Genomic DNA, 144,179 nt, shown 5'->3' with positions numbered 1-144,179 from the left:
GTATCATTCTTCTATTATAATGTTTATAAATTTAGTAATATTATACATTAATATCTTGAAGTATCAGAGAATGAAAGGCATTGTAATGTTTTATCCTCCTGCTGTGAGCTATGACTCTTGCTATCAGCTTCTCTCCGTTAGGCAGTCTCACAGACAAAATCATAGATGGTGAAAGCATCCCACAGATTTGTACTTTGTCCATAACCTCTTCCCACACTGTAACAATTTGTTACTTGAGTGTAAATCTGATACTTTTGGCTTGAAAACAAAGCATTAGACAATCTGCAAATATGAGATCATCACTTTGGGCAAGGTGAAAAGGGTCACTGATGCAGTGCACTCACTGCTGGCACTCAGATATTAGTCAAAACCTCAGGAAACCGGCTTTTAGCATGGTGTCTATTTTCCTTTCATTAGCCTTTTTTCCATCTCTGACTCTATCACAGTTTGATATGCAGTCACTCAGTTCTTCCCTTTTGTGTGTGTATTTGTGTTATGATTCAGCCTTCTAACATGTATTATCAAGCAGCTGTGTCTTGTAGAGAGTTTGTGGTAAACTTGAGTGAGAAGGGATTTATTTCATCATTTCCCAAATTCTACCCTTTCCCATCCCTAGCTCGAGTAGTTTTCTCTAAGAGCAAAGATTTGTAGATACTGTGAAAACCAAACCAAAACAAACCAAACAACCCAAATATGGGAGAGTATTAGACAGCAAGAATCCTTGTACTTTGGCAGGTGTAAAACCTCAACTCTTAGTTACACTTGTAGTCTGCGCAGATCCTCCTCTCCATACTGCTCTGATCAACACAAAGCTTTCAGCGTGCCAGCTACTGGTAGGAGAAAGCTCATACTCAAGAGTATCACTTTTGCACTGCACATTTTAGCCTAAAGATACTATCCACTATTTTTTTTTTCCAGAGGATGAAAACCCACCAAAGATAAGACTGAGAGCAGCCACAATAAGCTCAAGCGCAAAAAAATTGTTAAAACTTGTTTAAGTTCTCTTCAAATGATCTATTAGTGTTCTTTTTTGTTATTGTTGCTGTTTGTTTTTGTTTTCACATCTCAGACAATGTAAAATGCAGTAGGGTCCATTTCCAGCTATAAACTGTCCAGGTTTTTTAAAATCATCTCAAGGAGACATGCAGGTGCACAAACTTCAGGTATCTGGCCATAGCTCAAAGTCCTAGAGGCAGAAAAATCCCTTCTTTAGTCATTGTTTCAACTGACACTGTTTTTCCATTTAGGAAACAGAACAACAAAAATCTTGAAATGAACCATGAGAAGGAAAATCCTAACTTTTTTTTCCCCTTCTTTTCTCCTTCAATTTAACTTGTCTATTTCATTTCCTCTTTGTTGCATCTTTTTCTTACTGAGTCTGCAGGCTGATACAACTCCAGGAGATGCTTTTTCCTCATGGTACCTCTGGGAGAAGTATAAACAACACAACAGAACTACTACTCTGCTCAGACTTGTTACATTCAGGTTTTTCCTCACTGGACCTCAGGCTCATCAAGGAGAAAGGAGGCCACAGCTGGACAGCCTTAGATAAATCACTTAGCGAGACAACTTTTTACTGGCCTCCAAGTTCTTCGTGATTAGAATAAAGACATTGTTCTGGCAAATGGGAGAGTCTACTAAAAATTGGTGCTAGTAAAGTTAAAGCAGTATCTGAGGTAGAGTGAAGACTGAAATGAACTAGAAAGGTTTTGCAAATTCAATCACAGGTTCAAGAAGAGTGAGGACATAGTGCCTGTGCAAGCAGCAAATGGCACAAAGGGTCAGGCTGGGAAAGAGATATGGAGGGAGGGCTCCTCCCCATCTTGCTCACAGTCCTGACTGGGAATGGCAAGGCTTTCTGCAGAGAACTGGGGAAGCAGAAAGAGGAACAGGATTGGATGAAGTCCTAAACCTAAGAAAAAACTTCAGATTTTAGAAAAGACATGTCAGAGACTATTATGAGACTTTTATGAAAGCATGTAGTTTCAAAGCTGCTGCATCCACAGATGGAATAGGAGGGGTCGCAGTGCAGCACCAGGCCACAAGATGGCAAAACCCAGAAGCTGACCTTAAACCAGACCTCACCTATCATCATTTGTTTAATGACACGAGACCTTCTTAGCAACCTCTCTGATGAGTCTCTGAAAACATCTGGAAGAACCTCTTCCTTAGCAAATGACAAAGCAGGATCAAGCGGCAGCCATTCATGTGCCTTTGCAACCTACCCTCATGTTTGTTCCTGAGCATCATTTTGCCAAAACCAATGTGATTCCAAAGCATCTTGCCCTCACTGGGCTGGGTCTGTGTGAGGGCTGTGGAATTCAACACCCACCACATGCCAAGCTTCCTTTGTCTTGTCCCAGGCCCAAACAACATACAACACTTTAAGCATCTCACCACTTTTGTGAGCACTTAGCCACTGCATGGAAATTTCAAATGTTTTCAGAGCCATGGGAGAGCTAATTAAAACATTCAGTGGTTTTACTGTCTGAGCAATGTAAATAAGATGTAAAAAAGATAATTAAGGAACATTTACACAGATGTGTACTTGCTCATTGTAACTATAAAACCTAGCTGCAGGGACCTGGCAAGAGCAAAAGTTTCTTGTTCTTCAAAACAAGTTATTCAGCAAAAAAAATTAGACACCAAGTTTCAGCATGGAAGAGTTATTCTTTGTTACTCTCATCCTTAATTCATCCTTTCAAAGCCACACTTACCTTTTTTTTTTTTTTTTCTGGTTTCAATTACTGGTCACTCACTTTGCTGCTGAAATGGGTCAAAAGTTGATTTGAAACAAAATATTTGCTTCACACTCTTGAGGTCAATCGACACACAAGCTTTTTTCCCTTTTACTCATGCAGAAGTCTCTTTTGAGTAGCTTGTCCCAGTCACAGTGAATAAGATCCCCTGAAATGCTGGTGACAGGCTATGCCCAGGACAGGGAAGGCATTCTGGAGTATCGCATTTTCCAGTGCTGGTTGATGTTTCAGTCTGGGATTTCAAGAACACCAACTGTGTTGTTTACACTGCAAAGAAAGGAGCTTTTTCACCAGGGCTAGCTGAGTCATTCCCTGTTAGTTTTATCATTTTGCAAAGAGCAAGAGCTAATGCCTGATCTTTCTCTGACCTTTTATTCAAAAAAAATTTTTGCTGGATTCCCAAGCTTTTCTATTCAGTTTACTCGTGTCTCGTTGATATTCAGAAGAATCAGATGCTTTCTCATTTGATGTGACATACAAAAGCAGCAGAAATCCCATGAGGTTACCCTCTGGTCAAAATGGTTCAGTGGAAGGATGAGACTTCATCCTAGAACTTTGTTTCTGGGTTCTTTTCTATTTTCAGAGTTTTATGGTATTGCTTATTTTGGGTGGGCAGGGTGGGGGTAGGGGAGTGGAGGGGGTTGAGATCTCTTGCTGTTTTTTCCCACAGAGATCGTAAGACAAACAGACCACGGGTCAGGTAATGTAAGCAACAGACTGCAAAAACCTTGCCAAAAATTGTAGCCACCCAATTGGCTCTGGAGGAAAAAATTAATTTAAGTGACACATGTTAATAGTATTGAATTCAAAACAAGTGTTTTGACATCCAGATGTTGGAAAGTGCCATATCCTGATTAACAAAAATATTTTCTGGTCTTTCAGATCTTCCTTCCTTATTTTGATCATGATTCAAGTTTAGGAGAAATTCTTTCCCACTACTGTCCGCTGATCACATCACTGAAGTATTTCAAAATTTTAACTTCTTTCCTATAAGGAAAAAATGGAAAGCATAACCGCAAATATTTATGTTAGTGTCACTGCTTATTATTGGAAGCTTAGTTCAGTCTGCTGCAGTGCCATTACAAGAACATGTCATCAGATGTGGCATTCAGCTCCTCCAGGCATTTTACAACAACATCAACATGCACAATCTTTATAACATGGGAGAGAGAGTGTATCCCAAAATGAAAAGTGTGAACAACATGCAGAAAAGTCCCTATGCAATTTCTTCTGACTGCAAGGCACTGGAAAGATACAGCCATGTTACCAATCAAAACAGGCTCTAGATGTTTTGGAGAACCACAATCATGGAAATAGAGTGCTAATGTGGATAAATGTTAACTCTTTCAGAGTAGGTGCTGCCCTGTGTGAGGCCCTGCAGCCAGGTGGATGTTTTGCTGTCTACTCTCATTTACTATATCAGCACCCCAAATTTTCCTGTAATATGAAATTATAAGGAGAGGGAAGGAATTGAATGGAAAGGAAAACTTAAGTGAGCATTCAACAATTAGCTTTCAATGCTTTCCAAGGATACAGCAGGCAAATGGTGAAATTCCCAAGTTCATAAAAGCTTGCTGACTGTCAAGATGATCTCCATATTTTTAATGAAAAAAGTCACCAGGGATCATGATGGCAGTGCACTGTTCTACCCTAATAAAAGGGACTATAATTGTCTAAGAGAAACAAGTTTGGGATAAAAGGCACAATAAATTTATAGTAGCTTACTTCAGTCTTTTCTTTCAGCTATGGCAGCCTTGATCATAATGTTACCCCAACCAATGTTATTGTCAACCAAGCAGCCTCGTTTTCTAGAATTATAAGGCTTACAACCCATTTCCATTTCCTCCTTTACTTTATGGGAAAGACATAGAATGATCTATATTGCAAATATTGGGTAATATCTTGCAAAGCCCTGTCCTAACCTAACATGACTGAGCAGTGTGGGAGGAGGAAGTAATGACTTCCCCCTGACCTGTGTAACTGACATGAAGTCTGCCAAGAATCACAGCCCTTTTGCTCAAGGGAACACAGGAGAAACTCTTCAGAGAGGAGGCGGAAAACTGGGGCTGAGGGAGGGTAGAAGCTTGTCTCCACCTCCTCCTGTGCTCCATATGACAGAAGAGTGTGGTCGCACCACTTAAAAAGAAGTAGTAAATTCCTCTCCACCTTCCACTCACAAGCAGTTTGTTTCCAAAGGGTGGGGTGGTGTAGCTGCTGCTTTCCTCATTGGTACAGTTTTACTGTGCCCACCACTTCGGGTATATATAAAATGTACAGTCTAGCTCATTTGGAAAAGAAAATGGTTTTCCTGCATGTGTAGAAAGCGCTGTGCTGTAAGGATGGAATTTCACAACAGAGCAAAAATAAAGCACATCACTGTTTCAGAATTTCTCAGTTCTTATTCTAAATAGCAATAAACCCAGCACCCAAACCCCAGCCCAGACAAAAAATTAGCATTCTCTCCACTCTGGTTACAGCTCACGTCCCTCTTAATACGTCCTGCTCTGCCATAAACTATTTGTATAAGAAAGACTTATGTTTGAACTGGAATTGGCACAAATAGTTACCCATTGGATATTCCTTTTCTACAGAAATCTGATCTCTTTCAGTGCTTCACAAATCACAGAATCCACTGAGGACAGAAGTCTGTGTTTTCTTCTTCTCCGAAGAGAGTAAAAAATTGTCAGTAACCCTGACAGCTTCCTGTAGTGTGACTCTCACAGCTTATTCCAGATGAGCCAAACATTAAACTTGCCATAAAACTGTTGTGATGGGAGGATGCATCTCCCACAGTACTCAGAAATTATTTAGTGAGTTTTGCCATCATCACCCTCAGGCTGTAACTATTCCCCAGCTCTTCTGAGAAGTGAAAACAATACGGATAGACTTAAATCTAAACCATAACAGTGACAAATAAAAACAACAGCTACCATAAGCAACAATGACTGAAACAAGGCAGAAGAGGTCATTGAGTTTGTGTGCTTTGTGAACAGCTTGAACTCACCTAATTGGATGTGGTGAAGAAGTCTGCAAGGATACACCTGCAACTGTATACAGGCAGGACAGAAGTCAGCAGAATCATAAACATTGGTAATGATCTCTAAGATCATCAAGTCCAGCTATCCACTCACCACCAATATTGCTCACAGAACCACATCCCTCAGTACCATCTCTATGTTTCTTGAACACTACCTTGGTTGGTTACTCTGTCGCTTCCCTGAGCAGCCTGTGCCAGCACAGAGAAGTTTGTCCTGTTATGCAATCTGAAACTCCTCTGGTACAGCTTAAGGCCATTACTCTGTCCCTATCACTGTTACCTCAGAGAAGATGCTAAACCTCACCTCACAACAACCTCCCTTCAGGCAGTTGTAAAAAGGTAGCCATTGTAGCAAGAGGATGTCTTTTTCTTGCCTCTGCTGCTTGCTCACCATGAGATGCCAGTGACTACACAACATGATACATGTGCCCTGCTCCATTCTCCTCTTGATTCACTCAGTAGCACTGCATATGAAAAGACCTGAAGAAAAAGGAAAATCTGTGTTCTTTACAGACCACTGTGGACAATCAGGCACTATTTTTGCCAGTAGTTGCCCACTGAGGATCTTACTCCTCTGCTTTATTTCCATCCGAGCAGCTCCCTCCTCTATCATGGTCTATTTGGTTCTGCCATTGTTAGCCTGTTTGATATGGGTAAGAAACCTTGAAAATTGTTCATGTTCTCAAGAGATCTGGATTTTCTCAAAAAAAAAAAAAAAGTTCTGATATTTCTCAAGCCTCCCTTTCTCCTTCTGAAAAGGTTTTTAAAACGTGGAATGTTGTGGGAAATTACTCAGAATGTAATAAAAATGTACATGTAGAAAAAAGAATCTAGCTCACAGCCTCCTTGGCTGGAGTGATATCCCAGGGCTGGATCCAGCTCAGCAATGCTCTTTGGCCTTTCTGTAGTTTTCTCTTTCCAGGATCACATCCCTCATTCAGTCTCTGCTTCCAGGACCCTCTCTCTCACCCACACACACCACATAAATACACAGACACATACAGCTTTGACATACATTTATTTCTATGGCACAGGATACCCCCAAAGCTTGTTTTCTCTTTTACAAAGTTTAGGCAGCCCCTCAGCAGAACACCTCCCTTCTCTGTTCCCTGGTCTCCAGCAAGATACAAACAATCCAAAACACAGTTTATTTATTGGATCTGGTTTTTTTAACCACTTGGTCACCATACAAACCATTTCTCCTCTACATATATTTTATAAGAATTAACAAAAAACACCATAGGAAAGCACTGGTTGTTCTTTTTTTTTACTTTGAGATGTTATTTTGAGTGCTCTTTTTTACACACGTGCACACTTACAGCTCACCAAAATGTCACTGACAAATAAAAATTGAAAATAACTTCTAAAAATGTGAATATGAACTAGGCAAAAAGTATTTTGAAAGTTTCTTTAAACGTGCCTCTAAAGAACCAAAAAAAAAAAAAAAATCTATTCAAATGTATTGAAGGGTGTTACTTCAAAATTTTCCAAGTAAAAACAGTCCAAAATTTCACTGGTTTCATAACAGTTTTAACCTTTGCATCCAGAAGTAGCTTCAGTGTTCAGAGCTATACATCCATGAGTCATTCTCTCCACCTCTTTTATACCTCCAAATATTACTGCCATTACTGTTTAGCAAATAACATTTTGTTTACCTCTTTTATGTGAAGAAGCAGAACATTTTTGTAACTGAAAGGTCTATTGAAGGTGATAATTACTATTCAGAAGATTATTGCAGACTTCAGCTTGCTGAATGAGGCTCACGCTGAATTAAATGACTCATGCAATTCAGAGGCGTAGAGATGGACTTTGCAAAGCCTATTAAAAGCACATATTGAGGATTTTTTTCATGATGGCACTCAATTCTAAGCATGTAATAGCATTGTTGAAGCTGACTAGAGCATTTGCATGCTTAAATAGAGGCTTCAGTACCTTGCTTGCTTGTGCAATAAATGAGTAGAGCTTAGATACGTAAATAGTTTAAAAAACACTCTTTACTTAAAATAACTTTTTACCCTTTAGAAACCCATGTGCATTTCAAGTTTTCCATGCCTTAGGTCTCATTGCCATGGAAGCACACAGTGCAGAGCCTGTTACGCCCCTGGGGCTGCCCCAGGGTCACTTTGCCTGCAAGATCCACTTGGAGCTGGCCAGCATGACCCTTCCCACCCAATGCACCAGACCTGCTGCTCTCAGGGCACTGCTGAATACCCATTCAGCTCAGCAGAAGGATTTCAGGTGGAGATCAGGTGAAGCAGAGTCCTCCAAAAGGACAGGTTCCACCTACTAAGTTGCAGGACACAGCTCAGAACTATGGCTGAACGCAGCAGCAGAAGGCAGGTCTCTCTCAGACTTGAAAATTTCATCATATCCATCTATTATTCAAGCTTTGAAGACACTGCCCTGGGGAACACTTACACTTTTAGATGCCCTTGCAATAGTCTGCAAGCCTCCCATACTGATGAGATGCAAAAAGGAGTCCACACTTTCTCCACACTGTGCTAGTTTTTTCCAGGTTGACAGCCAACACTGACACAAGTCTGTTTCCCAGGAAAGATATTCTTTGGATGAACAGACCCCTAGGAACACTAGAAAAGCCATTGCAAAGAGAATAAACTGTAGCATGTCTCTGCTGCCCCCTCATATGATGTATTTAGAGAAATATGATATTACACTTAGTATCCTTGTTTCCAGTGGTATACATCTGTCTCCATGCTTTGTGTGGCATGGGATGGACAGAAACACAGAGACAGGGAGGACATGGGGCCGTTGGGGGTCAGTATCACTTCCTGCTCTTCCTCTCCTGGTCCTCACAGCATGACAAGCGCTGTTTACAGAGACAGGCAAGTGGGGAAAAATCTGGTCAGCACCAGTATACAGCTCACAGTTTAATAGAATAGCTTATGTTGGAGGGGATCTTAAAGATCACCTAGTTCCAACCTCCTTGCCATGGGCAGGGTTGCCAGCCACTAGATCAGGCTGCTTTAAACACCACCATGGATGGGACAAGTCTTTCACAAAGGCTGTGCTTCTGTGGTGACAACAGCTTATAATTTAAGTTTGACCTAAATAACATTTGCAAATGAGAAAGCATGAAATGTGTAGAATAACATAGTACACTGCAGAGAGTTCTCAGGATGTCAGTCCAAAGTTACTACACTTTGCTGGTAATGCTACACATGCTTTGGTTGCATAAATCTAAGTATTATGCTGGTGGGCACAGCAGCCATTATTTGTGTGTCATGGCATATATAACTCTGTAATGTGATGAAAAGCACAGCAATGACAAGTAAGTTTCAAAATCCTAAACTGCAGCAAGGACTCACTCAAACACAGCAGCCAAGGGTACAAAAACAGAGGAAAGAGCCTACTGACCTTTGGAAGTCCTCAAGTGAACAGGCATCTCCAGCAAAACACCCTTACCTCCCCCCTACCAACCCTTAAATGAGGTCTGGGTAGGGTTGGATCCTGGTTCCAAGCCCTTCCATCACTCAGGTACATTGCTTGCACCTGAGTTTCCCTGGGTTGGCCCTGCCTTCCCACCAGAGGCTCAATCACTGGTTCAAGCTATGACTTAGCAGTTCCACTACAGCTTGTCACTACCGCAGCATATAGCATAAAAATCAAAGCAACAACTCTGTGTTGACAGGTAAAGATCGCAGTGCTTTCAACAAATGCCAACTACATTTCAGCTGCATAAAATGCTCAGTCTCCCAGAGAAGAGCCCAAAGTAGTGGAAAGCTGTACTTTTATATAATTCTAAATTCAGGTAATTCTACAGCTAATCGTACTATGATGCCTTGAAAAAAGAAACTTGTGGAATCACTCATGCATCTTTCTAGAGCCAGTGTGAAAATTACATCCAGATTACTTTGCCTGAACACGAATGACGCTGGAGACACATACAGCATTAATTGCAGTTTGTGTTACAGCCTAGGAAATTAGTGAATGCACCTGCCTTGCATAAATGGCAGCACTCTGCATGCTATGAAATTACCTCTAAAACAAACATCGGCAAAATTTATTGAGGTTTCTTGCATGCTTGTGAGATCTGCTCTGTGTGATGCAGAGAACTTGACTGTGCAAGGTGCCTAGTACTGTGGGGCTTGAACTTTATAGTGAATGACAGACAATCTAATGGGTAATTAAGCAAAGGGCTGTTCCAGTACTCAGCTTTAACGAGGACTGTATTCCAGGGGTGAAAGTATGGAAAAGTAGTTAGATATGATTTGCTGAGAGACTTATAAGGAACCTCAGTGCACACATAAGGACGATGTTGACATGGAAGAATAGCTGACCATTTAGTCTGAGTAAACTATTACATAACAGCTAAGCTATAATAAAACCCTGATTCCAAATCAAATAAGTCTCCCAGACTGCTTGAAGTGAGTCACCAACAGCTTTATAAACATACAAAATACTTGACAAGGAAGTCTCTGATAATTTTTTAGTAATTATGTCTGTGAATTGTTCTCTGTTGACATCACTATTAGAAATGGTTTCCCATAAGTTTGCACTGCCTGTTAACATCTGCTCATTAATCACCGAGGCTTTGAATATTTCTTTCATTACAAGTTTATTATGGAGTTTACACGATCCTGAATCTGGTTGTTCAGAGAGATGTTTAATTAGTGCAGAAACAATAGCTGAAGACAATACGGTTTTATTTTGTATGGATTTTATGGCTTCAAAAACCTTTTAACAAGACACAATTTCACAATGCAGTCACAGATGATGAAATATCTGTGCATCCCAGAAATTTGTGAGCAAGAGAAAACCATTTTTCACAGGCTTCAAGGACACTTTCAAGCACTGTCTGTAGCCTGAACAAAACAATAAAAGTTTTGCATGAAGTATGATTTGGAAGCAAGTGCAGCACCAAAATTAGAGGTCCTTAAGATCATCCTGCAGGGCTGATAAAGTAACCATATACAATTGGCCTAAAAGCAAACATGAAAAAGGAAGGATGTAAGCAGGGCCTGATGAAAGAAGATGTTCCTGGAGAATATGATTTTTGAGGAGAGATGAGTTACAACACTGTGTTTTAGAGGCAGGAAGGTCCTAAGTTCAGTAGGAACTGAAGTATCACCACGGGCAGTTCTCTTGACCTTTGTGGTACCTCAGTCAGCTAAGCTGTAAGACTGGGTTCCATTGAAATCCAGATGTTGCCTTTGAATTAAACTACCCTGAGTAAATAAATTACCAGAAGAACTGCATATCTGAAAAATGTCCTAGCCAGAGGTTACTAAAGGATATTACTAATGACAGACAAATGAGGAACATCAGAGACTGCCATATTTGTAGATACTTCAGCCAGGGATGCTACTTTATGTAATGCTTGGAAGAAAATAAATAATGAATCTCATTATAAAGGAAAGGGAATAGGAGGGAAAGGAAAAGGAAAAAACCCACAGTGCAAAGACAGATGCTACTCTTAAATGAAAACTCAAGTACTTTCAGAATCAGCAAGACTGTGATGAAAGCTCCTCATTGCTTTCACAGGCTTTAAAAGTGAAAATAAAATCCTAAACAGTCTGCCTTGCATGACACAAATCTATGGCTGGTGTGACACAAATCTAGGCAAATGTGAGGGAAAGAAAATATTTCAGATATCCAGTAACCTCTTGCACTACACTGCAGATGCCAGCCCAGTCCCATGCAGATGGTGAACATGAATCAATGGAAAGAATCCTTGAAGAATTAAATGGGAAGTGATGATGACAGTCCCAAAGCTCTGACCCCAGACTAGCCAGGCATAGTGCATGGAGGGTGCAAGTGAGGCCACCTAGCAGGCATGGTGGGTAATATGTTGGCAGTTCTACTCAGAGAGTGGAACTACAGAGAGTACTGATGCCCTGTAATTTGGAACTGTTAACAAAATCAGCAAAATCAGCAAAAATCTTGTTTTGCAACTCAATAGCAAAACATGTGGCAGCATTATTAGAATTAGGATTAGAGCCAATTTCTTAATGCGACATCATAATTTGACTTTGCAGCTGCACACAAAGAAGATTGAGGGTCCTGATGTGTACACACTGGTTTGTGGCTCTTGTAATTGGATGGGGAGTAGGGCTGCCTACTGTTTACTTCCTCTAAGTAACAGTTTTGGATGAAAGACTGGCAGCAGAGGGGAATAGATGATGATAGGTGGATGCATGAGACAAGAGACAGGCTATAATTAATTACTGTCTTCACCAAGACCAAATCACTTAGTTCTGTACCTTGCAAGAATAACTGCAGCTGTTTTTATTCACTGTCTACAACTGGGGACTGTATACAGTGTCATAGCATGATCATATGTAGGAACCAGATCATGGGCTAAACTACAGGAGAAAGAAATGCAATTGATGGTGATAAGGAGCCTGAAGACAATGGGCAGAGCTTTGAGCCTTATGACTATATTTTTCAAGGCATCATGCTTGCTCATATCTTTCCCTTTTTCTTTATTTCTCTCTTTCTTTCCTTCAACAATAAGAGTGGCAAGAGCTCCACCTAGGACGTGTTACTGTACTGGAGTGGGATGGACTTTGGTGTTTACACCTTTCTTCTACACAAGCAGCTTTGGTTTGAAAATAGTGTCTAGAAATGAATAGGGATTTTGCCATTTTTTTTTATTAAGTGCAAAATGCTAGGAATGTTTAAAAGTAACAGTAACCAAAGTAACAGGGAATAGGAAATAAGAGAGACATTTATCCCCTTAGAAACAGCTTTATTCCCCTTGCATTTCTACAGAAGCATAGACATTTTCTGTCTGCTTTGGCACCAAAAGCAGCTTTTTCAAACATCGGGATTTTTTCTGCCTTTTAAAAGGATTGCATATATTGGATGTGAGAGCAACAAAATGGACTTCAGTTTTAAAACACTTTATCACTGCTACCCGCAGGACAGTGTAACAAATAAGAAACTCTCTTGAACAATAAAGGCCACTGAAGAAATATATAATTTCATTACACTCCAAAGACTTCTTTACAAACAGCTTGTTCTTGCTTTGTCAGATCCTCTGATCTAATGACATCAAAGCAGCTGAAATATGTAGGCTAGGCTAAGATTAACGTGTTTGTTGCTTACACTTTTCTATTTAGGAAGTACATTGCAGTATTAGAAGACAGGTATTTTTATTGTGATTGTGATCAGCAAAATCAGTGACAAGGGACCTAGTTCAGTGTCCATTAACATCCAGGGAAGCCAAATTTTTCCCATTGATTTCATAGGCTTTTAATCAGGCCTACTACCTCTTCTACAAAATCCATCTACTCTGATTTTCAAAGAGAATATTAACACAAGGCAAGTGAGGTACATGCTGCCATGAAGGTCATATTCCTGGATCTGCTATAGCATATGCTGTAGGCAGAATGTTGTGTACCCTGATTTGACATCAGGAGCAATTTAGAGGAGAGTATTGAATATCAGGCTTTTAAATACAGTCATTATAAGATCTTTGAAACAAATACTACTGTTGCAATTTGGGAAGCCTAAGGAATTTAATCAGCCATTCTTGATCTAATTGCCAGTATGATTTTCACTCTATCAGATGAGATTTGTAATCATTTTGGAAAAGTTAGACATTTGATAGGCTTCTGAGTTCTCCTTACCGAAATACATTATTTTATTTGACAACTTTCTTAGGACAGTTGATAATCTGGTTTGAAATTCATACCCTTTTTCCTAGGACACAGTGAAGTAAGTACTGAAATGACCATATCAATGATTCTGGAAAGCTGTGACAGCTAGTAAGGACTGAATTATTGATAGTTACAAAAGGCCAGAAAACCCTTTCTGTTAACATCCACTATCCTAATTTTAATGGAGCAGAGTATAAATCTTTGTCTGAAATCCCATAGCACAGGGACATCGTCAGGAAAATGAAAGGAAATACTTCTTCACAATGTGGAATTCGTTGCTGCAGGAAACAGTGTAGTCAAATAATGTGTCTGGATTTCTACAGGACTGCAGTGGCATTACTGGTAACAACTGTAATTTCTATTCATGGCCACAACTCTACACTAAACAAATTTTTTGCAGGATCTGGGCTTTAATTTGCAGATGTGCTGTAGCAGGAACGTATGTTCAAATTTATCCCCCAAAATTACACAGGGCGTGCAGACAACGGGAAGAGATAGTGAAGCTGAGCTGGAATGAATGTTGCACTTTGCCCCAGCAAAAGCTGATATCCTCCATTAAAATATCAAGAGTTTTTACTATCTGGCTCAGGTAAAAGCTCTCCTCCAGGTACAAAAATTGCAAGCATAAAGCAATGCACCTCACTGTCTTCCATCTTTCCTCCATTCAGGGAAACAGAAGGCCTGTGGAAAAAGCAGCAAATTGGTCCCATCATTTGAATGTGATCTGGTAGCTGCACAGCCTCCAGTACTTCCAGTGCAGAAAGTGCTGCCTACAAACAGAGGAGCACAGGAGGGGAACGTCAGGAGGCTGTACAGAAATGTGATGCAACACAACCTGGGCCTGATCCAGAGCTCGGTGGAGCTGATGGAAAGACTCATAATGACTGTTGGATCCCACTCATGACGCGTTGTAACCAGGCTCTGTGGGGAGCACTGAGCCCAACTTCACTATTCGCAGATCGCACAACTATTCTCCAGCTGCGCTGTCCCAAACGGCACTGAAACGATGTTTGTTATTGTTATTGTTATTGTTGAAAGAAGCATTTTCACAGCAGTGAAGGTCAGCTACAAATGATGACTCACTTGCACCACCGATCTACACAAATAGCATGTGCTAAGATTACCATCTGGTATAACAATCTACATCACAAGACTCCACATTTCCTGTTACCCAGGGTAAGTAAATTTCAAGCATGAGGGAAAATTTTAGCAAGTTTCCCCAAGTACCTTTGCAGAAAGAATAATGTGGCTTACACAGAGGGGGGAAGAGAAAGGGAAATTATGAGGTAAACGTTATTTCCCTCCCTTCTGCCCCCTCATCTCACAAGAAGAAAAATATATTAGGCTCACCGTTCTCATTTCTATCACATTTAAAAAGCTGGATCTATGTAATGAATACCTGCCTGGATGAATGCCAGTGGGACACTGACAGCCAGCCTGTCTGGGTTCAGGAGTGTGTTTTCCCCTCTCCCTTTCCCTGTCTCCGTGGTATGTATGGTTTGAGGGCAGCCTCAGGTGAGGAGAGGGGCATCTCTGTGGGTATCTGTGAGTTCCTGTGACACTATGCCGTGTGCTGGGGTGTTGTTTATCCTCAGGACAAGTGTCCCATCACCACCACACCTTTGTTTCCCTCTGTCCCACCTGTCTTTGGCAGTGAGACAGTGGCCCTGCTGGATGCAAGGCTGAAGCTCCCTCTTAGAGCCAAGCTGCAGGTGGCCAAAAGTCACAGCTTCTCACTGAGGCCACCACTACGGACCAGCCATACCCTCATATGGTGAGCCCCAGTCCCACATCCTTCTGAGGGACACAGGCTGGCCCTTCCTCTAAAGAGGCTCACAAAATGTGTGGCTATAGGATCTGGCAGGAGCTGAGAGAAAAACCTGAGTCTGGGAGGAAAAACAGACGAGTCTTTTCCAGACAAAATAGAGGTAAATCAAATAAATAATGCTGGGCAAGCCACCGAATGCCAGAGGCATTGTGCATGAGTGAGGTGGCTGGGAATCCCCTCTGGGATCCTGGCAAGCAGGAACTGATGATGTCTCTCACCATGAGTCAGTGCCCTTCAACATGCACAGCTCAGAGACAGGCCTCTGCAAAGATGGGAGAGATTTCATCTCTTGCTGGCATTTCAGCCAAAACCAAACACTCAGCAGCAGAAGGTTTCTCTGTTTTTTTGCCTCTGAAGGGTTGGGATGGCCACCTCTGAGGCTTTCTCTCTGATGGGAACACTGAGAAAAAGGAGGCAGCAGAGTGAGAAATGTAATAATAAAACACACAAGAAGAGGTGTCCTGCTTAACAAGTGCCAGGCACCATTCTTGTCTTCCCCGCCCTGCCTTGCCATGGCACAGTCCTTCCAAATTTTCCTTCCCAAAATCTTCCTTCCTTGATTCATGTGTGTTTTAAACCATCTCAGGAGTAGCACCGCTGACCAGGGAAGGGCACTTCCTCAGCCAGGATAAACTGCTGCAGCTCTGTTAAAAAGGCCACAGATGAACCTCTTTTGAGGAGAAAATGTCATTTCTGTACTTTTAAGTGAGAAACTTTCTCTCTCACACCATTGTTTTTTCCTCCAAAGATGTTGTAGGAATCTACTTTTAATTAAAAGTGACAGACCTTTACATAACAATAAACAAACCTCTATACAAACTGTTGCCCAATGCTACCAAAGAGTGAGATCTCCCATTCTGCCCTGACCATCCAGTCCATATAGCCTACATATACAGAGACTGTATCTCTATGGTGTAAGCAATCAGCCACATCTAAGTGAAAATTAACTGTTATATATCAAATTATAGAAGGGCACATTTTTTTTGACACTGTGATCTAAGAAACCTTACAGAAACTCCATTGAGTGTGATGCAAGTACACATGAGATTGATTGAGATAAGATTCTCTTGACATAACAATATGTGCAATACACAATAGTGTTTCCTGTGCTATGCAGCACCTGTTGAATATATGATGAATGACAAGGTTACTATGTCCCAAAGATAGTACCACTTATAATTGAGCTGACAACACTTTTGTTTCTTATTTTGGTTTATCAAGGCCTGATTAAGCCTTGCAGTAATGTAAATCAGATCTTTCTTGAAACCACTAGGCTGAACTAAATCAGCAGAGAACCAGCTCAAAGGCTCAGTGTGCATCAAGATAGTTTGTGATGTATTATACTCATGTCTGACTTCGTATCTCCTTGACATGAAGCAAAAGCTTCCAAATGCCTCATTAATTTTGCATCATTTCTTTAAAGGGTGAGGCACTGGACACACAGATTAGAAAAGAATCAAAGCTGGGTAACTGCAGGGATATTATAAACAGTTTCAGGATGAAAATTAGTAGGAGTGGCAGGCATTTTTAATTGCATTTGCTTAGTTTGTAAAAACATTGCCTAAACCCACCTCTGAAACCACAGTACCAAGAACACAGATTTCATTCGCATTTCTGCAAGAATAAAACTGTGTCTTCAGCACTTCTGAGTTATTCTTAACATATGAGCTGTTTTCTGGAGAATCCAAGCCTTTGATCAACTTTACAAGAAATACCTGCAACAGAAAGAAAACATTTAATGAGTCAGAGATGTCAATTACAAGCTTAGAAGCAATTTTATACCCTATATACTGCATATAAACCAATCTAGTTTAAAAGGCATTTTATCGTGCTATAAATGTCTTAAACTATCCCTTTAAATATTTCAACTTTTTTTTTTTTCATTCTTTGTTTCAAAGAGTGAAAGGTAAGACTCTTCACATATTGCGTGGTCTTTCATGGCATAAAGCAAAACAAACTGTGAAAAAACCAGCAGAGCTGCATGGAGATTGTAAATTTCAAACAAATGAAATTCTTCTGTATTTCTTATTTCAATCAACTCTTGTTTGGAAGGATAGACACTGATTTTGGTTTTTCACTTTCTATGTTTTAGTGCTTTTCCTTATGTTCTCCCTTTCAGACCATTTTATCATTACACTTAAGGACCGAGTCCTTCATCAGTGATACTAAAAAGAAACTCACCACTGACTCTGGGAAAAAACAAAACAAAATAAAACAAACAAACAAAAAAAAACAAAAACAAAAACAAAAAACCACAAAAACATATTCATTAGTAAAAATCTTTGAAAGATTATTTTAGACATCTTGATTGTTAGTGTCCATTTTTAGGTGCCTTATAGTGCCTTGATTTTCAGAAAATGCTGAATTCCAGTTTCCTAAATTACACAGCTAATGTATGGCTTGAAAGCAGACATCTTGTATATCTGTTTGCCTTGATAGAGTTTGCTCTTCATCTTTGAAGTTCAGTGAAGCTGTCAGTGTGAAAGAACCTCTGAATACTGGTATAATAAGGAGTAATAAATTCATTCTATTTTAGCCTTTCAAAGCTCATATAGACTGAATTCTACTTTTTGTCATTATCAGAAAAATCTAACTGGGAAGCAACAGAGTATTTCCCTTATGCAACTAGACAAATATCCAGAGAAAATGTTAAAACTTCCAAATGAACTTTTGTCCTTAATCAGAGGGTGGGCTAAATCCCAACTACTTCAAAAGTGCTTTCATTATTTTGCAGTCTCTAGGCCTATCTGTAACACCTTCTTCTTCCATTTTGTGAATTTTCTTGCAAAACGTATTAGCCTCAGTAAGAAATCTTCAGTTCCCACCAAGAATTACATTTCAAAATGATGCTCCGTGCTAGTAAGTAATATTTTTCCTGGGCTTCCACATATGGCAATATTTATCTTCAAAGTTTTCCTCTTTGGCTCGTAGGCTGGTTTGTAAACCAGATGGTCTTGTGTGGCCTAATTGTAAGATGATTTGTTGTGTGATTCAGTAGCATTGTTTATTTGTACAGTGGTTTGATGGAATTTGTAAACTGCATAATATTGTTTTACTGTGTTTTCTTTTATGAAAGAGCCACATCTTGCTCTGGCATTTGTGGCAGCTAGTATAATTAAATGTAGTTCTCAAGACACTTTGATCTTTGTTTGCTTGCTGCTTTAAACTACTAACATAAAAACACAATATTTCTCATTTAAGCACAAAACCAGTGCTAGATTTGAAGGCCAAATGCATCAGGTTTTGTATTACAAAAGCAATAATGTAATAATTTTTTTAAAAAAAAGAAAAAAAAGGGGAAAAAAAGTGTTGTTAATTGGATGGTGGAAATTTGATGGCTTTTCATCAGTGTCAGCTGTATGATTTATTTTGAGCTAGCATTTTTAACATACTTCTTCCATATTTTTTTTCTGCAGAGATATCTTTGGTTTTCAGTTCAAGAATATTTCTGCCCTACTTGTTCACTGCATGTGGGTTACTTCCATTTGTATGAATATTCTTTAGCTGTGAATATATTTAGGCTGCCAAGTCTATAAAAAGATCTAAGTGTTTTCTGGCTTTCAGTCTGTTTCCATCATGAAAGGTGCCTTCAGGGATCTGTTTGGTTTCTGGTAGGCAGACTTTTGGAGGGGTGAATGGGACCAGCAACCAAAGAAATACTTTGCAGAACAGTATTCCAAGTTTAGGAGATAGTGAGGCTTCTTCTACTTTAAGAAACGTAGCTACAGGCCAAGATGCTTTACTCAAGGTCATATGAATGTCTTCTAGTTATTGATGTTCTGTTTGGAGATTTGACAGACTAAATTCAATCCCATATTCTTTTCCAAGTGATGTCCCCATCACATACAAGAAAATCAACATCAGGCACCACAGCAACACTAGCTACTTTATTAAGCAATCTCAGACTATTTGGGTAACTTTCCAAATCTCAGAAGACAAGCTGCAGAAGGAAGACATGCAAGAATCAGGTTTGACACAGCGTCTGGAAGCAGATCAGACTGCTGCCCATAATATTCCCAGTGTCTCTGCTGTTTTTTGTTTTGCTTTGTTTTGGCAGTAGAAATCAAAGACCATTGTCTCCTGCTTCTACAAGTGTGTGTTGATGGAAACTAACAAACAGAAAAGTTGTTGGTACAAATTAGGAATTATTTTAGTGCAGACATGCTGACTGTGCAACATCTAGTAAGTAATTTATAGCCGATTTGGAATAAAGCAAAAGAATCATAGTTTTATTTCCAGCAGGAAATACGGATATAATGGTGATTCACACAGAAAGAGCCTAATTGACCTTTGATTTTTATTTGGGTACTTGCTACTTTTCATCCCTTTGTACAAACACATTCTATACAGATTTACTCTTGAAAAGAAAAAAAAAGAAAGATCAGAGAAATAGATCAAGTCTCAGAGACAGAAGCATACCAGTAAGTAAAGCAAGTTCATGAGGAAGCTTGAACTAGACTGCAAAGCTGTTACTCCCACGCAGTGCCTGGCCAGCCCAGAGATATGTCATCATTTTTCTTTAAGTGTCTTAACAGAGATAGTCAGTGTTCTTACACTTTTCTGAGTAGGTCTTTGTTTGGGATTAAAACCTCTCATTCTGCCTGCTCGTCTCTGGAGATGCAGCTTGCAGTTCTTGTTCTTTGCGGTTATTTTTTGCTGAATAAGATTCCTTCACGCTTAGATTTTCTCTTAGGTCAGGCGGTGGTTGAACACCAAGACAAGTCGGAACACAGCCTTTATTCTCCCAAGATCTACCTTATCTCAATGGGCTATCGTAGCTTGATTTTCTTGTCAGGTTGCCACTAATCAGATGTGCATAAAAGACCACTCAGAAGTGAGAAGCACAGCTCTGAACTGAAGACTTAGTCTGCCTTTCCTTCACGTTAGCTGGTGAAGAGAGTTGGCACCGAGGTGCTCCGTCTTGCTCTCAAAAAAGTGGAGGCTACTTTTCTGATTCTAGAAAGACTTCTCAGTATACGTACAGATGGACCACTTCATGCTGCAAATGTACACTTTTTAATTTCTGGAAATAATACTGGCCAGTTTAGATTAGCTATTTCTTTTTCTCGTCAAGGACCGGAAAACCCGAAGCTTTTGTTCTTGTTTCTCCAGTACCAGAGAAAGAAGAAAAGTGTTACACTTGGGAGATCTCTTTTCCATTGAATGCCGGAGACGCTGGGGAGAAGTTACTCCTCTAAGCAGAGCACTTAACTGAAGATACACAAGTAACACCATTTCGCTCAATGCTTTGTTCCAGTTACTCTGCAAATTCAAGTAGATGTTGCCATGTTAATTCAAAACAGCTCGTGATTTCAAGCATTTCTTTATGGTCAGGAGCACTGGAAACTTGCTTTCATGTTTGAAATGAAAACTGATATACCAACCTTGCTATATGACCCCGACAACTTTGAGTGCATTTGTCTGAGTTGTGCTTTCAAGTTGAGCTATGAGTGCACAGCATTTCTGATTGGAGAGTAAAAAGCAAATATACTTGCCTGTTCTCTCAGAAGTCAAAGATCTCTCAACAAAGTCTGATAAAACTGTACATAAATTTATCTCTGGGCTGAACGTCATTATCAAAAGTTCAGCCTGAAAATGATCCAAGAAAGGTACAAGCAAATGAGAAGGATAGTTTACCCTATCTATAGTAGTATAAAATACACATTCAATAAGTACAGTGTAATTGAATTCAGTATGAAAGTATATTATTTTCATTACTATTGGATGACAGCAACACCTTGCTAAACTACTGATCTAAGTAATAATTGGATTAATTTCTTCCTTAGGAAAATGATCATATTTGTATTTTTCTGGGTTTCAAATATAAAATGAAATGTGTAATACAGATGCTTTCACGTAGGCTCTTGTGGCAATCCATACTCTAACATTTTTGCAAACACACATGCTGTATGCAAAGTCATGAGTGAAATGACAAACAGCCTGTCTGTTCTTATACAGATGACATTAAATCCTGGCGTGTCCCCTATTGAAACAGTTGTGCTTGAGTAAAGCTAATGCATGAGCTGGGAATAAGACCAGGCAGTTCAGTTCTGTTGCCTCCAAAAGTCATTTCCTGTATTTAGCAACACAAGTTACAAAAACAACCTGCTATTGCTGGAGTAACCCAGAAGTGAAAGAGTCTGAAATTTCCTTTTTTAACTCCCTGGGGCCATACAGTAAGACTGCTAAGAATATAACTAGTGAAGTGGTCCAGAAAGTGCAAAAATACTTAGCAAATAGAACAAGGGACTTAAGAATACAGAAAGAGCTATATAAACATGGCAAGTGTGTGCAAATTTCAAAGCAGGCTCTAATTCTGTATGCACCATCTTCTGAAGACAGATTTCCTGCAATGGCAAGAGAGTCACTGATTGGCTCTGCACTGCTTACAGGGGGAAGGATTTCTGGTCAGTGAGACAGTTGTCTGGGTGCAACCTGGGAGCCCTGTGGAGACCAGATCACCACATGTTTGCATTACTTACATGGATTACCCATTGCTGGCTTAGTGTTTGAGGCCCTCTTTATGCCCAGCCTGAAGAGCACTTGGATATACAGGGCATCCTGAAGGGACTTGGCACTAGAGAAACCCATGAATTTTCTCATTTAGTTCCTGGAGTACTTTGTGGAATTTCAGCTACCTGATAGACATCATCTGTTGTCGCAGTGCAGTGGAGGACGTTTTAATATTATAAAACCAAGGTCAAGGAAGAAGCTAGGGGCCCTTAGCTACTGGAAAAGTTTATTAAGATCTTGTTAATGGCTCATTCATGGTATGTTTTCTGACTGATAAAAATTTCTAAATACATCAGTGACTTTGTTATTCTAAGGTAAATTCCTTCCTCTGAAAAGATGACTCTATTGCAAGGAGAAGGATAAGAAATGGGAACAGCCCTTTGTGGTATGGAAACATAGCCAAGGCCAAAGCATAAAGTACAGAAAAAAAAAAAAAAAAGAAAAAAAAAGAAAAGTGTACTTATCCTGTGCGTTTATTTAGGTCATATACTTTGTGCTGACATAATCCTTCTGTTGTATTCATCTTTCCTGCTCTGCTTTCTGTGACCTGGCTCTGCGTACATCATCTGGCTGTCTTTGAGAGCCAAGATTTGTGGTGATTCACCTTCTGTGTTGCACATATCATAACTGGGTATCAGAGTAAAAGTCAGATCACGTTCTTATTTACAATCCTTTGACTTTTTTTTTTTTTGTGATTGAAAGTTTTGCAGAAGTGGAGGAAACATTGCATTTCAGAGTCTCTCTAAATCCAGCTTTCACTCCCAAATGTTCACAAATTGATCCAGACCACCTCTTTGAGAGCAGGTTACACACTGAAGAGGAATGCATAACTTGCCCATGAACTGCAGCATGTTTTGTCTTTGGTATTTACATTTTTCCAAGGGGAAAAAAAGCACACTTTTCCTGATAAATATATATTTTCCTCTTTTGATGAATGAAATTAGTCTGCATACCCTTGGAGGCAGCCAACAAGTTTATACTAGGAACTGGAATTAAGCTGCTGATTTGTTTCACATGGGTTCCAGCAGACGGCAAAAATAAAACAACCAAAAAAACCCACAACCCCATCACTTTGTTCCATACTGCTTAGCCTTTAATTACTGGAGAATGAAGTCACCTAAAGTCTGATATCCCACTACCAGTCCCCTGGAAATGAACTTGATCTGGAGGGACACTGTCTGACTGCCATTACTACAAATGGCAATTAGACTTACACATCTTTGTGCTTGGGAAAAGTCCAACTCCTCTGAGAGACTTGTACCTGCCTAAGAGCTACTCAAGTGTAAGAAAACTCTGGCACATGTAAAAGCCTTATACGTCCCAACAGTGAATCTGGTGATTAAAGTTTGATTATAAACCAGTTGTGGGGATTGAGCCTAACTCAATTTTGGAAAAGTGATCCAGACTACTTGAAAATCAGAACTCTAAAATACCTGATTTATGTATTTGGTAAAATGCAGACTCACATGTTAACATTTGGTGTTGGTCCACCTCTAATTAGCTGGATTAAATATGTAAGAACTGCTTTCTGTGCCTCATGGTATATTTCATAGAACAAAATGAGTTTCAGTTCCCTTTTGCCATTTGAATCTACCTTGTTCCATTTCTTATAGAAAAGTATTCCACATAATTAGCATGGATCTTTTAACTGAGAATAGCCTACAGTTTGGGAAAGATTGCTGAGGCCAAAGATCAGTGACCAGTGAACCTTCCTCCCTACTATCATCTTGCTTTGGCACTAAAACACATCATTCAAACAAACGATTTCTTCCTTGGACCACCACATGTTTTAAGAAAGCTTTATACCCCAGGGGTTCTGTTTTAGATTCCAGCAGGTTACTTCATTAAATGAGCATATCAAATTTGATTGGAAGTTCTCATCAGCTTTCTGTTCCATTTAATTTTATTTTTATACAGATGAAGAAATTACTGTTACACCCATACCCACTGACAAGCCAACTACATTACTTCACATCTACTTTATAACCACATATAATTACATAACCTCTCGGTTTATTTTCTTCCAGAACTCATGGCTCCTCACAGAATCTTTTTCGTCTGATCTGAGAGGCAGATTTTGGCCTAAAGACTGGTTTTTAAGACATTTACATGGTTTGGATTTTCCTATATTGAATATTCCACATTCATTAACCACAATTTTATTCAAGCAGAGAGGCAAGGACTTTACTGATAGAGCCTGGTGATGCTGTATCAGTGATGGTAAAAGGCAAATCTAGCACCAAAATATTCTGCATTAATATCACTGTCAAGGGAGAACTTCCATATTTTCATCCCCACACTGTAAAATCTCTCTTAGCACAATGTGTTCCTTCCACTTTGTTCCTCTTTAATCATAGGCACCACAGTGACTTTCCTATCTAAAAGATCCAATCAACAAAGCACTTCCAACTCTCCCATTACTCATTGATTTCAGAAATAAAGCAGCCAAAGTTGCAGAGTATTCTCACCAGTATAAAATACTACCTTTAATAGGAATGGAGCTGGCAGATTACATGTATGTAAAAAGCATGTAACTGGATAACTAAAAACACAATGAAAAATATTATCTGTCAACTTTTTGCAGGACCAGTTTTACACTAATATAAACTCAATGACATCAGTTAAGGCTCCACTGTAAGACTGGAGCGTAACTGTGGTGAAATGGCCCCTAGGATTGTTCTCACTGCTTATCCCAAGTTGCATTCCTAAACACATATTCACAGACCACAGGGTCCATTTGTTGTAATTTATCACAATAGCACTAAACAATCTGGCATAAACATATTCTTTCTTTCACGCCAAGAAATGTTATGCACCCCTTAGATCCCAGATAAAGCACATGGAAGAGAAGGTAAGGTGTTCAGTGCTACTTGTCATCAGTCCATCTTCTGGAAGCAAGATCCAATACTGAAGCCTTTCCTCCAATCTGCTTCATATGTGCTGCTGAAGGGCTAGCAAAGAAAAGCTGCAATGCCTGGCTCTCTACTTCATATTTGCTTAGTTAATACAATTATATATTGCAGAGAGCATGGAGAGAGGCTTGCTATGGAATCCTATTTCTTGTTATAAAAACAAGCAAGCATACAAAACAAACAAACAAACAAACAAACCCCAAACATTTCAAGATGAGTTTGTGGCTGGTACTAAGGAGCTAACAAAGGCGAAAGCCAATGTAACTGATGCCTGGAGTAACAGCCATACAGAGGGACCTTTAGATGTCTGGGTAGGGTGCTGGTGAAAGATGGGGCATAGTGAAGTCATGGGGTAAAACTGCTCTTACCTGGGGCAGTCCTTGTCCTGTGCATACATGGGATAGTGCTGCTGCTCAGAGCAGTCAACCAGAAATCATTTGTTGCCTGCAGACCAAGGCATATTCTGCACTCACTGAGGGGAAAGTAGTCCTAAGAGCAGATGTGCTGGACCACATCAAGGCTCCCCACAGAAAAAGTGCTTGGCACCAATTAAGCTGATCCTGAGCTCAGGAAGTGCCTATGCCAGAAGAACACTGTCATATGAACAACACCAGTGTATAATTGAAATAATTTATTTACCACTAGAGCACCACAAAAACAGACATACAATGTGTTAAAATACAGAGTAATCGATCACCAAAGTACAACACAGCTGTCCTTTAAGTTCCTTTTTTTTTCTTTTTTTTCTTTTAAACCATGCCAACCATACAATTGTGTTGTTGCTAAACACATAAAAAATGCTGTCCTAACCCACTCAGCTAAGTGCTAAGACCCCCCTCAGGCTCACACAGCTCCTTTGGGTCTGACCTTTCAAAGTGCGGAACATTTCCTGCCAGGTGCTGGGCATCACCAATGCTCAGGGACTTTGCTGAGATGGTACCTACTTATTGTGACAGTCTTTGAACCATTGCAGTCCCATCTAAACATCGTTTGATGGAGGGGGGTGGGTGGGTAATCGACATCAGACCTGAGTGGTGTTTGGCCTCACATCACACCACTCTATAGAGGGGTGTTTCACCCATGAGTTCTGCACACTGTAGGATCATATCTAATAGTGTCCCTGGTAATTAAGGGAAATACGTGCCTAATAAAGTGGAGAAAACAAAGTCGTAGGAGCTTTATAAGAATATTTCAAATACCATCAGTGCATTTTGAGGAAAAAAAGTTTTTAAAAAAAAAGTATCTGATCTTGTGGTAATGATTTACAGAAATACGGCTTTATATTTAAATTTAGACAACAAAAACTCCAAACCCAAACCAAAATCTTTAGCTGCGTCCAGCGCATAGTGAGTATAATTGGACAACTATGCTATCTTGTATTCCACTTTTCCAAAGCTTCAAATCCACTCTGAGTTGCATTCCCGTAGCTGAGAATTGCAAAAATGTTCTTCAGTCTTATGAAATGTGTTCATCCATGTCTCCCTTCCTGTCCAACAAAAATACAGTTCTCATACTGAACCTGATAAAACTAATTTTGCTGCTGTATGCAGCAAAATCCAGAGTATTTACTACCCTGAGGAGTTTCACTGAGTTCAGTGCATCTTCTCACTGGAGTAAGTCTGGCTCAAGCAAGTGTTAGCAGGACAGATTTTTCACTTGTTCATCTCAACTCGCTAAATGAATCAGAAGTCTAATGTACCTCCTCCTCTGTGCTGAGTCAATGGGTGGGATTAGATCATCTGTGGGGCTACGTGTCTATGAAGGCAATAAGCATAGACTGCTGAAGTCCCAAGGAGCTGTGGGTGCAAGCCGCTGCGGTACTTCAGCCTTGCATCAGTGTTCTGCTGAAGTCAAAGAAATTGCACATCTTAGAACTGGAGCTGACAATGTAAAGCTCGGGAGCATCCTCCTGACACCACTCAGGTCAATGACAGAAAATGTCCTTCTCATCCAAGTAGCATGTTTCTAATACAGTTTTCAAGCTTTGCCATGCAAAGCCATTCATCATATGATTGCGCCTTCTTTGTGACTTTTTTTTTGCCAATTTAAACTTTTTAGAAATGTATAACGTGGATTATTTTTTTAACTCCCTCTACAGTATTCAAACGCGTAACAGCAACAAAGCCCTAGAGACCCCATATTTCTTTTTCCATTTTCTTTTCTTCTTTTAATAGGTTTGAAAACTCAAAAACTCAAGAGTCTGACCCTGCAAATCATGCCATGCCACTGCAGAAGTTAAAGGCAAGCCTCTGATACTGTACTGGGAGCAGGATCAGCCCCACAGCTTAACCACAGGGCAAGTCCTGCTATGTGCGAACCCAGGGCAGCCTGCTCCCATGCCGTGCCCCATGCAAAGGCATTGCTGAGGCAGATGTGCATGCCAGCCTTTCACACAGGACCGGCTGTCACTCTCTGCCTCTGAACCGCGTTGCGATTCAAATGTTACAAATGGGGATGAGAGAGGAAGGAGGGAAGGAGGGGAGGAAAGAGCACTTCAATCCATCCTTTTTTATAAAATAAAACAAAATAAAACAAAATAAAAAAACCACAAATGGAGTCAGGTAGCTTATGTCATAATGATGAACAATATACAAAGCACATGTATAGCAATTATTATAAAACATGTATTTGTAGTGCAAGTCAAAATATAGGGACTCTACTCATACTGGCCAGCTAGAGGGAAACACATGATTCTGAGTGATCAAAAAGAGCCCCAAATTCAAATTCAAACTCATGAGAGCTGACAGTATTACAGAGTACAAAAATATGGTGAAAATTTACACATTACACATAAAGTACTTAATTTTTTAATAGTTTACAAATAGAGATCTACAGATATGTTTCCAATTAAGCTGGCTTTTACTACCCACCTATTGCAATACTCTAGGTATGGTTACATATACCAAAAGAACAAAAAATCCCATAGCATAGCTATACAGCAACATATTAAGGTCTGAAGATTAGACCAGTACATGTTAAATATTTTACTGGTTTACTAAACTGACATTTAAATCATTTACAGTAAAAAAAAAAAAAAAAAAATTAAAAAAAAATTTAAAAAATCTTATAGACTTGTCTTTGAGACTGAGACAGAGTGTCCTTTATTAGTAAGTTATTCAGTATTTAAAACAAGGGTTTGAGACCTTACAAGAAGCCTCTCCAGGCAGCTGGCATGAAAAATAAGGTATTTTAAAGGCAGAGTTTCTCAATAGTGTAATAACTGATTTCTATTTAAATCCAACTAAACTAACCATTACTTTCTGAAACTTTCGAGCTTGTGTTCCTTTAGGCTTTCTATGTATTTCTGGCAGCTTATTTGGTCTCCATTTTGTCCACATTTGCTGGTTTTCCTTTTCCAATGGCGATACGGAAATGTTCATTTGATAGTTTTTACACACAAATAAATAATGCACTGTTAACTCTACAACTAAGAGGAATGGGTAGGATGCCTATTGCATAACAATACAGAGAGATCAAGTAAGGCACGGGACAGATACAGCAACTCCACTTCATGGGATTTTCCTGTTTTTTTCCTTTCACATAGTAACACTAACAAATTTCTTCCAGTGTTTATTTTTTAAAAAGGTTTGTTTTTTTGTGTTTTTTTTTTCCTTTAACTTTGCTTCTTGTCTATCTCACACTATGTGTAGGTGAAATGTAAGATAAAGGCCTTCAATGTTTTGCTTCGGATGCCAGTTTAAAAAAGAAAACAACAAAAACTTTCAAACAGTTCAGACTAGTACCGCTTGTTTTTCTTCGTGGTTTTTTTTTGTTCCTTTTAACACTGATGAACCTGGGTTTTTGTTTTTCTTTCTTTCCTCCTCGTTCTCTCTTTTTTTTTTTTCTTGGTTATTATTTTTATTTATTTATTTATTTTTGATACACACACGTCACGCTGTTTCTGGGGTATCCTTTAGCTGCATTTGCAAGACTTTACAATCATGTTGGACAGCTGTTCAATTTTGGGTGTTTTGCCAATGTAGTAGAGGATGGTGAGGGGTTCTAAATCCTGGGACACACAGCACGGAGAGGCAGAAGCTTCTGGATTTATGGTGTTATACAAGCTAAGTACCTAGAAGGAGAAAGGAAATAAGAGATTAAGACAGATTCCTCTGCCTGCTCGACTCTGGAAAGCAAATTCCTTTCTGCATCACTTCCTCCTCCAGTGCCTGGGAAAAAGCCCAGTGAAATCAGAAGAAAGATGCCTGGATTTGAATATTTTTGCATGCTTCTCCAGTTCAACCTGGTGTCACAAATAGTCTGAGCTTCCTAATGTCTTATCCCCACAGCCTTAAATCTTAAAACAGCTATGTGCCTGTAGCCTGACTTGAAAACGTAGCTCTTCAAAGCAGCACACACGCTGTATTGATAGGGAAGGAAGAAACTGACATATTTTTATCTGCAACTTCAAACTGTCATTTACTGTTACAGGATTTTGGTTTTACAGGAACACCAAAGGCAGAGGAGAATCCTTCAGCACAAGTACTGTTTTGCTTCTCATCCCTGGATACTTTTCTGTAAATCCACTAATGCCAGCCTTAAAGAGCTATGACTACTTCCTCAGTAGTCCAACTGAGCATCAGCTGTGGCTGAGGATCAGCAGCACTGGTACTTTATGTCATGTTGGATTCATATGCATGGTTCTCTGCAAGGGAAGTATGTAGGGTTACCCACTGATGATTCACAGGTATTTCCGAGGATGCCATTAATGTGTTAGCTAAACACTAAATGACCTTTTCCTAGAGCTTCAACACAACATTTACAGCTTTTAGAGACAGAAGACCTGTTCAGGACAGCAACACTAACTACTTTATTAAGCAACCTCTGCCTATTTGGGTAACTATCCAAACCACATATTTGTGACCATGACAGTTATTCTTCCTCTTTCCTTTAAAAACAAGTGCTGCTCCAAACAGTGCATGCTACTACTCCACACAAGCATGGAAACATAGGTTCTATTAAAAAATATTTACCACTACCAGCTGACAGCCACTGCTGATACTACAAGGCCACAGCCACTGACAGTCACAAAAGATACCTGCACTTAGGTCTGTACCTTGTGCCTTTAGTAAAAAAAAAAATCAATCTCTCCCTTGAACAAGAGGCTGACATTGATCTTAAAAGAAGGTTTGTAAAGAAAAAAAAAAGAGATATCATCCTTAGTATGGACCTGGGGGTGAAATTCTTTCTTTATGACAACTGCAGTGCAAATGCCTGCTTCATGCAACTACAGTCCAGACATCCTTATTGACAGTTGAGCAAAATAAGCACTTCACAGCAGAATCATCACTCATTATAAAGCACTTGGCTAGAATAACCCATCCAATCCCTACAGTTAAAGATTCTATCCCAACCATCTATCAATTCATAAGCATCCCAGACAAAAGGTCATTCTTGCTCAAATAAATTTTCAATGTACAAGAATGAATGCCTCTTCTGAAGAAGTACATCTATCCCTACATCATCATGAAATTCAGCACAGTAGCAGAACACTAACAATATAAAAAGGAAAACAGCAATTTATAAAGTAGGTGAAAATTGGATGGTAAGACTCAGTCCCATAATCATTCTGATTATGTTTCCCTAGGTGCCTTGGCTGAGGGAACTCAGTGCCATTTTTCACTCATGCTCTTTACTGAATGGTCCCTTTTCAGGCAGCCTTCCAAAGCTGTATCATGCTCACGGCCACAAAGAGTATTGGATAAATTCATACCTTCCACTGATTACCACATTTAGAAAAGTATATATCTGGATCAGTGCATGCCTTTAGGCTTCAACTCTAGTCTGAGGCCACATGCAAGTGTGGCCTCTCTTTAGGGTCATATTTTCTTATTTAATGAGGTAATAAATTGAAGCTTTAGGCTCTCAAACTGATGACAGTCCCAGAAACATATTTCAGCCTGTAATTATAAAACAGAAGATAACCTATGTCCCTAAGCACCACATCTACCCTCTTCTTGAACACCTCCTGGCATATTTCACCCCTCTTTCCAAGAACAAATTTTTCTTAATGTCCACGCTGAATCTCCTCTGATGCAACTTAAGGCTACTACCTGCTCCAAAATCTTTACTTACTCTGCTGTGCTGAGTATCTGAGCTCCATAAATATGGGCAGGCTCCTGCACAGAAATTGGCGTGATATCCTTTAGGTTCATGAATCCATTTCCAGCCAAGATCCCTCTTGAAGTCTATATAAAGTGGACGCAGGCAGCAATTATCCTGCACATTCCTGGAAAATAAAATACAGACAAATGCATTGGCCATAACAAAGACAACACAGAGAATAAAAATAATCCAGTTGTTTGCTCCCTGAATGTTGATTTAGAAACAAGTTAGAATCCCAAAAATTCACAACCTAATCACATCTGTTGTGGTTTATACCATAAATGAAATGAGATGCTTAGACATGGTAAAACTTGTTTATAGAAAGCTAATGGAGGATCACTGAAGTATTTTTCTCCAGCTTGTACTGAGTCACCTCTCAACACAGTGGAGGTGACAATTTGGCTACAACTATGGAGCTGATAGGCTTGGGAATCAACCCCGGTGGAGCTCAGTTTCTGCATACTGAGGTCCTAACTTTCCTCCTTTTCAGGCACCATCTCCATGGGAGTGGAGCGCACTAGGCAGATACCCTTTTGGGCATGGACACTGTGGGTCTGTGAACAAGGACCGCATTCTGTAAAATGCCTACCGTAAAGAAACGTCTGCTTACATGAAAAGCAACTGCACTACAATTTAGAAGCTGGCACAGTTATGTAAATTATACTAAACATAGATGCATAGTTACCTAAAACAATAGGCAGCATCTAGAGCACGCTTCTTCCGCCGACTGGGCTGTTGCGACTCAAGTCTGTAGGAGGGTAACAACATTAGCAGAAGATGTGGGGTCTTCCCACTGTATTTTTTCCTATTGGACTTTAAAGCTTTCACATCACCACTGGAATATGTGTAGTCATCAATACCTTCAAAAAATACATTTTGGTGATAAACATTATGTTGCTATTTTCTTCACAAATTAAATAAACCATCTCTTTAAAAAAAATGCCGTCAGAACCTGGGCAATGATGGCATCAACTGAGCACATTTACTGGGAAAGTTGAGCCAAATTTCAGCCCAAGATCCCAAATATATTCACAGTTCTCATGCACCTATTGTATCAGCCCTCCCATATTCATAGCCGCTTAATGGCACTTCAGAACCAAAACTGTTGAAATGAGTAACAGAAAAGATATGTGGAGTCCCTTCAGCCAGTGCATCTACATTGCTTAAACTAGTTTCAAATGCCTGAAGCAATGATGCTTCTACTACTTCACTTAGGGAAGTATCCTAACAGCTTGCAGTCTTCTAACAGCAGTGCACCTTTCTAAACATCACAGTAGCATTAAAGCTGCTCTGGATAATCAAGCTGCATTTCTCTCTGCTTACTTTCAACTCATTAGTTTTCTCCATCACATTCACACCATTGTAATGCTTATAAATTCTCTGTCTCTCATTGTCAGTTTATTGAATTCTGCTAATTCTCCCAGTAAAATTCATTATTCTATCTTCTTCCCTATGATCACGGCAAGGACATTGATCAAAATATTTACTTTTGTAGTGGAAATCAATGGTCTCATATTTCATATTTTCCCTTGAAACTCTAACTGCCTTACTAGCTTTCTTATCATAGCAAAGGGATGGGCAAAAGAACCCAAGTTCTAGCCTTTCCCAGGAATTAAATAGCTCATGTTATGCCTCTTCTTTTTCCTTTTGAAAATTAGCCTCCTGAACCAGATAATGCTATCTAAAGGAAAAAAGTTACTTTTTGTAACATGCAAAAATACAGAGATCAAATATCATACTAACATTTTGTTTAAATGCACACAATGGCTTTATTCATATCTACAATGCATGTATTTACCTAGAGAAAGAAAAATCCAATGCAATGGAACAATGGTTAAATACATGTAATATTTGACAAGGAATACAGCCAAATTCTTGGAAAACCAATGAACCAAATCATGATATATTTGAATAAATGAAAACTTGATAAACAGCATGAGTGGATTCTAATATAGTCTATACATCAATATGCACTGATTGATGATAATTCTGGCATCACCAGTTAAATAACATTTCCCTTTCAGAAAATGAAACCCGAATGGCTCAAAAACACACTGGAGCTTATGCTTTCTGTATATCACCTTGTCTGCTGTCCACAGAAAGCACATCCATCCATAACCCTTACTACATATTTCTTTCTTTTTATTACTTATCCAATACAATCTTTAAGTTTTTACCAAGCTATCAGAATAAAAAGCAATCGTGTAACTAGTATATAAGTAACAATAAATTACAGATGCCAGTGATGGAAAGTATATGTATTGAAATAACCAATATTATATAATATTGACTTCATGTGAGACTCAGACTTACCCTGCTTGAAGCAGGAACACATTAAATAGGCATACCCCTTCTGTTACTTCAGTGCACAACTCACTTGAAGTGAAGTATGAAAGCTTATTTATTCAAGTCTGGCACCTATTGTTTAGTTATTTCTGAAGCAAATGATGTCATTGCTCAGATGAATTTTAATATTATAGACATATATGAAAAAAAGAAAGGAGAAAAAAAAACCAAACAAACAAAGCTGGTGTTGCTCACTGCTTTCAAACAGCTAGAAGCACTCTTGCAGTTATTTACAAATACTGGGCCCTTTATACAAAAAGGAAGGTGCCTCTGTAAGGAAACCAGCCTACTATTGCCTTAACTAAGCTTTGGAAATTTGCCGTAATTAGTATTACTTTCTCATACACGTTCTTAAAACACACCACATTCACACATATCTACTGTAAGCAGCTTACACGTGTGCCAAGCACTATCTTAATTGGACTCTCCAGTAATCTTCTCTACTGAAGCCTGAACTGTTACAATGTAAGAATGGACAGCAAAGGGTTTATTCTGAAAGGATCTGGTAAATTTTCTCATGATTATCCAAAAGTGGATGGTCTACTGTACATTAGTCTTTCCTGCATCCAAAACTGCATGTACATATATTCAATGTGGATGCTGCAAACTTTAACATGGATATCTAAGGACACAGAAACTCCAAGCATGGAACAAGACAGCTTACTCATGCCATTCGGTTTTAGAGCAGTTCAGTTGGTTTTAGAAGAGTTCAGCTGACAAGAGTTTTGCCCTTGTGCCTTTAACACCATTTCCTACCAGTTAAGAGTCAAGATTTTTAAATGTATAAGTTTTCCATCAGCTGAATCCAATTTTAGAAAGGTAAGAGATCCTTCCCTCCTTCCCCCCGCCCCCACCCAGTCAGTTACACAACAGTAAAAAGTTATATATTTTTCAGTCGTTACCTGCAAATCTTGCTTCAAGCTCCTCACTTTTATTTGGGATGATATAATTATTGGAAGGCACAAAGGTGCAGCACGGACAATGTAAGCTTATCTTAAATCCAAGGTTCCTGTCTGCAAAACATGAAAGTAAGTGGAATAGGTTTTTACAAGTGGAATGAGCCTGAAATACTGCTGAGTTAATAGATGACAGCTTGGGGCAGGAGTGAAGACAAAACACTGCTTGTCACCTCTGTGATGGAGCCATTCATGTACAGCCTCAGTGACATCAAAAGACAACCATTCTCCTTCAGCTCTTGTTTTAACCACTTTGCTGTCAATGTAGCGCTGTCCTGGTGATGATAATTCTTTGGATTTCAGAACCTGCAAGAAATAACAAATATGATTGTTTGCAGGTTAATATTTAACAGATTTGCATTAAAGTGGACCACCAGCATTACAAAGAGCAGAAGAAATTATTATAGCTCAAATTTCTACGCAACAAATGTACATTCAGTGAAGTTTTCAGTACCAGAAGAAAGTACAGTATGTCTTCTATGTTTCTACAGAATCATTACTATCAATTACAATGACAACAGCAACAAGGATTCAACAGTCTGACTATTGCAGTAAAGGTACTTGGCTAATGGAGTCTTTTTTCACTTCCCTTAGAATAGTGCTGCAAATGGTCTCTACCCATCATCAATTGCTCCACACTTCAAAGTCCTCATAGGGCTACCACATCATAGCGCTGCTCTGCTGCTACTGCAGCGTATCTTGCAGTTATGATGCCTGACTTTCAAATACCATGTGACGCATGCCCATGTTTGCTCCTTACTTTACAAGGAATCTTCTTTGGGTGTGTGGGGAGAGGAAGGTGATGAAAAAAAACACCTCAAGGAAACAAGCTTTTGTCCCCAAGCAAAACATGTCATCACATAATTCTTCGTAAGAGAATTCACAGAGGGTGACTGCACTGAAAATTTGTCCTGCAGCACTAGTGGTCAAAGGAATCGCAACAAGTGGAACTTCAAAACAGAGGCTACACCACTTTCTATAGTAACACACTGGCAGAAAGCCCACTAGGAAGACCAAGGGACTGGAACACCTCTCTCCTGTGAGGAGAGGCTTAAAGAGCTGGGATTGTTCATCCAGGAGAACAGAAGGCTCAGGAGGAATCTTATCAACGTGTGTAAATATGTGAAGGGAAGATGCAGAGAAGATGGCATCAGGTTCTTCTCAGTGGTGCCCAGTGTGAGAAGAAAAGGCAGAGGGCTCAAACTGGAACACAAGGGGTACTGTCTGAACATCAGTAAGTTATTCTTCCCTGCATAGGTGCCAGAACATTAGAATGGGTTGCCCAGATGTTGTGGAGTGTCCTCCTTGGAAATGTGCAAAAGACACTTGGACATGGTCCTGGGCAACCTTGAGGCGTCCTTGCTTGAGCAGGGAGTTGGACCAGATGACCTCAGGAGGACCTCAATCACTCTATGATCCTGTGCTATCAAGAGCTAAACTACAAAACAGTCTATGCACTGAAGATATGATATTGCTTCCCCTTAACTAATCTGCACAGTAGATCACTCTCAGTACTGGTTACACACTAAACAGAAAGAAGGTATTGTCTATACAGGTAACCTGTGGGCATGCAAAACCAGCCAGGTGTGAATAATGGCCACACAAAGATCTGCACAACAGATGATTCTGCTTCTGTCCAAACCTGGATGCCAGCTGTGTTTGTATTTGAGTCAAAGGTTTCAGCAAAGTTTGCTGCTGAGAATGCAATAAAAATTACCTATACAAAAATCCTCAACTCCCCCCACTTCAAGGCACAGGAATGCATGCCTGGAATTTCAATTGCTCACAGTCTTCCTTGTATCTAAACAACTTGACTGCCTTCTCACAAACAAGCACAGGCTGCTATTATGTACCTTACCTCTAGGATGAAAACAATGGGGCTTTTAGCTGCTAATAAGTTTCTGGTTTCCGAGTTATTGTTACATTAATAGTTTTGTGAAGCAGGAAGTTGGAATACCACACCATGTTAAGTCAACTCCAATCAACACACCATGCTATAACATCACTTTGTGACTTCTAGCATGCCAGCTGTGTGAGTCTGTATTTTGTTTTGGGTTCTTCCACTCTTTAGCCATTCAAGCATATCTCCAAATGAGTAACTCTCAGACATGTCTCATTGTTTCCTCCTATTTTCTCAGTCCAGATCAGCCTGATATCTACCAAACCACTTGCACAAAGCAATGATGAAACTGCATAATGTATACATAGAGAGGTATTTCAAAAGAGGTGTGAAATTACATCACCATAATAAAATTAATCTTTTCATAATGGAAGAGAAAAGCAAGCTTGAAAAAGCCAGACTCTGTCCAACATGTAGAGATTCCTCCCTCTTTATTTCAAATGAATGCTAGATCTCTCAAAATTCAACAGTGCAGCAGCAGCTCCTACAGTATCAATTGTACTACAAAAAGAACAGCAATCTGATACACTCTTTCATGTTTACAGCAGGAGAAGAAGAAAGATATATAAAGGTGTTGGCCCCAATCCAAAAAAATTAACAAACATTGATAGTAGAGGATGCTGATGTCTCCAGTAGAAATCGAGGGCACTCAAACATTCAACACTAGGACTCCTTTTTACAGGGCACCCTTCAAACAAAGTGTTTGAACAACTGTTTACAGAGAATCTGGCAGCAGCAAGGGGACTACCATTGCCTAGAAGTGCCAGAGAGATGAGACAACTCACAATCAATGCTGGGAAAGTCCCAGAGAAGTACAAATATAACTTTGCCTTCCCTTTGGTCTTTATCAGGTCAACTCAAGTGTTTCTGAGGACGTAATGCAGCTGTCACTCTGTAGCAATGTGGTGGGGGTGCAGGGACAGGGGAGCAAATGGGACACAAGAACTTGGCTAATTTTTCTTCCTTTCTGCACGGTCATATCTTTCCACTGACTCCAGAAACTGCATACCTCGCAGTTTTGGCAGTGATGTAAGGATCTAAAAGTAAGCAATGTGCCAAAAGTAATCTCTTGCTGTTAACTATAATTGGTCTTAGATGTGTTTTGAAAACTCAGTTGTACTTTGGTATCCAAAAGAGAATGTCTTATCCCAATCTCACCCCTATGAAAGGACAAAGTCAAGGATTGGCAGTGTCCAACTGGCATGCAAGGCATTTATAGAAGGACAAGAGATCATCACTGCACATATTCAGTAGTACAGAGTACACCCATCCTGACCCATGAAATGAACTATAAGAAAAGTGATTGCACGTTTCGGAACTGAAGGACAGGATAGACAGTGTAGATTAAAAGAGCCAGATATAATCCGTCCTTCACTGTCTACAGTATCTGAAACTGTGACTTGTGGTTTATGTAGTGTGTTCAGGAAAAAAGTTATGAGGAATGAGCTAGAAAGTAAAAAATACTAAGTATAGCATAAGTAATTTCCACAACTGACATCATGCATTAAACAGGCACTAGTAATTCTTAAGCAAAATGTTGTTGAGTATAATATGAGTGCCACACACAGTGAAATTAGCAGGTCTGCTTCAACCTCAAGCAAAAATGATCTTTTAGCCTCACTGTTTCCATTCCTCTCCGCCCCCCCCCCCTTTTTTTTTTTTTTTTTTTTTTTTTTTTTTTGTGGGATTAGCAGTCCTAACACAGAGCTAATGGATGATAAAATCCCAGGGTCATCAGTCTGTTTCCTCCCACAAACCCACCAGATGAATGACTCTCTTCACTTTTCTACATCGCACTCTATTTCCATCCACGCTGAAGCAACTACTTTCTGCACAGTGAGAATTAAAATGGCTTCTTTGTAGGAACCTATCAGAAAGTCTTAAGGCTAACAATACATTCTTCAAATACACTCCCAATAACTAATTACATGAGATATACTTCCTACTAAATCAACTAGCTTAGTTAAAAAAAAAAAAAGAAAAGCCTTTTGTATGCCTTGCAGCTCTACCACTTCAAAGCTTGTCTACTTCTTCCAACTACACTATAGCTCTTAGAAGAGATATTATACCCTTACCTATAAACATTGCATTGTCTGTAAACACTGCCTTGCCTTTATGCTTAGCCCATCACAACCACATCTAACATAATCAAAAATGTTGTTGCTTAACTTGTATCTGTGGGGTGCCTGAAAGGTGAATGTCTTTGTTCTACAGTTTTCAGTGCTCCAAGTATATCAACATAAGATAAGAAAAAAAGAACACTGGAAAGAAAGAATACCAAACTAAACTTGTAGTTCAGTCTTTTCTCATTTCCTCCTGGAACAGCATCCAAAAAACCTACCTTCAAGAGGCAGGAGGACTTTGGTATGTTTGGTTTATGACCTGGATTGCTAGGGCTTTCAGGGCTGGGAGTATCATGTAGGGGAAGAGCATACCACCTACACATAGAAAAGCCATCCAATCCAATTTCCACACACATCATCTTACCCCCCTCACTTACAAGTGTATGGTGTATGCACAAGTAGCTGACAGTGCACAAAAACTGCATGAGTGCAGGCAGGTATGAACACGCACACCTTTATTCATGCATGAGTGAAAGCTCAAGACAAACAAAACTTAAAATTCAGGTTGTACAAAATCTTTATAGCTTCTAAACGCGAGGATGTTCTTCCACACATCTCTACTTAGTCTTTTCTTCAACAGAGTGATCATGCAATGCTGCCTTTTCTATAAAAGGATTATGCATAGGCATATGATCACATTATGACAGGATTAGCTGAATAGGTAGAACTATTACAAAAGGAGAATCCAGCAGATTTCTAGCACAGTGTGCAGAATAAACTTCCTTCAGTATCAGTGCTGTTACTTTAAGAACAATTTGGCTGTGTCTGCCCTCCTTTTGTATGTAATGCCTTCCTTTCACATGAAGGCAAATATTTAGCCAAAACTCTTCATTAATCTCTACTTGACAAAGTAGTTTGTATTCTCAAGCCTTGCCTTCTAGCTGTCATTACTATGAGTGCTGCAAACTTTGCTCGTCATTTTTTTTTTCTATTCTGTCCCCTCTTAAAATACTCAAGGAAAAGAATTATCTTAGGAATATCAAGGAAGAATCTCAAGATGCCACATGCATGCAGCTACTGCCAGCAGGACAAAGAAAAACACAACAGTGGATACCTGAATATTGCAGGTAACTGCAAGAAAAGGATCATAAAGTAGCCAGACAGGCACAAACAAAGCATCGCTCTTGCTTGTACAGCTATGTGTTTGAGAAAACCACTTGAAGATCACTGTGATATGAGTGCCTTCACATGCTTCTCTCATCAGGCCTGAAAGAATTTGGGTACCTCATAAATCCCATTGAAATTTTTTACTCTTCACTGGATCTCTAAAGGCATTCTACCCACTACTCAGTCCTTGAAGGGAAGCTCTGCTCTGCTGGCTAGAATTTATCTGTGCTCATTTGTTAGAGGAGGCTGTTAGTACCATGTAAGCATATTCCAAACCACCAGGACCAGGTGTTCAGTGATGAAGTAGCTTAATTTTGTCATAAACTGGTCATAGAAGAATCACAAGAAAACTTCCAGAAAAGACTGAGCTCTGTATTGCTTCTGCCATCCACTCCAATTGTTTTTTTTTGTTTGGTTTTTTGTTTTTTTTTTTGGTGTTTTTTTTTTTTTGGACTAAACAGCATAAAGTGATAGATACTTCTAAGTTTAAGTATCAAGTAGCTGAAATCTTCATTAAAAGACTGGAAGACATAAACGGTTTATTTATATGCACATATGTTTATACTCTTAGGAAGCTGTAACACAAGTAAGGAAAGGCATTGTCTTAGTCTGCATTTTATAAACTGTGATGTACGCTGAGAACACTAAAGGCCATGATAACTGACAAAGCAGAACATTTGCAAAATCAGTAGAAATGTGGTTTCTTTAAAAATGGGGCCTATCAGAAGCTGATCTAAGCAGAGAACTAGGAATTGGCATCAGTGAAATTACATTGGTTTGAAAACAAAATCCTCCAAAACCAAAAAGTCTGTTAATAAGAAAGACAACTACTTTGCTCAAATTTTCCTTTGCCTACTCCCCTTCTCATATATATACATGCAGCTAAAGTAGGGGATAACTCAATGAACACATTAGCGTATAAATTTTAAACAATAACCACTCAGAGCAGACAGCAGAAGAGCCTGTCTTCATAACTCATTAGACATAAAAGGAAAAAGACTGTCAGAAAGACACACTGGTTTTTTCACACAACAAGAGCTCCATAACAACAAGTTGCTTAGTTTATTTCAGATTTGACTGCCTGGACAGTACGTACTCCTATTCTCCAATATTTACCACAATAAATTTCAAAAGAATAGGATAATTGCAATTAAGTACAATTAACACTGTAACAGTTTTAGCTAATAAATTCATCGCCTCTCCAGCAAGCAAGCAAACAAAACCAAATGTGGTCCAGAAGTGAATTTATACAGGCTGATGCATCAATGACATATATCTGCTGCAGCCAAAAAAACTAAGCACACATCAAAGGCGAAATGTTAGCAACAAGGGCATTTTATAGCTGGGTTTGAGAACTAGAGTCACCAACTGTTTGGAAATATTTGGGGTGACTTATATTTTCTTAAAACAAGTTGGTGAATTTTCAGAACACAATAACAAGATTATATGGCCACTTAAAAGTATCTGTTGTGTCTGCTGTCTTGCCTTGGTAATTATGGCAGTCACAGCTGTCAGACAGTGTGGGATCTGCCATCACCAAGTAACAGTAAAGATGGTATTATCTTGTAAAAACCTGCTATGAATCTGTTTTTCCTTTCCATTTATTCTGGTCTGATCTCCTCCCTCCAGATGCTGTTGGCTCTCTGATAACTTCCTTCCTTCCTTCCTTTCTCTTCTCTGTCATCTCAGACCTCTGTGATGTTCCTGTATTACAGCATTTTGGCAGACTCACTAATCTTTCTCTTACTTATCATCATTATCCATGGTTTCCATTGGAACTTCAATGGCCTTTTTAAAATGATGGAAATAACCTGACATATACTTGTGAGCTCAAAGCAAATAAGCCCAAACAATGAGATCCAGTACTAAATGATGTGCTAATGATGGTTAACATCACAGAAGAGATAAATCCTCTTTGCAGAACATCGTGGCTACAAACTGCCATCTAGGATAACCTCTTCTGGGCTAGTAGAACACTGCAGGGACTCCAGCCTAATCTGGTGCAGAGTAATAACTGGATTCCCAAGGTCCACATACGCAGCTGCTTGCGGTTTCCAAATTCTTATGTACTATTCACCCTACTGAAAGAATCACTTCTCTGCCTCAGTCCAGATTTCAAAGGTCTCCTCAGACAGTTCTCATGGACTTCATCCAGCCCCTTCCTGAAGCTTAGAAGCACAAGAAAAAAAAAGAAAAAAAAGAAAAAAAAAAAAGAACCATGCTAATTCTCAGCTTTTTCTCACTCGCTCGTTCAGTTCAAGGTCTTGGATCCTATTTTGGACACGAAGATAAGCAAAACTTTAGTTCTGCTGCAAACCACTACAGCCTCTCCCATCCAGTTTCTTACTCATTGTATGCAGAGACATACACTGTAAAAGTGCCAAAACCTTGATATAGTACCAGATAATTGGGAGTCTACCAGCTATCAGAATCTTAACCTTCTTATCACCACTAGTGCAAGAGAGATCACGTATTTTTTCCAAAATTCTTGGTGCTAGCTTTCACACTTCTTTTGTAACCACTTTTGGAAAAGAGCAATTCAGAAACTGCCTTTAGTGCAACAGAGTTAAAAGGGCTTTACAGTCCCCTTGCTCATCAGTGGAAGCCTTTCCATTACTTGTGAAGGTCTCCGAATCAGGCTCAAACTGAGGGCAGAATCTTTAGAGACTAGTATAAGAAATGCAGAATTCCTGCCAAAATACAAAGGTATGGAGTACTTGCCAAAGTCTTTAAAAAAGCCATAGCTGTATGATCCATCTGCTCAGAACTTGCCAGACACGTTCTTCATGCAAACTCGCAAATAAAAAGAACATATTGCACACATAACCCAGCCCCATTTATATCTGGATGGACTACAGCTGTGGCAGAATTCCCTGAGTGTCGGCTGCTACTCGCTTAAAGGTAAAAGAAGGTGAAGTGTGAGGGGGCAAGGAGAAGTACAGCTAAAGCAGGTCAGAAAAGGAGGGGAAGTAAAGTATGTCAGGGAATCACTGGCAGATTTGCTGTTATACCCTGTGGTGAGGGGATGAGCCTCAGGAAAGAGGATGAAGACTGAGAAGGGATTTCCTCTCCACTCCTTCCCCAAGCAGGGCCTTCCACCTGCTGTGGCAGATACACGTGCTGGGTATGGTGAGGATACAGCCCTGCGGCTGCTCACTTTCATTTACATTTAAGCAGGCAGGAAGACTGTGCTGTGAAAGCAATAAATAAAAATAGAGGGTCTGGGGTCCTTCTCGTGGAAGATTTTGAAATATTAAGTGCAATTTCCTGCTGTATAGTAGATTTTAAGATAGCTCCGAAGAAAGATTTTATGTAAAATGAAGCAAAACAAAAAAATCCTGTAAACTTATCTAGCATTTAGCTTTAACTTGCCAGAGGCACGTTATGTTTTATTAAAATATCAACAAGGAGCAGCCAAAGTCAACAAAAACAGAGTGGGCTCTCCTGTCTCCCAGCCAAACTGTGTGTCCTGCAGGGTACTCCTGTGCTCACCTCCCCTCTGTGCTCAGTTCTCCCAGCCCCCTCTTCCTCAGTCTTGTGCCTGATTGGCACATTTCATGCTCACATGCATTTTCTTCCAATATTTTGGCATTAAACCTTTTTTGCTTTTTTAATATTGAGATCTACTGCCTCTTCCACAATGATGTCTTCTTCTACAAGTCATTCCTTTTCTTTTCCTTCATCCTGCCTGCACTGTCCTCCTTCCATCACCATTCTCCTTACAGTCTTCTCTTCCCACCACTTACAGACTCCCACACAAACCACTCCTATCCTCTATTTTCTCAAATCATCTATTCTTCTTTGCACAGGCTCCTCTCCCACAAAGCTTCACAGTGTTTTCCTATACCTCTCATCCACAGCCTTTCTTCATATGCCCACTACTGGATAGGGTAGCAGGGCATAAAGGGGGCCTTTAGTTGTCTCATCACTGCCGAATTATACTGGTATGATACTGGGATTTTTTTTTTTTTTAAGGTCCTTTTGCTGAGAGCCTGTCACTTGCTTTTAAGTACCGTAAGGTTCTACGGTAGTTTTCATATTTTGGCCCAAGTGCTGCTCTTTCCAGACATTTCTGTTCCCTAGCTAGCCCTGAGATGAACTATCTGATGACAAAGCTCCCTCAATGCCTTGCTCACCTCTGATGGTCTTCTTTGCACCAGCTTGATATTCCCCAGCCTAATAACTACCAAGCTGCAGTGCTGGTTAAAACTTGGGCATGTCTGCCCGTCTGGTTACCTTGCCACATTGCAGCCTGAATTGCAGGAATCTGAATTCAGAGGCTTGTTTTTCACCTATGTCCTACATTCCTATGTTCACCATAATGTACACACACCGCAAACTGTAATAAATCTGTCTATCATCTCAGTGCCCTACATTTCAGAAGGGTCGAGTTGAGAGTATGCACCAGCTTGTGCCAGTAGCTAATGAGGTTTTATGTACCACTTCAAATTGTCTTCAGTAACTTCATAGTTCCTGATAAGAGCTGGCTGCATATGAGATAAGCTTTCAAATGGCAGAGAATATGACACACTGATAAACACTTCCCCTCACCTATGCTCAAGTTATTTGCCAAAGGTACCCTACATGTGGTCTTAAATGTACTAAGTATTTTGGAGGTACAGAGTTTGGAATAATAATTACAAAAAGGATTCTTGACTGAAGTATGCTAAAAATTAACCTCCTCTGATCCTCTGGTCTTCAGTTGCTGTGATTGGGTAGGTAAAGCAGGAAGTTGAGTCTTATGAGGAATGGCTCAGGGAGCTGGGATTGTTTAGCCTGGAGAAGAGGAGGCTCAGGGAAGACCTCATTGCACTCTACAACTTCCTGAAGGGCCACAAGTTGTATCAGATGAGGTTTAGACTAGACATAAGAAGGAACTTTTTCTCTCAGAGAGTGGTCATGCACTGGAATGGCTGCCCAGGGAGGTGGTGGAGTCAACATCCCTTGCAGTGTTCAAGAGGATAAGGAGCTAGGAAATATGGTTTAGTGGTTTTCTATAGGTATGGTAAAGAGAGGACAGTTGGACTAGATGATCTTGTAGATCCTTTCCAACCTTGTCATTCTATGATTCTTAGTTGTTAGCTGCACAATTTATACTGAGTTTAACACTTCAGAAAGCACTGCACATTTGCCACTTGATTATAACCCTGCATCCAACCCACATGCAGAAGCCTGGCTTCAAGGCGTAAATTGTGGGATCCAAATATACCACTTGAGATATGGGTCAGAGCAATGGCTGTCAGTTGGAACTGAATGCTACTAGGTGATATTTGTTACCCAGACATCCCACAGCAGCTCAGTGCCACAAATATAGCTTCCTGCTATTTTGCTCTGTGGTGCGAGAGATGACACCTCAGGGCCGAAAAACAGCACGGACCCTTTGCTCTCAATTATACCGAGATCAATCTGGGGCAGCACTACTGCCGCCAATGTAAAGTGCCTCAGATTTACACCCCTGAGATATGGCCCAAATCTATAGAAGCTTATTTTAAATGTATTCCCTAACTGAAAAATCAAGACACTGTCTGAACTGAAGGCATTTGAAAGACTGACTGTGGTTTAAATTTAAATCTGACTCATAGAGGGGTAATATGTTCCACTGCATCTTCCTTCTTATACCTCTAAGGGAGGAGACAGGCCCTTAAAGAAACCAGGTCTGATATTATCTGGAGAATGGCCACTTCTTCCTGAGCCCCACACAAGTGTTGGGGGTGCCCTTGGCATAGATAGGATCATACCTAACACAGAATATCCTAAGTTGGAAGGGACCCATAAGGATCACTGAGTCTAACTCCTAAAGTGTTAGAAAGACCAAAGGTCACCAAAGGTCTTCTGCTTGTGTATCTTTCAATTCCACATCCCAAAGCAATGTTCTCCTGGGCATTAGCCTGACGCTGCACAATGTTTGGACACCCCATATGGTAAGGACCCCCATTCACCACCCAGTAGCTACCTACACATATGGCAGCCTAGGACAACGACACCAAAAAACAGCTCTTTGGATGTATTTTCTGTGATGCTTTATGATGCACTACCAAAACATAGTACTGCTTCCATAGTAAGCAACCATTACTTGTTATAGTTTGATTGTTTGTACACAATAAAACTACCTCAAAAACAATACTGCAACACTCTCTGAACCACTGTTTTTCACCCCACAAATGTTTTCACTTGTCCAGCTTTGCAGTGGTGCCCATTTATTTTTTGGAATGCTTATTCATAAAAGGCAAGCTTTCTCTGAAGGGTGAAGGGAGTTTATTCATAAATTCAGAAGCACCTTAATAAAAGAAAAATGTGACGAAGTCTTCAAAGTGGGCAAGAAAACTGATGAACAAAGACATTCCCATAACAACCGAGCTTTATCTGATCAAATTCCAATAAAGCCTGCATTTGGCATAAATCTTTAAAAACATAGTGAGGGCCACTGGAGGATGCTGAAACTTGTTTATTTAATATTACTCCCTCCTCTAGAAGTATTTTATCCTCTCAATATTTTCTGAAGGCTTGGTGCCTTAAGAAGCGCATCAAGTGAAGATGGTGCAGTGGAAAGTGAAGTATAGGGCTGCTGCCTATGGGATTCTGTTGCTTCCTTTCTTCCCTGCAGCTTCCCACTCTCCAATGTGCTGATGCTCAGCAGCACCAGGGATTAACCTTTGCTTTCAGGAAGAAGAAATAACAGAATTTAATTCTTTAAAAGGCACCATCTTTTCTATGTGGCTTCACTTAACTAGAGCCAAGAAAAGACAGAAGCTTTTATACCAACCTTATAAAAGAGGCTTAATTCCTACTTCTATGAGTTCTATTTTTTTTTTCTCCATCATTAAGACTACTTAAAATGTGTGCTGTGCTTCCCATTTGCACAGGAACACACAAATGTGACTGACTAATCCTAAAATACCCAGAAAAGTATTTTGGGTGAAATCATACATTAAAGAAACTGTTTCTGCTCTCAGGGATTACCATTTGCTCCCCGTGGCTTTGGGAGAGGAGTTGAAAGAAGATGGCAAGGTACAGTGTGCTGCTGTCAGAGCTTTGCTCAGCACCCTGCAGGAGGTGAACATAGGACAGCCAGCACCTTGAAAAGGGACTTAACCTTGTACCCAGGAATTCTTTGGATACACTATCCCAAGCAGTCTGCAAACATCCCAGCTAGGGAAATGTGAACATGGGGCCAATGAGCTGCCAGGCTACCCAGGGACCCAAGAGAAGGGATATGTCTAGGTCACTTCCAGAAGAATTCAATTCCATTCAATTCAATTCCAGAACCTATTGCTCAGAATCCCATTTGCACCATAGGGCATAGACAGTTTGCCCAGTGGATAAACAACCCAAATAAATGCATCAAGGTCCTGTGCATCTGACTGTGCTGGGTGGGACAGGGTCTTGCTGGGAGCAAGGGGCCCAGGCTCACCATGCCAGACAGCCCCAGACTGCCTTCCTGCAGTCAGTGCAAATCAGGGCTCTGCAGGAAAACACAAAGTCCTCCTCTGATGTGGTTTGGAAAAAGGAGCCAAGTGCAGCCTGAGGAAAGCTTGGTTGAAAAGGTGCAGTCTTGCATTTCTTTCTCATTTTAAGGGGTAAATCTCTAAGGTCAGAGGACCACACAAAGAAAGAACCAGGAGGAAAAATAAAATATTTATGTTTTGCTTGCTTATTTTTTTTTTTCTATTTATCCTGCACATCTGTCTCTAGCTGTTCCTGAAGCATGCTTTCAGAACAGTATTGTCCTTTTTATATCACTGGTATATATACTGCTACTAAACTGCCATTGGTCAAAATCAGATTGCATTGGGGTACCTACATGTAATCCAGGAGATGCCAGCCTCCCAGTGAAATACAACGGGAAAGCTGTGGCTCTCCCCAGGACACTTCTGCCTCCCTCCTCCTGCTCAATGGGAAAAGACGAGACACAGAAACAACCATTCCCTGAAACTACAGGTATGAGAAGAATTTCAAAAACTCATCCAGGATATTTCAGCAAAGCAAAACAAGACAACCTGAAAGTCAGTGAGAGGAAAAAAAGAAAGAAAAAGGATTAAAAAAAAAAAAAGAAAGAAAAAAAAGTAGTAATTAAATGTTGCTTATGCAAGATGAAAAACCACATTGTTGCTTCTGGGCACAACAGCCCTGGCAAGCCTAGCACTATCTCACAAGACAGGAAGCAGTGCTTATGCAGGGAGGAGGAGCAGCAGCTACACTTGCCAAATCTACCATCAATCTCCTCTGAGAGGCTGTCTCCATGCATGGCTTCTCATGCTTCCAGCAAACATACCTGAGAAAGTTTTCAGTCCTTACAAGATGTATTTGCCTCTCCCACTTCCACTGAAATGAACATCCTCCCCATTGTTTCACCTCCTGTGTTTGTTCCTTCCCTCACTGTCAATCATTTCTAGCACTATGCAACACTGAAGTTCCTCCAGCATCACTTTGCTAATCCTTCCCTACATTCTATTCCTAAGACTTCCCTTGTTTCACCTTCTAAGACTTATATTCTTAGTTTTAGGATGTTTCTATAGCACTGTTCTACAATAAAGCCTCTTCTCCAACTACTTGCATTTGCTTTACCTGTTAAACACTGCATGTAGCCTCAGACATTGTGAAGAAGGGTTGAGGTATTCCTGGTAATAAACCTGTGCAGTTTAGTCAACACAGAACTAACATAACACCTACATGAAAAGCGAAGGGGTAAATATGACCAAGAGGCAGAGCAGTGGCACAGAAAAGCACTAGTAGGCACACCTTACTAATTGATGAGTATACTGAAGGAAATGCTCCAGGGACAGCTTGCCTTTCTACAGGTGAAGTAGCAAGTAACATACCTAATGAAAACCCAGCATAAACACACCTTGCTGCTTCTGAGTCATCTGACCAGGTATAGAAAATCCCCAGTTCTACAATAACCTGCATTCATTACTTACCCAGTGCTTCACTAAATATATCTCCACCCAGTCTGAAAAGGAGATTGCCTTACTTACTGGCTATACATTTATATAAAGAACCCAAGTATCTGCTGTGGGTGCAGGTGTCAGTTATTTTCATGGGCACAGGCTTGCCGGAGTGAGCCTCTCTCAAATGAGCTCCAGCTGTTTCTCATCACAAGGCAAATTCCCAGCTGTGCAAAGGCCCCTTCTTCCCTATATCCACCAAACCCTTTCTGTCCCACATTCCTCAAACATGGAGGTGCAATGAGCCGAGCTCAGGGAATGTCAGCTGTATTCCTTCCAGGTGCATGATTAACAGCACTCAGAAAGCCCAGGGACACCATTATCTCCATTTAGGATGTCTGAACAGTGAGGTCAAGCTAGAATATATGATTGTTTTGACAGGCTGGTGTGACACCATCACAGGGACTCAAAATGTAATTCTTTGTAATGGTTGTCAGACCCTGAGCACACTAGTGGCTTTCATCAAAGATTCCTGTTACCTCTCTTAACAAGTGAAATGTTATTTAGGCACCTTTTCTGCCTGCCTGTTCATGCGATGCACACAGCTAGGCTGCAACCTTGACAGCAAGCACCCGGTGACCACCTGCAGACCTGAACCCCATTCAGTTGGGAATCACACTTCTCTCCTGTTTAAATCATGTTTAAAACCCCAGTGCATCGCTTCCTGCCCTTAGTCTCTCAGTTTGGCTTATAGCATCACTTCAAGAAGCACAAGCACAAATTCTGCTCTATCTGCTCCCAGCTTGGTTTGTGCTTCAGCAAATCAAGCAGCAAAATACAAACTTTGAAAGTAAAGGTGATAACTAACTCAAATTTGCACCCACAGAATCTGACCCAGGCTCTGTGGTGCAGCATACTCACAGTAAGGCTCAGATACAGCAAATAAGGGTAGCAAAAACAGGGCTAAAGAAGGGTCTGGTATGATTTATTTTACAAGATAACTTTCTACCTAGCAGGTTTTTAGCTGAAAAAGTACATAACTGCAGAGTCAAATCCCTTTTTGCTGTTGAGCTTCTCAGCAAGATGAACTATGCTTTAGACAAAATATGCTCTAGCCAGAATTTCCACAAACAAATGCACAGAATCCTTGCAGTTGAGTTTAATGGATTTAGCATGTGTGCACGCTGACTCACTATCTAGCTAGAGGAGCCTCTGCTTGAGTTTGTTTACACACAGCGGAAGTTTTGTGGGGTTGTGATGGTTTCTATGCAAGACTGAATTTGCTTCTTTAGTGACAACATCATCTGATCAAGTTCATAAATCATCTGATGTCACCAGCAGAACAGGAAAGTGCAATTGGAAAACAAACAAAAGAGAGATAAGTCTTAATGACACTCCAGAGTGAAAAAGAAAAGTCTTTAGATCATTTTCTTCCCCTCTCCACAAACTGAATTTTCCACTGACTTGTTCCAAGCCCCGGACCACCATATGGAAGTCAAGCTGAAGGCTGGAGTTTTGAGGCACACTTTCTAGAAAAGCGTGTGTATTTCAGCTTCTTAAGACTTTGAATGAAGCTGCTTTCAGGAGAGACATAGGAAATAGGCTACTTTTGACAGACAGCAGTAACAGCTGGAGCCCTACCTGGTACAGCTCTATCCGCTGCTCCGAGACCCGTGCCTTTGAGTTCTGCAGGCGGAAGACCCTGAACTCAGCCTTCACCAAGTTGGATGCATTTTTCTCCATCGCCGAGACGTCAAATCTAACAATTCTGAAGTAAAGGCTGTAATAGCTTGGTGGGATGGCATCTGCAAGAAGGCAATGCAATTATATATTTCTTAAATGATATAATACATTATTCTTTCATCTGTTTCAATACAAGACAGCCAGAAGGCACCAAAGGAAATATCTGTAGCATGATTCAGTTTCCAATGGCCAATTTAGTATCATTAACAATTTAACCCCTAAAAAACCAACCCCACGTGTGTTTGATTATAGGAATAGCAGATTAATAGAGATTAACAATCATTTCCATCTCTACTTCAGGGCATGCATTTAACCCCTCTCTTTTGAAAAACTATTGAAAAATCTCAGATGCTTATAAATTGGAAAAAAATCCTAACAGTTTGTAGCTGGCAAATGCCTTCAAACTTGCAAGGAATTCACAAGTGAAATACTAAGAAGACAAGTAACAGGAAACTGTTTGATCTGTATGTTCTCTAACATCTATTTTCTCCCTGGGCATAGCATATAGATTAATCAGCTTCAGGTTTTGTTTTCTATTTAGTTACTGAGGATTTTATTGGAATAAAATATTCATTCTCGTTATAACAAGGGCAGGAATAGAAGAAGGAAGAAAAAAGCAAACAGTAGATAGTAGACAAATAGAATTACATGAATATTGACCATTTGCAAACAGCAAAAGAAATAAATTTAACCAACCACCACAATACGTTGCAAGGAAATCAGGAAAAAGAAAACAAACAGAAAAACAGAATCAAGTCTTCAGAAATTATATCAAAGGTATCAGTTTAGATTTCAAAGCAATCCTTCCCTCCTTTGCAGCTGTAAACCTTGACTGAGGTTAAGCAGCAAAGTACTTTTGCACAATTCGGATTACCCTGAAGGGTTCAGTGATGATCTGAGGCTGTTCCACCTAATTCTGGCCAAAAGCACAAACAGAAAACCATGTGCAGAAGTCTCTGAACATGCTCTGTATGTGTGACATTCTCCACACCCTGTTGTTTGGCAAGATTTTCCTCAAATTGCAGAGTGGGCACGGTAAGCCAAATTCAGAGATGAGTCAAAATGACTCAAAGGCCCTGATAAAATCTCCATTCAAGCTAAGGGAAAGGTTTCCTTTCCTCTTACATTTTGAAATGCACAAAGAAACAGAAGATGAAAACTATCGTGGAGGCTGGGGGGAAGATTTTCAGCAGAGGAAGCAAACTTCACAGGTTTCCTTGGGGTCTTGCCAGCACAAAGTCATTGGATAATGATTATAAAACATTAAGTTTTCCCACTAGTCTTATAGTTCAGGATTTGTCATGTAGTGGTGTGAGACAACAGCCTGTACATTAAGAGAGGCGAGTAATTAAGCTCCCATGAAGAGCCCAGATCTGTGTCACAAATCCTGCTGAAGCCTTATGAGGGCCTGTCCCAGCTCTCTGGCCACTCAGGCCACCCATTAATTCAGCCACTGCTGGAGTTAAGTACTATCTTCTGGAAGCTACATAACTCTTCATTGTTGTGATATACACAACATAGCACTGCTATGTAAAGAGATTGGAGAAAGCAAAAAGAGGAGTTTGAGGGCACATGGCTCTTTCTAAACATCTCCAAGGAAGCTGCGGAGAAGTGGGTGTCAGTCTGCGTCAGTCTCTTTTTTCAGTTGAGAAATAGTAGGGCATGAAGAAACAGACTCAAACCGTCCCCAGGAAGTTTTAGACTGGATACTGGGAAGAATTTTTTCATGAAAAAGTGGTCAAGCACTGGAAAGGGCTGCCCAAGGAAGTGGTAAAGTCCTCAACCAAGGAGATATTTAAGAGATGTGTGGACACGGCACTAAGTGTTTTAGTGGTGGGACTCAGTAGGTCAGGTTGATGGATGGACATGGTGATCCTGAAGTGCTTTTCCAACCTAGACCACTTTATACTTCTACCTTTACTTCTAATGATTAATGATTAAAGATACTTTGAATATATCATTAATAATACCTATTCATATTAATCAGCTACATTTTTAGCTTTAGGACCACCTTTCAAATATTTAGTATTTCAAGACTGCCTATTATCTGAATCACTGAGCAATGTAGCAGTCCCAGACTGCACAAGGCAGCACTGCTCTCACTTGCACATTTAATATCCAGTTAGTAGGAGCTCTTCAAATACATATTTATAAGCTCAGACTAACTACAGAATAAATATCAAGCATCGGTCAGTCACAAAATAAAGTATAATTAAGTATATGTATCCTCTTTACATTATTTACAAAATTATCCTAGATAACTGAACCAAAATCAGTTTTAGAATGTTCAGAGGTGAAAAATCCCAAAAATAATCACAGAGCTGAGAAAAATCTTAGAGTGAAAGGCAGGCCTCAACTATAGGCGCATTATAAGTGAAAGTTCTCAAAATGTTCCAAAATCCTCTGTAAGAGTATTTCCCAAAGAAGACTTTCGATATGGCCAAATGTTCAAGAGCTATAAATACAATCCTGAAGCCCCAGACTTCCCTGTGGTTCCATTTAATCAGGAAGAAAATGATTCTCAAATTTTTCACATTTGTGGTATTGTAAAATAAACCCTGATGCATCATGATCGGTACTACTGTCCACCAGCTACAATCTTATAATGAGAACTAAAAGAGAAAGGGATATGAGTTAACCCCCCCACCCACACTGTCCCTGTTTATCTTGAATAATACATAAGTGTCAGTCTCACTCAATGCCAGTCTTCTCCCTCAAGAAGACCTAAATGAAGGCCTTCTGAGTAAAGCTTAACTGTATGTGATGATAACCTTAATTTTGATAGATTTTGAAAATTCTTAGAAAAGCTACTCAGTTCAAAGGTTACATTCTCATTTAAGAGAGAAATTATCTCCTAAGTTTATTTTTTTCTGCTACAGAAAACTCTGAGACTACTACTTGTTTCTCTGCCAAACCCAATCCTACTAGGAATATAATTTGGCATAATAATATGTATGTATAAGATTGATGCTTCCAGGATGAGTTGTAAGTCATCCTTCCCCATCATTTATTTGAGGCATCAGCCTACAATTTCCTACCCTGTGGACAAACCAAACTAGCAGACAGCCACTTGCCCTGGCACAGACAAACCCAGTCCATCTTGATTTTATTTCAGATACAAAAGTCCTATTTAAATGTCTGATTGATTTATAGTTAGCTTCTAACTTATTTCTAGAACTTTGTTGGACTTCAGTCTTTCTTTTCAGTTTTTGTATTTTAGATACCATACATTATAAACGTGTGAATATGCAACCAAAAGAATTTTCCTAAACCAACTCTACATTTGTATTTTTCTCTTTCATTTATAAAGAAAACAGTATCAGCTAGAGAAGGAATACTCTTTCAGTGTGCATGCATTTCTGTATGAGCAATACACAGTGAATGCGTATTTACCTTCTACTGGACATCAACAATGGAGAAGAATCAATTCTGAAGTTTCATCTGTTTCACAAGACGGTTTTATACCATACAACAGACCATAAGAAATTTGATTTATTTTATCATTCACAACAGCATCCATGGGAAATCAGTTCAGGAAAAGGCATTATTTGTGGATAACTGGAAAAAAAAATATATAGGCTTCTTACTAGCTGGTGCCCTTTCCCTGTGAAAGAAAGGCTGTCTGCACATACAAATACATCAACATGAGGACTGGGAATTGAGACTTGCAAAACTCTGCAAGGGAATAGGAAGAACCCTATGGAGTTTGCAAGGGTTTGGATTAGCCTTTAAAGTGGTCTCAGATGCTGCAATTTATGTCTCTGTGACTCCACCTTAACCTGGCAGATGTAGTCTCAGTTGGATATCCCTGGATTTCACTCTGATTTTGGCCCAGTGACTCCAGTAGACACAAGGATGACTGAACAACTTTGCAAAGACAGTTACACTACTGCAGACCAGACTCCTTAAATATTCTTTGTAAGATTATCATTGATGAGTGGAATTAAATCATCATGTTTCCTGTAGCTTGGAAAAAATGATTTTCTTTTGTTTTGGAGAGAGGAGAATAGTAAATACACTGGAAGATTCCATTTTTATAATCTTTCAGTTATTCATTAATTCAACCCCCCAAGACTGAAGACTTTCAGCTGTAATAATCATAATCATATTCATCAGAGTAAGGCTGAGATGAGTTATAAAACACAACTGGAGAAGGTGAAGGCAGAATCCCTCTTCTTTCCTTTAGTCTAACAGATCCATGTGCTTTACACTGAGCATTGCAGGTTTAGCTTGTTCATTCTTTTTATTCCTCGTATGAGCTTAAAATTTCACCAGCTGCCTTACACAGAACAGTTCAAACTGCTAACTTGGGAAGTTTTCCAGTATGCGAGTCCTTCCTGACTTTCAGTGTTCGTGTGTGAGACCAGCCTGCAGTGCTGTCCCATTTAATATTACCATAAGATCATTGAATCATTAAGGTTGGAAAGACTATTAAGATGATCTAATCCACTCAGCCTGTGCCTGTGACCACATTAGAACATATCCATCAGTGCCACATCTACCTTTTTTCTCAAAAACAGGTACAGTGACTCCACCACAACCCTGGATGGAGCAGGTTGAAACACTACCATCAGGAGACTGCACACATCCTTTCACCAACCATCCAAAACAGCAAGTAGATCCTAAGGCACTCCTCCTGGAGGAAGGGGACATGGGTTTGAATGCCCTCAAGCCAAAAGTGGAAACGAAGGAGGCTGAACCCCAAGATGTTCTCCTAGAGATACTCCCAGAGTCATGGACCTCCTATATAACACAATACTTGTCTTCAATAGTTGTATCATACCAACTAAGCCTTTTCTCACAAGTGCTACGTGCACTGACATTTCAAGAGCAAAAAAGAACGCTGATAAAGCAGAGAGTTGTGCTTGTTTTCTGGAAAGGAAAAAATCCCTAAATCCAATCGTTTGTATCCAAACAAGAGCTTTTTTTCTTCTCTGAATTTTTGTTTCTGTTACCGAAACAAACAAACAACAAAAATAGTGAATTATTTGTATAGCCCGAGATAGACAATGTAAGTACCTTTATTTTCTTGTTCGAAGAAGTCAGACAGGCCAACATCATGCATACGCTCAAACTGGAAAGGCTGAGAACTTCAATTCAATCCTTCCATCAAGGGCTTGCAATAAATGATCCAAATATTTATTTTTATTCCCTTTTGTGTTTATTAAACTTTGGAGGGCTTCTTTCCCTTTTTTTTCCTTTTCTTTCTGGTGCTCTGCCCATTCCTTATTACAGCAGCTATAAAAAAATGGAGTGCCCTTTTTTTCTCGCCTTCTTTTTTTCCCTCCTCTCTAACTACAGAACATGAATGGCCATGTAGTAGGCTTTGAAGCAGCACATGCAAATATTTACAAGATTAGCTTGATTGTTATTAAACGCAGTTGTTATGCTTTCCTCTCTCTGGCAGGCTTCCCTAAATCCTCTGACTATTAGGACCATTTAGGCTGTTCAGATTTCAGCTCACTGATAGCAAACCCTCAATTTTTGTTTCTTTTCACAACAAACAGGAAAGCTGCTGACAATGCAGTGAATAAGACTTTTGCCTTGTTTCTGGAGCAGCCTTACTGTCAGAACAGGGTATGCACCCATCTGCAGTACAACACAAGGCATAATGTCTGTGCATTGTTGCTGCACCTGTTTTGGCTGAAGAGCCCACACCAACAACTGGTGGCACTTAATGAACTTTAGATATGTAATTTATTCAAGGGAAAGGGGTGCTGGTGATTCACGAACCTAGTATCTTTGGCCTTAGTGCACTTGGATAGCCAACACTTAACAAGAGAGATGGGCAGTTGTCAACAAAGGAAGGCAGAGGTATCTTCATCAGGAAGACAGAATGAACACAGTTTGGGGATCCGATTGCTGTATGGCCCTTTTAAAGGTCAGATCAAGGAAGGACTGAAATCTAATGGCTCCTTCCTCTTTTACCACCACCACCGACTGCTGGGCCTCTCACCCCAGCCAAATGGGGAAAGCCTTAGCATGTCTTCATTAAGACAGAACATTTTACAGTCCTGAGATAATTCCCCTTGGAATGAAAAGAAAGAAATCAAACCTTACTCTCACAGGGTTTCCTGTTGTAGCTATTTAAGCAGGACATTCTTCCATCAGTTATGCTAACAGATGCCAACTCTGAAGACATTCTCCTATTTTAGTAACTTCCTACTACATAGATCAACTATACATCTTAGTATATATCAGCTATTTTTTTCTTCTTTGTAATTAGTAGCCATTGAGCTCCTGACATTCAACAAGGAATCCATTCTGTAATATATATTATTATTATTATATATATAATTATTATTCCATAAAATGGCTATGAGGACTCGATAAATGTCACTAGCAGACTTCAAGGTGCTCAGAGCAAAGATGCCTGGCAGTGCTTACATATCACAAATGCATGGTTTATTTTTCTGTTGACACAGTCTCTGTCAAGCTTCACACGTCACAGAGTATACACCAGTAAAGGTCTACAAAGGCACAGATTTAGAACAAGGTAATTACCAGACTTTGTGACATACATCCCCCTGTTGAACCACTTGGTATTCCCTTTTTAAAACAAAAAGACAATAAAAGAATGGCATCTGCCATTTTAAGACAGAAAAAGAAAAGTATCTACTACATGCTTCCTAATTTGTGTCATTTCATCTCTACTAGCATGCTGGAGTTGGATGTAAGTCCTACAGCAGGCATCAAATCTTGCCAAGAAAAGCAGCTATTGTCATTTTAAGAATGTAACAATATAAAACGTTTTAGAACTCTGTATTACTATTATTATTATTATTATTATTATTATTTTAATTCTTCTCCCTGGGCTGGGCTGGGCCAAATCATATTACAAGTTAAGCCTTAACAGTATTTACATGCTGCAACTGAAACTGACTTTGGATGTTCCTTAGTTTGGTCTGAAGACCGTTGTAAAAAGAACCATAATTTTCATGTAACACTGAATTGGCCAATTTAACTGAATCAAATCAGCCAGAAATCCCTCATTTCAATTTATTTATTTGTTTATTTATCGCCCCCATTGGAATTACTCTGTCACCCTTTTACAGTTATTCCAGTGAAGCTACTAGTTTGCAGACTCAACCTGAAACATAATTTAGCCTGAAAAAAAAATAAAAATCCACACTGTTTGTGCCAATTAAAGGTAGATAAAATAAGTATTCTGAACAATCAATCATGACTTCTTTTTTTCATCTCTTCTCCATCTTACTGGTACCGTATGAAGAAAAACTGCTGGGCCAACACCATCTCATGTCTGGTGCAACGGTAAGAGCCAATAAGTCCAGGCTACAACAGACTCCTCTAACAGGCCCGTCTTGTGAATAGTTCACAGCTACTTACTCTTCTATTCAGAGGAATTAAATTTAATATCAAGGAGAAATCTGCACTGTGCTTTATCTGAAAAGCTGACCTAAGGCCTCACACAGAGTCCATGACAATGATGAAGATATTGCCTGCATTAGGTTTATATCCTCAAATGTGTGTTAGGATGAATCAGCACAGAGATTCCAAAAACATTTGTTATTGCTCCTTTATAGCCACAGGCACTTACAAGCCAGAGTCTTGTTTTGCAGACTCTCCTGTCCCAAGACCATGTTCTGTTGAATAGAACTACATTCCTGCTTTTTTTGTTCTGCAGCTTCTAGGAAAGTGAGAACTGCCTTGAAGACTGTTTCTTCTATAAAACAAAATTCTTAAGTATTAACTTTTAGCACAGTCAGACTGAGTATTAAGCCATAACCTCTGAAGCTGGAGAAAGATCAAAAGCCAGTTCAAGCTGCTGAAATTCATAGCTAAAATGAAAAGGGAAACTGTCCGGTCTCTTTTAGGAAAGCAAAAAATACAAATTAATAATAATAATAATTATAAAACAAAATGAAAAAAAGAAACAACAACAAAAAAAAAACACAAACAAAACACAAAAGTCAGACATGATGTGACCAGTGCTGAATGATGCTACTTCTAGCAGATGGGCATGGGGACTCTTCCAGACTATGCCCCCCTGCTCTCAGGATAAAGCAGCACATGTAGCACAGAATTGCACCCCACCCCTAACTCCCTAGAAAAACAGCCATTTGCCTATTTGCCAAATATGAATTAACAATAAATGTGAGCTAGCACCTTGCATGGGCTATCTGCAAAGCCCCTGCGTGCATGCTGGTCTGCATATGTTTTCTGCCATTAACAATGCTTGAAAATGAATCTCTTGAAGAAAAATTCTGTAACATGAACTCACCCGATTCTCCTCTCTGCTTGACTTTAAGTCTTTCCAAACTGTTGGCTTGCTTTCCCTCTCCCATGCCGAAACACAGGGGCTGGGTAATGTGAAAACACTAACGCATGGCAAGAGAGATATATTCAGGTCCTAATTTTGAGCCATTGTGCAATGTTTAATTGAGGTAACCTAATTACTTGGAAACATTCTGGAGAGTGGCAAATGCCAGTTTTTCCATTCTGGACCATCTTTCAGCATAAACAAATTTCCACACATTTTAGAAAGCCCAAAAGATCTGACCCCAGTTCTCACCTCCACCAAGTCCTATTTACACATCTCCTGTCACACAGAGGAGCCAAAAAGGAAAGCAAATACAATCTATGCTGCTATCTATGTTGCTAAACAAAGAAATCTTAATCTTGTGGCATATTAATACACATGGAGAGAAGAAACAGCAGAACAGCCCTCTTTCTCAAACTTAACCCCCACTATAATCTCACCGTTGCTTATGCAACACTACATTGTTAAAAGGAACAGAGAAAAGCACATCCTTGGGTGCGTCCTTTACTCTGGGTCTCAGACATGGGCAGCAAGCCCATGGTCATTCATTCCCGAAGGGAGCCAACACATCCTTTTCTTCTGGGAAGATGCCCAACAAACTAGCAGGAAAGCAGCAGCATCTATCAACAGGCATTAGCGCAAGTTACAAAGGTACCAAAGCCTCTCTGAAATCCAAGTGATGTTTTGGCCTTATTGAAGTTACTGACAAAACATTCTCACTGCTTTCAAAAGAGCCAGGAATTTACCCCCACACTTGTACACACTGAGAGGATTTTCAGCACAAGGAAACCATCTCCAGCTTCTCAGCCTCCTGTTCTCTGTGGATTTAGGTTGCCAACAAAAGGTCCTTCAGCTTTCAGCAGTTATTTTGTGAACATTCAAGGAAGAAGAACTCCTTTCAAATCCCCATCAGGATCCTTTGACTGAGATCCCAGGTTATCATGTATCACCACTGAAATCAAATATGTAAATAGATTTGTGTTGTGTTTGGAAAATTCTCAGGTATGTACTTTGCTATTCTGCTTACACTGGAATGTAAGAAAAATACTCCTAGTGTCTTTCATCTCTCTCCATGAAGGGCTGCTCCTCTTTCAGCTAGGAATCATAAGCAAGAATTGCAAGTATAATCTCCTATCTGACCAAAAAAGAAAAAAAAAATAAGATAAAAAGTACAAAAAGTACAAAAAAACTTTGTCAGGGAATAGGAGCCAATCTTCCATAATGGAAATAAATAAATAAATAAATCAGACATGCAAGCACTGTTTAGCTGCTTGTGACTGCTATGACTATGGTGACCCATACCTGATTAGTTTAACTTTCTGCTATTGAACAGACGGAGCAATAGCTTTCCTCATTACGAAGATTTTTCTCTCTCCCATTTCCCAACCTTTTTCTCAGTGCACACCACTGAAGTGCTATCTTTGGAAGTAAGCTGTAACCAGAGACCTCTCCATCAGACTCATTGAATCATTAAGGTTGGAAAAGACCTCTAACATTATCTAGCCCAACCATCCACATACCTCCATTACTGCCTGCTAATTATGTCCCTGAATGCCACATCACCACGTTTCCTGAACACCTTCAGGGACTCCACCACCTCCCTGCACAGCTTGTGCCAATGCCTCACCATACTTTTTATAAGCAAAAGATTTCCTAATGTCCAAACTGAACTTCCCCTAGTGCAACTTGAGGCTATTCAGTGGGCTGAAGTGCCAGATACAATCACAAGCCCAACTGCATTCCTCATGTATTGTGCTCTTTTATACAGGATGCTGCCTGCAGCAGCTACAAACCCCCAAGGAGGCTTCATGCTCCCTAAACCTCAGTAACCCTGACTCATTTTCATCTAAGAAAATATTTTCCCTCCTCCTCTCAACAGCAGATTAGGTATAAGGTTAGATGTATGGGTGTGTGTTTGAGAAAAGGACTGTATGTAAGTTTTTTGTTTTCCCTCTAAATCCTTCCTCTCCTTGGCACCATTCTCATGAATTTCATTTGCACTGACAGCCCAGCCAGGAGGATTAAAACTGGCTTCCCGGTGTTATCTCAGTGCCAACTTACTAATGAGCTACATTTAAAAAAAATACATTGTGCAGACATAGTTTTATTGAATCCGTCAGAATCCATCAAAAACTGAGCAGGCAAGCCAGGTGAAGAAAGCAGGGCTCCTCCAGCTGCGCTGTTGGCAGGGAGGGCAGGAGATGGGGCTGCTCACAGGTGGGACCTGGCAGCCCACCCAGTGGGCAGCAGTGTTGTGAGGGATGGGATTAAACCCAACCTTCAGGCAGGAGTACAGGCAGTGAGAAATCAGGTTAGCATGTTTTTAAGGCTTGCCCCTCCAAGGAGAGGGACTGAGTACTTATTTTAATATGAGCTGTGGTTAGCCATCATATGTCTCTGTCTGTAAAATTAGGCCATTTATCAGATCGGTGCAGCTTGCAAATCCTACAGCAGACATGCTCATCGCAAGCTCTGACTTGTGCCTTTAGTGCTGGATGACTTGAGCTGCACTTTAAGTCTGTAAGTGCACATCAGCATTTTAATTTTCTGTGTGGAAGGGCTCCTAATCACAAGTATTGTTATGAAATCCAAGAGGATGGCTGGAAATCCCTTGGATATATCCTTAGGATTATACACTGTCACGGCAAAACAATACTATATAAAAGTCTTTACAAAAAAATGTACAATACAGTTACAGAACAAAGCTATGCTGGAAAGAAAAGGGAAAAAAAAAAAAAAAGAAAAAAAAGCACAACAAAAGTGGAAAACATTTTGAATTATTTAAGGAACTACTAAGAAAACTTTCCCCAAATCCAATTTTCTCCAGCAGTGTCACAACAACCACAAAGCCGTCATACATGACAAACTCAGTAGTGTTGAAATCAAGGAAATGGCTGTGAAAAGACATTCCTGGGCTATTTCACAATTCAATTTAAGCTGTTCGTACTGCCGTGTTTATGTGCCTCTCTACCATAGCACAGAATAATCCAAATTTCATTTATCTTGTTTTCTAGGCAAATGTTTTATTTTGCCTCTAATCATTTGGGGCGTGGTTCAACCAACTGGAAATGAATGTCTGTGAGATGAGCCATAAAATAAGTTTGGATATTCCACAGGAGAGCAGGGTAAGAAGCCTATCACTCTGCTGCAGATAAAGAGCACAGGCATTTGCTTTACTTTAACACACTGCTGCTGAAGTCATCTTTTCTGAGCTTTCCTGAACAGCCACATGCTTAAAAACCATCTCAGGGTGACTAGCGGTAAGGGAAAATGGCAGGAATCTGGGCCTCACAATGCTCCTCAGAGTGAGACCTCACAGGACCAAATCCATGATGCATCTCACACTCACAACATGATTTTCATTGCTGCTTTTCCATCTTACCCAAGCCCTGTGTTTTTGGGAGATCTCCATGCAGGAGGGATACAGATGTTACTTTTCATGCCCATGCTGTCAGTGGCCTTCCGATTCAAACTCCCAGTGTGAGATGATGAGTGCCAACTTTCAGAGAGCACAGAGAGATTTTACCTACCCAATGGATGGGTTGTCCTATCCATCTCAAAATGGCTAATGGACAGCCACCTGTTACTAATGCTCTCCAGACCTCTCTAGCTATATTAAATTTCAGCCTAAACAGAGCCATTCAGTCTCCCCCAAATCTTTCACTGTAAATGGGAAAAGAGCATGGTTCTAACTGACAGAAGTTGGTAAATGAAGATCCCTTGCAGAACAGAAAGTTAAATACAGTATCCTACAAAACCCAGAAGAGCAGCGAACTTTGCTCCATCATGGATGAGCTTATTGAGGAAGAGATTACCATAAGCAATGTCCTACAGTCACGTAGAACTTGAAAGTGGTGACATCATACTGGATGTTGTAGGTTTGGAGCACAGAGTCCTGACTGTTACCTATGGCTGCAGACCACAATATAAAGCAATGTGCCTTCAAACTGCTGTCTCCTGAACTGCTGTCTCCTCTTCTGCTTCTCTTATACAGCTCCCAAGACCACAGCTGTTAAGTGTACATCTATTATTCATTGCAGTTTGTGGTAGCTCTTTTACTTTTTTTGCTGCCTCATCTCACTTGGAGCTCTCCCATTACTTCATTCCTTTAAACCACTGTGCATTTTCTTTCTTCAATTAGTCCCTTAAAACTTTCCTTCCTCTTTAAGTTTGTGATTATTCTTTCATTACAGCATTTTGCGGTGCCCTCTAAGGAGACCAAAATTAAATTTAAAAACAAAACAAATAAGCACACAAACAAAAAAACACTCCAGCACAATTATGCTGTCATGTTCTGTTCAATACAATAATGTCCAGTTTGCAAGAAACTGAGCCAAAATGAAGATCGATAATGAAGTTCACGAAGCTCTTCCCTCTTTTGTAAGTTAAGGGGAGTAAAACTGACTATAGATTCCTAAAATATAAAATAAATGAAATGAAATAGGATTCTGCAAATGAAAGCTGCCTGTGAAAACCGTTTCCAGGTCTATGGTTTTAATTACTACACAAATGAATGGAAAAACAGATTAAGGAATTCACACAATTGTAACACATCATATTTGGAATTGCAGCATTTTTTTCAGCTACAATAGCATAGAGGCATAATCAAATAAAGTCCAACTGAACTGAATCCAGTTTCTCACTGATGTTTCAGTTTATTAAGACAAGAATCTGAAATCATACTCCAAAGCATTCAGACGGGAGTGAAATATGAGGTATCTGGCTGATCTTGCACATCTTCCTCATTTCTTCTCAGAACTTTAGGATTTGCACATATTAAAACTGTTCATGAGTTCTAGTCACTCAGCGCTACTCATTACCAGCCCTGTTTGTAAATAAGATTTCTAGTGAGCCACAGTTCATAGTGTCTTCTGAAGGAGAAGCCTTGTGAGTAGGCAAAGCCAACTGTTTGCGAATGGAAAGCAGGCACGGGAACAAAAAGTGTTACAACTGCTCTTGTGTTGTAAGAACTGGTTCATGTTTGCAAACACAATATCCTCAACGAATCCTACAGATTTTCATCCACAGCTAGAGTAGGCCTTTCATTTTTTCCTCATCCTTCCTCAGTTTTTCTCTTACTATCATGCATACTGATTTCAGCCTGAATAAACTGCTCTTTACACTGCCTTCACGTAAGTCAATTACCCAGGAAGAATGCAGCATGCCGTACCAGCTCATTCAACCTTTTCTTCCTCAAGCCTAAAATCTCCCCAGCTCGTCTCTCCTCCACAGGCCTGCTCTTCATCTCCAGCCAGACTGAAATCTGGTAAATATTACTCTTACAAGGTAACAGGTCTGGAATGCAAAGCATCCGAAGCTCAGCAGAGTCTCTTCTTGGCACCTTAATACATGCGCTCTGTTGCCAGCTGCCAAACAGAATTCAACTGGCCTTATTTGATTCAAAAGAAGATATTGAATCCCGGGACTGTGGAAACATTGTTTACCAGTCAAGACCATAGTCAAAAGAAATGCTTTTGTAAAGGCAGAGCCAAGTGCTAGTTACCTTTCTAGCATCTCTGAAAAGTGTATTGTCTTGAAAAAAGCTTTCAACTCAGAATACATGTTTACATTTTTGGTGTCACCCTTCATAAATATAAGAATAGAAAGATAAGGTGTGGTTTGCTGTGCTTTTTCCTCTCATCGAAGCTTTCCCCTTGGCAATATCTCCTGCATAACAGCAAGAACCAATGCATGAAATCCTGACATTTCATCACAAGCTTTACAGAACGGTACTTAAGCCAGCTGAAGGCCTTTCCTGAAGGAAAGATCTGACATATATTTGACCACTGCCCTTAAACTATTCCTAGAATTCAATGAATTAGAGATGAATTAGATGCTTAACAGTATCCTCCAAAGCAAAGAAGACAGAGAAGGCATCTACCTGGCCTTGTCCTCATGCACAAAAGATCCTTCTGATGCTAAGGAACAAAAACAGACTTACAAAACAACAGGTTCAAACTCTCCTTATAACTAAGCATTACTGAATATCATTAAACTACATGGCTTGGGAAGGAAAATTTGAATTATCTCTCGCTACTAATTTAGGTCTAAATCTATATGGAGTATGAAACTTGAGTTTGAAAAAAGTTAACTTCAAAGGTCTTAATTCAGGACTACAAGGCCCTGTGATGCTGGAAGAGTTTTTCAGAATTTCATATTAATTGCTATTAATTTAACTACATGGATTAGGTTCTTGACATCCAACATGAGGTAGGAAGAGTAGATTCTCAGCTTAAAACTTTACTCTCCCACTTGAATAAATGTTTGGCACGCTTACCTACTGGTAGAGACCCTGAACTGTACAGCTGGCTATATTATAAAATTTTTCTTAAAGTGACATATGTCAACTTGTTCAACATCAGGACAGGAGAAATCATAACATACCATTAGAAGCACGAAAGCCCACTCTCACACCTAAAATACAGCCAGCACTGCTTAGTCATTTCCACAGTGTCTGCACTTTTGCAGGCATTCAAAGATGTAAGACACATTTTCTTCCAGACAAAATGGCGCTGAGCTGGTGCCAAGTATTTGAACTCAGTATTAGACATACCTAGAACACAGAGGATCTCTAACCAATAGCTTCACTTCAGCACCATTCCTTATATTGATATCAGATCTGGAACTGTGCATCTCCTGATCTCCTGAGTGCAGCGCAGTGGAAAGAAGCAAAACCTCTATAAATCCAACAAGACACCAATACTCAGCACAGATGGTTATGTAAGAGCACCTGATTGAAGGTGTGATCTTATTATTTCTCAGACCACGATGGCTAGAAATTTTCTAAAGACTAATGCCTACAAGTGATTTACTCTAGCAGACTACTTTTTACACAAAGCCACACTCTTTTTATCTTGTCTAAACCATAATCTCCAATCATATATGCATATATGTTAGTATATACATATATTAAATACCTTTTTTTTCTGCAACATTTTAAGCTAACAGGGCGAGATGAGTTAGACGGCATTCTATGTCTTAAAACCATCCTATTTCAAATATTGGTTAATGCAAATCTGGAAAGTTGCCTTGTCTAGAGTAGAATCACACACAGACTGAAAAAAAAAAAGAACATTTTAAAATTCTTTTTTCAATATGAGCATATACTTTAACATTATAGTGTCTAGAACAGAAGACGAGTTGGGGAAAAAGGAGGAGAATGTAGAAGGTTACAAATTACTGCAGGAACATACAAGGTAACAGGTCATGACAGACATTCAACCATCATTCTATAGTACAGTCCTTCCTTGTGACAGGTTAACACGTGGGAAATAAATGACAATACCTTAATAGGCATTCCATTCTTGTCTGTGCTATTTATTCACAGTTGAGTGTTCATGTTCATGAGACTAGTCTCATTTTCTTGCAGCTAAGTGAAAAAGCTAGATGGATCCAGCTGGGTTTTCCAAAGCATAAGACAAATGTCTCTTACCAGCACACTAAGATATTAGTCACTAAGAGTGTGGCTACCTCCTTTAGATCATCTACAGAGGACTGGTCTTTAAACATGCATCACCAAGACTGAGTTTCTTATCCCTTATGACTGCCACATTGATAGCTACTAATACATACCAAGCGAACATTCCTCGCATCACAGCAATAAACCTCTGCACCAAGGGTAACTGAGAGATGGGGGAACAAACAGGAGCCACAGGCTCCACAGGCAGGCTCAGAATTGCCAAGTCAGTGGAATTACGCACAGACCTAACAAATGATGACTCTATGTCTGATACTCCTAATTGCAATTCTTGCTCAACCCTTTACCTCTCCCTGAAATTTCGCCTATTTTGTTTTACTTTCCCAGTCCATTCTCTACTGAACAATAACTGCAAAAAAAGTTGGTTTTGTAATTTCAAGCAGCCTACTTTCTGTTTACCTGAGCATGTAGAAATTTTGGAGACAAAATTCGCTAGAGAAAGAGGCATATATGCTAAGACTCACATACACATACGTAAGCACACAAAGAAAGCAAAAATATAGAATATATATTTCAGACTAACAAGATTATTTCCAACTAAATATTAGAAAAAGATGTTCTGACCATTTATGGTTCAGAAGGATCCAAAACTAACGCAGACTCCAGACAGAGATCACATTCAGTGAAAGAACTCTACAAATTGCATCATACAACACCATGACTGCAATAGTGAATATGGATAGCAATTACAGAGTCAATGTCTGCACTTCTTAAAGATCAAAACAGACTAGGAATGCATCAGCGGCTTCTCAGAATAGCCTAAAGAACAATTTTCAAACACATTTGTTCAAACAAGCATGAAAACTATGGTAGCACTTCACAGAAGGCTGTAAATTTTCTGCTCTATATGCATTATTAGTCACACTTCCTACTGGTAGGGTTCTGCAGGTATTCAGCTGAGCTATGTCTACGGAAGTATAGCTTCAGAAATACTCTTTGTTGTTTTAGTTGCATGGCACTGGCTCAAATTACACAGGATGTTTAAGCTTCTGAAGACCCATATTCAGAGGGAACACCATGCTGGAAAGTAGCCTGAGAAACAGGGAATAGTCCAGAGGGTTAGTTGTTGAGTTTAGGTGTTTTACTTTGTTTAAAGCACTGCTGGTATATCCTGGAGGTAGAGTAAATGTTGATGCAGAAGAACATGTAACAGTGATGTATCACACATATGTACATGAAAAACAGTGTGCTTCTGGAGTATTCTACCTTCACCCAACACAAGGCACTGACTTACTATCAAAAGGAAAAGCTCCACATTGCACAGGTGGAAATTTAGAGTACATGATGAAAATGTCTGCATAACACATATGAGAATTACATCTATAATCATGAGGAGGTGATTCCTTTTTCCTGGTTTCTTATATTGTGCACACATATTATAACAGTATGTGATGACACCTATGATTGAAAAGTAAGGGACACCAGCTATCCACTCTGTAGTCATGTCAGGTAAAAGAGAGGAAATATTTGCTATTTTTTGAACTTACACAAAATTGGCAATAGACTCTTTTACATCCATAAAAGCTTTGCTGGAACCTAGAAAGAGCAAAACTGTAATAAGAAGCAAACATAACTATTTAAATGACTGAGAAAATAATAAAAAATCCTGGCTAAATTTGAAGAACCATGCAAGAAAACAGGGTATGGCAGATAACTGAGTTCTCACTACATCACTGCAGCAGAAATAAAGTGCTCTCACAGTACAAGAAAAAGTGAAAATAAGCCTTTTACTATAGAAATGAATTGGGATTGTATCATGAATCTTTACTGCTGAACATTTCTTTCCATTAGGAGTGTAGTAAAACAGACAGAAGTCTGAGGTGAGCAAGGTGATCCAGAGGCTCCAGATTCTGATAAATGGCAACATGGACTGAATAGCTGTACAAAAGGCAGAGGAAAGGGTCAAAATTCAACCATGCAGACATTTGAAGCAAGTTAGCATCAAAAACAACAGCATTTTTAGGGCAGAAACATCATATCTTTGGAATCCATCCTGTTTTTAAGAGTAGTTACAGAACTGCTACATTGCTTTTTCTTTGGCATTCTTGGCCTACCAATGATAAATACCTAGAAGGCAAGTGGACCAGAAGCAGTAAATTAAGTAAAAGAACCATCCCACAAAAATAAAAAGATTATGATGTACATAAGGCAAATATAGCATCTTCTTGGTTTGACAAAGTTCTGTGTTTCAACTAACTGTAGCTGGCAGTTAAGGATTTGTTCTAAAATAATAACCCACGTGGCCTCTAAATGTACTGGGAAAGGTAACTCCTAAAAACTTGTATACTTGGTTTTCACATGTAGACTAAATGAAAAAGGACATGCCAGCAGTGGTGGAAACATAGCAAATAGCCAAGCAGATCCTTTTCAACCTCAGCTTTATGCTGTATATGCTCCAGTGGATGTAGTTGAGCTCTCAACTACAGTGTCCGAAGGAAGGTGCAATCAATGGCTTCTCACACCAGAACTCCCATACAAATATAACTCTAACAGGTTAAAATGGAAGTTACTTTCAGAACAAGTATTAAAGGTAGGAACCAGTCTGCGGTTGTGTGTTAACATCTCCATTACAAATCCCTGTTCTACAAAGCTTACAACCACATTGTAAACATTCATAATTAACTATGGCACACCTACCCTCAAGGTTTGTAACTGATAAAAATTAAAACATTGCAACTTCCTTCAAACCAGTGAGGTCACACTTCAAATACTGTCTTCAGTTTAGGTTCCCTCACTTCAAGAAGGACATTGTGGCCCTGAGGCACTTCCAAAGAAGCTCTAAAGTGTCTGGAGCAGCTGAAGGAGCTGAGATTGTACAATCTGGAGAAGAGGAGGCTCAGGGGAGACTTATTGCTCTCTACAACTGCCAGAAAAGAGGTTGTGGCAAGGAGTGGGGGTTGGCCTCTTTTCCTATTTAACAGCAACAGGACAAGTGGGAATAGCCTCAAGTTGCACAAAAAGAGGTTCAAGTTGGATATTAGGAAAAACTTCTCAGAAAGAGTGGTGAGGCAGTGGACTGGGCTGCCCAGGGTGGTGGTGGAGTCACCGATCCTGGAGGGACGTGGTAAGTGGGCATGGTAGGGATGGTTGACATTTGAACTAAGGTGATCTTAGAGGTCTTCTCCAATCTTAATGATTCAATGATCTGATGGAAAGAAATGCTGTGCAAGTACACAGCAGAAGCAGAAATAAACCAGGGTAGTTCTCCTGCCACTCCCATGCGCAACTCAGTCTATTCTGCTTCTCATATCAGTTGTATGATCTGAAATAGCAAATCTATCCAATGTTGGACACTCAGTCAGATAGCTGATACTAGTGCACTTTCATTTCTTAAAGAAAGCATGAAAAAGTTACTCCAAGTTCATTTGGTTATTTCAAAATAGGGGCCGTGAAGAAAAATGCTCATGAGTTTTTTCTCCATTCTTTTCACAGGTTCCATTTTTGAAAGGGCATCAAATCCTAATTCAATCTGAAAAGAGGAACAGTAATGAAAATGTAAAATGATGTTAGATGTGATGGCTGTTCTTATAGGCTCCTGTAGCAGGCAGCTTTAGAATTCCTCAAGTAACATACAGTAAAGAACACTACTCAACATGGCTTGGATTGATTTTAAAAAGTGTGCTGGTGACTCTAATCAAAATTGACAAGTGACTTTCATACAAGTCAGTACGTCAGTTCGCTGCAATCTATTTTCACATAAGGGATTCACCAAGTGCAGAGCAAGCAGTAAACCAGTGGAGGAAACATTTAGTGAACAAAGACTGCGGCACACTGAAAACTGACATGCTCAGTTTGTGCTTAGAAGCAGAGAGCCAGGCACAGACACACGACACACAATAAGGTGGTACGCTTCCAGTCCCACCATCTATTCTACCATTCTTATACAAACAATGTGGGTCAATGCACGCCCATGTGTACAAGGGACTGTGGGCACCCGCACTATTTTTTCCACTTACCAAATTTATTGAAAAGTTCTGCCACAAATTAATACATTGGTCTTTGTCTATTTTGGTAGAAGTCCCGTATCAATTCTAGTAGCAACTACATGTAAGAGAATATAGTCTCTTATACTCCTATGCAGTATCAAAAGACTGGATTACAGCACATGCTATCTATATATAAAGAAAAGGGAAAATAAGCAGTGAGAAATTAAAGACAGAACTAGAGTGGAAAAAATTTAAATGAACTATTTGTTAGCACCTGGAAGAAAATAAGGGGTTGAGTAACAGCTTACATGGACTTGTCAAAAGCAATTAGCGTCCAAACAACCTGAAATGCCTTCAGGACTGGATAACAAGCTTTGCAAATAGTGGAGAAACCACAGTTGACATTTATCTTGACTTCAATAAGTTTGGACACTAACATGCCCATTAGCAGATGGGGGAAATATGGCCTAGGAAAAAATGAAAATAAAAAATAAAAGAAATTCAAGACTGAAAGACCAGAAAACTGGACCAAGAAGGTAATTACCAGCAGCTTATGGTCAAAGCAGAAGTACCCATACAACTAGGTGCTGCAGAGCAATAAATACAGACCAACAGGTAAATTTGGGTCGCTCAGACCAAACAAGAGAAAACTGAAGTTGTTGCAATAAAGCAATCTTCAGCTATGTCAAGAGCTGCTGAAAAAGCAGAGAATGACCCATGTCCACAATGGATGAACCATAAGCAGTTCCGAGTTGCAGCAAGGAATGTTTCTGCTAAGTGACATGAAAACCTTTGGACACCAGGGATAACAAAGCACTAGAACTGCATTTGAAGGCAGTGGTGGCAACTGCAAGCCTCTAGGAAAAATTCTCACAAATATCTACCTGTATGACTGAAGTCTACACTCTTTTCCAATGCTGGACCAGCTGAGTGGCCTCTTGAAGCCACAACAACTCCATGTGTCTTCTGTGACAACAAGCTGCTAGCAAACAGCCTGCATCTCTGAACAAACTTTATGAATGCATCCATTGATACCTAGACACGTCAGATATATTTATGCAAAGTAATTCAGGAATGCATGTCATTAGGTCAGGTCCCAGAGCATAAAGATCGATACATCAACTCTACTAAAATCAACAGAACCTGGCCCCATGTGCAGCAAGGAAATAACAGCTGTGAGCATGGAGGTGAAGCTGTCAGGCACAGAAAGCTCCCATGACAGCCCGTGTGGAGGAGAGGCTTACCAAACTCTTTCTGGGGAAATGACTTGTACATGCTACTAAATAAAAACATATAGACAAATATAAACATTTAACATTCCTGCATAATCCACTTAGAAGACTGCTGCAACCATCCTGCAACTGGCTAGCTAATAAACTGTAACAGCTCCTTAAGATAAGGAGATAAGCCATGTGTTAAAATAATTTATATCAGAACATATGAAATGTGGAATAACACAAATATAAAGAGTAAAATCTCTGTGGTATTAATGTTAGGTTCATGCTTAAAACAACACCATATATAATTATGACTAATACTTCATCCCCTGGTTTTCAATTCCCCAATCTAGGATGCTACGTTGTTCACTGCTTTCCTCCACTGGTGATTCATTATCTTGAGTTAGCTTGTTAAAGAAGAGTTATATTCAGTGCGAAGAGTGCTGGTGAAGGTTCAGTAAAATTACTATAATATGCTTTTTTCTTAGTCTTTGGCTTTATTTCATCCTAAACTTTGAACTTGCTGCTATTGCTGATGTACATTTCAAGTTTAAAGTGAAACAGGCCAATAGCTGAAGCCAAATGTTTGACCTCCAGTACAACTGTTGTAATCTTCTGGGAAAATATCCTCTTGACTCTAATTTCTCTTTTCAGATTCACCACGCTGCTGATGAGAAATAAGTTACTGGAGGTCATGATTAATGACTGCCCTCAAAAAAAGCAAAATAACAAACCAACCAACCAACCAAAAAAAAACAGCACGAGTACTGAATGACACAAGAAGTTTCTCCACTTCTCATGTACAATCGCTTCCTAGATAAGCATGATGGACTAACGCAGCCATAAGAAGATGAACACTATCCCACAAAGCCATATTTAAACTTGTATTAAAGTCTTGATTTCTAAGCACACAGGCTCTTTGTGTTGTAACTGATTAAACTACAGAGGACTCTTATCTGACTTTCAGTTCAGGTTCGTAGGGTTGGGAGAAGTACAGTGAGACCAACAGCACCTCTCACAATGGCCTCCTGATCTCCCACTGGAGCTTGAGCAACAGTTACAAGAATATTGCGGCATTCTTCACTTTGCCTCAATTGGATAGTGTTGTTAGATGGATGCAGAATGCTTCTATCAAGAAATATTTGGCTGTGCTTCCACTGGAGTGAAATGATCCCTGTAAATACACGGACAAATTGTGGCTGGCCCTTGGCTCCACACATCAGAAAACCTTTCTGTCAGCAGCTGCAGTATGGGGTGAAAGTTGGCTGAGACACTCACAGGACCAGAATGGGAGCAAAGAAAAGGATCTCTGTCACAGGAGCTCTGGAGAGTCCTGACTCATCAAACGTGGGCAGCTACAGCTGCCCCAGCTGGATTGCTCCTACCCATGGATGTTTTACTTAGCACCTCTCAATGAGAAGGAAAAAAATAAAAATAAAAAGAATATCCAGAGCAAAGTTCTTTCTATTTTCCCCACTTTTCCAGCATGGAAAAACAAGATTCCTTTCACATCATTTTTTTTTTTCTTTGGTGACATCAATAAAAATCTAAATTCCTTGTCAAAAGTGATGAGAAAATTATTAATGACCCAGCACAGCTGCCATAGCTGCCAATTCCATTGAACTAAGAATGCTTGTGCCTACCTGCTCAGCTGTCAATACCCCAAAACAATATCACTGCTTTGTAACACTGAAGATAGGCATTCTCATATTTACTTTAGGCTAGCCCAGCCTCTACAATAGGAGGATCCCAGACACTCCAACTTACAGACAGAAACATAAATTCTTACCAGAAAGACTTTCATGGAGAAAATGGTTTTTTTGCACAGCACAAATCTCATGTATTTGCTCTTAGTGATATGGCCTGTTTTTAGGTAAGTCAGACCAACCTGAATAGCATGAATTGCATCAACCTGGACCGGACATGTGTAAAGCTCAGCTCACCCTGTCTGGAATTTCACAATAACAGGCAAACAAAGACACTTCCATGTATCAAAGAAATTGTATCTTCCCCCCTGCTTTCTTATGATAACAAGGTTTTGTGCTCTGGGGAGGATTCCCATGCTGTTGATGATAATGAAACAATCAGATCTTCAGAGGAGCCCCTAATCATTTGCTGACTTTACTCAGAAGATGCTGAAAGATGTAGGTATGTCAGTCAGACACGGAGGCAAAAAACAGGAAACATTATGTACAGAAGACATATTCACACCAGGACCTCTTCTACATCATACTTGTGACGAAACCATGAAAGAGGACAGATGCTTTCAGACATCTCAGAGGCTTAGAAGAGAACTCTCTCACTTGTGCACTTCTGTTAAAGATTCTAACTGTGCAGACCAAGGAATTGAGTTTAATTGAGTTTTAACAGGAAACCTGCAAAATTTCATTTCAAAGAACATCCTATTAAATAAAGGATTTGCTGTGTTGCTGACAGCAACCTGTCTGCAAGTCACTAAATACAACTACAGTGCTGAAGCGCTCCTCTGCCTAGCAATTCACCTAGCAAAAGGGCTCAGACAGTCCGCAAAACTCAGTGCTCCAAAACCAAACCCACTAATCCAAGTGTCCCCAGAGCTTTAAAAATGGATAAAGCACAGACCTGGATCACATTTGTAACACAAGAATTGAATGTGCATGATTGCACAATAGAGGATTCACTGAAGGTGATAGTAATGGTTGCCAGGCAGATGGGAGTGCCCATCCTCCCTTGTTCAAAATCACACCCATAGAAATTTGCCACGGATTGTCCAGCACAGACTTGTTTGTTGTTTTTTTTTTTTGTCTATTATTACTAATAAGAGAAAGTAGCTCTTTTTTTTTTTCTTTTTTTTTTCTTTTTTTTTTTTTAAAAAAATTAAAAATATTAACAAAAAAGAGTGGGCCTCAGTGCTCAGCTCTTCTAACTGGAAGGTAAAACCGTGGTCAGGAGATTTCAGCGCTGCCTTACTGAGTGAGGGAGATGAAAGCAAGTCCCACGGCACAGGCAGGGCTCCTCTGGCCCCACCTCTGCCAGGAAGCGCTCCTGTTCCCTTGGCAGCCCGTGCAGCTGGCTGCCTCCTGCTCAGCCAAGGGTCCAGGCAACTGAGTTTCCAAACTATTCCCTGGCTGGAGGAGGAAATGAAAGCAAGTCATTTTCAAGAAAAGCAGGTTGGATTGTCCAACTCCTGCACTCCGGGGAGCAAAAGAAAAAAAAAGGAAAAAGAAAAAAAAAAAAAAAAGGAATTATACAAGAAGTAATAGAACTGTAATGGAAAAGAAAGTCAAAAGAAAGTAACTTTTTTTGTGCATTGTGGAGAAGTCAAGATTCACAGACTCAAAGCATCTTTAAATGATTAAGACAAAGACAGCAGGCAACAGATGGATGTTAGAGACAGAGGGAACCACATTAACCACATTAAAATCACGTAAAATTTCCTGCTTCAGAGTAGTAACTGCAATTAAAATTATTTACACTCTGCTCCAGCGTAAATCAGGAATGGAAAAGCACAGAGAAAGTGATTCTCTGTTTAAGAGAGCTCTCCCGCCTGCAGAACTTACTGCTCTGAGATGCTGGAGCACAGGAAGCGCGCACCTGCCTGCTCAGCTTTCATCTCCTTCTGCTTTTCACCTAGCCTGGCCTAGGCAGATCCCTAAAATGCTTCATGGACTGAGCAACTGCTTGCTGAGGCCTGAGATTACTATGGAGCTCAACACAGAGGGGTTGGGAAGTTCAGGACAAACAGTACCACACAGTTTGAAGGAACATTATCTAAAGAGCTTTGTGGATAACTGGCTCCAAATCAAGGTATAGAATCCTGGCTGTCAGACAGAAGATTAATTTTGAAAAGCTGGTTATTCTATTTTATAGAGTAACTCATCCAAATCAGAGTACTCCCTGAAGATAAAAGTACCTGTTTAAGTGCCAGCATTCCTAGTTCTGATGTCTTTTTACTGATTCCTAAAAACTAGGATGAATTATGATCCATCCTGCCATCTACAGCATGTTTAACACATGCATCATAGACAGAGGGCTCAGATGACTGAGTAGCTCTCCACATACCTCTTTGCAACACAGTCACTGCCTTGCATCAATGAATGTGGAAAAGAAAGACCAAGTTTGCTGCACTGTTTGGTGCAACCTCCCAACCATCCTTGGACAGCTGCTGACTGAGTACTGCGTACATTATCTCCACCTACTCCCCATTCCAGAGTTAGGTGCTACACCTCTCCCCGAAGCACAAGGGAATCAACTTAATTAGGTTGAACCTTTATATCTCTTTCTTGATGAGATACTATTCTCTGATCAGCTGGTTTCTAAAGACCTTTCATTTTAGGTATCTGGCATTCCTTGAGCAATGCTCAGGAAGCCTGGCACCCACGAGGCCTAACATCACAATATAACCACACTTCAGCAAACTGAGCACCTTCAAGTATACAGATTAAGCACCAGTTTACTTTGTGACCCTTTGGTTACCCAGGTATGACTCAAAAGATTCACAGTTTACATTAAACTAATTGCAGTATCTAATCTTCTGTGCAAAATCACAAGTCACTACTTTGTGTGCATTCAGATTTAGTACTATGAAGGAGACAGTCACACAAAGATTGATACAATACAATGATGAGGTGCAACGGTTGGTCAGAGCTATTTACAGAGAAAAGTGGGAAGGATTATGGACAAATATTTAATATCCTATGCAGGCAAAATAGTCCCATTGTAAACAAATAAGACCTCTGGAGACAGAATACTCTCTGACAGACCCTGACTGCAACTGCAAGAAGATAAAATTAAAAAGCAACAATATATTACAAGTAAAAGTCATAGCTGCTGAGAACAGAAAATAACAGCATCAGAAAATAAGAACTGCAGATGGCAAATGAGAAAACCAAGCAGGCATAAGAACTTAATGGCCAAGAAACTTAAGATGACTTTTAATAGTGCAATACACATCCAATACAAGATAAAAACCTGTTGAAGTTAACAGAACAGGACTAGGAAATGCATTTCTGTAAATAAAAAAGCCAAACAGCCCTGATTTTTCTTGTCCAGCAGCAATTCAAAAGGTCCCATAACAACAGTTAATGTAATCAGACATTGTGACATGAGCTAGACTCGGTAACTTGTATGAAGACTATATAAAGAGCTGTCCAAGGAGCTACCTAATTCAGTTCCATTGGCTTTCAGCAGATCCCAAACACTGGACAGTATCTTCAAGATTATAATTAAGGAACATATTTGCTAACATATATTGTCTAGACAGAGTAACCCTTGCTATCTCACATACACAGCCTTATATTGATCCCAAACAAAACATGCAAAATGCAGGAATGACAATCAACTCAGGAGTTAAAGGAGTATAAACAACATGAAAATAGACCCCATTGATCCAGGATCTTAGTGAGCAGAGCCAGCAGTCCTATTGATAAAACAAGTGTTTAAATATAATATACTTGTGCAGCTGTAAGACATTTAAGCTGGTGTTACATAACGACTTCATTAAGAATCAGGAACAGCAGGACATCAACATGGCCACACAGTAAAGGAATCAAAGCCTTGCTTTTTTATGAGACTCAAAATATAATGGTAGGCAGGAAACCACTATTGAAAGACAGGCTTCTAACAAGGTCCCATAAGGCTCATTTTTACAATCCTCTGTTATGTAATATTTTTATCAGTGACCTGGAAGGAAACTAAGCCACTATTAACCAATTGCAGATGAAATAATTATAGAGATGTGACAAATAGTGAAGATGTCGCATCACAAATACAAGTGACTTAGACTGCTTGGTATGCACAGACACCAAGATATAGAGACGTCAGCAGGACTGATATAAAAACATAACCCTAGGAAGAGAGGATCAAGATCATACTTACAGGGTAGGGGATTCAGTCCTGAGACTCAGCACCTCTGAAAAAGACCTGGGGAGGGGAACGCCCTGGTTGGTAATTAGCCAGATATGAATTTTACCTTTCCCAGTAGAGCTCCTAGCAAAGTCACTGCTGAAATTAGCTGTATAAACTGTAGAATCACAAGTAAGTGCAGAGAGACTGTAATATGTACATCTGATAACAGCACAGCCTGTAGAACTGCTATGAACTGCTGTTTTCCACAGTCCCACCAGTGTGTAAATAAAGCAGAGGGGTTTCAAGATGGGAGTTGCGAAAGCACCTACAAAAGGTCTACCAAACAGCAAGGGAAGGTTTAAACTGGGTCAGAGGTGAGAGCTTGATGCTCAATAAACTGAAATCACCAAGATGTCTGTTTCAAATGTATATAATTAGTTGCCGGAACAATTTACCAAATGAATTCAGAGAAATACTATGGCCTAGCAAATGAACATAGGGAGATCAAAAGATCATAATGGTGGCTTCCGGTCAATGTCTATTCTACAATGGCTCAAGACCTTCTAGAGCATCATGAGCTCAAGCCTCACAAAAGCACAGTACAGTGCAGGTCATTGGCAACAAGTGGCAGCCTACCTGCTGAAATGAATATCTACTTCAGCTGTGTGGTAACATTAAGGTACGCTCAGAAACCTGCTTGCAGGTCTGGCTGTTGTTACATTAAGGCACTTCATACCCTGTGACACTGTAATCTTGCCTTAGATCAAATAAGAATCAAGCCCTTTGGATTCATATCTCTCTTCAAATTGCTTGGATTTCAATTTTGTTCAACATGACATAGGAAGTGCCATAACAGAGATTATTTTTCTCAGATAGAATGACATTTTTTCTCTTGCCTCTTTTTTACTTTTTAAGACCTGTAGAGGCTGGTGAGTCTTCCCAGCTTTGAAAAACACATAGTAGTTAATGCAAACATGATACAAAACAGAATCCAAAACATTTCTAATCAGCAAAGCAGATTTACTCAACTCAGGCTTTATCTGAGTAAAAGGCTGGGATCCCGAAAGCAACAAGCAGGAGTGAAATTCCTAGCTCCTTTAGGTGCTTCTTAAAACCCCAGCCACAATGACGGTTCTGCTTGCCTAAACAATCACTGCACAGATTCCAACTACAACAACACAAGGAAAAAATCTGGAGTGGCTCTACCAATTCAAAATTAAATTGTTCCAACCTTTCATCCACAAAAAAAAAAAAAAAAAAAAAAAAAAAGGAATTAAAAAAAAAGGAAAAAAAAAAGTACCTCAGAAGTTAACTCATTATTTCAGAAGGCACTTTGTGATATACGTACTCAGAGGGGCTTTACAGAAAACCACATGCACTTTCATGCTATCAGCACAGTTCTTGTTCCTGCACTACCTGGCTTTCCAGCCTGTAAACCTAGTATTTATCATGCAGTAAATTGACTTCTACAGGTTGTTTTTGTGGCTCTAGCTCCATTCAGAACTGACTTTCAGGATTTTACTCATAACATTAAAACACCTTGTTGGCTTGGGCCTGACCTTCCTTCACAGTCCACTGCTCAGGGATTTGCCGCATTCTTATTCACAGCCTTGAGATTCTGGGTGCCAAGAATTGATTCTATCCTTGTATTTAGGAAGCCTGCAGATGCAGAGTGATGAACTTTAAGACAAAAACTCACTGTGGGTAAGATGATAGAGATATATTATGGCGCGTTTATTTGCTGAGACCTTTGCAGTCACATGGTCATTTATTTTAGATAGGGGGAAGTGTGGAATACCTAAGAAGTACACGACGTGAACTCATGCCTCCTTTTCTGCAATTCTTGCCATGTTGCTGCCATATGCTGTTCCCAGATGATATCTGCCATCAAATGTTTCTATCAATAAGCAACTATGGTATTTGCTTTTAAAGTGATTTTTATTTTATTTTATTTTTTGCAAGGCTTTACACAGAAGAACATCTCTGGCGGCAACTGAATAAAAGGGAAAGTACTGCATTAGACTAACACGTCTCAGTATATCTTGAAGATGTGGCTGTTCTCTGAAACAAAGGAACAGTACTTAATTCTTGATCCAAACACTTCTGCAGTCAATGGAAAGACTTCCAGTGTTTTCAGCAGGCTTTGGACTACAGCCCTTAATCTGGGGAACATACTCACAAAAGGCAGAAGAATGGAAAGGTTTGGCTGTATCACATGTATAGCTGGCCTTGTGGCAAGCGTGCATTAGGCAGATTTCTTTCCAAACTCTACCTCAACAAATACACTTCCAGCCAGAGAAAATTAAGTCTCCCAGTAAAGTGGGAAAATAATAGGACTCCAACTTGGAAGGAGACAAGTTCCTTCAGACATATGATAGTGTTGTAACTCAGCCCCTGGCCACCTTTATAAAGATCTCTTTTCCTAGATCCTTTTGGGGTTCTTTTCTTCCCTGATTAGCAAGAGGGATGTGAAGTTTCCAAATACATGGTTCCTAGCATTGAGAATAAACACAAGCCAGGATAAAGAATCAAGATTAAGAGAAGGAGAGACAGCTCCGACCCCCAACAACCTGCTTAAGTCCATCCTAAGTGGGACTAAGATGCTTACTTAGCTCCCTTCCTTTCCAAACTGTATACCCTGGCAGGAAGCCTCTCAGTTCCTATCACTCCACTAGATCAGAGCAGCAAATTTATTTTCAAGAAAGCTGGAACTTGTTCCTTGCTTGCAAATCTGAAGCTGTATGTACTGTCCGCTGCAATAGCCTGCCATTATACACTAGGTAAACATGCAACAAGCACCACAAATGAAAGATACAGGCATCTTTCAGCATACCTCAATGTTGAAATGCGCCTACTTCACTTCCAAAGCGTGCATCAGAGAAAAAAGTTGATATAGAGCAGTGATTGGCACAAGATACATACAGCTGCTGCTCTGCCAGGGAAGCCCAGAGCCAGCTATAACAGCCAAGAAAACTGGGCTGGATCTCTCTTAGATTGGGCGAGAATGAGAACATCAAGGATTTGCATAGATCCAGCACATCTCCAGGCAGACTAAAATGTTCTATCATGTTGGAGAACACCATATACTGTTTATCCTTCCTGGAGGGCAAATATCCCCTATGAAAGCACAGCCCACAGGTGCATGGATAAATAAATAAACCGCTGCTATCATACATCTCAGTGGATCTGTCCCCCACCTCTGTAAATTTTACCTACAATGCTGTGATACTACCCAGTCAACTGGACTGATTCCTGCATCAAACCCTAGAAGTGTGACTGCTACAAGTTCAGCACAGAGAGAAAAGCTGCTTCACTGCTGCTGTGTTCCCAGGGCAGCAGTGACACATCCCAGCTTTCCCAACCTGTCACAGCCCTGGAAGCAACTAATGGTGGAAGGAGGAGAAGCAGCCTACCAGAGGCTATGGTGAACACTGGACTCTGATCACATCATGCCTGACAGCATCTTCTGACATGATTTTAATCCACCACTGCATCCAAAGAGGACAGATCCGCTGCACCATGTTTATATGTGACTTAGTACATGAAAAGTTCTGCATGGGTTGTCCTTTCCCAGAACTCATCTGGGCCGTCCAGAAGTGCTTCATTACTGCTCACCCTGGAAAGTCAATTTATACAATCTATCAGATGTGGCTCACCCATATGAGCAAGGGATACTCTCTGATCAGCCTGAGGTACTAGAGATCATCTTTATGCATGAAGGCAGGCTCAGCTTTATTAATTATTACTGCACAGAAGCCTTCTTCAAATACAGGATTGCTGGGTACTCTCTGGCACTTCCAAAGAGTCAGGGCTGCTAGTTCTTCACTCTCCTTAGTACAGTGTACACTCACGGGGTTGTTGGTTTTTCATTTATCCCCCCCACCCCCAAGGAACAAAAACCAACATGTTCTGATTGTTATCTTTCAGTCATCACCATGATAAAGATAAGTTACCATCAGCTGAGCTCGCTGCTGAATTGCAAATGCTATACATAAACAAAAACAAGAGAAGGAACTTCAGCAGGCTTAGCTCGCCTTTTAAAATTCAAGGCAGGGGTTTAAAAGAGATGAAGCCAGGGAAAACACTGGATACTAACACCAGCCAAACAGGGAAAAATAACGAAGTTGTAAGACTGAAAAACTGAAATGGAAAGAATGACAGATTTACTGCTGCATTTGATGCACATAACCACTGATAGACTCTCCCCAGGAAGTGTTGAAATTACCATCACTGAAAAGAATCCAGAAGCTAAAAATTAAATTATCCTTCCCAGAACATTCCAATTTGGGCTTTGGCAACACCAGATGTTTCAAAACCCTGAAATATATGCACGCGCGTGTGTGCACTCATGTACACACGCACACACACATACTTAAGCACAGTATCCTCTTTCACCCAAGACCTCCCTCCTGGTTTTCCCAAAGTCAGACTGAACGGATGGTCATTTTGCAAAGCCTTTTCTTTAAAGTCTCCACTCAAACACACAACTGTCAGATTAAGCAACCACTACGGAGCCTTGCAACAGCTCCAAGTTATGAATGAATGGCTATTTGTGAATGCGCCTGTCAAGACAGATGCGGTATTTGTCAGTGCAGTGTGGGTTAGATATGGTGGGAAGGAGCCAAACAAACAAAGCAAAAGGTCAACATCACAACATTTGCCTTTCTGCCCCTCAGTTTGCCTAAAGGATGATACAGCTTTGGCTGAAATGTAATACAATACTCTATTTACATGCAACCTATGAGGCTTGTTTGAAAAGAAACATTCACACAAGGAAAACAAAAGAAAAATGGGGGCAGAGGGTAGAAGAACAAGAACTTTCTGATGCAAGGAAGCTGCAATGCAGAGGAACAAACACAAGATTCACAAAACAAAGCACATCTTTAGAAACTTGGTGATAGTTGATTCCAGACCACCCGATGGAATTTGAAACACCACGCATTGTTTTTCTTGAATTTAAAATTATTATTATGAGGATCACAGGTTAATTCAAGTTGTAAAGGATGTCTAGCCCAATCTCCAGCTCATAACAGGGTCAGTCATAAGGTCAACTCATCATTTGTAGCAACCTGCACAGTAATTTATAATAACCTGAAGTCAGGCTATTATTCATAAGCTGTCTCTATTGCAGTAGTATGTCAGAATCTCAGCCACTTACCAGCATCACATCATGCAAGGCCTTGCCTAAAAACTAAAAGAGGCTTCTGCCCTAAGATTTCAGTGGAAATAGCTCAACTGTATTGGGAAGATCCTGAATACATCAGTGAGCATCACACAAAGAAAAAAACAACAACACAGTAAACCTCTCTCATCTTCCAAATGAAAACCTGAACGAGGTCCTCCCCATGTTCTCTGCCACAAATCTGCTGCAAACTCTCATATCTCCTCTAAACTAAAGATGGGCGCTGGAGAACATTTGCTGCAGGGTAAGAGGTATTTCAAGGGGGTGTGTTGTTTTGGTAGAGAATAAGTAACAATTGATCACACTGGAAGGAAGTAAAACGCAACATTTTATGCCAAGTTTCTTCAACTCCTCATCCTGTTGTCCCAGACAAATCTGCAAGTTTCAGCAAGGACAGCGAGGACATGCATAGGAGAGGTGCTTTAAGCACCAAACTGCTCAGGATGGACCCTGCAGGTAGTCCACCAAGAGCAATGCTGCAGCTAAGCACAAAGAGCGTGGACTGAAAACAACCAACAGCCTGGTGTGGAAGGCAGGATGGGAAAGTCCACTGAACAAAGAACCCAAACAATAATGTTAATCATAACAAACAAAATCAAACATCCCCAGCACAGTGCTAGAATAAGCAGTACCTGGGGACATATGATTCTCAGGCTACAAACTGCCTGATCCCGATCAAAAACGTGTAGTATGTGGTTTCACAACAGGCACAACCTTGGCACCACGTTTCCTTCTGGCCAAGCTCTGATGACCAAATGACAGATTTAAAAGAAGCAAGAGGGATTTGAGCCATCTGGCTTTCCTCAACCCTGCAAACATCCCATGAACCAGGCCCCAATTCAGGAAGCTAATAGGGCACACATATAATCTTAGTGTTAATGAGTTCATTCACAAGTGTGTTTCAGTACCTTGCTGAAGAAGCTCACTGAAGTCAACAGCCTGGAGCCCCCATTCATCTTCTTGCTCAGTAATTACACAAGCAGGAACCTCAAAATCTCAGAAATACTCTGAAAGTAGCAATTTCAAAATAATGCAATCACATTAAAGACTGCCACTGAACTGAAGCAGTGTATCGAGGTCAAATTAAGCCAAAAGCAACAGCTGATGATGATTAGTCCTCTTGTCTCTGCACAACCACCTGTGCCCTGCCAGCCCTGCAAACCAGGCAGCAGGATCAGCTCCAGCCTCAGGAAGGCCCAGCAGATCTCCAGACGTGGACCTCCTTCAGTATTAGAGGACTAGGACAAGTAGAAGACTAGGACATGGTTTCAGGTGGGTCTCTGAGATGGCAAAACACACACACCCCTGATAGGCTGTGTGTAGCAGGGGCTGTGATGCTCAGCTAACCTTTCACTCAACAAATGGCAGAGTGGAAGCAGATCTTTAAAACAGACCCAGAGAGGTCCATGACACTGGCTTCAGAAGACAGCCCTATGCTTCGGTCTTGCAGTAGTAGGAACTCAGGCTGGGACATGGGTCTTTGCTTTTCTGTACTCTGAGAGAACCGTGGTGAGGAAGGATTCACCACACCAGTCTATGACCTCCCAGCAGTAATGGATGGTCAAGGCGGCAGCAGACCACATGCACTGCACCCCATAGCTGCTCAACATGAGCAGGAGTTAGAGAGCTTCTCTGATTTTACCCGATCAGCACCACAGAGCACATTATTTTATTATCCCTTGTAGCATGTAGATGACTACTGTCCAGACAACAACCCAGCCTCTTTTTAAAGCCATCTGCAATTTCCTGTTTTTTACATCCTCATACAGGAGGCCTGTAATAAGTGCCATTCATAAGCAAGGAGCTGTTCCTCCCACATCCCTCCTGGGGAAAGGCTTCCCATTGCTTCAGGTCCTCTCTGCTGTGAACAAGAGGCAGTACCCCAAAGTGGTGCTGCAGAGCCCTACCATAAGGTCAACAGAGCCAGGAGGTCTTAATCTAAGGTGTTCCTTTCAGGGCTGCTTTCATATCATTAACAATATCAGAAATCCCAAAACATAAAGTTCTCTGTTGTGCTAAATGTGCATGCATGTGAGCTTCACGGCTGGAGCCGGTCACATAGTGGTGCTGATGCTGGCGGTGCTGGAAGGTCAGAGCACAGCAGCCCCAGTGCCCTGAAGAAAAGGAGCCCACATAGGTGTAATTGCTGGTAAATCGAGTCCTTGTTGACAAAGTAGAAGCATGGCATTGTGCACAGGCAGTTCATAATGTTGGCTTTCATTAAGCGAATGGCTCAGCAGAATGCCAGCCTGTGTAAAGCGATATTTGTGGTGCAGAGCTCCCAAAATCACAGAATCATAGACTATTCCAAGTTGACGATCCTTATGGGTCCCTTCTGAATACAACTCCCAGGCCCACCACCAAGCTTAGGCAGGAATCTGGAGAGGCACCCCAAAATCCACATGACATCAGAACCAGGCCCAGAAGGACTGCCATTTCATGAGCTACTGAGCCACCTCACAGTGTGCAAAAGACCCATAATCTGCCTTGTAAAGCCTTCAGCTATCAGTACTGATCGACTCATTGTCTGCAATAAGAACTGCTGTGAATAAAGATAACAGAATCAGGCCCAACCCTTGCACACACGTGCTGCCTATTTTGCTAGAGTCCCCCAGCTGTGCATTAGCATTATAATCTGCTATGCTGGCATTCAATTTCTGCTTATTATCAGTGCAGTGATGATTATCACTCAGCCTCAGATCAATAATAACTAGGTTGAGTCAATAGCCTGGATCATCCATGAGGAACCGATAAACAACAAACCTCTAACATGACTCGATCTCTGGCTGCCAATTACACTTGGGAGGGAGTTAAGCTCCCAGCAGCTAGCCCACGCTGCCACAAGCACAACACACAGAGGCATGCTTCACAAACAAAAGCCTTTGGGTTTTTCAAAACCTCTTTGTAGTATTTTTTCCACCACTGCTTTTCACATCTGTTGGTTTTGGTTCCGGCAGTCCCCAGCTCGTTGAATTTCCACATCTATTTCCACACTGGATGTGTCTTTAACCTCAAGTGGACTGTCAAGCCAGATGCCAGATGCCCCCTTACTTCCTCAGTGCAAACTATCGGTAAACCTTAGCATAACTTTACTTTGAGCCTTAAACTAACAGCATGTGAAAAGATTAATATGAATAAATTCAAAACTAATCAGATCCCTTCTTTAAATGTTGACACAGTATTATTTATATCCCATAAATACCTTCTTGACTAAAATTCATCCCAGGAGATTGGCACCTCGCCAGTTCTATTCATATTTACTGTATTTATACAGTACAGTTGGCCAAGGATAATATTTAAGACAAAATATGCCTTAGGGTATATACAATATCTCTTATAGTTTTCCTTTTAAATCTCCTCATTGCTAAAAATATTTAGTCTGAACTTTATAAAATGCCCCACAAAGACCTATCAGCGATCTGCAGTGATATATGGCCGACTACGAGTATAATTAGAGCATATTTGTAATACTTGGGTCGCAGGCGGTTGCCGAGTGCTCACGGCTCGCGGCAGGGACTGAACCGCTGATCTTTCCCATGCCTTCCTCCCAGCAGCGTGCGACCCTCTTCTCCTTCCTGCCTCTCTCAGGCATGGAGAAAACACAGGGTTAAAGAAACCTGCTCTGAGACACCTTGGAGCTGTGCTTTCGAGTTCTTCCTTTAAAATATGGTGGGGCGATTTCGTCCCTGCTGTCTTTTTTGGAAAGGTTCACTCCGTTTGGTCTAACTCGAGAGCAGTGGAAAAGCAGTTAACCTACTTACTGGGATGTTCGCGGCAGCGCACAGCAGGATGGAATCTGCTGCCGCAGGGCCCTCTGATCCCAAACTTGTGATGCACTCTGTTGGTAGGTACCTGCAATCTCCTCTATTCATCTGAAGCCTGGATTGATCCCTCAGTGCTAACCTGGCCTCTGACAAGGCTTTATAATTAGATCCTCTTTTGCTACACCACCCAAGAGGCACAGCACAGGTAACTGCGCTTTCTGGACCATTGGTCTTTGGGAGTCTCCTCACAGCAGGGGACATATGGAGTGTGGTCAGGACTGAGGCATTTCACCACCAGAGACTGCCCCTCGTTTGGCTCTCAGCCACTCCAGCCCTACCCATAGATGCCCACTTCTCCACTCATGACATGACCCAGGAGGTCCCAAAACAGAAGCGCAGACTTTCAACAAAACTCAGCAAAACCCCACTGACCTGAACATTGACCTAGTTGCTATTGCTGCAAATTACACTGAACCTCTTTGCTCACAGTCTCTTGGCTCCAAATATATATATTTTTTTCTTAAAATAAATAAATAAATAAATAAATAAAAGGGAAAAAAAAGTATTTCTTCCCTCTGGGTAACAAGGGTGGAGTGTATTTAGCATGGCTATTAGGGATGGTGCCATAATTACAATACTAAAACGGCTCTGACTGCCAGGGTGTCCCATACCTGATGCTGTCATTTAACAACAAAGGGAGGCAGCTGCGCCCAGCGCGGGGCTCGGATGCCTTGGCTGCCATCCTGGGACGATCACATGCAAGACAGAGCAAGCCTCAAAGCTACAACTCGCTCAACTAAAAATAAATAAGAGAAAACGCAATTAGAAACTCTAGGATAAAGTTACCAAGATGGCTGCATTATCTGTGTGAGCCAAAGGGATGTGCTTTGCAGACCCAGTCGGTGAGGAGATGGGGCATCCAGTTGTGGGAGGGGAGACAGAAGGAAGGGAGAGAGGCGAAATAGTGGGGATGCGGCTCTGGGTACGCAAGTGGAGGAGTTACTTTCTGCTTCTGGTATTTCACTTTCCTCGGCACGATGATGATCGAGATTCTTTTAAGGGAGTGCAGTGTTTTTCCCTTTTTTTCCCCCTTTCTTTTTTTCTCCCTATAAACTTAGACCTCACAACCCAAACAAAAAGGCGCATTGTTGCAATTCTTAGTTGCGCTCAGTGGATCTGGTCAACACAGTGTGTTTGTACCCTTCCACTGCACTAAATGCGGCACCGATCGCCAGAAAGTGGTTAACAGCAGTGAGAAGGCAGACGGGCTGAGACAGGTTCCAAGCAGCCAGGCTACCCAGAAGGGAAAACTTTTCCTCTACCTGAAATGAAAGCGCCCATGCACCAAGCGGGCAGGCGGGGAGGGACAGAGGGGGAAGCTGGAGCTCTCTGAGCATCAACCGAGTGCAGAGTGCTGGAGGGGCAAAGGAGACCCAGGAGGGATTGCTGTGGGTTTTGTTGTTCCTTTTTTCTTTTTAAGACCTCCTTTTCTTTTCAGTCCTGGAGAGATGGAAACTTGCCCGACCCAGACACTCCAAGGGAAGCAACGGCAGCGGAAAGATGTTGGCTCCTCTCAGAGGCTGCACCCAGGGCAGCGGGGCAGCTGCACGGGCACCCCTGGGGACCACATAGGGTGACCTCAGCAGGGATCCGAAACGCTGTGAAGTTGGGGGACAACCGAGTCCCCCCCTTCAACATATTAATTCCCCCCATCTAAAGGAAGCCCTATAAGCAAGCAGATGGGATGCTGAGAGCAAGAGGAGCAAAGAGGGAGGGGTTGTGATGTACGGGGCTGGTGGGCACCGCCAAGTGAATTCACGTCCGCAGAGCACTTACTTTCGGGGTAAAACGGATGCATGTCTATTTTGTAAACTTCTTTGGCGTAGTACTCCTCGTCGCTCCGCTCCCTCTCGCAAGTGGCGGCTCTGTGGTTGGCTTTCTCCTGCAGCAGGTCCCTGGTGCTGTTGTAGATGGAGATGACCTCCGGGGGCACCTCCTCGGGCTCGGGGTACTCGTCCGGGGGGCTGGTGAGCTTCAGCTTGCTCAGAATCTGCCCCCGGATCGCCTCGATCCTCTTGCGCATGAACTGATCCATGTCGAGGGTGCTGCAGGTAGACAGGCTGAGAGCCACGGCGGCCAGATCCAGGGTGAGGAACACGCTCAGGAGATAGCAGTGCATCTTAAGTGCTTAAATACAGCGCCCCCCGAAAAAAGAGTGACTTTAACCACGAACGACAACGATGGGGGTGGGGGGTTGGGGGGGGTGAGGGGCTAATATTAAAAAATAACAGGGGGATGTGTGCAAACAAAGGGAGGATCTGCAGACAAAATGCAGTGAACAATCGGACTGCAAGGACGGCTTGCAATCCACAAACGCACGGGAGTCGCCAGTGGAAAAAATACCAATAGTGATACAAAAACCCCCCCCCACACACACAAAAAAAAAACAACCAAAAAACAGCAGCCTAGTGAGAGTCGGGGGTGGAGAGAGCGGCAGCAAAAGAAAAAGGGTGGAAAAAAAAAAAAAAAGAAAAATAAAAATGGGGGAAAAAAATAATACCAACCAAATAGATAAACTCGCAAATCAAGTCAATAGAAAAGAGGCTGTTCGCAGCGAGCTGGCGGCGCACAGTGGAAAACCCAAAAGAAAAAAAAAAAAAAAAAGAAGGGAAAAAAAAAAGGAGGGGGAAGAAGTGATGGGCAGAAGGGCGCTGCCGCAGCCGGCGCCGAGCCGAGCCCCGCGGTGCCGGCGCTCAGCCCCCGCGGCGGCGACGGGAGAAGCGCGCACGTGTGCGCCCGGCGGCGCGCAGCCCCGGCCCCGCTGCGGCGCCCGGCCCCGGCGCTGAGCGGCGGAGCTGCGGCGGCGGCTGCTGCTGCTCGTCCGCCCGCCGCGTCCCGCAGGCTGCTGCTTGCGCCCCGCGCCGCATGCACCGACCCACCCCCGGCCGGGCCGCTGCGCGCTGCTGCGGGGCTTTTTCCAGCTCCCTCCTCTTCCTCCTCCTTCCGCCGCGACTCAGCGAGGCCGCCGCCGCCGCCGCCCCGACGGCCTCCCGCGGATCGTAGGCGCGGAGCGGCCGCCCGGGGCTGGCCGCAGCTCCGCTCTGCCGGCCGGCCTCCCCCGCGGGGCTGGCCCTAGCGCTCCGCCCGGCGCCCCCCGCCTCCCTTGGCCCCGCGGCGCTCCCTGCGAGGAGGGGACGGGTGCCAGCAGATAACATCACGGCCGCGCAGGGAGAGGGAGATTTATAAGGGCTCCCCGCCCCACGTGCTCGCCTCGCCGCGAAGTGACGTGGTGGGGCTGCGGGCAGAGAGCGGAGGGCTCCGCCGCCGCCCGCCTATTTATTCTCCGAGCCCGGCAGGGACCAGCCGCAGCCCGGCCGGGGGCGAGAGGGGCAGCCCCGGCGCGTCCTTTTTTTTTTCCTCTTTCAAAAGGACGGCTGCAGCGCCCCTCGCCCCTTTTATTAGGGTAATTGGGTCAAACGGCAACCTCGCTACATTTAGGTGCCGGGATATGGTTCCGTGCAAGTATGCAAGGGGCAGGACGAGGACCTCCCGGTAGCAGCGCATCGGGCTTTGCGCTGCCCTACTCTTTACTTTTCACTTCCACGCACGTTTGGGGCAATTCCAGCGGGAAGCAGGCTCGGCTCCGGGTTCTTCCCTCCTGCTCTCCTCCTCCCTGCACTTGACAGAAGCTCTCAAGCCCCGCATTCTCAGGCTGCGTTTGCAATTCAGTTTTTCCACTGCCTCTTTCGGCCGCAGCGCACATCGCAGCCTGAGCCCGGAGCTGTGTGCAGGCATGGGCCGGGCTCAGACCCCGAGCCCCACTCTGCCCTGCAGAAATGACCTTGCACACCCCCTCAGCATTATATCCTAAAACAAACTCTTCCAAAGAATAAGACTGTTAAGTGATTTTCTCCTAAAGATGCAACTGAAACCACGGAGAAATGTCATACACTGAACATATGGTCTCATGCTGTTTGGTTACTGTCGGTGCTACACTGCCCAGGGGCTTCACAGCCCTCAAGGGTTGGACTACTAGACGGTCATAGTGATCTTTTCCAACCTTAATGATCTTATAAAAAAAAGCACTCCGCTCTTTCCTCCAGTAGGAAACTCTGTTACCTCTAAAGAGCTCTGCAAGAACCATCCTGACAGATCCCTGCAGTTAATTCCTATTTGAAGAAAAAAAACAAACCTAAACTTTGCCATCTCTTTCACAAGTACAGCCCTGGAGACTTGGCAATGCCTTGTTTGGGTATGCCATGGGTGCTGGGGTCCAAGCTTCAAAGTGCCTTATAGAAGCCACTAGAGATGCAACCAGGCTGACAGCAAACTCATGCAATCAGGTTCTGCTGAGATCACTCCTGATTTGGCAGCCTGGCTAGGAAGACACTTTCTTTTGTTCTCATTTGGTCCTTTTGCTTCTGTTTCTAACCCTTCGTGTGATGCAGAGTGTCAGGTCTTCCCAGTTTCATCTCAGCTTTGCTTCTCCAGTGCAATGATGCTCAGTTCCCTACAACCTCACCGTGTCCCCATGGTGTTGTATTTGCCAGGCAGAACTTCCCAGAAGCAACAGCAAGCCAGGCTTTGGCTTTTCTGCTCCCAAAGCCTTGGCTGCTTGAGCTAAACTGCCAGCAGCTGCAGCAAGCTATGGCACATGTCTGAGCTGCTCCACCTGCCCTAGGAGAGGAAACCTTCCAGACATCTTCTGGAACTGTCCAGAAGAGACCATGATAAAACATCCAAAATTATCCAGCCAAATTCCATCCACTCCTCAAAGCTGGACAAAGAACAACAGTGTCAGAATATACTCAAGGCGTGATCTGCACAGGTAACTCAGCTTTCACATTCTACCTTTAAGATTCAGGACCAATATATCGGTCAAAACCCAGCCTAATTATGGCTTTGTGTTTTATCCTGAAAAGCCCTCTATCCTCATCCATTTCTAAACAGTTTCAAAAGCTGAAGGGATTACCAGGCACTAAGGCTGAACTGAACAAGCACTTACCTCTCCCTCTGCCTCTTCAAAGCGGATGGACTTGCCCTGTGCGCCTGCTGTCAGTAGGAGCTTTGTAAACCAGAAAGCAGAAACTGGCTCTCACCATTCACACAAGGAAAGAACAGAACTTATCTGTTCTGAAGCATTTAATACAATACTGTCTTTTAATATATTGATATTAATATTTTTTAATAAACAGTAACTGTTTATAGGAAAAACAGGGACACCTGGAAAGTTACTTCACTAAACTTAAAAGTTTCATGTTTCCTATTAACTTAAAAATTATGTGGTCAGGATTTTACAATTTGTGGTTTCTTTTGAGATTGTTTTGGTTATACGCAAATGTGCTGCGTGAAATACAAAGGCAATAATCTTTCTAAAACTGCTGACGACCAGGTCATTAAGTAAGGTGGCTGGCCACATTTCATAAACTAAAGAACACTGTTGGAAGAGGAATAACTTTTATAAGTTAAGAGGTGAGTTTTGTAAACTTGCACACTGATGACGACTGTGGGATGCTTGCACAATTAATTCTTTGTGGCACGCACAGAAATCTGCAGCAGTTGCTGTGGTCACGTAGAATCTCAGTTATTCTGATGCGGGGTGCGGGGCATTAACGTTCAAATTCTCCTTCTAATAAAAGTGCACGTAAGAGGGTTCAGCTTGAAGAGCTAAGGTGGCACCTAATAAAGGTACGGCAAAAAGGAGACGACAAATAACGGAAAATTTTAATATGTACACCACAATAAATAGTAAAACCTCGGGGTTTATTATCTTTACTGAAGTAGAGGCCCATACCTCTGCGCCATACACTTCATTAGTGCGTGCAGTAATGCCTGCATGAATTCTGAGAGCAGATCCTGCTGACCTTACTAATACAAGCAGCCCCACTGCCAGTGGGATTGCATTTCACACAACCACAGCCCGTTCCTGCAACGCTCACGTTCCAGAAGATAATGGCTACTTTATATAACGTACTGCTTAACACGCACGACTGCTATCCACATATACATCCACATATGTAACTACTTGCCAACTTGCAAATCAAAGGTATGTTTCTGATATATACGTATAACCATAAATAAATAGAAGTAGAATATATACATAGATGAAAGTTCTCATTCCTGAGGATAGAGTAAGTTCAGTGGAAACAATCACAAGAGAGTCATCAACAGGATGTGGCCCCAAAGCCATTCACCTCCACCACCAAGTGAGAACATGGGATTACAGCAAGCCCTGATGCCCACAACACAGCGGGCAATCTGCATTAAAAACCATAACTTGATAAAGGGCATCCAGAACGCAATCACAAAAATAACAATGACTTCAGACAGGATTCTGATCCCAACAATTTGAGCCAGAATGACCAAAATCTGAAGGAGAATGTTTGGGAGGTGTTGAGGTATTATAGCTCCCAGTGAATCAACACAATTATTAATGGGTTATGGGGTATTTTTGTCCTGAAAACAGACATTTTTCTATGAAGGCTGCATGTGACAGTGCAACAGTGCTACACTCAGAGGAGTTCCTTCTTCTAATAGACAATTCACATCTTTAAATTAGTTAAGACTCAAGTCTTGATAAAAGTTTTATGAATGCCAGAGTTCTTCCCCCCATGCTTACACCTCCCAGTTTGATCCTCTCATATACCCTTCCAAATCTGCTTGTCAGCCCCAGGGTTACCACACTCATCTCTCTGTATCATTCCAGTTTCAGTGTGTATACCACCAAAAACAAAGAAGGCCTTCCTTAATCCTAGCACCTGTGCTTTTAATCGCCACAGGCAATCCTGTTTCCACTCAAGTCAGTAAGATTCCTCCTGTAAATATCAGTGGAGGAAAATGATCAGGTTCACTAACTAAAAATACAAATTAAGAAAAAACAAACCACCAAACACAACTGGAGAAGCACGGTGGTTTATGTACTACAGGGTCTTGACATCCACTTACAGCAAGCATGACAAAGTAAAGAGGGTAGAGCAGAAGCCATCCCTTTAATCTCTGTGTTTGAACCCTTGACCTGCACCTCATCCTCAGCATTACGGCTGTTGCATGCTATTTTTGAAGTGCTTGATGATGATTTGGGTTATGCCCCACTAAATAACATACAAATGATACCTATAAATACCATATTCCTAGCAGAGAATCTACAGGAGTCTATTCAGGAAATTAAAATGATGCAACTTCAGTTAGAATACGCATCTATGCTGCACTTCAGAGAGTTTAAGGAGATTACATATAGAACAAGATTAATTGGCAGCAAATTCAAAAAATGGGCCAGGCAGTAATACAATACTTAGCCTAGTGAGAGCCAGACAGCCTTGGGACTGGAGTCCTGGCTTCTTCACAAGCTGCTGGTGAAGTCCACACAGAAGAAAAGCTTTAGTAATTCAATGGCGCTCCAGAACTTTCTTGCCTAATGTATTTTAAGCAACACACGTTTGAGATAATCCTAATGAGTTTTCAGAATACAGCGCTTTGTTGTTTTCAGTTATCCCAGAAAGAAAGGGGTTTTTATTAAGGTTTTCTGCTGCACTCACATGAGTTCTGGAGAAGTCTTTGTATTGCCCCTCTCCCCTCTTCTCCCACCATTATTCATTTTTAAACCTATCTGTTCTTGGCTACTGAAATCAATATCCTTGAGTGGCTCTTCAGAAAGTTTCACTTCAGCTTAGCTGGGATTCCTCTCCCTACAGATGAGACCTATGTGAGTTGGACACAATTCTGCTATCCTGAGAGCTGCTCTGTAGGGTACCAAGCACTGGAAGAACTGGCATCCTGAGCTTGTTCGACAGAGCCACAACACTGCTCCACACACTGCTAGGGATACCATGAGCCTCAGTTTTACATTAGTTTTTAAGTAAACATTGATTGATTCTGTGATAGTGGCAATTTAGACCCAAATCTAGATGACCTCTAAGCCAGATCTAAACTAGGCCGCCTAGAAGTCATTGCCTTCTACAAGACTTCATCGAATGCCTTTGGCCTTCAGAGATCAAACCCAGTGATCTCCACCCAGTGGCAAGCTATCTGCATGCTGACAGCAGAATGCATAAGGAGGGAAGGAAGTGCATAGTCTTTGCTACAGATTTATCACCAGTTTGGTAGGTCATCTTGATTATATTAACCTCAAATAATAGCAGCCATCTAATGACATTTGTTATTTCAAAATGGCAACATGCAGAAACAGCACACACATCACGCCTGGAACAAGAAACCAAAAATTCATTCTAATACAATTAACAACGCACATACCAAATCCAAAATTAAGAATCACTGAAAATGTTGAAAGGCTTGAAGAATTCATTTACAGACATGGGAAGATGAGCTATTTGAATGATTGAGACATTACGAGGAAACAATACTTTCTCCTAAAATCACCTTCCAAAGTGTTTCTCAGAAGTAATCTGTACTCACACGGTCACACAGGAAAGCTTGAAGAAAACATAATTCATTATCTGACAAACACATGGGTTTAAACAGAAATCATCCCTGACCTTGAAGCATTGCACCAAGACAAGCATCTCTGGTGCTGAAGCTATTTAATTTGACCACATTTTTATTTCAACATGTCCCTTAAGAGAGAAAAGCAATTGCAAAGATGCATTCAAAAACTAAATGCTTTGTCTAAGTAGTATCAGCTACACTGTATCTGATTAAGAACAACCAAGGAAAATCTCTTATCTGCTAGGTTATCTACAGAGGTGAAACTTTTGAGGCTTACACACTGCCAGAGGTCAAGAGCCATTGCTTTAAGATAATAGCAAAGGAAACAGAGAGTTTTCCATCATACATTAACCAAGAATTCATCCTGTCTCCCATGTCTATCACTGACGACCCAGAGTCTAAGCTTAATGTCTTATTTAGTGCTAGAATTCCATCTATTTAATCCAAGCTTAGTAGACTTCAACATTTAAATCCTTCTCCTGGCCCTCTCGCTTCTTACTTCAGCAACTCTTGAAGAAATCATTGAGCAATTTGGAGGGGTTGGAAGTAAGCAATATTGATGACGGCTCTGTGTGGATATTAACTATGCCAAGATACATTTCATAAGAAAGAAGAGTTTGTCATTTTAAGTTGCGCAGTATTGTGTGCCAGATGACTTCTGCCTTCCTCCCTTAAGACAGCTACTGAGCCAGCTCTGAGCAAATGTAGCTTTACAGACCACCTTCTTCTGGAAGCATCAGATAGTCAGAATGCTTTTATGGCCTCCATCAAAGCGTCTCCAGTTCTTTTGCTCTTCTCAGTTTGTGAACCCCAGGAGGAGCTGCCTCAAAGCTGCAGAAGTGGGACCTCACCCATTTCATCAGGGAAGAAAGACTAGGTGGTGCAGCAGCATCAGGCACAATGATATTCCACCACTAGTCTTTCCTTAGCAGCAGACTGGAAGAAAAGTAGTGAGATGGTGCTTTTCTCCATAGGCCAAATCATGCTTTTCTTGCTGAGAAACTAGAAAGGAGAACAGACATGGGAAGAGCTGACCCCGTGCCTTCTCTTATTAAACAAAACCTTGTTACTTGCATGCAATCCATAGAATATTAAACTCTACATACTCTAGAGTTGGCTCAAAGCCTAACAAAACTGGAACCACCCCATCTTTATTGGCTTTATATAGATAGGTACAGAAATATACAAAGTCAAGATGATTCATGCTCTCTGGAATGAAGGGCAGCAGCACAGTTCTGCCTAAGCAGAGATATTCATGGGAGCAGGCAAAATAGACTGAGAGCTGTGACGGCTGGGAAACGCTGCTAAAGGCTGTTCTTTTAAAGCTATCCAAAAGGAAAGAATATTACTGAAAAAGCTGGTAGGAAGGTAGGTGAGACAAATGATCCCACAATCAAGAAGGGAGACTGGAAGATCTCTGGGCCAAACAGGGTTTAGCACTTTTGACTCGCTAGTCAAACTTGTGAAATAAATCAGCCTAAAATTAAATTATACTGCTCTCATCTGCCACAAAACACATACGTTTATCTTTTGGAATTACTAATCTATTTAAGTTACTACAGAAGCTTCTCTGCATATGGCACAACCAAAGGGCAAGGCACAGTATCAGAATTATAAAATTATTTGATATAGAAGTCTATTATGCCTCTTAAAAGGCTAGAAACACTCAACCTACAGGCAAAATACTTAAGCACTGCTGTGCACTTTAAACAGAATGGAAGCTCAAGATAAGCAAATTAATTATAAAATCTATAAACATCTGAGTATCCCATAAGTATTCTAAAAGTCACCTCAGGACATAGGCTAGTTTTTCATAGAAACTGATAATTTTAACAGCTTGATCTCAGACAGAGACCACTGATAATAATATTGAGAATGACTGCAGATTTAAAGGTGCTGATGTAGTCTTTCTGCACAAAGTAACTAAACTCTACGGAAAGAAAACAATGTCACATTAGACCATTACGCTGTTTTATCGACTCAGAATTCACTGTAGTATATTTTCGTAATCCTCTATAAGATGCCAGCTCTAGCTGAACAGCTGTACAGATGTCTAACCTTCAGAAGCTAGGATAACCATATGTCAAATGTCTGTGGTTTTGCCACTTGATATTTTGGGTGTATGCCTTCATTTGTGATAATAAATATCAGGCCACAAACTAATGTCTACCCAGATATCTAATATGTTTAACACTCAAAGCAGCTTGAAAATCTAAACATTTCTGCTGTTAGCTTTGAGTTCTCCTCAAAGAATTATGCTACAATGTATACCAGATGAATAGGCTAGGGATAACACAACCACTGCCAGTTATTAGGATGGGTTTCTCTGTATCATTTTGTATGTATATTTTTAAACTGTAATATACACAGAGTTCACCACCCCCCAACCCTCCTCAATGCTTTCACTGAAAAACCTAAATCCACCATCCTACCACATATTTCAGTGTGGAAGTGTAAAAATTTAAGGCTCTCCGAATCATACATTGCACATAAGCAGTTATGAAGAAAAGCTTGCATGAAAGAAAATGTAGATACCCTTCTGTATACATTTGTTTGCATATGAAGTACTTGTATTACGCAGTTAGCTTCTGCACCTTTGCAACCCAACAATCTATCAGGAGATACTGGTGTAGCACAATCAAAGCCAACATTTGGTATCCTTACAGTATGCACCTAAGAGAAAAGGCTTTTGTTTGACCCTCTGCAGACCTGAGGAATTAGCATTATAGTCGACTAAACCCAGAGTGCGTCTCAGAGGTCCGGTTCCTTACTGAAAAAGACCAGAACACCAGAACTGCAAATGAAGCAACACTAAATACAATTTTATACAGTGTTGCTAGAAAAGTCCTTTCTGCCCTAACAAACACAAAAGCAGTGACTGTCTTTTCCTCTCTTACTGTTCTCTTAACACATGTAACTTCAGACTCGGAGTGGAAAAACATACATACATATGTATGCTTTTATACCTACTTTTTATAAGTACACACACACACAAAGCCAATCAGTAGGGTCAAAACTCGTTTTACAATTAAATTTCCATAGTTATCTTCAATCAGATTAATGCTCCAAGACCAGAACTATCACATTAATGGTTACTTCTCTTTATTATCTACAAAACCTTTCCTAGCCAAAGTAATAAAGTCTCTATAGGAGCCTGATAACTTTACAAGGTGACAGCATTTCTGTGTTTATTGTAAGCCATTTCTACCGTGAATTGCTAACAACTTTTCAAAGTGTAACACTGATTTGGAAATGCAGGCGCACTAATACACCGATTGCCATGACTAATGTATAAACTTTTAATGACCTTGGCAAAATCCATCTTTCATTGGGCAAGTGCCACTATTTTGACTGCACAAAATGTTTTGGAAATATGTTGAAAATTATACATGTTTTGAAAAATATTTCAGGATTTCAGTACAGCAAATGAATCTATATTTAAAAAGTTGGACACTGTAGGAAATAAAACACAATCAATTTGTGCAAGACTCTTGTTAAGAAGAGACAGCCTCCAAGTATTGTACATTCACAGAATGTTGACTTGTAATCCAAATAAAGAAAGATAAAGTATCTTGAAATGTTTTCAGTTTCATTCAGTCACTGTCATCTTCTTGTTTTAAACCACCTCCTTGTTCAGTACTGCCCTCTCCATCACTTTCCTTATCCCAGTCTTTCATAGATGCTCCCATCATGAAGTCATCACGCAGTATATTCCATTCTGGTCCCTCTTCAGACTTCACTTCACCCTGTATGTTTGAAGGGGGGAGAAGGAAGAGGATGATGAGATGAATGTGGAAGGGGCAGTAGAAGATGGAAAGCCCTCATATAACCACAATATGTGAGGCGTTCACACAAACTTGCATTGACAGACACGCCAAAGGCCAGCACCTCACACAAAAGTTACGTGGATAAACAGGGGAATCATAACTACCTGATGCAAATAACTGAATTTGTTTTACCCAACCAATAAAAGGAACACAGGGGAAAAAAAAACACAACAGCTATTCCTTGTGGATGAAACAGTCAACCTTGGGCATGGCTTCCTTTATTAAAATCTTTCTTGGCAATCAGAATGGATTCATGATATCATTTATTAACCCCCAGGTGCTGCTTCATTAGAACACTTCTTGGCACATTTCTAAAACACAAATATGGATTTAATAAAGGCTTTTAAAAAAAACACAAATTTAATATTTAACATATTCTGCAATACGTGAACCAAATCCCCTTTATGTGGATTATTACCTCACTACCTGGACTTGTCATATGGTGCAAAGCTGCCTCTAAAAGAAACTGAAAGTTGATCTACACTCAGCAAGCCAACAACACCTTATTCCAAATTTTGCGCTTCTTCAAAGTGCATAAACTGAAACCATGCTAAACTGACCGGTGAATAATGAAGAGAAGTGACAGGAGCCTTATTTTCAGGTTAGCACTGAAAACATTGCTAGGTTGTTCTAAGCGACGGCATACATTTGGCGATACAACAGCCCCATCCTGTGGCAACAGCTTTAAAGAACAGGATGAAGTAATTCCAAGATCACAGCCTTTACTGAAGGAAAACACTGAAAGCATTCAATGTACCAAAGGAGGACTTCAGTCATTTAAACCTCAATAGCAAAATACTTCTGAGGAACCATTAGTGTTCAACATGCAAGAAAAAACTATCTTACCAAGGAATTGGGGGTCCTGAAAACAATTTACTTTTGTAAGTTCTTTTGAAACAGGTATACAGGCATCTCACACCACTGTCTTTCCCACTGCCCTTCACTCATTTAACCAACGCCTTCTGATGCTGTACCTTCAGACAGGGGTTATTTGTTACAGTATCTTCTGCAGATGAAGATCATGTTGTTTCCAGGAGAAAATAACATAAATTTCAACAGAGGAAATAATTAGAAGAAAATGCAGATCTGTCACTGCAAACCTAACACATCTCACCAACAGAAGCTACCTGAGTACAAGAAGTCTCCCAGACGAGTTGCTTTCAATAGTTACTCAAAACAGAAATGATTTCAAAATGTGACTTGTCCTGCAGCTCTCTGTGAAAGGTGAGTCTCACAAAAATAAGATTACATCTTAATACCTTCCTTTCCAAAAGGGATCTCCCCAGGCTCAGTTCAAAAACAACAACCAACTAAAGCTGTTCAAGATGTAGAGTTCTTTTTATCCTTTTCTTTTGTCTTCACAGCTGCTCTCATTAATGTTCATTTGGAGGTGCAACTCTCCCATCTCCAGCAGCAGTAGACAAACAACTCCCCTTTTCCCCAGGGGAGTGACTCCTATCTACTTTCACCGTTGCAGCAATTCACTACAAATGCTACACCCCATAAAGCCTGAAATCATCTCAGGCAGGGTAATCAATTAACTGGAATTAAAAGAGCGACAGACAGTGTAGGTGTGTAGGAAGACCTTAAAATACTCTCAGTAGAATAATACATATTAGTGAAAACTTCAGTATTCTGTTCTACACATTTACCTTTCCAGATTAGAAAAAGGTCAAAATAGTTACAAAAAAACTCACTCAGTTGTTTTTAAATCCCAAATATTTTAGGAGTAATCACTATTTGAACATATAACAGAGCAAAACATGAAATACTCACATGGAAAATCCCCATTTTCCTTACAAAATCCTTTTTTTTTTTTTTTTTCTTTTTCCCTTTTTTTCTTTTTCTTTCAATAATAATCAAACCAACAGAGATGTCATTTATTTTTCCCACACACACAGAACTGACATTGTCAGCAGCAACAACGAAAGGCTGCTCAGGCTTTGACAAGCCCAGTGCTCAAATTATCACAATCCACTATTCAGAAAGTGAACAAGAGAATAAAAGCAGGACCTCAACAAAGGGGGATGCTGATCCTCTGCAGTATTACCCACTATGCAAGGAGCCACAAAGGTTTGAATAGAGGTTTATACAAGCGCTGAGAAGAAAGACAGAGGTAGCATATCCATGCCTGAAAGATGAAGATTAAATACTTGAAAGCAAACATTTAATCAATTTTAAGCATGCTACCAAGTGAAGAAAACCCCATGTTTAGTATCTTCATTCTTAACTCAATTACCTCTCAATTTTTCCCCCTTCACAGTAAAAACTACCCAAATCCATTCTACCACAAAAAAAAAAAAAATAAAATTCCTGGAGTCTTAAGAAAATATGCAGCAAGAATATTTGTACAATTAACAATTAGTTCAACTCCAATATCACTTCCCAACTTGTTTTATATAAGAATGTTAATGCACTTGGGTTTTCAATGCTATAATCTAGTTCCATCTAAGTAAAACAGAAGTGATTCTTGGCACTTGGAAAACAGCTTTCATTCTGTTCAACTGCCTTTGAACTCCCAGTCAGCTGTTCATCCACCTCTCCCACATACCACCACAACACTAAAGTCCCCTTTGAACATCCCCAAATGCAAACAAAACAGGCTGTATAAACGTAAGTGCTTAACACTATGGGAAACAGTAAGGTAGGGAGTGAACAATTGTGGGTTTTTTTGTTTGTTTGTTTTCCCTTCTTTTATACACAGATTTGAATAAGTCTGTTCTTTGCCTGAAGGCGTGGAGCCTATTTCAGAAGGTCAGAGAGGGAGCAGTTAGTAATGCATCTCCCAAGTCACTAGTACACGCTGACACATTTGTTATCATTAGCTGCAAAGAGAGACCAAAACCCAAAGCTGTGTAACTCCACTACAAATGCCCATTTGCTGGGAAGGCCAGATAGCCCACCTGAGGAAAGAGAATACCAGAACTGCCATCTTACATGCTTAGCAAGTCACCTAAGCTATCACAGCATTAGCTCAAGTCTGATACAAGGATTTTGCATTGGTGACGCATTTCCCAAACTATTACTGGGTTGAAGATGTAATCTCTGAAATCTGAACCCGAACAAGAAGAACTGAAATTACTGTAGTCCTAATAAAACCAAATCAGCCAACAAACAACAAAGCTCAGGTCTGTCACCCAGAACAAGCAGCCATCACTCACAGGATCCAGGCTACAATTGTCTCCTGGATGCTTATGGAGTAACACAGAGACCTACAAACAGGCTGATGAAACCCCTGTAACACTGGTGACAGTATAAAAGGTTATGTCCTGAAAATAGAGCAAACAGATTAAAGACAGCATTTGTGCCACTTGAACATCTGCACAATGATAACAGAGGTATTTCTGCCTATATCACCATAGGGATTCCCGTAAAGTCTGAATTCCTCTACTGTTCAGAAGACAAAAAACTGCAGGGTATTAAACACTTTTTAAATGTAAGAATTACAATCAGCACACTGGGCTCCCATGCCTTTGCTCTGTGAAGAAGATGAAATACCACAGCTTGCAGGGGCATCTCTCTTTACCATCACATACAATAAACGTTTATTTGTACCTGTCAGGGAAGGAATTTCTAACATAAATATCTCTAAAGTAACGACGTTAAGCCTTGAGAAAACAATTCTAACACATCTAATTAATTTGAACTGCCTCCCCAGGTTCGTCTGTTTTGCTCAATACAGACATCTAAGAACTTGAAATACAGGGAGGCTTTTGTCACAGCAAAGAAGTTAAAAAGTCTATCTGCCAAAATGCATTCTCACATAAATCTGACAATCACCCTTCCCTGCCAGCCTGCATCTTTCTCCAAATGACTGCTGCTATTCTCTTCCTTATCCCCAAGAAAGCTGCCTTAAGCCTAGCTCAGAAAACCCACACACATACACTGACGTGTGTTAAATCTCCACTAAAGCATAAGAACACACAGAAAAAAGAAAATAAACATAAAAAACAAAAGCACTTGAAAAGCATGAGGAAGAGATGCAAGGCAAGGAACACCAGTAAAATCTTTAAATTTATCTTCAGGAGTAAAACAAAAGTAAGTTTTCTCAGTTTTGTCTCAGCTAGAAGCAAACAGAACTATAACTTAAGTATCTCAAACTGCAACATTAGGTAGAGCCAAATATGCGATCACCTTTAAAAGGAAAAAAAAAAAAAAAAAAAAAACCTTAAAAAAAAAGACTCTTGGGCTTAATAATCAGTACTACTTGCAATTTTCACTTATTTGAAATAGTTTCAACTCAGTTCTTCCTACATACACCTGATCCCCAAAAGACAAAAAATCCCCAATAATCTAGAGACTATGCGCTGTACCCACCACTGACCTGAACTTCTGAGCTCAAGTCTCATAGAAACTCACTTTGATTTTGGAAAGCATTTTTGAGCTGGCAGAGCATGCCATTTACACAACAGAAGTCTACTCTGCAGCAGAGTAATGCTACACAATTGTATATTTCTTAAGACAAGAATCATTCAACAACCATTCACACTCTCTCTCTTAATGAGACAGAACTCAATTGCTTTGGTATATTTGAAGTGACAACACCAAGCATAGTACGGGAGGTTTATTCAGACCACAAAGTCTCCTGTGCACACTAGGACCCACAGTTACATTGCTACTAAACAAACACAAGAACTAATTTTTGCAGTGTTTTGAATCCTGTTGTTACCAGTCAAACCTCGCTGCAATCAAAGACCTGGAATTGTTACCAAAAGGCGAGGGAAACGCAAATACTCATTTTAATTTTGAGCACAACCAGAAGACCACCCACAACTTAATGACCTGCATGTGGAATCTCCCCATCCTCATATTCTCCTCCGGGGTTTACTACAACCAGGGATGTGTGAATGGAAAAGAATGCTATGGGTTGGCATGCAGAGGCTTAAACATGCTCCAAATTGCATCACAGAAATTCTATGTACAAGTATTTATCTAGATTTAAGGAAAAAAATCATTAACATCATCACAAAATGCTCAGTTGCAAAGAATCACAGGCATTTGAGAAAACAGATTTCTTCAACGTCCACTCATTAGAAACCTCATAAATCAATATTTGTCAGAAAAAGCAAAACATGTAAAGAATTCAAGTGTAACACGGGGCCCTTCTGCATACAGGAAGGTCTGGAGCTCTTCAGCTCTTGCAAAGCTCCAGTTCTGATAGCAGCAGTCTCAGAAATCCTACTGCCACACAAAGAATTTTACTACTTGCTGCTCCAAGAGTATGTCCAACTGTACAGGCATTCTCCTCACATTTTTTTCAATAAAGCAGTAAGAAATACTACACCTGAGAGCTACTCATAGAAAACAAACAAACCCCACCATCTGTGCTCCAGAAGGTATCATACACCTTCCTGGGAACACAACTCTGCATATAACTTGTGAGATTAGTTTAATTATATTCTGTTTTCAGTCAGAACACGGAGTTCAAAGCTGAACATGAAACATACATGGTCGAGCTCATTCCAACAGATGACTTCAGTTATCATGCACACTTCTCCCAGCTACTGTGTTTAAAAAAAAGAAATTCAACCACCTGCATAGACACAAAGAGTCAAAGCAAAAAATAAACAACAAAACAAACAGGGCACATTCTTTACTTGTTCTTAGTAGTGATTTGAATAGTATTTAGAAAAGGATAGCTTTTTTTTTTTTTTTTATCTTTAAGTTGTTGGGTTGTATTAAGAAAACAAGTAGGCACGCTAAAGTACATTGTGTTCTAGTTCTAATAACCCACAAACCCCCTCCTGCATAGGAAGCAATTTAACTTCTACTGGGAGAGGTAAGAAATTGTGAAGGTTGTTAGGAAACCAGCACGCTAATCACTTTTAGACCACTCCTGCACATACTAAAAGAAACCCACCATGGAATGCATTCTATTATGTTTAACTCATGTTCTATAAAACATAAAGCAAAATGACATTGTCCTGAAATTCAAACAACTCTTCTATACTATCAGATGAAAATACCTCACCTATGAATAAAAATGCTTTTTTGTGGACTTTTTAAAGTAGATACCACAACACTATACCTCTGGGCATGATGCACCTCCGATAGGAGGAACGCTTTGTTCTTTTTCCTCATTGCAATATGCGGAACAGCCACAGAACCCATAGAAGGAGCAACTGCAGCTCATCAAGAGGGCTGGAGTGACAGCAGTCACTCCAATGACAATGCTCAGAGCAACTGCAGGAATTGGAATTGCTGCAGGGATTATCCCAGGAGCTGGAGAGTCTGTTGCGTTGTCAACAGATCCAGAAGTATTCTCTTCCCCTTGAGGATGCTGAATAGTGTTGAAAAGAGCTTGATAGGCCAGGCCCAGCATGCTGCAGTGGTCTGTACCTCTTTAGAATTGCCAGGGTTACAGCAGAACTTTGGAGGCGCCTGCTGCTCTGGACACCTCCCCATACCATCCCACACTGCCTGCCACTCAGAACTATCCTGTTTCAGGGCAGGTGTCTGGGTGATATTATTCTTAAATGTTTAATTTTAAACATAAGCTGAAACATATTCACAACGCATAGCAATAGAAGCAGACTGGTTTGAACACCCCATGTATATTCAAAATTTTTAAGAGCTATTGTAAGTAGCTCTTCTTGAGCTGAACATGGGTTGAGATAAAACTTAGTAAGATAGAGTACAATAGTTTTGAATATATATATATATATATATATATATATATATATGAATGTATATAACAAGTGATGCACAAGCAATTGCTCACCATACCCCAACTGATGCCCAGCTAGCCTCCAAGCAGGGAAGAGAGAACTCCCACCCCCTTCAAAACTCCTTCCACATGATGTTATATGGTATGGAATATCCCTTTGGCCAGTTTGAGTCAGCTGTTCCAATTCTGTTCCCTCCCAGCTCCTTGGGCTCTTCACTGAGAATGGCCTTGGCTCCATACAGCCCTGTTTAGCAGCAACTATGAACATCGGTGCGTTTAACACCATTTTTCTCCTAGAACCAAAATACAGCGTCATACCAGACACTCTGAAGTAAACAATTTCATCCCAGCTGAAACTAAGACAAATAAAACCAGCTTAATGAATATTGCAAATTATTACTGAGGAGATAGCTGGAAAAAGTGTTCCTTTATTAGGTTATCAGAGAAAACATCTGGAAGCACATTTCCAGACAGTATACCTTTCCAATATGTCATCACCGCTAATTTTCATGTTTGTTTTCTTTTCCCCCTGTTAAAAAGCAAACTACTTCATCATCCTCCTCTATTTGCCTTTACGCTCACATCTGCAATGCCTATTCATCAGCCTTTACACCAACAGCAGTGAACTTACTGCCTACTATACTAGCCACTACTACTGCAGCATTCACCTACTACATCTATTTCTTCAACTATCATTCACCATACAGCTTTCACATTTCATCTACTTGAACAACAGGATCCTTAAAGCAAAGATCACACAGAACTTAGATCAGTAAATTCTTGACAACATTCCAATGAGTAGTACGGTTGAAAACAGCACATAATCAAGGCTGTCAATAACATAATATGGTGCTTTACTTTCATTGCTTATCAGACAAGAATTTGTTTAACTAGCTATGGTATTCAAATTACTGTGATTATAATCTCTTTGTTCAGAAGACAAGTAAGGATAAGGTAGATGCACTGCTTCACTGAGAATCTTAATTCTGACTAGGATAAGACCACGTTGTCTATTAGAAAGAAAAGCTCTTTTCTTTCTAATAGTCCCAACCAACACTGAACCTCAGATAACTACAATCTACAAAATATTGTCTGTTATGTAATCATGACCACCAGCTATTATTGCTTAATTATCAAGAATAAACTTAAATGGACTCCTCCTTATCACCTTCTAGTGATATTCCTAAAAGGAAAATAATGAACTATTTTTCTTCTTGGATGTGATTCAAAGTAAAAGAACTTTCCCAGATAGATAGCATTTCAGCCCAGGAAAAAAAGTGATTCAGAGATAAAAAGAGACTGGTTCTATATTTCTTAATACATACTTAGTGCACACGGGGGAGTTTAAGGATCAGGTATCACCCAAAACATCACCCAGATCCACAACATCCTTGTTACAAGGTGCAGATTCCGAACCCTTACAATGTACCTAGAAAACACGCAGAGGTATCTTGGAGCATCTGTTCAAAATGAAGGCCTTCTACACACCATCCTTCAGAAGTCCAGTACTAATGTCTTTTAATAGCTTACTTCAGAGAAAATAGTTACAATTCAAAACAGACTTTTCCAGATGTCACCCGTTTATGACAGACATTCAGGCAATGTCTCAGCTAGAAATCTAAGACTTTCTGAGTGGTATTAATAGAAGCTTGCCTGCCAACACAGTACAGAAGCATGCAGGCCATTGGCTGATCAGCATATTTTGATCCTTTTTAAAAAATGAATTATCAGCTTGCAGATTTCTGAATTACCTGAATCCACTGTTTTCCATTAAGACTCAACAAGAGGCACAGCAAAACAAGTCCCAAAACGTTGTTTCAAATGCTGAAGACTGTAAAAATAACCTGGTCTCTTACTTCCAGCACTTAAGAAATCATATCAGAGTACAGCTGATTAGGAAGAAGTGGGCTAACAGCCTCTGTTTTCTGACTCAGGATTTCCACTTACATTTGAGTCCTGAAACAAATATAGCTATGCAAAACATAAAAGGAGAAAAGAAACGCAATGAATTGCCTCTTGCATATTTTCATTACTAAACATGAAATATTGAAGCTTTTATGGCTACTAAGCATCCTGTCTGGCTAAATGCTCCTGCTCTCATAGTCTCTACTTTAACTTAAATGGCTTTTGGCAAACAGTTTGCCCAGAGGGGCTGTGGATGCCCCCCTCCCTGGAGGCATTAAAGTCCAGTCTGGATGGGGCTGTGTGCAACCTGGTTAATGGGAGGTGTCCCTACCTATGGGGAGGGTTAAAAATTGGTGATCTTAGAGGTCCTTCCATAACTCAAACAATTTTATGACTCTAAGACTTCCCAATTGTAGCAGTATCAGGTATAAAAGAGCCACAGTCACAATACAGAAAGATTTGCTTACCCATCCCAAGGATCAGAGCTCACCAAATACTCCCAAAGGAGGAAACTCCATGTAGAGATCCCTCCCTTGTAGCACCCAGCCCTTAAATGAGACTTAGGGAGAACAAGGTTCCAACCCTTCTGGTTATACAGGTGAACTGCTTTCACTTGTACTGACTTTCACAGGGCTGTCCATCTCCTTACCAAGTGCTCAATCATTGGTTCAGGCTATGACTTAGAAATTCCCATACAGCAACATACCCTATATACCCACAAATCCACATTTCTCTGAATTTACACTGCTGTAATTTCCTAAACAACTTTGTGTGAAAACATATTAAGAAACAGACTATACACTTGGATATTCCCAAGTATTTGTAGTAACTGCAACATTCTTTTAATACATATTTTTCAAGCTTGCACTCAATTTCACAAACAATCATTAAAAACTGGTCAGATTATTCCATGGGGGAAAAAAAAAAAAAAAGTAAATATTGAATTCGGCAACCTTCTAACCACTGGAAACTGTAAGCAGTTTGACCCATCACTACTGAACTCTATCAAGATAAACAGAAGAGCAGGTGTGCAGAGGTCATTTACAACACATCTGCTAACTCAACACTCATGAAATAAGAACATTTTATACCTTAATAAAACTTCAGAGTAAGGGAACCGCTTTACAAGATAACTTGCAACAGCAATTGCTTAGATCAAGGGAGCTCATTCAGATAGACAAGTTCCACCCAACCTTTCTTACTTCCAGAGACCCTCTTCTATAAAGTCTGTGAAACGTTTAGCTGTATTTTCTCTAATTACATCACTCTGCCTATAAGAGAGTTATGAAAAACACCAGAGGCAGACAGCAGCTTTTATTAAGACTTCCAACTCAATTTACCAGGTAGAAGCGGAATTGCCTTTTCTTTTTTAAATGACAACTCTTCATTAAGACAAGGCTGTGTCCACACTCCTAACCTTCTGAAATTTTCTCAGGGATGGTGTTGATTGGAAATTTTAAGCTGATTCATTTACAAGCAGTAACCAGAAGTCATTAACTATCAATTTGGCAGGATGTAGTCAGTGGTCAGCAGCAACAAGGGATGCAGCTGTTTGACAGTTGAAGCATACTTTACAGAAAAGCCTGAATGAACTGAAATTTGAAAAGAGTGAAAGGTTCCAATAGAATGGAGTGAAATGTCCCAATAGAATAAAGAAACATTCAGAAAATAAAGAGCTTTCTGGCAATGATGCAGAAAAAAAAAAAAAAAGAAAAAAAAAAAAAGAGCATAATTGAAAGTAATGATGGAAAGATTTTCCCCAGCTCTCATTTTCACACAATACGCTTCCACAACTTGAAGTCAAAAAAAAGTCACAGATTAAGCTGAAGACAAATTTCCTTGTAAAATAATTCTGCCGATCATTGTTTTACACTTCAGTAAAGGAATCCTAATAGGATTTGGCATTTTGGATGTCTGCGCTTTGTATACTTACAGAAAGATCAAAAGATGATGTATACCACAAGTTTGTGGTTATTTTAGACATAGTTTTACTGAAAACTAGCTTGGCAACATTGTCTGAGAAAACAGAACAACACCACAGCCCCCCAGTGCATTAATAGAGAAATAGACAAGTTACTCAAATATTACAGATGGAGCTGTTTCAATATTGCCTGACATTTCAATTGTTAGTCTCTGTTTATATTCACTTAAACTTGCCAAATTTCAGCTGCATTAGGCTGAAATTTTCCACTGCAGTCACCTGCCTCAGGCAGAAGTTTTTACAATGTTTCAATGAAAATTATTTCAACCAGTTTCAAGACAAGATGAACTCAGAACATTTTGTCTACAGCCCTAAAGAGGAAAGAAGTATTTCCTACAGGCACTGATTAAAGTCTTGTCATGCATTCTTTATGAACTTGAAAAATCACTAAGTGATTATTTTGGAGTTGGGAATATGTCTTTTGCTATCTCTATTACCATATTCCCAGGCCTGACCAAGTTATAAACATCTGGGGGACCAGCCTCCCCAGATCTGAGATCATCATCTCAGTTGATAAGTCAGTAGCCAAATTGTCTTAAAATATCTATCCTCACTGATCACATACTAGCTGCATCTTTGTCTGCATCAAACTGGATCGTGCATGAATGATGACAACAAAAAGGAAACAGGTCCTTCTATGCAAAAAGTTGTTAGGACTGCTGTAGCATTAGGAGCCAAACAGTAAGACTTCATGCTTGGCCCTAAAATGCAGAAAGCACCTGTTTGGAATAAAATATTCCTTTTAAACTTACAAGAGGTGCTGATGTACCCTAGCAAATTCCTAGCAGAAGCCTATGCTTTCATCCCCATATTTCAGGAACAAATTACTTGGTTAAAGAAAATTCTTTCCCCTGGAAGAGATATATAGATGAAAACAATGAAAGCATTTACACCCTCCCCAATTATATTGTATGGAAACTGTGGAAAAATGCAGAACGAGATGCCAATAGCCACTAATTATTCATCTGCAAGAAAAAGAAGTCAGACAGTTGCACGTTTTAAACTGATTAGCTTTTAAGCAGGAAAGCACATTTGTATCTTCAACTAACTTGACAAAGGAAAGTTCCAAGTGATTTCTTGTGTCCCAGAGAAAAAAAAACAAAGCTTTCGAAGTTAGAAACACAGTAATCCTGACACCCCTGAACAGTTCTCCAACTGCTGTTGAAAGTATTTATCAATTTTTAAAGCCTCACAAGGAAGAAGTCTGGAATGACTGGAGTCAGGTTGGCTATACTTACAAGTCTCTTACCAAACACTTGCAGCTTTTAGAGAATACAGGTCTTTATAGAAAAATCAATTCTCACACAGTCAATAGCTTGATATAAAATAACTGCAGAATCCTCTGCATTCATCTTCCTTCCCATCAATAAGTTATATTAGGATAGATAGTATTTTGAGACCAGTAACAATTTAATTTCCATTCAGCAACACAGCACAGTAATCAAGTTGTACTCCGAGTCATACAGGCAGCTGCAGATATTACAGAAAAATTATTGTATTATAGTGACTGAAATACAGCATAAAGTCCTACTCTCAGTTCCACCCTTTAAATGCTCTGTAGCAGAGCTGCAGTGAGAGAACTTGCAAGTTCTAGCAAACATAACCATTCAGGACACCATCCAGCAAAGGCATAACTCAAAATTAAAGACTGATGAGCACATGCTATGCCTGTCACAGAGAGTATTTGTAACTTTCATGACACTTATTCACATGCCAGTAGAAAATATGTTATCATCCAATAATACTTCACAGGGAGCAGCACAAATGATAAGCAGGAAGGTTTCTGGTGCTTCTGCTGAAATCACGGCATGAATAACCCTGTTTAATTGCCATCCAGTGAAAGAAAAAAAAGCTGAAACTGCTCCAGGAACATTAATTCTGAATTTCTTTGCCTTCTTACAATTAAGATTTCAGATCTCTTAATTTATTGCACCAGCAAACACACTTCTACAAGCTTAAGAGATCAGAAACTTCATTCAACTCTGAAAGCAAAAGTACTTCCCTAAGACAGTAATCTTAGCAGCACCCAAAATCTGTTAGAGACACCTAAAGAAACTCTAAGTCTATTCTAATTCAGTGGAGTCTTTGACTTCAGTTGGAGGACTGGATTTCAGGAGAACCCAGTTATATATGTATCAAGATTGTCTGCAACTAATAGGAATTAACATCCCAGCAATTGCACATAATGAAATATATCATTGTAATGTATCATAATTAAAAATTAGAACTGGAAAACAAATGAACACCGTTTATGCAATCTTTTTAAGAAAAGGATAAGTAAGAGCAGTACAGGTTCAGTTCTGACTGCAATCTATTGTCATTCATTTACAGACCACCAGGTACCCCAAGTCCCAGGCCAGGTCAGATGAACAGCTGACAGCCTACAGAAATGAGTAGACTGGGAGGCTTTAAAAGATCAAAGTATCCATGACAAAAATACCATCCACATTAGGCCCTATGACATATCTTTCAAAGGCAAACATCTGAAAGGAACTTAACTCTCTACATATAGCAAAAGGAACCCTTTAATGATCACTGCCTACTCCTGCATTTGCTTTAGTGCCAGAGAGATAACTTCAGCCTCTACAGTTTCTATAGCATATACTACTATTAGGAAAGCAGACAAAGACACCTGTAGATTAATAACATTTCTTAAAGTATATGAAAGATGGGAAATGGCCAAGATCTAACCAGTAAATACATGTGTTCTGTCAGGATTTTATGGAGTAAGACTTGACAGCCCTTGTATCTCCCAATAAATGCTTACAAAAAAGCCAAAAACAAACAAACAAAAAAAAGCAAACAAAAAGAACCCTCACAAAACAAGAATGCCACCACTCAAGACTTAAAGAACCCACTCAAAAAAACCAAAACACTGAGATTTTTCCCCCTTTTATTACATTCTTATTCCCCATTACAAAGTTTTCAGATAAAATGATGGTGGAGGAAGGAAATTACATGATCTTACCCAGAGGCAAGCATCTTGTACAGTACCTTGGAGGAAAAAAAAAGAAAAAAAAACAGGGAAAAACATGACACAAGTCAGCTGGCTCAGCAAGGATTAAGAAATACCTTGATAAACAGTTAGTGATATGAAAGGCAAAGCTTTTGGCTCCAGCTCAGAAGAGTAATTACTCCCATCTGGGCACAGAAAACCTGAAAAGGGATTAGTTTCAAATGGCACAGAAAAAAAATTCACAGCCTGACAGTCCGTCTTTCACAGCTGCATTAGGTGGGTACACCAAAGAGTGTTTAGGCCAATGGTTAGAAGTATGAGACTATAAACAACAGCGAGCTCTGGCAGGGGTATGGGTTACCTGCTCTTCCCATGAAGGCATGAAACTGGCAGAAAAAGAATGTACTTTTAAAAAGGTTTGTGCCAAAACAAAATCCCACCACTACTGATAGTCTTTACAGAGCTTTTGATTTATTTTTCTCATGCATACCTATACTTGATTGAATAGTCAGCTACAGCAGAGCTTTATGAGGGCTATCTTCAATAATTCCTAACATTTGGAAGAAGCCAAACCCTCAAAAATATGGCAGCAAATCTTTCATTCAAAAACCACTGCAGAGTAAGAAAACTAAGTATTTGCCTGTTCTCACAAATAGCGTCAAGTCTTCTTTCACAGCACAAGCAGTGGGCAAAGAAAGTATTGCTTTCACTGGGAGAACTTTATTCTGCCGTTTTTCTTGCTGACTGCTTGTTTTATGTGGGTGTGGTACTGTTTTTATTGTTCTGGACTATATTTTAATTGATGGCACAAAGCCTGGAGTTCGGGATTGGCATCTCTTCTATAATTTATGTTGAAATAAATAAATATATTCCTCTTTTTTCTTAAAAGAAATACACACTATACTCTCAATTGCCAAAAAATAAGCAGGCTGCTACAAAGGGAGAGGAAAAAAAAAAAGCAGCAAATAAACAGCTTGAAAACCACCCCTAACAAAAGCTTTCAGATGGCTCAAAAATCTACCAGGGATTGTAGAGAATTCACCATCTCTAGCCTCATCTCTACTTACCATTCTCTGAAACACCCCTGAAAGACCAAGAAGCAAAGATACAACTGTGGAAGCCAGCAAAACTGTACAGTGGCAGAATGTCTGTATAAATCTGATTATGAGACTGAAGATCAAAATTTGACTTCAATCTCAGGCATTAACTAAGAAGATGGGATTGTACTGAATTGGTAAAATATATTTCCAAGAGAAATAACGGCTGATTAATAAAGCACCTCTTCAAGCTGTCATCAAAGAGTTTGTCTGAATCGAGAGGCGCTGAAACAAATAAAACAGGACAGGGAAGGAAGAGTGGGTCTATCCAAGTAAACACTAATATAAAAAAAACACAACAACAACAACAACAAAAACCAAACAAACTCACAATACAGCCTTAAATTCATGATGAAAAACTTCTAAATCTGAATCTTTTGTTTACAAGCAATGTGAAAGCAGAACCTACCAAAGCTCAAAAATAATTCCTTACCAGTCAGTACCTGAAGCTTTATTTCTCTATAGTTTTTTAATGAAAATACGTTGTTACTAATGCTGCCAAAATAAGACATTTCTCCTATGGTAAAGAAACATTTGCAGTCTGTTTTTAACCTAGTAATTAGAAAATTGCCTTTCTATAATCTGACAAAGAAAGAAAGAATCCCAGCTTTTACTCAGCTGTTGATTCACTGTCAGCCTGCCATGTTTTTGCAGCCCATAGATAATTCCCATGACTGTTGAGTTAATAACAGTCTTGACTAGTCTTTAACATCAGCAATAGCAGTAGGCAATGTTATTAGTGATGTTCTGCTTTCTGGGGAATAAAAAACAACAAACAAAAACAAAGAAACCACACACATGCCCCCCACCCAAACAAGCAAGCTGGAATTATTTAAGGAGAAATAAAGTGTCAGCACGAAGCTAAATTGTTCTCATTATCCAAGGAATTCAAAAAAAATACTTTAATGTTACATTTGCATGAAAATTCTATGAGCTCTTCATGTCAGGCAGCATTTCAGCAAGCTCCCCAAGCACACACAAACAAAAAACATATGACAAACTGTTGTCTCCCAGCTGATTAAAGTATTTCTTTCTGGCACCAAAAATCCACTTAGTTAACTGCTGTGAGTCTGGGCCAACAGAAGTATTCCACCCACTATCAAGCACAAAGTTCAAACCTGAACACAAATGGCATGTCAAAAATGCACAGCTTCTGAAATACAAGAAACAATATGTCTGAGCAACTTGTTTTTAACCCTGAGCTACTTACTGAATTGACTGGACTGATAAAAACCTAAACAAGCCCAATTAAACTGCCTATCTTACCTATGTTTGAAAAAAGGTGCGTTAAAATGCTTCTTTCCAAAACATTTTATCAGCAGTAATGTTCCACCAGTCCAACACACAAAGAATTTGAGCGAGAAAAGCCTACAGATGTTTAACACATCTGAGTTTCTCTCTGTTGCAGTATTCACTTGTTAAGTCAAAGCCTAAAAGTTCCCAAATCAACCAGAGCAAATGAGTTTGAAATGTCTGAATCTGTGGGTAAACAGAAGTAGTACAGTCATACACACCATGCAGGATGAATAGGTACCACGTCTTCCAACAATTTTAGAGAGCTGGTAATTACTACTGCCCAAACTCCACACATTCATTATGATTTAGCAGTCTGCTCCACAATGCGCAAAACTCGATATAAAAATAATAATTAAAATATTATTTAATATATGCATTTTAATAAAAGCACAGGTAAAACAAGTTATTTGCATAAAATGTTTGATGATCTCCCAGGAGAGCTATACAAATGTAAAAAAGGCTAAGTAATAGAAAAAAAAAACAAAACAAAACAAGGCACTTTGATACAGCTGTTCTGCACAGGGGGCACATCAGCAGACACATCAGTAAATACACTGAGAAGGTGAAGGCCTACCTGTTCACTTTTTGCAGCCTTCTTAGCAGAGTTATTGTTTCCTTTAGCGCCCTCCATGCTTCTTAAAACATTGATGAAATCTTTCTTTGAAACAGATGATAGCAGTTTAGCACGTTGCCTTTCAGATTTCGCACCTTTCTTCACTTTCTCGTCAACATTCTTTTGGTGTGTCCTGACAGCATTAAACAACTGCACAACACCTCTAAAGTGGTGAGCAGTGGAAAGGAAGTGAACAAAAAAACAAGAAAAACCTTTTAATTCATGTTACCTTTATAGATATGAACCTTCTATCAAAGAAACTAACCAGTTCAGATGTTAGCTGGCTTCTAGTTCCAAAAAGCAATTACTCAGAATCTCAGTTCTGTTAAGTAACGTTCACTACAATACAGGAGGCTTTCAATTTTCAATCTTTCTTCCCACTTATTACTAGAAACCAGCAACAAAAATCCAAACACAACTTTTCAGATCCCAAAGCGAGCACGATACATTGTACAGCCATCTATACAAAAACCTGTTTCAACCCCAGAAGGATGATAGTCATTCTACAACCAGCTATTGAATTCCTCATACAAGAATTCAAGAGCAGCTGAAGCAAGGGTACAAGGGACAGGAGCAAGTCCTGTAAGGAAACGAGCAGATACAGACAGAACATCAACATGATGCTCCACAAAGAACTAGATGAGCACCACTACAATAATGCAAATCAGCCAACTGTACTTAGCAGCCATGGATCTGGTGAATTCTCTGCAGAGAAAAACAGAACAGCAGAAACAACTGTTCCACGTTCTTAAAGCATTAAATTAACCAAATAAGGGAGTCTAACAAAGCACTTCTGTTAAGCAAACATTACATTATTGTCTACATTTTTATGCTTTCACAAACCATTTGAAATCTCTTGTTGAATTTGATACTGTAAAACATAGATCAGCATATAAATCACTTGGCTCCTGCTAGTCACTTCTTAAGAGTTCAATCTGATTGGAAACAGACTACCTGCACAGACCTTTTCTTCTCCTTTTCCTCCCTTTAAGACATACATATATTTAAAGAAAGCTTTCAAAAAAACTCTTACCTTGTGGCAATTCTCTGAAGATTTCTCTCTCTGTCTCTGTCTCTGACAACATCTGGCTTCACTCGGCACATCATTTCCCACTCCCGCTTTTTATCGAGCTGTTATAAATATTGTTACTTAATGTAAGTGGCATGGGGCATTTAAGAATGCAGCACACTCTAACAACATGCAGTAAGACGAACAAAAAAGATAAATCCACAAAGCTCTGCTTGGTTGAGGGTAAGGGCAGCTCCAGCACTGGATCTAAGGCTAGTCTCTTCTGCTGCCAAAAATGGGACCCCAATGAAATTTCAGTCATTTCACTTCTACAACAGAAAGTTGTGTCAGAGTGATGTTTCTGGATGAGACAAGCAAAAAGGGTCTAGAAAAACACAAGTGCTTTCACATTGAGAGCTATGGGCAAAGAAATGATTCAAGAGCAGTGTCCAACTCCACAAGACCACAACAGAGAAATTTATAAGTAATAAATTTGTGGGCACACCAAGACAAACATAATATTTAAATATTTTAAATTTAAATATTAAAAAATATTTAAAGTCTCAGGAATTTTATTTTCCCTACTGAATTAATCACAAAGGAAGTTTACGATTGACAGTAATGCACAGCAAGACTGCAACGAGCAGAACTCAAGCATAAGAGAGTACCAAACACCCACAGGATAACTGCAGTAGGACAAAGGGGAATGGATGTAAACTGAAAGAGGGAAGGTTTTAAATTAGACTACAAATTTTTTCACTCAGAGGGCAATGAGGCCCTGGCACAGCTGCCCAGAGAAGCTGTTGACATCCCATCCGTGGAGGCACTCAAGGTCAGGTTTGAGTCAGGTTCCTCAACAGCCTGATCTAACTGCTTGTAACCCTCCTTATAGCAGGGGGCTGTAATTAGCTGATTACTAGGTCCCTTCTAACCCAAGTTATTCCGTAACTTTGTGAATCCCTTCCACAACACTGTAACTGTCATGTACAACACCAATTTTTGTCTCTTTCGAGGTTCCCTGTTTCCAACACAAAACTAATCAATTACCATATCTCCAACAGTAGAATACTATACTTTCCCCAACATCTCCATCAGGAATAAATTAAGAACTACTTTTTCCCCAACTTGTAACAATCTTTCAGTGTTCATAGTTCTGATGGTATTTCATTAAGTGTTTTTTATACAAAAAGCTTTTTATGGAATTTCAGAGCCCTGATCTTTATAATTTCAGGCAGACTACTATGAACTCACAAGTTTATGACCATGTTTCGACCTCGGACCAAAAGACCTGCTGTGTTCTAGCTCGCATCAGCAAGAAATTAAGAAAAGCCAGACTGACATGAAGTCTTTCTAAGGGTGAACTGGTCAGCTTAGAGACCTGCAGCTCACCTCTGCTTCATAGTATTTCCACATTTAATGGGTGACAATGAGTATTTAGGACAGCTAGAATTGAGGAGATACCTTACCAAAGCTCTATTAAAGGGGCATGCTATAGCCTATCTGCTGAATGTCCCGGATTATCTGCAGGAAATCTGGTTAACCTACTTACTAGCAAGATGAAACATTAGAACTGTTAATTAATTTTTAGCCTGAAGGTGAACCAATTACAATGTGGAATTAAAATTTCACCAAAGAAAAAAAGAAAGAAGGAAAAAAAAAACACTTAAAAACCACTACAGTTTTGTTTTCTTTGCATCGTTTTCAGAATTAGAAGTAATTTAGAGCACAGACACCACCATACCACCACGGAAAACCAAAAGGGGCAAACTGAATCAAAAGCAAATTATGGATTACTGCAATCTCAACCTTGAGGCCTTTGATTTTGGACTCACAAAATAATCTGACTGCTTTCTATTCTGTTTTCTCTTCCTCATCTTCTACAAGTAGAACTATTTTCACTCCCAACACCGATAAAAAGAGTTACATCTTTCATTAACAATAGGAAACAGAAGTCTCCAAGCTTAAAGCTGCTTCTTTCTTCCTCTCAACAAAATTACCTTAAGATGGCTGACAGCAAACACCCTACTGCCAAAGATCAGCTCATCTGGTAGCCTGGAAGAAACAGTAAGGAAAAAACCTTGACAGCATAACTTCCTGGAAGGTCACAAAAATGAAGCTACAGGAGGGTCAGAATGGCAGAGAGATTCCAAAACTGAGAAATGAGTGCTGCTCTTCAAAGTCCCTGCTTGGGTGTTCTTGGCCACATACCTATCTGACTGTGACTGTACAATGAAATACCAAGTCTTTTTCTCACCTTCATCCTCTTCTCCAGTCTTTCTTGTTTCTCCTTTTCTCTCTCCTTCTCCAGTTTTTTATTCTTGGCCAAGATGATGGACTTATTTTGTGGTATCTTTTTGTTAAGCACTTTTGCCATGGCATCTGCCCAGCCTGAACCAGGACCAGCTTTGGAGTCTGCACTCTCTTCATGCCCATCTGCTGCCACTTCATCCTCATCATCTCCATCCAAGGCTTCATCCCCAGAAGAGTAGTTGTCATCTGGAAGTCCTGAGCTTATCTCAGAATCTAGAATATGGGGGGAGAAAAAAAAAGTATAAAGATTTCTGTCTCTAGTAAAGACCCATCCCAAGTTCAGTTTGTTCCATATGCAAATGTTATTAGAGCTCAGGACCATACACTCCTTGCTTTTACAACTAGTTCTTCAAGATACTGCTTGAGCAGGTATGAAAGGTTAAGAAGGGAGAAGATAGTCCTGGAAATTATTACTATATTAATGAAAATTGTTATGACTAGGATTGTTAAATTTGGGTGAAAAAAGGTACGTTTCAGTTAAAAGTAATTATTAACCATATGTATATATACATACACATATCCATATATATATATATATATATATATATATATATATATATGTATGGCTATATATACTTCTATACAAACTGCAACAGTGACATCTAGTGTTTAAATGTATGTAGGCAGATTAAATTGAAGGGAGCATTTCATACATGAGTGATGCATGCTTCAGGAAAGAAACAATGGTCCAGAGAAACGATTTGCTAAGCACAAAGGACACAGAGGGGAAACTGTTCTGTGAAACAGACTCAGAATATTTGTTAAGTTCTTCAAAAGTAAATGAGCTTTTCTGTTCCATTTTCTGTTTCTGCTCAAATACTTCAAACACAAATAAAACATCCCCACATTCATACTTACTTACCCCGTCCCCTATTCAAAACAAAAGTAGGAATTGGAGTTAAAAATACTCAAGTCTGGAATCAAGGAATTGTGAGAGAGGAAAGAAAAGTCAACCTGACAGCGAACCAAACACAAAGTATATTCTGCTACTTTCATTAGCTTGATCATCAGACAAATAATGAAGACTTTAACAGAGAGAACGATTAACCAGAATGAAACTAGCTGCAAGTTTGGGGTGCACCAAACTTCCTCATTACTTTAGTCTACCTATTTTTTCAGGTAACTGTGCAGCACAGGCAAGTAGTGTCCTGTGACAACTGATTACTATTACATTAATACTTCTGCCACTCAGAAGTTTCAGATTACATATATAACATACAGCATAGAAGGCTGGGAAGTCCACCAAGTGACTGGTAGAACAAAGCTGGTTTCTGACTCCCCTGCAGACCCACCTGCAAAGAGAGCCAATGGTCTCGAGATGAGCTAATTGATGCTCATCTGCTTAACACGCAGCTCACTGCCTTTCATCCATCTATCCCTCTCACACTACTTCAGGAAAAGTGTTTCAAAAATTGCAGAAGTTTTGTTCCACCAGATCAAGTGCTTTAACTTCGTAAACATTACTACATTCCTTCAATTAACTTTAGCAAACCAATCGTTACGATAATGAAGTCAGGAGGCAATTGACAAGATCTGTTTTCCGTAGAATAATGGGGACAGCTATTACTGTTTATCTGTTTTTAATCCATCCTACCTATTCAATTAAAGATACGTAAGTCTAATTCATTACTCTACTTTCTTGACTACTTTCAATAAAACACCACAACACAAAACAGCGCTATAAGCCAGTCTGAACACACAGTCACCTTCAGAACTTAGGAAACATTTGGTTATCATCAAAAGTAACATTATCTCCATATAACAAACATGGACCTGGAACATTAAATGCTTGCTCATTACCTACATAGGTATTACTTTGTTACTACAGCTAAAGTGAACACTTCAATGTTTTAACTTATACCCTATGGACTAAGACATGATTTTTTATAATATCCCTTACTATAAAATTGAAGTTCAGAAGCAGCAAATTTGCTCAGCGCATCCAGAAACTACGACAAAGCTTCTTCTTCCCACCCCCAGCCTCCTTTTGGTATGTCTCCATATTCTGGTTTCCAAATTTTTAAAGGAATTAAAAACAGATCACACTTTTGCATATAAATAAGTAGCTGTACAACCACACCCTGGCTCCTACCATGTAAAACAACCTATCAAATTTCCAAATCTAGGCCACCTCCAAGGTAGGATATTGCCAAACAACTTGAAAGAGTCCCAACCTGTGGTTCTTACACACAGCAGAACTAACAGCTAACAGATATCCAAGTGTGCTTCAAAGCAACTTTCAGTTATCTATTAAAAAAAACAAAAAACAAAAAACAACAAAACTGGCTTAAAAAAAATTGCCATGAACCAAAATAAACTGCAACTCCATGCATTCATTTTTTCCTATACATAACACCCTCTCCAAATAAACTAAGAGAATAATACTAGATAATACCAAAAATCATTTTGCAAGGTAACCAGCACTTTTAACAATTGCAGAAAGATGAATGACTGAGGCTTCAGCATTTAGCCAGCACTGACAGTTTTGAACGTATGAGAGTATGTGTCAGTAGCAATAGGTAAAGCAGAGATATCTCCAAGTAATGTAAATTATATTAATTCTATCGGAAACGATACTCAGAGCTGTGTATTAAATTAGAGTGATTCAAGTCTAACATAGTTTCCATACAAAAAGACCTCACTGTGGGGTGGGAATATACATAACACATTTGAGTTGGAATAAACCCTTAAAGGCCATCTTGTCCATCTCTCCTGCAACTATCAACAACACCTACAACAGACCAGGTTGCTCAGAGCCCTGTCCAGCCTGACCTTCAGAATCTCCATGCACAGGACATCCACCTCCACTCTGGGCAACTTGTGTCAATGTCTCACCATCTCGACTGTAAACACCTTCTTCCTTATATCCAAGCTGAATATCTCCTCCTTTTAGTTTGAAACCATTTCCCCATATCCTATCACAACATACCCTGCTAACCAAACTGTTCCCTCCTTTCTAACAGTCTAAAGAGATACTGAAAGGCCATTCTCAGATCTCCACAGAGCCCTCCAGCCCCAGCTCTAAACATCTCGGTACTCCCCCTCATTTGCAACTATTCAGCAATCTAAGTGTAAGCACGTACATTTAAGAAAACCCACCTTGCTGAGAGAAGCTCTGAAAGCTCTAACACCAATCGCCCCTCCCCCGAGATTCAGCTGACTGCCTCTCACACACAGAATCACAGAATGATCCGGGTTGGAAGGTACCTCAAGGATCATGTAGTTCCAACCCCCCTGCCTGGCAGGGCCACCAAACATACACATTTACTAGATAAAGTATCTCTGTTCCCCCAGACTCCCCCCCAACACACACAGTAGCCAGAATGATTTGCCTGTGCCCCCGTCAGAAGCGGCCTGCGGGCTGTGTTCACTGGAAGAAACCGGGGGGAACCCAAAAGCAGCCCAAAAACACCGTCGGCCATAGGAACACGCCTGAGGGGAGCTGAGGCTTGTGGTACCCCGCCAGCAGGCTACACGGGGCAGAGGGGGGGATGGTCACAACCCAGGGAGGGGACCAAAGGAAAAGCACAGGAACATCCCCCCCCTCGTTACCGCTACCCCCTGTTACCACTCGCAAACTCCTCGCCCACTGCCGACCGCCCTCGTGACATCCCCACGGCGGCCGCCATCTTCAATGCACCCTCTGAGCACTTTCCGGTCCGACTCCCACACCGCCAACCTGCGTTCCGCCCTACAAAGGTTCCGGGTCGGACCGGGGTGGAGGTCTACAGGCATGTGAGAGGCTTCCCTATGTCTGGACGTGTTGCCGTAGTTCTTGTTTTCTTTCCTGTAATAAAACCATGGTTAATGAGACAGAGCATGAAACTTTGATCTGCGTATGCAGCGCGGCCAACAACTAACAAGAAAAAAAGGTGGCGCGTAGATATGCAGCTCACCACTGTTTCCTGAGATTTTAAATGTGGTTTGTTGTGGGTTTCTGTTTTCTGAGGTTGTTTGTTTGTTTTGTTTGCCTAATCTTCATATATCAAAAATACTAGAAGTCCAATTACCTTGGTCATGAAGTTACTGCTTGTTCACACCTTTGGAAGCCTGTATGAGAGAGGACTGGGGATGAAATATAGACAAAGCAAAGTGTATTAATCTGGGGTTGTCCTGTGGAAACCTGTATTAGCTAAAGTTTCTTAATCCTCAAAATATTCATGGTCCAATAATGGACTAAGTTACTGTATTTCAGCCAGGAGATAGCGAGGTGTACATCACATCATACAGAAAGGCAAGAGTAGAGAATTCTTCTTTTGCTCTTCATATGTGGAGCAGACAGCCAAAATAAGACATAACCAACTCTGAGTCAAAAAAAAGCCAGCTCAGAAATAGAAATGGAGACCGGATCACTATATGCTTGGATGCACCAGCCTTTTCTAGCTCGCCAGAGATTGTGTGCAGCTTATACCTTAGCATTGGAAGGGTATGAAAGGTGTCTTTGCCTGCTGTGGCACCATTTTCCTCCAGCAGGGAGAGAGAATAAACAGGAGGTAGATCAGAGAAAGCATTTACTTTTCTTATCATATCAAGCTACAGGGGGAAGACCTGCTGGTGCCTCAAAACATAGTCCAGTTTTAAGAAGAACGTTAATCCACTGAGATCCATGAGGCATTTCACACGACTTACAAATATCGTATCAAATTATCTAGAGTGTGAAGCAGGTATTCCAACAGCAACTGCCCTGAATTAGTATACCAGACTGTGCTTTACAAATACATGGGTTCTTGTGGTGGATATTGAGGTTCTTGCCTGTTTGGATCCAGATATTTTCCTAGATACTAGAACTTCTTGTTCCACATAACAAGGGTTTCTTATCCACCTTTACTGTAGAGAAAAGAGCATATATTCATAGTATTTTAACATCCCAAGGAGTTGACAGAGCATAAGTAGTTTAGAAAAAGGAGCCTGCAAAAGAGTGAAGTAGAAAAAAAGAGAGAAAAATAATGGAGGTATGAAGCTTTAAAAAGAAGAAGGGCTGCTCTGTGGGGCAGATGTTTTTTGTTGTTTTGTTTATTTATTTATTGCAACAAAAATCACTGGCATCACTGATGTTCATGGACAAGCCTGACATGGCTAAGAAATTTGGAAAGAATTTTCTTTCATAAAGGAATTGTCTGTGGGCCACAGATGTGATCCTTATGAATTCCTACGTACCTCAGAGGAGTTGTGAGAGTTGTGTTAAAATATGAGGGACTTTCAGAGCTTGCTGTTTCGCTGTTTTAGCGCCAGTCTAATGCTTTCTTTTGATGTTGTTTCCTTTGGAGCTGCTGAGCTAGCTGGAGAGATTTGCCGAACAGTTTGGTGAAGCTCTTGGAAAGTGATGAACCAGCAACAACAGTTCCAGAAAAAGACCCTTGTGACCACAAATCTCATTCTTTTCAGGATCTTCAGTGCATGACAATTATCTAACAACTCAACATATATATATATATATATATATATATATATTTAATTTTTGGTAATTAACAAATAATAACAGAGCTCAGCAGGCACACCAGCACTTCTCCCCATGCACTTAAACTGCTTTCAAACTGTAATTTGGGACCCTAATAAGAGTCAGAACCTAATTTAGAGAAGGGATGAAGATGTAAATACTTGCGAATCAAAATTCAATGCATGATGCGGTAATGAATTAACAGATTTTCTCAGACTATGCAAAAAACTAAATTCCAAAGAGAATGAAGAAATGAAGAAAGACACATGGATATGTACATTTCCCCTCTAAACACACAACATATAGTGTAGGGAGCTTTCAACAAGAGCAGTGCTTTTCACTTTATATTGATCCAGCGCTGCGGATTTAAACACAGAGACTTTCTGCTTCCAGTGGCCTTTGGATCAAATCCTCATGCTTAATTTTTAAAAGAAAAGACTAAGAATAAAAATAGCACTGTGATCATTTCTAAAGAATCATATTACCTGTTCTTTGTGTGCTAGGAATTGTTATTGGCATCCAGGAGAACTAAGCATTTACACGTTCCTCATAGGTTTGTGGCATTATCCTGAACTTCTCATGAATTGTGGCCTTATCTAGAGTGAATGTTTCAGTGTTTCTGATTTGTTTTCCTTTGTGACTTTCCCCAGTGACTGCTACCACTCTCTTCCTCTTTGCTTTTTGAACAAATTGCTTTGAATCACATGTATCCCCAGAATGATTGTCCTTTCAGTTCCAATGAAGGCTGAATCCCAAGCCAGTGTAATAAAGTTTAAAATCTTTGCCACTTTCATAGGTCATATTCACAGCCTGGTTGCTGCACTAAAAGGGATCAATAATTCCAGATAGAAGATGAGCATGATAAAGCACTCCACTGCCACAGGATTTAAACATGTTTATTCTCATTTCCATTTCTTTGGTTAGCTGGTGCCATGTTTTTCCACCCAGTTCTTCAGGGTATTTACAGATTAAAGAAGACCAGCCCATGAGTAAACCACAGAAACTGTTCTGTCACTTGATAATCACTGTTCTTCTAAATGCCATGAATTGGCATTTAATAAGTCATTATCAAATACTACATGATCTTTTGCAAATATTTTGCCTTGTGTAGGTTATAGTCCAGCAAGATTAGCTGAAACTTTCTCTTTTACTTGCCACTAAGTATTTATTTGGACCCTGAGTCCTACACACAGCAAAGTAAATTTTAATATGCCAGAAAGGGGGGGGGGGGGAGGGAAGGGGGAAAGACACAAAGATAAACATAACATTTTAATACATTTATACCTATATTTGGAAACATAAATATGTCTTTTACAACTCAGATAACTACTGAACTACTTGAACAACTGTTATCCTCCTAAGTGTTGAAAACCACACTGTGTACATAAAAGGCTTTGGGGACTGAGAGACATGGCATGAAAAAATGATGCCAAACAGAAGTAGTGAAAAATTGCCTGTTGAATGTGGCAGGTTATCACAGCACATGGAATTCCTGGAATAATCCTGGGTAATCTCAAATTTTGTTTTCCCAACTTTTAAGTGCTTGAGTTTGCAGCTATCTCAATTTAACTGTATGGAGATATTGATTATTTTATATTAGATTTCAACCAAAACCATCATGCCATTTGAAATACATCTGCCTAGTTTAAGAGGTGTGTGTTCATCATGCTGATGAGCAATTATTTTCTTCTACATTTGTATAAGGAAATGGAAGAGAGATAAAAGGATTCAATTTACCTGGTGTCTAAATCTTAAATTCTTCTTTGTTTCTTCTTTGCTAGTTCCATTAACTTCTTCAGGCTGCATAATCATACTTGTTTCTGTATTCTATAGGAATTAATTATGCTAGTGATGTTTTAGTGACATTGACTGGTAACTGGAATTTAGGAATTCATGCCAGATTTTCTCCATCTGAATCACAGGAGTTAGCTGTAGTTCCAAGAAACACTTAAGTAAAATAACTTGTCTCTCAAAATGTGTTTTTGCGTCCTCAGTAAAAGCAGGGAAAACTGGAGAACAAAGGAAAACAGTCAATATTTTTCCCAGATCTTTAATAAAGCTTTTTTTTTCTTTTTCTTTTCTTTTTTTAATTGAAATTATACTTAGCCATATTAATTATCTGATAATTTTAAAGAATTTTCATGCGTGATTAGAGAAGGAAAAAACAAGCTTGCAAATATGAAAAAACAGCAGTTTTAGTAAGCTTAGAAAGTTGTCCCTGCTCTTAGGATATCACAGAGATGACTATGGTTTGAACCTCTGTATAGTAGAAAGATATCCAAATCAAAATAGAAGTGTTCAGTATTGAAAGACGTGCCAGAATAGGCACTTAGTTTGTATTCATTAAGGATTCTGCAGTGATGGTTGCTGTAAATTCTATCAATACGAATGTCTCACCAGTTATAAAGTAGTAGACTGTAGACTGCAGGAAAAAAATAATTCTCTAAGGTGATTGCCTACAAGTTGAGGCATTTATTATTACAGAATTGTCTAATGGAGATTAAACACGTTTATTTTAAAGAAGGTTATTTGTTACTTTAATCTTTTTAAGCTATGTCTAATTATCTCAAATAATAAAATCATCCCGAATCTACATTGTTAACAGTTGTGACAGCCTCCATAAAGCCAGGTGATTTCACATTGACTATAAAAGTCATTATTAAAAACAGATGCAGAAGGGTTAGCCAAAAACAGTATAGTAGCTACAAAGCAAAAACTATATTATAGGATGATGAGATAATATCCTTGTACAATGATGTAAGAGCTAAAGAAAGATTTCATAATAAATAAGCTTGAGTTTTTAACTGTAAGACAAGGAAGTTCTGTTTTTTAGCTGGACTTAACGTTTACTTTCAAACTTGTTTGCACAAGATCAGCAGCTGCATCTGTTTTTACACCTCATTTAGTATCAAGCTATGGTACATCTATGTTCACTAACATTCAGTTGTGTGAGCTATACTTCAGAGGGTATTCATAAAAACCTCACTTCAAAAAGCTTCAGCATGACTCTAAGGCTCTTAGGAAATCTTAGCACAAAATCTCTCTGTTAGTTCTTGTGAGCTTGAAACGTGCTTACTAAGCATGTGCTTAACTATCTAGATGCAGCCTAAATGCATGAGATTGCAAGCATGTGAGCTGTAACTGGAATGTGCTTCTTGCACCTGGTTGCTGATAAAAAGGCACAGCTGTCATATCAGAATATCTTCAATGAAATGATCCTGTTTTCTACTAGCAGTTCAGGCACAATGGGAATTGGTTTACAGCTAGTCTCTATCATACTCAAGTGATAGTATGTTTTCAGCAACCTGAACTTCGCTGGTAGCAAGAAAACAAGAATATATAAAATACAAGAAACTAAACCTTGTATTCAGATATATTGCTACAAAGTAATGTGTTTATAAAAATCAATTCCTCTTCCTGGGTTCCCTCCTTCTCACAACATAAAACACTGCAAATCAGTGAATGCAGCTAATTCTCCTTTAACTGAATAAAAACTTAAGTCCTAACCATAGTAAAAGCTCATTTATACAAGGTGAGGTCTATCAAGAATCTCATGTCTGGAACTTTTTAAAGAACGCTCTTAAGTTTCCCTCTTAGGAGGCAACCACCCCACCCAAAAACACAGTCATCTTTGGGTTGCAGCTACCACCAAGTACATATCAGCAAGGTCTTCAGTTCATTTGCCCAGGGTTTTGTTTGAGATTTATTGATTTATTACTTACAAAGCTTTTGAGAAAAGTTAACTTCACAGGTCTTCATTTCAATCTGTACAGAAGCTGAATTTTTTTATGTAGTACTGCTTCAGTGAACATTTGGATTGGTCTTGAGAGAAATGATTGAAAGAGCACAAAGTCACAGAAACAATGCTGCTTATTCCAAAAAATAATACCAAAAAGTGGTAACTTCTGTTGTTGCTCTTGTTTTAAAGTTGAGTGATAGTTTTCCTGCCAGTTTGTCCAGTAGGGGAGCAGCTGCTAGGAGGTACCAGGATGGAAAAAAAGAAACTTAGCTTTCAGTGTCAGAACAAAAATTTGTAGCTAGACTGGGATTTATGAAGAGTCAGTTTAGAGTGTTTGTGGTGAGCTGTATTAATAAATAGGCAGCTTTTTGTATAGGGATATTTTTTTTTTTTCAGGTTGTGTCTTTGTTTCTAGATTTAAACCCATCATTACTATCCTTACTACTACTATCCTTAAGGATAAAAAGGAGGAAAAACTGGAAGAAGGTGGTTAGAAGCTTGGTGGAAGAGCATACATCTTTATTTTTATTTATTGATACATTGTCTGTAGATAGCCTTTACTATCTCCACCTGACTTCTCAGGTCTGAAGGTTTGCATTTCCAGGAAAAGCCAAAGAAAGATGTGTGTGAATTAGCGCTTAAAACCAGATCCATGATTTTCAGCATGATTGACAAAAATAAAGGAAACAGGCCCATGTCTGTCTAAGGAGACAAATGTGAAACCCTCATACAGGTGTGAGTTCCCAATGAAGCTCTATGGTACTTCTTTGTGCCTTAAGTAGAAAATGTTTCTGTTTATCCTTATTAGAAATCCATTGCATGTATCTATATAATGGAATCTTTCATTTTTTTTTATTGCAAATAGGGCTCTAAATCTTACTTTAGAAATGAATATTGCACTATATGCCAGTGCATGTGCAGAGGAAGCCATTAATAATCTTCATTATGAAAACCTGATCACAAGTGTTTTTAGTCCATTAGCTTTTCAGCTTTATTTATGTCTTCTTTCAGGAAGAATTTGAAGCCAGAATTCAAAAAATGAAATTTGGAAAAAGAGCAACACATGAGGTCATCAAGTGCTGTCACATCCAATATGTCAGAAAACTATTTTCTTTCTTTAAGACTTCCAATAAACCTTAAAAGAAGATGAATGATTATTCACCATCTCCTTTTTCATCATTAAATTACAGTGCTTTTAGGAAACAAAAACTCTGATGAACCACACCAACGTAATCTTCTACTTACACAAAACTCCAATATACTATACTTCCACAGGCTGTATAAATCTGCTGCAAGTAGAAACACTAAGTCTCCCCCCCTGAAGGCTAACATGACATAACTGTATTCTTAGTATGCCCTGACTGCCAAGATCTCTAGTGCTATGGCCCCTGCTAGGATAGGAAATTTTTTGAAATAAAACATCGAAATACTTGCTGTCAGCTTCCTATCTTCATGGGCTTACATCTTTGTTGTAGTTACTAGTAAAATAAATAAATAAATAGATCTTTGCTCCAAAGCACCTTCAGGTCCTATTTTGCGAAAGCCGTTCTCAGGAGAACAGTTTTGCCTCAAACAAAATCATGCTGTGAGATGGGTGAATGTGTAATTATGCTCTAAAAGGAAAAGAATTTTTCTCTTGTCTAGTAATTTGATCTATCTCCTGTTTTGGTGTGTTTTTTTCCTTTCTTTAAAATACTATGGGAATCACATCATTTATGTGTATTAAATGACTTGTCGCTATTTTATCTGGTTAATATAACCACCTCATGCAACTGAGCTTTGAAAAATAATATTTTTACAATTTCTGTCAGCTTTGAGACGTTTCTTATATGTTTAGTGTTCTACTGTACTTCTGAAGCTATGACTAGATCCTCTTGCACTGGGAAGTGTGAATTTGGGATGCAAAATGTCAGCACAGGGAATGCTCTCAGTGTATCACTTCTGCCATAGGCAGCAGTGGCACTAGTGGCCACCCCTTTGGAGCTGCAGTTGTTCATACTTCACAAAAACCTTTGGAAAATCCTTCTGAGAAATAATAAAAAGAATCATCTTCGGTTAACATATCAAAAGGCAAGGTGATTGTCTAAATTATTTTATAATATATAAGGTGGCATTTTTCCTGTGATTTACATAAAGAATGCTATAATTAGCCTGATTTAATCATTTGGCATTCAATGCTTTTCAACTGACCAATGCTGAAAGGCCAAAGTTGTGGGTTTTTTTGCATTAAGAGTAGGTTGCTAACATCCAAATTAATTTCTGTAGGAGACAACATGGATGCGATGTTTTTAAAGCTTAATTTAAATTCAAATTAATGTGAAGACAAGCTCCTTGAGTCACCTAGTCTTTCTCGGTGGAATCATTTGTAATTGAATGTTAAGATCAAAGTTTAAGTTTATAAGAAAGAAAAACAAGTGCAGATAAATAGTTATTATCTGACATCCTTATGAAAATTCATGACCTGCCGCTTTATCAGAGACCTTTTAAGAATTCTAATTGTGAAGTATGCATAACTATTAAATGGCTAGAACGCTTCAGTCTCTTGATAAGAAGCGAGTTAAATAATTGTCCTGTTTAACTTGTGCTTGTTAACCTTTAAGGTCAACTAGTTTGAACATACGTTTAATGAAATCCTGGAGCCAGAATTTATGATACTGCTGCTGAATGTTAAATTGGACAATTTACATAAGCAGGACATTAACCTTCTGAGCACTAAATAGCATTTTAGCACTTAGCCGCTGGGGACAATAAGGGACATGTTCTATATATTTGTGATTAGCTTGCCTGGAAACTCTCATGATGACCAATTGGCCTACCAAGTTTAGCAGCATAATTAAATGAATGGACTCAGCCTAAGTAAATTATCAGTGCTGTGTACAGTATATCATTATAGTCCTAAGGAAAAAAAAAAAAAAAGATATGAATAATTTAATATTACATTACTAATTTATCAATGCTAAGTGACTGTGAGGAGGCTCTTTGTAATTCGTTGTTTTAAATTTGATATTTGATTTACTGCTGGTGTGATTAAACTTGAACCTACTTCATTTCTTTATCTGAAATTTATGGTAACAGTAGACTTTTTTCTCAGGGTAATAGATGTATTTCTCGTTTTCTTCTGCTTTGATGTTAACAGCAAATACAAAGTATTATGTGTTGCCAAACTAGTAATTAAGCAATTTGTCATTACAAGCTGTGTGCCATCTTTTTACTGGTAGATCTCATAGCTGATAAGAACAGCAGACCTGGAATTGTCAGTTTTCAGAGTCTGAAGAACATAGTGATAGCAGCTTGGGGTACACTTTATTCACACAGCAAAAAGGTGTAGAACAATATTCTTGCTGTGCCTATCCTAGTTATTCTGTTAGGACAAATCAAGACCTCAAATCACAAACAGGTAACACAGACTCTTTGGGGATAGATGCTCTGCTTGTTAGGATGACCATAATTTATTCAGGGTGGTACTTGCTGGTCTTGTTCTGATGCCACACAGACACAGACATGTTCTGAAGAGTAACACTGGACCTCCTTGGGAAATGGCTCAACATGGGAGGCTGTACTGGATCAGTGAAGATAAGAACAGGAAGTTGGATTCAAGGAGCCAAATGGAAGAGGGGAGAGATATTTGAACAAACTTCCAATAATGAATCAGCATACAACCAACATCTTCAGAAACAATCTCTCAGCATTTCTGATTGTTTCCCCTAAAACCTAACAGAAATCATTGCTAAAGATAAACTCCTGCCCTTGATATTTTTCCTGAATTTGCAAATTTTTCTTGATTTAAAGTACTATAGACCAAGTATACTGGAAAGATTGTGATTAAGTTGAAAATGGTACTATTTAGAAAACTTAACTGAATTCCCATGCTTTCTAATGGCTAGTCAAATTGCTTCAATTGATGGTTTGGATTCTATGGCTCTTAGCGTTTTCCAGATGGCAGATTTTAACAATGAGAAATAACAGTACAATGGAAAGTTGATACAAGAGGTGTAACAATGAAAGAACTAAGGAAAACAGACTGTTCACCCACCTCCAAAGATCTAGGCTCACAGAGGAAAAGTCCACAAAGCAGGGATCTCCAGAAAAAAAATTTTTTCTAGCAGCAGTCAGCCCTTAAATGAATTCTAAGAGATTGCATAGGTGAATTGCCTTCACCTGTGCTCCCAGGGCCAATGGTGGTCCATACCCCAGGTGCTCAATCAGTGGTTTAGGCTGTGATTCAACAGTTACCTTACACTGACACATGCCAATCTTTTCACTCTCACTGATTACACCATAGTTAGAAACTATTGATAATAAAATAGATGAACAGAAAGAAACCTAGTTAAAACCATCAATATGCCTGATCAAATAATCAAAGTGTCATCTGGTAGCTTTGAACATTTGGTAGACCTAATAAACAATTAAGAAGTGGTGTATGTGTTTTTAGAAGGTAGTCTGAAAAGAGAGCTCTTTCAGTTGCTGACTTTCCCATACAGAAAAATGTGGGTGACCCAAGTTTAAGCTCTTGTTTTGGAGCAGACATTTATATGGTATTAAGCAAGTTATTGAGTTTGAGTGCTCTAACCCCAGTGCTCAAAAAAAGCGTTGTCCCTCCTTCAAAAAGTTCTGTGTGGATAAATGCACCATGACTGTGAGCTATGCTATGAACTATAGCAATGAAAGCTGTACAAGTAAATCCTCTTTCCAGAAAATAGTAAAACTCCTTTATGGAGTTAGCTTTTGTGACAAAATGGATTTCTGCTTGATACATGATAAATACATTTGCATCTGAGTTAAGAGGGGGAAAAGAAAGGAAGAAAGACAAAGTCACGCACCGGCCCTTTTTAGCCCCAGAGACTCAAACTGTTAAAAAAGATGCATTATCAGCACAGCATGTATCTATTTTTCTACTCTATTTTTGTGGCATCACTGCTTTCAATAAGCTATCACAGGGATTATAAGAGCCTTCAGAAACAATTTTAGAACATGACAGCTACCTTTCCCCTCCTTTGTTCCTCATTCCAGATATTTTTCATTTGAGACATTTCTCTCTGTATTTTCAAAACAGTTTTATGAACACACTCAAAATTCTTGGCTTTTTGTTACAGGCATGGTCTGTTCAAAACACCAGCCTGTTCACTGCGTATGAAACTACAATGCTCGATCCTGTGATCACAGAAACTCTGATTACGCTGGAATGACTAATTCTAATTGAATTAGGAACCAACAAAGGAAACTGTGTGTTCAAATACTGCAATAGAAAAATCTTAGGGTAATAGGTAACCCACACATAGCAATGAAGTAGCACAAATCCAAACTGGTAAAGAATGATTTTTTTAAAAAAAGACTCTGCATATGTTATTTCCTAATCTCATCAGATTTACTCATGGTAAGATCAGTTTACACTTCTGTCTCATTTCCCTTCCCACTGTTCTATGTAAATCAATGTAATAAGATTGTTATGGCTCTTTTTCGAGGTTGGACCCCCATCCAAGCGAATATAGTCTTTTGATTTTTCTCCATTGGTTAGCCAACAAAAAATCCTGTTTCCCATTAATCCTTAACTATAGTGTTATTTAATGTACTGTTCTGTTTCCACTACATTGGAAATCTTGTGTTCTGGTCCAGTCGTCTTTTTTCTTCCCTTCATCAGAGAATGTTTTAGTACTTCAGGGCATACAGTCCTTATTAGGAAAGAAACCTCATATAGGACCATGAACACTGTATTGGGTGATACCAAGGAGGAACAGAGTAAGTATTTTCTTTCACTTCATTAAATATGCAACCTGATTACAAGAGACACACTTTCAGTGGACCACTTCCAGTAAGTCTTTTGCTTAAGATATTTGCAAGTACTTAAGTTTCCTGATTTTAAAAATGCAGCAGATAGATCAGTTGAATGCAACAGGCAAGACACTTTTCATCATGCCTTTAAAATTGCCTGTGCTAATTTACACCTACAGGAAATAGCACATTTAAAATTACTGGCATTGCTTTGTCTTCATGCATTTTGGTATTCATTTTAGTTTTACCATTTACTGTTACCATCAGTTTCTTCACTACCCCTCAGCTTCTATTTAAAAATGCTAATGACTATATATGCTGAATCTGACATACAGAAGGAGTAGTTTTATGTTACTGGAAGCTATGGAGTCTCTCTGCATCCTTCTCTCTTCTGCCTACACTGTCTGGCTAGTGAACTGTTGTATATACTATTGCTAGTCAACACTTATATGGAATGATGTTTTAAACAAGCTTAAAATGTTCTGAAATGAAGAAAAAACAAAACTGATGTAGCACTCTGGCAGTCTATTTGAAGCAATTTTAATATTCTTTCAGCCTTACTGTAGCTGTAAGACATCTTCCAACAAAACAACTGTTATCTCTTACGAAAAAAGGAAGACATTTCTCCGGCTTGTTTTCCATACAGAAATTCTTAAATATAATCCTTTTTGTTGCTTTGGTAAGTCAATCACACTAACAGGTACCAGTTATGCAGTGACTGCCTTGGGCTAAATAGAGCAAGTGACAAAAACACTTTTAGGTTGTCATGTGTTAATGTAAAATGCTCCCAGACCTCAATGCTTATTCATCTTCATCTAGTTGACTAATGCTTTTCCCATGTTGTTACATGTTGGTAAATTAAAGAAGCCTTCTAGACAGTTCTGTCAACAGTTTACTGAAATGTACCTCATTAGTGTGGTTCAGCTGTCACATGAGTGTAATTTAATCCTATTGAATTATCACTCAAAAATGCTTGAATGCCGGGCCTTTATATACTAAGAAACAAGGTTTTCTAGGAATACTGTCATGTTTTAAATTGATTAAATGTGAAGCATGCAAGGGAAAACCCCAGTGTTTTTTATACTTGCACTAAGACATGTGACAGCCCTTTAATCGCATCCTGTATTTTAGAGAATTACAGGGAGACAGGTGTGTTTCTATGAAGGACTTGTTTTTTCTAGATCCATAGCAAAGCTGAGAGGCTGAACACCATGCTTATGAAACTTTTGTTTCAACCTCCAAAATTAAGGAATTGAATTGCTCAAGTAAGGAATTAAAAGTATAAAGATGAATTTCAGTTAGCTCAATCTCCAGTTATCTCAGGTATTTCAGTAAATCATATGCACTCAGAACTCCTTTTAAAGAATATAAGACATTTTGAAATCTTTGGAATCAGATCTGTGTTACCTGACCACTACAGTTATGATATGAAGTATATAGTCTGGCTGCCTGTATGCCTGTATGAGTGCCTGGGGTCTTTAAGTATATTCTGCTCTTACTGAGATCATAGAAATGGGTCCCATCAGCCTGAGCATGATATGCCTGGGAAAGCTCAGAACTGGCATTTTGGGGGAAAAATCTGCTTACTGAAAGAGAATGCTTCCCTAAACATGCTTTAATGGTTTCTTTAGAATTGATCTGAGGGGACACAGGAAAGAATTTCAGAATGAGAGACAAGGGTAAATTTTGCCTGATGATGGGCTTTTCTGACCATGACAGAGAGTAGAGTTTCACTCTTGCATTTCTTGGGTATATATACCTTGGGCGTATGCTGAAAACATGAGTTGATAAGTTTCCTGGGAGAAAGTGCAAAAGGTCTGGCTACTATCCCATGGAGAAAAGGAATAGTTTTTACATCTCATGCAAGAGGATAAGGGTTTCTCATTCACGCCAACTTCCAGATGTGACAGATGAAGTGTGACATTTGCATATATATTTGTTTGCTATTGACTAATTGGGAGGGGAAATGTATTACAGACATTACAGATGCAGGATATCTGCTAAGACAGCTCAGGAAAGCTTTCCAATGTGCAGTCCCGTTTCCACTGAAGGACACCAGCAAGTCTCTGAGGAGTGTGTCCTCAGTGCTCAGGGCCAGCCCTACATAGTTTCCTCTCCTGGTAGCTGTGCTGGCTTTACATATTTAATGAAATTTTATGGTTTTAGGCATTGTAAATTATATTCACTTTCTCAGACCTCTAAGACCTTCCTCCACCTTCCCTCCCTTACCTGTCAAGTTTCACTGGGTATGCTTTAAATTCTGGAGAGGAGAACACTGACTTTGCATAACATAAATGAAAGAACTGGAAAGCATTTCATTTTCATACAAATTACATGAAACCCACAAGATTCTGTCCTTGAGGGGAGAGAGCAAGGCAGTAAGAGTGCAGAGAAACAACAACTTTTCTTTGTTTGTGTGTTTGTGGAATAATATTCCATGATTCGTATATGGAAAGGAAAATTCTTGTGCTTTACAGATAGCAATTGTTAGATCAAACAGGATTTTACTTGGTTTTGTAAAACAAAGAATCTTTGCCATAATCATACTTACGAAATATGTACATATCTGAGGGAAGTTATTAAAAAATAAAAAAATAAAATTGCTGGTAAAGAAACATTTGGAGTAGGGCAGTATTTTCCGTTACTTATTTCTCAGTGAAGCAAGCACTTTCACTAGGCATATCAAACTGCTCTTCTGCAACAGAGATGACTACAGCCAAAGCACTTTCAATGATCAAAATGCACTGTTATGTTTTGTGTATGGGACTGAACAGCAGCTACAATAGACTACAGCTGAGAACATGTTACCTATATGGAAAGATGTTCAAAGTTGCTGTACTGAAGGCAAGGAGAGATGAATACTAGTGGATGGGGTTATCAGCAGAAAAGCAATAACTTCCTCACCACTCCTACAATACTGGTACCACAAAGGTAGCTAACTTCGTCCTTGATCCCTCTGCATGAAGCAATTGCCAGATCAAAGTATGCTTAATATTTTCAAACAATTCCATAACAAGCAAGCATTTCCTTGGTGTGGTTGAACGCTGGCACAGAGAGGCTACGGAGTTTGTCTGTCAAAATCATGCAGGACACAGACATGGACAACATGCTCTAGGAAAAAGTGATATGAAGTGAAACACGACTAAAAGAAAGTCTAAAACTACTCAAATATTTTCAGTAGAAACTTTCCAGACAATTGGAAGAGAAAAAAGGAATTTTAGGATAAAATGGAGTAGATCCAAGATGTCGGACCAAGTTACCTTTTCCTCCAGTACTGCCTTTAACTCATAGAAGCTGCTACATCCATCAGGAACTGAAGTCCAGGTTCATGTAAAATGGATGCTCTTTCATTCAGATGGCTTTGGGACAACAAATGTAGCATATGTAATTTCATGATATTCAGTCCACGTTCATTAAAAAAAAATCTTAAATAGTATGATAACTTCTTGTTCTTACTGTAGTTCCACCAAAAATGTTACACACTGTATGCTACACCAGTGTTTGTCTTCTGTACTCAGAACTAGCAGTAAGATTTGTTGTAGCTCAGACCATGAAAGCAGTCTCTAAGAATAAATAAATAAATAAATAAATAACAAAATGCCAAAATGTACATAGAAAAGTCCAAAAATTAGAAGCCACTAAAATGCACTATTAGATTCAGACCTAAAGAATACTGAAATATAGAACTGCATGTCTGTTTCAACATTAGTTTTTTGTTGAGTTCCTTTCATATGTTTCAGATAAAAAAAGGTAAAGCTGAATTTATAGAATAATTTCAATTTTTTAACAAAGAAGTATTTACTGTTAAAAAGTGTCTCATACATTTATTAGTCAAACCCCAGGTATCTTTATCATACAAAAATCTTCTGCTCAGATTTCAGTATAATCCTGGACTACACTGAACGTTCTAATTAAAAATATTGTATACAAAATACTTGTTGAAAGCCTGAAGTTCAACACATAGTGTTCTAGTCTAGTCACGTTTTTTTATTTCCACTCACGTAGGCAGAAAGCTACCTATTGAATTCAAGGACTTGACTCCTAACTGGAAGTCCACTGAAATCAATAGAAAGATTCCAGTCACCCCAACAAAATGTGCATCTAACTTTTCTATGGGACCATCTAATCTTTCATTTTCTTATTTTAAAGCATTCTGACTGTAAACATTGCTAGCACTGTGCCATAAATGTCCTTGATTTTGCTAATAGTATTTTTATGGGATGAGCTCATAACATTACATACAGATCTTTGTTATTTTATTATTATTATTTTTTAAGTACTAGTTGGGAATGTGTTTTTGAATATCTGAAATTTCTATGGCTTCTGCTTGCAGTGTGATTTGTTTCCAGCTCCACTTCACACTTCTCTGTAGGTAGCTTGGATCTCAATTATCAAATGCAGGTCTGAATCATATTACTCATGTTATTAGGGACCTCCTGTAGGATGCCATGGTTTTAGAGATCTGGGTGTTAGGCTAGTGATTAGCCTTTGATGTACACAAAGTTGGATCACTTTCTTTCCTCAGCAAAGTGGTACTGATTAAAACTGGCTTTCTTTTTACACTGAAGGAGTTCTGAAGAGCTTTTTTTTCCATTCCTATTTAAGGCATAATTTGAGAACATCAAAAGCCTTACTATTGTTGGAGGAAACTGTCCTTTCCCAGACAGTGCTGTTCCCTTAAGTCATGTTTAGTACTAGTCTGATTCCTTGGTGAGCCAGCTCAGCTTACGATGCAACCAGAAAACTTTATTCTTGCCAAATTTGTTCTCTGTGTAAGTGATGGACTGACTTGGTCAGGTATCAGGGAGTGCAAGAACTCATGCCTGGGAGAAAGGGAAAGGTTCTCTTTCATTGCAAAGAGCAACTACCTCAGCTGAGCCACTGGGCCCTTACAATACATATAGCCCAGCTGGAGTTAACTATAACTGATATGTTTGAATGAATTAGGTAAGCATCACTGAAGGTTGTAGAGTTTTCAGACTGTCTTTCCAAAAGTGAGGCTTTTACCCAAGTATGTGCTTGGTGGCATTTGTGCAGGACCTGTTGGAAAAGACTTTGTAGGTATATTCAGCCCTGTGCTAACATGGACACTGTAAGAGGAACAAAAGTACTAGCAATTTGTGTTTATGTATAGATTTACTCCTTGGCCATAGAATCCAGCACACCAGGAATCCCCTTCATAGAATTTAAGAAGTGAAATCAGCTACAAGCTGTATATATACTCAAAAAAAACAGGAGTAAAAGCAAGGAAGGTGCTGCCTGAACCCTCTTCATTCAGTAGTTCACCTGCACCATAGATAGATAATAAAATAATATACTGCAATATCATCCTGTGATATTAAGATCATAGCTTTTTCCCCTGTGGAAAAGCAGAAACTGAATAGCTGGTCACAGAAGTGTAACATAAGAAAAGAGATAGTCATTATTCACAAAGAAAAATGAGAATATGAAAGCTGGTATGCCTAGGAATTTTTGTAGAGGGTGGGTATGCTCCCAGAACAGGCATATGCATGACTGGAAGAGAGCATTTGCATTTCAAGACAAATTTACTGCTTGTTTTATTGTTACTTTAAAGCAGCGGAATAGCTTGCAAAATCAGATAGTTTGAAAGGGAAGATTCATCTTTCAAGTAAAAGAAAAAGGATAACAAAAGCAGCCATGGAAAGGCTAACCAGGATGGAAGGTATTCTTAAAACAGATGCTCCTAAATAAAAGTCTAAAAAGACTGAATTTTTTTTGTTCTAACATGCTTGTCTGGCTCTTAGGAAAATCCTTGGCCTGTCTTCTTTCCAGCTGTCTTTCTTGTAGAGTTCTTTTGAAATCTGTACATGCTTAAGAACAAACTGAGAGACCTTTTTTTCCCCTAAATCCCTTGCAAAAGATGACCATAAAGGCAGTAGTGTGAGTGTCATCACTCTGTTATAAACCATCTCCTCAAGTAACCCGTCCCTTATCTATGAGAAATAGCCTCCATAACCCTCGGTTCTTGGGACATGGTATGGTTTAAGACAAAACCATACATGGTATGGTTTTCGTGTTGATTAACAGATACTTTGTAAAATGGAGGCATACTGCAATAGATTACATAATCTTCCTAAGAGTAGGTAATCTTGTCTTTTTCTCTTGGTGCATCTTCTACAATTTCTTCTAGATAATTTCTCTCTGATAAGGCTTTTACTGAGGCTCCAAAATACAAATATACTGTGTGGTTCTATATCTGGGCAGCAGGTCTGGTTTTGTCTCATCTCATGGGCTATATGCTGCATGTGCTAAATGAGACAGAAAGCACCACTTTCCCCTTTCACTTTAATGTATAATGATGCATGAAGTCTTAATTAATTGAAATGAGGTGTGGCCTAAAAAGTTGAGAAATAACATGTTAGGAACATCCATACATTCATACTGCTGCAGAAAAACTCATCGGCTAGAAGAAACCAGGCTGCCCAGACTTCTTGCACAGTTATATCTGCCCTTTGAATGCCATGTAAGCCTGCAGTTACAAGTCCAAGAAAAAGCCACGCCAACTTAGCAACAAGCCACAGCAGCAGATAACCTCTGCATGAGAAGCCATTTGGGGCACTTAGAGCCCCATCAACATGCTCACAGTCCTGATGCAATCACCTGCGGGAACTCTTTAAGTATGTGGCTTCAACTACAAGGTGTAAAATTGTGTGGATGTCAATGGTGAGAAGAACAGGGATGCACATTTTACTGCTGTGATCCTGCCTTGACACAGGAGTCATGAGAAGAACAGAGAGAGACTTCTACTCCCTACAACATGCTCCAACAAGCAGAGCTACTTCTAGATGGTCATAATTTATATCTGGACAGGGACTAAAGCAGTTTCAAAATTATCCATAGTACTGACCGTCTCCCTTTTCCCTTTATCAAACATATCTTGGCAAAGAAAATAATCTGTCCTTTCTGCCTGTAAAAGTAGAGTTTTTGAAAGCTAAATCTTTTCAATATGTCATTACTGAAGTTGTGTGAAGTGCTTGTCTCCAGACTTGGAGATGATTTTTCTTATTTATGCATGGTACATTGTCAGGACAACTAGATAAATAAGTCCCTAAGGGACCATTTTTAAGAGGACTGGAATGTAGGTTGATTCCTACATTTTGCTTTGCTGCCACTAACTCTGTAAGGATCTAGTTCTGGCTGTGAAGGGAATGGGATTTTGGTGCACCAAACTCTTCGCTGCAAAAAAGAAAGCTTTTAATAATTACCTTAATCCTTAGATACTATGTATGTACTTGTTTGTTTTAAGCATATAGAAAAATATGCATGTATGCAGACATTATATATATATATATGTATATATTATATATATATATATATATATTTATCTATACGTATTTAAATGGCATGTATTTACTTTGCCTTATAGTGATACTTGCTCTGATGGCATAGCCCATGGAATTATCTTTACAGCTATTTTGTAGTCATGACATTGATGTTGCCATGCAAGAATGGGGAAAATATTATCTTTTTTTGTGTCAGTTTTCATTATATCTCTAACATATTTATACCAAATAAAGAGTGGAGATTGTTAGACTGTTTTATTATTATTCCATGCTTTATTATCTTTGCTAAATGAACATGAGGGTTTGTGTTTTGTTTTGGTTTTTTTTTCCCCCACATATATTAAACTGTGAAGAATGATTTTTTTTTTAAAGGATAAACAATTTCCATATAAAATACAGTATATTAATCATACTGCATCTTAGTGTTACTGTGTCTGAATTTGATCATTTCCCTAAATCTTTGAAATCAGGTGCTTCTCTGTTACTTTCCAATGACATTTAACAGTTAGACTTAAAAATACAGAAGAATGCACTATAAGTTTTACCCAAAATGATTATGGCAGTCATTTGAATAAAATACAGATTTTGCAAGCTGTAAAGCATATCATTATACTATATACTGGTCTAACTAAGGTTTGGTTCACAAACTACAGTGCTCTAACCAAGTCATTAAATCTATCTAAAAGGGCCTCATTTGAGAAGCAATAAAATTTTTAATCATTTTATTATTAAAAGAGTGTTTAATATGTAGCTAATTAAATGCCAAAGGCAGGTTATCTGAGTTTAACCTTCAAAAAGAAAATGATGTATCAAAGTCTGCCTCTGGCATCATGGGATAGAAATGTCATCCTCATAATCATTGCGTGACAACTAGCTGGTGGCCTTTTCTAGAGCTATAGTTAAATTACCTGATTAAATTAATAGCCATTTAGATGTTTTAGGAACTGCACAGACCTATACTAAATGAAAATTAGGTCCATTACATTTTCTGAGTGGGCTAGATAGACCCTAAAATAAAACACGTATGCCATTGTCCACATTACTTAGATTAAGCAATTAAAAGCCCTTTCTTAAAAGCTACTAATTTTCCATAATGTACCAAGAACTTGGTTTACACTAATGAGCAGCGAGTTTTTTCTGCTTTCTTCCCCCACCTTTCTTGTGTATTTTAGTATCAAAAAAATCCCAGGGACTTGTGTATACATATTAAACATACATCAAACGTACAAGCATACATGGACATTGTGTCATTTTGACTTCTCACAAAGCTTGATGTCCTAGGTGAGCAGTGCAGAAAGCCATTAAGCATTTACAGATGAAGTCCTGCTAAAATCTCCATAGTCTGCCTAATGCTACCTAGAGTCCTTTTAGCACTAGATTCAACCTCCACTGACAGACAAGGTCTTGTCTGTTACAGGTGGGTGAAATGATTGGTGAAAAACACAGTACAGGGCTTTGCCATGCCAGATGTGCTTTCAACTACAGGAGAGTCACTTCTGGGTCTCAAGAGTGTTCTGTCTCAGCATTCTGCTTGGGAGATGAAAATAAAAATAAAAATGGAAGTATCACCATTATAGATAAAGCCTGGATAGTATCTTAACATTTTATTACTCGGTTACATGTAAATGTATCAACTTGTGTACAATGTTCAGTTGCAAACAGGTTTTTTTTTTCTATGCATGTTTAGTTTAGGGAAATAGTAACTAGCGTAGGTGGCAGGAGCTTCTGCAGACTAGCCTGGGCACTGCTGCAACACCAATAAATTTCTGTAGCTGTGATTCTACATCCTTGAAAGTGATGAACAGCCTTAGCTTATTTAGGATCTAGCCCCAGAAAACTCCTGTCTGCATACCCATCTGTAAAATGAGCGTGCCTATCATTATTCCATTGTGAAGACTGCTGTGAGACTTATGACTCCATCTCTGAACAGCTAGAGATCAGTCTACACTGTTGCTCAGTTGCTTGTATAGATGCATCCCTTCATGGAATCCTAAAGAACTTTCTAGAGAAAAAAAAAAAAAAAAGGATTAGGAAGTATAGTTTTCTAAGTTGTGATTAGGAATCATTTGTCTTTATTGCTTAGGAAAGTTTGTGGGGAAAGCTAGGACACCCAGTCTGCTAGGACAGCATACAGCAAGGCTGAAAACTTAGTCTTCTCTTTGATCTCTGATACCAGAATTAATATGTGATCCAACACAGCCCAGCCAGAGCTGTCATTTGTGGCACACTGGATTTCTGTTTTTCTCATGTTCTTTATGGCAAGGAGTGTGGTTATAGTATAGGAATTAGCGCTGCAGTGACTCTGCCTCACATGAATCCAGCAAGAAAAAGTTTGGGTAACACCCCCTCCCTTCCCACTCAGAATCTCAACATAAGTAGTTCTACAAATGAGAAATTCTATATTGAATACAGTGTCTCATTATTTTATAAAGCTGCCTTTCTTAATGTTGGAATCTACCGGATGTACTCTTAGAGATTTACCTTTCCAAATCAGACTTCAGTGTCAGATCTACAGGTACTTAGGACACATAATCTTGGACAGTTTACTGCTGTGTGCAGGATATGCATTCACTGCATGGGACATTCTAAGTACATGAGGACCTAAGTGCAATTAGGATGATGTTACAGTTTTGATTTAAATATACTTTTTATAGATGCATATGCTTTAATCCATATGTCAATGTTTTATATGGCTTTCATCCAGCAAAACACTCATAGGTGCAGATCTTTAAACACAGCTTCCACAGAGTCCAGCAGAACTATATACACTTTTAAATTTGTGTGTACGCATTCTTAAAGACTTGTCTGAATATGTTTAATAGATTTCTGTATCCAAAACTAAAGAAATCCACTCAAAATCACCAAGTAGAGCTGTCTGTTCACTAGATCAAGTCAGTATATTCGATAAGTCAAAAGTGTTCATTGATCTGTTCTTTCTTAGCACATTAGATAAAACTGTTTTGTCCATCAGTCTTTGAAGTGATGCAGTTTTGACTGGATTAGAAAATCTGATGGTGAAGCATTATTTTAAAAAAGAAAAAAACAAATTTGTTACTTTATATTTAACTCAAGCGTCTTTCAAGTTGGTAAAATGACACATGATCCAGTCATATGGAAGATTTTCTCTCACAGAAGCTATGATTCAATAAAACATGATTTAGCATTTCATTTTTCTGTAACAATTAGAAAGATAATAACACTTATAAACATTCTTGGAATTTTAAGTGCTTGCATTTCATGTGTACTTCATTTTTGAAGTCCACTATGTAAGTAAATGCTTTTACCAGTGATGTGTTGGTACTAGAAAAAAAGAGGTTCCAACAGAAAAGCTTCAACTTTGTAATAAATGTCATGCATCAGGTTGTTAGAGGCTCATGAGGTAAAATCCTCTCACTGGCATGCTGAATCATATTAGGACAATATGTAGCCAAAAATATCTGTTTAAAAGCACTCACAGTACATATACTTTAAAAACAAACAAAAAAGAACTAGCTTCAACACTGCTGGTGAATGCAATTGCTGTCTGTCTGTGCCCACAGACCTGTGGTACGTCATGCTGATGAGTGAGGTGCTGCTTCTACCTCAAACAGGTCAAAAGTCACTTGGGAAATGATTTTGAGTTGGTAACATGTAATTCACATACCTGGAATTTGGAGTAAGCTGGGACCTAGGCTGATTTCCAGTAAGCATCATCTAGCTGTTAGGTCTTAGAAGGTGGATCAGTTGGATAGGACACCAGTTTCCAAAAAGCTGCTGTTTTGAGCTTTTAAAATACCAATATGTAAATTAGAAGCTATCCCTTTACTGAGCAATGGATTTGCTCAGGTAATCCATATTAGCCTCAGCATGAACTACTTGCCTATGTGTTGCTCTATGGTGTATAGATAGATGAGGACCACCAAACTGCTCTGATCCTGCCTAATCAGGACTAAACTTCAAACACCAGCAGCAAGCTGTGCTAGTGGTAAGAATAGGGGAGATAAGTTTACATGATGAAGATCTAAAGTACAGAAGTAACTGAAGCTACTGCAGAATATTGGCTTTATAATGATATATAAAGTGACATCTTTCATCTGGAGAGCCTGACACGTTGAGGGAATATTAAAACACTAGTCTTGGTAGAATTTAAATATTACCCCTATTTTAGTGCTATATCTGTCATTCTTAGTGAGCAAAATAAGACATAGAGACAAATGACCACTTTTATTAAAATGTTGAGTCTTGTCTAACCCAAATTATTCAACAGGGACTCAGATAATACAGGCTCCCTAGATGAAACATGTAAAGACAACAGCCTTGCCCAGGGCTCTTCAGAATC

General features: G+C 39.7%; 2 protein-coding genes and 1 long non-coding RNA gene across 5 annotated transcripts; 1 reads left to right on the top strand and 2 right to left on the bottom strand.

Annotated features, from left to right (window-relative positions):
• Positions 1-25,287: 25,287 nt before the first annotated feature.
• On the bottom strand, positions 25,288-88,799 carry TGFB2 (transforming growth factor beta 2). Of its 3 annotated transcripts, none has more exons than XR_014944554.1 (7): positions 87,346-88,681; positions 49,735-49,898; positions 34,252-34,384; positions 34,025-34,135; positions 31,462-31,524; positions 30,747-30,900; positions 25,288-28,743 (listed from the first exon to the last, which is right to left on the bottom strand). XR_014944554.1 is itself a non-coding variant. In XM_015857278.3 (7 exons), exons 1-7 carry the CDS (start codon positions 87,686-87,688, stop codon positions 28,585-28,587), a joined length of 1,239 nt encoding a protein of 412 aa, XP_015712764.1. In that variant the 5' UTR covers positions 87,689-88,799; the 3' UTR covers positions 25,288-28,584. The 3 variants fall into 3 exon arrangements, 2 of the variants coding, with proteins under 2 accessions (XP_015712764.1, XP_085399075.1); XM_015857278.3 differs by having other exon boundaries at positions 31,462-31,636; positions 87,346-88,799; XM_085542949.1 differs by lacking the exon at positions 87,346-88,681 and adding an exon at positions 86,181-86,305 and having other exon boundaries at positions 31,462-31,636.
• Positions 86,283-87,929, top strand: LOC146761305 (uncharacterized). The gene is made up of 2 exons (XR_014944555.1): positions 86,283-86,411; positions 87,008-87,929. It is a non-coding gene; the product is annotated as an uncharacterized LOC146761305 (long non-coding RNA).
• Positions 88,800-97,031: 8,232 nt separating the features above from the next.
• RRP15 (ribosomal RNA processing 15 homolog) lies at positions 97,032-121,245 on the bottom strand. The gene is made up of 5 exons (XM_015857274.2): positions 121,181-121,245; positions 117,557-117,825; positions 115,327-115,424; positions 114,255-114,456; positions 97,032-97,697 (listed from the first exon to the last, which is right to left on the bottom strand). Exons 1-5 carry the CDS (start codon positions 121,239-121,241, stop codon positions 97,545-97,547), a joined length of 783 nt encoding a protein of 260 aa, XP_015712760.2. The 5' UTR covers positions 121,242-121,245; the 3' UTR covers positions 97,032-97,544.
• Between the last annotated feature and the right edge of the window lie 22,934 nt (positions 121,246-144,179).

The sequence above is a fragment of the Coturnix japonica genome, chromosome 3, assembly GCF_054131305.1.
Source record: "Coturnix japonica strain WE chromosome 3, WE-NBRP24, whole genome shotgun sequence".
Lineage (NCBI taxonomy): Eukaryota > Metazoa > Chordata > Aves > Galliformes > Phasianidae > Coturnix > Coturnix japonica.
Note: the sequence above shows the minus strand (reverse complement) of the source record. Positions and strands in the feature narration are given on the sequence as shown.

Excerpts from the sequence above, each read along its gene's own strand:
- RRP15 (XM_015857274.2), bottom strand. The coding sequence starts at position 121,241 with ATGGCGGCCGCCGTGGGGATGTCACGAGGGCGGTCGGCAGTGGGCGAG. Across the intron at positions 114,457-115,326 it reads CTTCAGAGAATTGCCACAAG|AGGTGTTGTGCAGTTGTTTA; the intron begins GTAAGAGTTTTT and ends TCACCACTTTAG. Across the intron at positions 97,698-114,254 it reads AGGCTGCAAAAAGTGAACAG|GGTGAAGTGAAGTCTGAAGA; the intron begins GTAGGCCTTCAC and ends TCAAACATACAG.
- TGFB2 (XM_015857278.3), bottom strand. The coding sequence starts at position 87,688 with ATGCACTGCTATCTCCTGAGCGTGTTCCTCACCCTGGATCTGGCCGCC. Across the intron at positions 31,637-34,024 it reads GCTTGAAGCAAGATTTGCAG|GTATTGATGACTACACATAT; the intron begins GTAACGACTGAA and ends TATTTTTTGAAG. Across the intron at positions 30,901-31,461 it reads GATGCTGCCTATTGTTTTAG|GAATGTGCAGGATAATTGCT; the intron begins GTAACTATGCAT and ends TTTATTTTCCAG.